Genomic DNA, 104,695 nt, shown 5'->3' with positions numbered 1-104,695 from the left:
TTGGGGTTTTTTTTCACATTACCAGAATTTATAACTTGGACCTCGTCATGAAATCTGTGTTACAATAAAATGCAGATTCACACACAATAAGATGGTTAATTCTATTTCATTCAGCAGAAACTATGCTAGTGCTTCAGTTGGAGAACCTGTGCCACAGCTGTGTGATGGCAGGCTCTGAGCCTGTAAGGCATCCTCCTCCCTTTCAAAGTAAATAGTCAACTGTTTACAAAGAATCAACTTCACTTTGAAGTTTAATGGTTCCAATAGCTTTTGCTTTGTATTGTCCTGCACAGTAATTTCTCTTCAATATATACTGTGTTATAACTTTATCTCATGCTGTAATTAATACATAGCCACATCTCACATTTATAAAATGTGTATTCAAGGTATTCTGTGGCTATTCATAAATCCTTCAGGCATCACTAGACATAGCAAAGAATTGTGGCCCCTGTGAATTTGCTGACTCCTCTATGATCCTTCTAAAGACAACCAGCCAGGCCCTCCCAAGCTGTGCCTCTGTGCCAAAGCCAGTCTGGCTGGCATGTTCCAGCAACTGTCCCAACCTCTGAAGTCACTTTCTCCGAAAAACTTGTACTTGATTAGAGCTAGTTTGGTTCCATTTCTGTGTGGAATAGAACTGGCCAGACAGCTTCAGGTTATGTGACTAACAGTTGCCAGGTTTATATACTTCCTAAAGTTCTGTCTTGTTCCCTGAATCCCAAAGTAGCAAGGCATCATCTTGTCAGGAGCAGCAGACATTTGGAAATTTCACTATGTTTGTTAAGTGCCTTTCTAAGTATTGAGCAACACTTTTGCTTGGAAAGTGTTTCTGAAAGCAAGAAGAAAAAGCAAGAGTTCTTGAAACATTTAAAGTTTGTGTTTCCAGAGGTTTTCTCCTTTGTTTGCTTGTTTTGTTGCCTAGGAACTGGCCTAAATAAGAAACTCCAAGTAGACAGAGTGTTCTCTGGTAGAGGCTCTCTAATGGAGAAGGGCTGTTTAATTGATATGAGCAGAAACATAAAGCATGCACAGAGAGCAAATGCCCAGCAGTCACTTTGTCAGCTGGCTTAGGCAGAGACCATTCTGGCTTGGCTTTAGTGGGGGCAGATAAACCTGTTGTTCATCTTTCATTTTGCCAACTGTTTTGAGTATCGTGGATAAATGCTCTTGTACTTTAACCTTTATCTGTCCAGTTGTTTTAACCTATGTTGGTTAGGCATCTGTAGGTGTGCTGAACTTACAAACCCAGCTATGTTTATACTACACCATATATAGTATAAATACCATACCATAGGTGTGTTGGCACATAGCCTATGTGTCCCCTGTCCCACCTTGGTCTGTGGAATATCTGGATTTCAGCTACATGGGCTGGGTGAAATAGAGTTAGGAATAGCATCACCAGCTGGTGATAGCCAGGAAGACCAGTAAGATATTGGGGTGCCATTTAAAATCCCAGGGATTCGTGATGAACACATCACAAATGGAGGGATTTTGTATATATTATCTGTGATTATTACCAGCAGCAAGTGAAGTCACATCACACAAATCCAGCCTCTAGCCTGCAGCTCACTGGGTATTTATGTAGCATTGACTGCCCAGAACACTTCTGCTTGAGAAGGTACTGTTAATTTTTATTTTTAGAGGACTGGAATCAAATATCACTGTTAACAGTTACTGTACAGAATATCTAAAAACTTTTTCTTTTATTATGAATAAATTTTGTTTCTGGCAGTTCAGTATTGTATATTTGGTACAGAATACTTCAAGCTCACAAAATATTCTTATTCATAATTGGATGAAAATAGTGCAGCTCTAATTTGTAGACTTTCATGCCTGTTTTACATCTTCTCTTCTACAGCTTTAGGGATGACAATCCTAAAGAAAAAAGATCCCAAACTAGCAATCTCCAAGTTCAGACTCTTAGGCCAAAGTCTTAACTGAATGCCTTACATTTGTCACAGGAATAGGAACGGCCCAATTTCCAGAAATGCTGAATGTCTTCAGTGATCCAAACGGACTCCGAAGAGCCCTTCTAACATCTGAAATTCATGCTCCCTTTTTTTATTATTTTTTTAAACGTAAGTATGGATTTACAAGCCTAATTATCAGATATCCAGATTTGAGAATTTGGCCTGGAAAAATCTTGCACCTGATTTTTTTATTCATTGATCTCTTCTTCATCGTCTTCAAACGCTTCCTCTCCATCATTTGCTGTTGCTTCTTGGTATTGCTGATACTCTGAAACCAGGTCATTCATGTTGCTTTCCGCTTCTGTGAATTCCATTTCATCCATTCCCTCTCCTGTGAACCAGTGGAGGAAGGCCTTTCTCCTGAACATGGCGGAGAACTGCTCCGAGATCCTCTTGAAGAGCTCCTGGATGGCGGTGCTGTTGCCAATGAAGGTGGAGGCCATCTTGAGGCCACGGGGAGGTATGTCGCACACTGCCACCTTGACGTTGTTGGGGATCCACTCCACGAAGTAGCTGCTGTTCTTGTTCTGGATGGCCAGCATCTGCTCGTCCACCTCCTTCATGGACATGGGGCCGCGGAAGACGGTGGCCACCGTCAAGTACCGGCCGTGCCTCGGGTCGCAGGCTGCCATCATGTTTTTGGCATCGAACATCTGCTGGGTGAGCTCTGGGACCGTGAGTGCTCGGTACTGCTGGCTGCCCCGCGCCGTCAAAGGAGCGAAGCCCGGCATGAAGAAGTGAAGGCGCGGGAAGGGGACCATATTTACCGCCAGCTTCCGGAGGTCGGCATTGAGCTGGCCTGGAAAACGCAGGGAGGTGGTCACCCCGCTCATGGTGGCGGACACCAAGTGGTTTAAGTCACCATAAGTGGGGGTGGTGAGCTTCAGGGTGCGGAAGCAAATGTCATACAGAGCTTCATTGTCGATGCAGTAGGTTTCATCTGTGTTCTCAACCAGCTGGTGGACAGAAAGCGTAGCGTTATACGGCTCCACCACCGTGTCAGAAACCTTAGGAGAAGGCATGACACTGAAGGTATTCATTATCCTGTCCGGATACTCCTCTCGGATCTTGCTGATGAGTAGGGTTCCCATGCCAGACCCTGTCCCTCCTCCCAGGGAGTGAGTGAGCTGAAATCCTTGCAAGCAATCGCAGTGCTCACTCTCTTTTCTTACTACGTCAAGCACAGAGTCAACCAGCTCTGCCCCTTCTGTATAGTGTCCTTTAGCCCAGTTGTTTCCTGCACCAGTTTGTCCTAAAATAAGATATAACAGGGAAAGAAAACATACAGAATCATTGTCAAGGTGTGATATCTGAACGCTGAATGGATTCACATCTGTAACAAAAGCTGTTATAAATCTGTCAGGTAGATAACTGTGCTCTTCAGTTTTGCCTACAAATACCACTGGAAGTATCATCATAAACTTTTTGTATAGTCTCTGGCAGTTTTCATTAATGCCTTTGCATGGGGATGTGGGGTTTTTTTTGTTGTTGTTGGTTTTGGTGGGGTTTTTTTTTTTGTTTGTTTGTTTGTTTGTTTTCTTTTTTGTCATTTTACCTTCCATAAATGCAAAGATGGCCTTAACTCCTTGTTTTGAAAACTTTCACACTCCCAATCCTGATGAAAGATGACTGTTTAATATTTAAATGCTTTCTGTCTGTAAGAACCATGATGCATGCAAAGCTAAATCACAAATACATATATCTCAATAAAAATGAGAAGTTCTTATGAAAGACAAAGCATTGTCATTCAAGAATAAAGCTAGACTTCAAAATCCTATTTAACTTGTTATATCAGGAACTATAGCTTTTTAAAGTCATGGTTACCTATCCTGAATGAAAACAGTGACCAACAGAAGCTTCAGGAACATTATTTCAAAATCTTACAAGTTAAGTGCCTTTTAGGTTTTACTGATTTCTTTACAAACTCACTATTCTTCAGGATATGCAAAATTACTTGCAGAAGTGGATTTCTGATATTTCAGGAAAGTGATGAGTCTATTCTTTTCTTTCCAAGGCTTCCCTTCTTGTTTTATGTGCCCCTCGGTTTATTAAGAGAAACAATGTGGATCATTTGCTATTGTCATTATTTTGTTATTGCTTAGATAACGAGGAGGATTAAATTGGGGAATCAATTTTTCAGTACTCCTGTTCCTCACAGTGACTGCTATACACACACACAGTGCCACTGAACTCACTTAGGGTACTCCTGGGAATGGTATTCAGACAGAGCAATAGTTTCAGAATTAAGTATAGAGCTGGCTAATTCTGTGCTGTTCACCAAGACCTTCCCTTCGCTTCCTGTTACCATGTCTCATTTCAATTCCCACTGCACCATGTTGGTGTCAAACATATGACCCAGGAAAACTTCTGGCTGGGATGCTTCTGAAATCCTATGAACCATTTTTCCACTGCATAAATGCTTGGTTTCCTCATGGTGTATTTGGCTAGTTAAGGCATTGTTCTGTCTGTTGCTATATTTTTCTTTCTTTGAGCCTAGGGAGCTCAGCACTTCCTGTCCAGCTGGGCAAAGCACAAAGTAATATCCTTCCAGAATTAAATATGTTTGTAAGCACCTGCAGCCTGCTCGAGCAGATCCCCTACTATGGATAGGGCAGCACATCAGGATGCACAGAAGCAAGCAGACATCACTCCAAAATGCAGCGGGCATTTATCTCTTAATGGAGGTAAATTCTGATTTTAGAGCAACTATCAGCTACTCCTGTGGCAAAACTACACTCCATCTACTAGTCAGCCATGTGCCTAGGGACTCCAGCATTTTTACTGGAGATTTTCTGCCTCCACACCCAGTTGTCTTATACCTCCAGAACCACTGGCTCTACAGCACTGTAGACTTCAACACAGAACATGTAAACATGCCCTGAAAGCTTCAGAATTCTTATCCCATGACCATACAGTCTGGAGGTAACATGGCCCTAACAAGGCTGTGACAAACATGGAAATCATTATCACAATCCTGTGAAACTCTGCTGGATGCCATTCACTTATCAGGTACCTACCTGACCTCTGAAAATCTAAGGCAAACACATAGAAGTGATCAAATTCCATCAGGACTAAACTGTCTAGGTGGAAAATGGAACTGTTCCCACAAAACTCAGGATCTGGAAAATCTTTTGCCAATCCTGGAAGCCCATCCAGCATTCTGTATCTGTCATTTGCCAGGATCTAAAGAAGCCTACATGAAGCAATCCCACAACTTATCTACATTCCTGGCACCTCCAGACCCTTCTATCACTCTTTCTTTCACCACCATGCTGTAGGGCTATCACACAGGTTTAGGTTGAGCTGCACATGCAGAGAAGTTATTTGTCTAACAGTCAATTTATTTTTTAATCCTTAAAATGGCACTTGTTTCCTACAATCTTCTTTCACTCCTCTGCTCTCTTCACTGCTCAAAATATAAGATAAGCGTGGTAAAAGAGCTCAGTAGCTTGCACATTAAGACTTAGGAGCCTGGTGCCAACAGCCCTGCTGCAGAACTTGCCTTTGACTGCCACACAGCTATTTTGTGGTTGCCCCCATCAGTCCCTACAAATAAAATTGGAGTGGTATCTCTGCAGCACATCTAGCAATGGTGTATACAAGAATAGAATGAGAAATGCAAAAATGTGCAAGCGAAAACTGGGTAACAGGAGGAGACACAGCAGAGTTCACAGCAGCTCCTGGTGGGCAATTGTGTGCTGTCAGAAGGCCAGGAGGCCTGCTGCTCTCATACAGCAAGATCATTTCACCTGCAGTTCTTCCTCTTTTAAATCACTACCTTGTCAACACAGGCATTAAAGTATAAGGATTATGTTGTGTCCATCTCAAATCTCTGTATCAGGAGTGTGTGACCATGTATTGAATACACCTGCAGGAAATCCTGATTGGTGGCCCATGGTTACTTGCTGTGGAGATGTGTGGGCACATGCAGGTTTACACAAGCAGAGGTGGAAAATATCCCCATCAGAATGAGCCCGTAGAGCCTGGGATATGGGACTGCCAGCTTCTGCCACAAAATCCTTTGTGGCTCCAGGCCAGATTTTTAAAAGAGAAAACAAAATGCTTTGTTGGCTTTTGACACAGAAGATCATTACTTCAGCGCTCAGCCATTCTACATTATTCAGCAGGTTGGGAGGACAGTGCCTGATGCTGGCAGAGGCCTCTGTCAGATACCAGTGGATCACATGCTGTTGGTTCATTGTTATCTTGGCAGGAAGGGAGTACAGCAAACTGGACTATTGTTGAAGACATTCTGAATTGATTTTGCTCTGGTTTTACTGGTGGTGTGCCAAACTGTAAAGCTCCTGTTCAGGTATTTCCATAGGTCAGGCGAATTCACTTTCAGAGGACTTGTGTAGTTTGTGCAGGCGAAAGGGAATGAAAGGAAAATCCTGAATACAGAAACAGACTTCACAAAGCTGCCTATGTCTATGGCTTTTCTCCCTAAGCTTACTTCTACATGTTGCAACTTACAGCTCGTTCCAAAGAGACCCTTAACACCATTGCCATGGAGTTTACAGGAGAACAATATGGATAGCATGAAAGTTTTAAGTCAAAGACTTAAAGGAACTCTGCATGGCTTTTTTACTCCCCTCTCCAACCCCAAAACCCCAGACTTAAGTTTGTTTTATACCACCCAAACTATGTTTATCTTTCCTCTGTCTGTCCCTGGCAATGTTCCTTCCTTATGTTAACACAACATACCAAACCGAGTTCCAACCTAAGCTTGCCTTGTCAGGAGGAAATGTGTTTGTGGCTCGTGCAGACTCAGAAACCAAAAGGACATGAAAGTTCTCGTGGTAGCTTTCATTCAGACTTCTTGTTTCAGCAAGTGGCTCAATTAACTTCCACATGCTGTTTCTCCTTTAGTGCAAAGGGACTGATAATGCTTCTGTACTTCATAAGGATACTCTGAAAAGGTAATGTGCATTTCTAAGCTTAGATGGAAAGTACTACAGAAGTCCCAAGTTAAGAAGTAAAAATAAAAACAGCCCTGTGCAAGAACACCTCCACATACTCTCAGACTGTTACTCATTATGCTAGAAAATAACCCAGTAACTGGCTATGTATGTGTTTTCCATATTATTGCTGATCTTCTTCCACTGTTACTATACTGCAAGGATCTGCTGAAAAAGTCTAATTACACAGCCCAAAACCAATTCTGTACTCAAGCATTTAATGTGAATTTAACTGAAGAGCAGTCTGGTCGGTTTGTGGTTGAGGTTTTCCCTCCCCCTCCATTTTCTGCAGAACTTTTGCATTTTGTTGTGAAGAACTGGCTTCAGGATTTCTCTGGAGTTATATGTGTGGAAAGAAAATGCACTTTATCTGAATACCATAGGAAACGTCCAGCAGTTTGCTAACCAAAGGAACAATCAACAGAAGGATAACTTTTTCAGTTAACAGGATGTTTTGACTGGCTTACAGATAATGGCAATTCCATTGATAGCTATTAGGATTTCTCAGTAGAATCACTTTGGAACAGGGTGATTGAATGCTTTTTGACCATTCACTTGGTAATCAAACAGCCATTGAAGAGCTCTGGGTTTTTTTAAAAGAAACATCCACATACCAAAGATGAAATTATCGGGCCGAAAGAGCTGACCAAAAAGACCGGACCGCACACTATCCATGGTTCCCGGCTCCAAGTCCAGTAAGACTGCTCTTGGTACAAATTTGTGGGCTGCAACAAAAAGTAACCATGCCCTTAATGTTCAGAAATGAGCTAATGCAGTTACAGCTTTTAATACACAAAACTATTATGTCTCATATTGTTAGTCTAACATATAGTTCATACATATATAAGCACTTCCTATGCAGAAAGTCACGGTGGTGAAAAGCTCACCTCCATAGGAATAAATCAATTCAGCCTGGAAAACAGACCTGACATAATTTGGGCTCTACAGATTTTACATTTTGTAAGCTCTTTATTAGCAAGAGATATGAGGGAGTTTCTGATTAGAAAAAAATGTGTACTTGTTCTTTTTAAGAAAGTAGGTATATCTTTTCTGTGAACATCAAGGGTGAGTGAAGTGCTTATGTAGAAGTTATCCTAACACATCTCCACAAACTTTTATTCTTGAAGGATTCTCCTCCACTGAAAGAACTACTTGGCATACATGGCAAAGAGCAGTAGTCAGCACATCTAACACAAAGCACAAAATAAACAATCTGTGTCAAGCTGAATTTGTTCAAGGAAACTCAGGTAAATAATATGAATCAACCTCAGCTGGACAAAGGATGAAACATTCACACTTGCAGGTTCATGTCCAGACCGAAGGACTCCAGATCCCCATTTTACACTGTTAACACCTTTCAACAGCAGAGGACCCTGAGGACTTGGATGCCTTTTGGCATCTTATTAATGAAACAGTTCTCTATTACCTGTGACCCAACCCTCTCATTCATGAAAATTAAAGAGAGAATACTACAGATGTGGGCTCATGTAGCCAACAGTTTAATTTGGAATAATTGAAGAAAAGCATTTGGTGAAGTAATCACACATTGGAAGAGCAAACACCCACCATGATGTTAAATAATAAACAAACCTCCACCCTCAGCCCCTTGTGCCATTTCTCTGTGTCTGGGGAGATAGCACCCAGCCATCTTAATACTATCTAAGAAAGTGGATAATATTTTTCTGTTGAGCTGGGCACAGCTGGGGGGCTGGTGGCATGTGAGGAGTGTGGCCAGATGTGCAATATGGCTTTATGAGCCCGTCGTCTTCTGATTCCTGCGCCCCTTCCCACGGAGTCCCCTGTCCCGCACCCCTCCCCGTCCCACACTTACAAGATGATTCATTATAGTAGACATTGATCCTTTCCAGCTGCAGCGCTGAGTCACCGACATAGCCTCCGGCTGGGTCAATGCCGTGCTCATCACTTATCACTTCCCAAAACTAAGGGAGGAAAAGCGAGAAGTGGGTTGGGAACTTCCCTGCGGAGCACCGGGGGCCCTGCCCAGCGCCGGGGCCGGCGGGGGTGGGCGGCAGCTGCCGGATTCCTGGCGCTCCCGCCGCCCCTCCCCGCCCGGGGCAGCGGGAGCCGGGCGGGCACCGCGATTCAAACCCAGCGGACGAGCGGCTCCGCGCCGCAGGGCCCGCCGGACCCTGCCGCCCTCCCCCGCTGCTCAGCCGCAGCCTGGCCGGCTCAAACATACAAAAAGTTTTTAAAACAATTATTTAGAAGCTGTCCCGTTTAGCTTCGTGCTTCCCGAGGCCTTTTATGGTCACGGGGAGCGGAGCGATGCGCGGTGCCCCGGGCGCGCCCGGCGCCGCTCGGCAGCGGCTCGTCAGGGCAGGGAGCGGGGGCGGCGGGCGCAGCCCGGCCCGGCCCCGGGTGTGCGGCAGCCCCGGGGCTCCAGCAGCCCCGGGGAACCGCCGGGCGCGTCCGCCGGGCGCTCAGAGGCTCCGCAAGCGGCGGGCAGGCGGCGGCTCCCCTTGAGGCTCACCTTGGTGCCGATCTGGTTTCCGCACTGTCCCGCCTGGATGTGCACGATCTCCCTCATGGCTGCGCCCCGCTGTCCCGCCGCCCAGCCCGGCTGTGCGCGGCGCCGTGGCACCGGGCGGTGCTTTATGCGCTCCCGCTCCCCCCCGCCGCTCGCCCGCGGCCGCCCCCGCCCGGCACCGCCCTCGGCACAGGGGCGCGACGGGCCCGCCGAGCGACAGCGGGCCTCGCCTTGTCCCCGACGGCAGCGGGGGTCCCTGGGGAAACTCCTGCCCCAGCGGCAGCTCCCGCGGTCTGCGCTCACCCCAAACCCAGGTCAGCAATCGTGGCTCCGGCATCTTCACCCCCGTGTGGCGACCGGACATCGTCGCCTTCTCCGTCTCCTGTTCCGTGTCTCCCTGCCCCGACGGGCGCGCACATCGCAGCGTCTGCTGCAGAATTCTTCTTAGGCAGAATTTCTCCACAGAAAGGGTGATGAGACATTGGAACAGGCTGCCCAGGGAGGCAGAGGAGTCCTTGGAGTCGTTTAAGGGAAGACTGGATGTGGCACCTAGTGCCATGTGACCTAGTGCCAGGTGACCATGGCAGTGTTAAGTCATGGGTTCGATTCGATGATCTCAGAAGTGTTTTCCAACCTAACTGATCCTGTGGTTCTTTGGATGTGGCAGCATCCAAAAGAACGGGTAGCCCTTCTCTATGCCTTGCCATCTTCTTCACACAGCTTTTTCCTGATGGGTTTTTTGGTTTTGGTTTGCTGTTTTGTTTTGTTGTGGGGTTTGGTTGGTTGGGTTTTTTGAGTGGTTTTGTGTGTGTGTGCTTTTATTGTTTGTTTGTTTGATTGGGGTTTTGGGTTTTTTATTTTGGTTCTTGTTTATTTGTTTCTGTGTTGGGTTTTTTTGGGTTTTCTTCTGCCAATAAGACAAGTTTCTGCCTGAAAATTCTAACCGAGATGTCAAGCAGTCAGTGGAGCAACTTTCCTGACAGCTCATGTCACCACAATACAAAGCATGCTCTGAGATATGTGTGGTTTGAAATGGCTTGATTTTTAATGAAAAAGGACATTTTGGTTCACCTCCAGAGAGGAAGCCACTTCCCACAGCTGCTGAATCTGCTTTATGATCCCTTTGGGTAACTGCTGCACAGTTTCCCAAGTAGAGGGTGCCTGCTATCAGGCCAGCATGACTCTTCAGTGGTATGGCATTGTCAATACAGCCTATTGCAGAATTTAGCCCTGGTGGGAGACATTCACCTGTCCATGCACATCTGTGCTGCCTGACCCAGTCTCTGCTGTTGTGCAAGAGCAGCCCTGAGGCTGGAGTTCAGAACCTCCTTATCCACTTGTTGGAAGGTGGTTCTTCTGGAGAGCAATCTTGGGTGCTCTCTACAGCTTGAACACAATCAAGGTAGCCCCCACTGGTCAATATATAACCTCCAAAAAACCCAAAATATTGGGAGGCCACGTTGCTGTGACGTGACGGATGTCAGCTCAACTCTGTGCTCTCAGCTCCAGCCTTGCCTTTCCATAAATGTTTTTCAGCAGGGCTTGTAGCATCTTGTAAATGACCTCCAAGTAGCCCACATGCATCATGCTAGGCTGACTCAAATGTCTGTCTGACATCAGGGAAGCAGCTGGAGGATCAGGATCAGCATGTTTGCCTTGCAAGCAGCCATTAGGGGAGGACTGGATACTATGTGCCTTTTTCTCTGCTGAAGGACTCATAATAAGTGTCCTTCTGTGTGCGATCTGCGTTTTTGGAAGAGATCCATGAACAAGTCATTATTCAGCAGCCTGATTAGTGAGGTTGTCTTGGACATTGCCTGAATCTATATGTCCTTGACTATGCCTTCCAGGCCTGGCTTTCCCCATGCTCTGCAAATCTTCCCGTTCACTGCTCATACTTGCCATCTCCTCGCCTGTTGCTGCTATGCCAGTGTTTAAAATCAGTAGGTTCCCAGACCAGGTAGTGGTAAGGCTGGGTGTGTGTTCCCAGTAGGCTCACACATGTACAGATACAGACACGGCTGGCCACCCTGACTAGCCCAGGCAGAAAACACAGCACACACATAAACAAACAGCAATAATGGCCTCATCCTGTTTCCCTCTCTGGCTGATCAGGACAGAAACCCATTAATGGAAAATAAATATGTATTTGTATATATCTATACAATATGGATCCCTCTATAGCCGGTCTGAGACACTAATCTCATTCTGTTGTCAACACCTGAATTCCAGCTCTTTCCAGTTGCTGGCAAGTGCAAATGTTAGCCCAGAGGCCTGCAGTTCCACTCTAGTTGCTGGTAATTAGCTCTACAGCTATGAATGGTGGCTCCTTGTCCAGTGCTGGCTTTAGGGCATTCAGCCTGTTCAGCAGCTGACCTCTGGATCCCCAGTTGCCTCACACAGAGATACAAACAGGCAAAACAAGTTTCTCTGGTAGCTGGTCCAGAGTTGTGGCCTTAGTAATGTCTGACCCCACCACAGTCTTCTCAGCAAGTGACTTAGAACCCCTTGTCTCTCCAGCAGCCAGACCAGAGATCTTATGGTCTCTTCATTCTCTTTACTGGACCCCTGGCTGCTCCAAAACTTGACTTCACCTGTCCTGACTTGCTGTTTGCTAGGGACCACACACAGACATGCAGATGCACACAAAGTGTGTGCTCTCATCTCTCCACTGCTGCTTCTAAGACACACAGGCCCCTGTGACTTGTAGCCCTCACAACTTGTGGCCCCCACCTCTAATTTGTGGCACTCAGGACATCACACACACACACACACATATATATATATGTGGAATATAGATGCTGCTCTGCCTCCCCCCCAAAAAATTAAAATACATTTCACTAAGACAAGACAGACTGAGATATCAGGTACAAGGTGTAGCTAGACAAGCATACTCACCAACAACTTGTTTACATCCAATCAGGCCACTTTAGCCCCGTATCCTTTTATTTTTCTATATCAAACCATCTTTATCCCTTCTTACCCCCATCTTTGATTCTTCCTCTAAACATCCCAGAAGTTCTCTTGTACAATCCCAAAGATGTTCTTCCCCTCCATCCCCTAGAGACTCCCAACCCCTGCAGGCAGTAACTCCTCTCCATACAGTGATCCACGGAGCCTGTCCCACTGACTGCTGGTGATGGGTGACCAGACCCCGGGCTGAACCCTCACTGAGGGTCAGTGTCAGCCAGGTCAGAGACTCCTTTTCTCTGGGTATGCCGTTGGATTTCTCCACCTGCCCCTGTTCCTTTGTGCTCCTTTCCATTTGTGGAGATAAACCTTGAATCACATAACCAAGCAGTAGGTCAAACCTGTATGATCATCTGAATTAAATTATATTTTAAGAATAAAAGCAAGAAGGAACAAATAGACATAGGTAGGCAGTAAGGGGAAAAAAGAAGCACTGAGAGTGTACTGTAGTAGAGCCTTTAGTCCATGTGCCTTCTGAAGAGCCGTATAGGTTGCACTGCCAATGTCTGTGATTTTGAAAGGTTTGTCTACTGTTTGTGAGCAGCAGCCAGTCAAACAACATTTAGAAGCAAAAACTTCAGCCAGTTTCCCACACATACAAAGTTACCCACTGAGGTACATAGAAGGCTGTAGAGCTGTGTGCCTGATGGAGGTGAGCAGCTGCTTACCCAATAAATTTGCATATACAAATTTTATAGTTACGTAAATAACTTCTAACTTTCAGTCAGGCCTGAATCAACTTGCAGCTTCTCCATGTTTTTTTGCTGGTAATCTGAAAGAAGACACTTTTGTTGATCACTGAATGTAGATGTACCTTCAAATCCTTTTCATCCATGCTTGTGTTTACTTACCAGTTCAGCTGATTCAGGAGGTGAAAGTGCCATTCTAACCTGTGCCCATGGAGCCCTGCTCCATATTCTTCTTAAGTCTCCACAGACTTGGTCTGGGATTTTAAAGGTACTTAGGTGTTTCAAAATCCTCCTATGTGCTTAACTGTTATGGATCACTTATGGCTGTATTTGAAAATCCTACTAAACACCTCTTGGAAATTTAAGGCATCTAAATTTCTCCCTGGGTGCTTCATTTGCACGAGTCCATGAGATTAAGTCTATATTTAGATTAATATAGAAACACACTGTAAATGCTGTACAATGGATTCTCACTTGTTATATTTGGCTCTCTCAGATATCTCTTTCTCACATACCTATAATATATATTGACCTCTAACCTTCATAACTCATAGTCTTTTTTTATTTCCTATTCACTCCATAGGTTAATTTAATACTTACAGTATGGCTTTTTTTTTCTACCATGCACAAAATAGGAGAAGAACTTTCTTAATATTTCCTTTGCAGATTTACATACATTTTAGATATGTATTAAGAAAGAGCTGTTTGCTTGCCATAGTCTGCATTAGTCTGACATTTCTAGCTGGTAAAAACCCAACACAGTTTATTTCCACTGGACAACTCTTTGGTAATCCAATGTGACGGGCTTAAATGTGATGTGATTCTTTATTCCTGTTGGTCAGAACTGACAAGGTATCAGACAGTAGCAGCAAATTAAATACTCACACAGATCTTGTGTGAGATCCAGCTGCTTTGAAACAGCTGCACACATGCACAGGTTGGGGTCATGGGGGTTGTAGAGCTTTCAGTTTCTGTCTTTGGGTTTTCTCATGTTCTCATTGCTTGTGCACAGGCTGAATAGAAATGGATTCCTACAGGATGATGAATTTCACAAGGCGGGATGAAATGTGTGAAGTACCCATGCTGCAGAGTAAAAGGATTTTCCAGTAACAGCAGTTCAAGCAACAGTCATGTCCCACAAAGTCACATGGAAATTTGCTTTAATGCTGTGGAAAAAAACCAGCGAAGTTCTTCTGTATTTAGCTAGTCATATGATATGATTGTTAAGCTGCTTCCTGCTTTTCAGGAAACACATTTGTGTTTATATCAGGGTTGTTACTAAGACTATTTCTATTTACTGAAGTTTTTAAGACTAGAGAGAAATTCATGCCGTAAGAGAACATTTAACAAATTAGTTACTCCTTTCTTTTTTCAGAATGACAAATTTGTTGCATTTTGATATATAAGAATATCAACAAGTGTCTATCCAGTGTTCTAAAACTTGTCAGCACTTACACTGAATACCAAAACAATAAACATAATCCACATGGTGGATTTACTCTGACAGCTAGCAAATGCTACTAAGTCCATGGTGACTTTTAAGAGGAAGGTCCTGTCTTTCTTCTTAAGCCCAAAGAGTTTCATGCAAGTTAAGAAAGGAAAAAAGAAACCTTAAAATAATTTGGGTTTGGTTTTGGTTTTTGGTTTTTGGGTTTTTTTCCTGTCTTCCTGAGCAAACCAAGCATGGGAAGTCCCATGCTCCCATTCAAGTGTGTACCCGTGTATCTCCACCACTACCTCTTTTTCCATCAGCCTCTTGTGACAAAATCTACAAGAGGCACATGAGTTACAGAGACAATGCAGCTGCAGATGAGTCTAGAAACAGCTCAAGAACCCAAGAAATACATTTAAAAGAGGAAGTGAGACAGTAACACACACACACACACAGAAGCGCATGGTCTGTTAAGACAAACACCAGGCCACATATTTCGCTCAGGTGTTTTGGAGCTTACATTCTGCCCAGAAGAGCCATTATTATATCTCATATGGTTCTCAGTTTCTTGCTTTGTCACCCCCTCTACCCATTAAACGTTGCTGTGGCAGCCGTGGTTTCAAGAATTGCCACCTATGCTCAAACAGAGTTCTCAGGGGGTTGTCTTACTGCCACTCATCTGGCCACTATCTGTAGCTGTCAGTGGAGATACTGCTGATGTTTGTTTTAGCCCACAAGATGTGGTCTGAACTTTGTAACGTTTAAGCAAAGGTCACTAAGTCAAGTCAGGGCAAAATATGTTAACGTGCAAAATCCAAGAGACTGTGAAGTGACACTGGGGGAATTCCACCATCTCCTCCAAAGGAGTTTCTAGCTGCATTTTCACACACCACTATTTGACCAAATGAATGGAAAACTTTAACTCCAACCCTGAATATTCATGTGTTTGAGTACAGGCGCTTTTGCACTTTCCAGCACTTAATGTCTTTTGATTTGTAACATATTTTCTGTCCTTTGTAAATGAGTATTTTCTTTCAGCCCTTTGTTTCTCCCCATGCTAAGCTTCAATGCTAACAATTACTCATCCAGCACTTTTTGCACAGTTGGTCATAGTGATTTTTATGCAATAGCTGTAGCACCTGGAGCAGAGGGAAGCATGTACCTGCCTGTTTTGTCAGGCAGAAGTGTGTGTTTGGTGTGGCTGTGTTTTTAACCTCCATTCTAATCGGTCACTTAGCTACACAAACAAACAGAGCCAGAGAATGAGCTGCACTCTGTGTTCAACAGAGTCAGTAAAGGAGCCAGGCTAGTGTTTTCTTACAGCTACAATCAAGACTACGGGAGTACAACATTAAGGCAGGCATTTATCTGTGTTCAACTCTCCAGCCTCTCTCTCTACACATTGAAGATTTTGGGGAACCAATCTGTTTGGAGGACAGAGTGAAAACATAATTTAGCTAGAATGTATACCACCCATTATCTATATCATGTGGTGAATGAGTGGTGCAGCTGTAAGAGGAAAATGAACATGAGATATTGACAGCTTGCTTTTAGAGTCTAGTCACCTCTGAATAGATGCCAATGCAATGCAGAGATTATCAATGAAGTCCTGGTGTTTCAAGTGTGGGAGACTTCAGAACAATGACATAAAGGTCTCTGAACCAGAAGTTGTGCCATCAGGAAAAAAAATCATGTTTTGACCAGATGAGTGCATTGATGACAGCTGGTCTTAAATAGATGGAAGATTTGTCTAATATAGAATTCCATCTCTAACAGTAATCAGTGATGGATACTAGGGAAAGAATATGGTAATGCTCCTCCAAAAATGCCCTTCCACATCTGGCAGCCAGTGATTAAGTATCTGTTGAACCACTGGAAGGATCTGGATCCCATATTTAATAGTTCTTTTCAAGTATCCTTGAAGTTATATAATTGCTTTTTAACCCAGTTACACTTTCAGCCTTCAATGTCTCCTATGGCATGCACAACTGAATTCCATTTTGTGAAGAAGTAGTTCTTTCTGTTGTAAGGCTGACACCTGAAAATTGTGCCTCCTAACTCTTCTGTTTTGAGAAACAGTGACTACCAGTTCCTAATGACCTTTGTAGCTGTGTGTAAGGTGAAGGTTTTAGTGGTTTTGTTCTTCATTTTGCCTATCTGTCCAAAATTTTCTGAGCTGAAAGTATTACACTGATTAATCTCCCCACGTTGGAGTGTGACCCTGTATTCCTATGATAGTTCTTGCTTATCAGCCTTCTTTACTAGCTCTACTGCAGTGTCTGTGAAATGGAAATACCAATATTTAAACCATAAGCCATCATTGATGCAGTGTTATAGGATGCCTCCTGCTCCAATTTGTATTTTTAATATGCTTTGTGTTTGCCCTCTTGGTCACTGCTGAGCTTTTTCCTTCATGGAACTGTTCACACTACCTCCAAGATGTCTTTTGACACTGGTGACAGCTAAATTAAATCCTGTCACTAGAAACACAGGGGTGGTTTTTCCTGTGTAATGCAGTTAGGGATATTAAATTTCATCAGGTGTTGTTTATTCAAATTTGTATCGTGAAATACTTCTGAAACTCAGTCCACCTGATAGCTTGATTAACTGTCCTGAAGATTTTTGTACAATCACAGAGATTTACCAGTTCAGTATTATTTTTTCCTCAGATCATTTAGAATTGAGCAGATCAGGTCCAAGCACAATCTATGGATTTCATCTAGAGTTTTGTCTCTTGTTGCTAAAGCATCTTATCCCACCTAGCTCAGTCTCCTTAACACCCTTGAGTAAAACCCCTTGCAGCAGAGATCTCTACTGCAACCTGTGGCAGGGGAAGGGGGATAGATAGGGTTAGGTTTTATTGCACAAACTTAACTTTTCATGGTTTTATTCTCTGAGAAAAAAAAAAAGAGAGAAAAAAGCAATAGACCTCTAAGATGAAGGGCTGGAATACTGTTTAGACTGTCAATTACTTAACAGCTACCAAGCAAAGCATGTATTTGAGATGAAATGTGTAGCTCTCCAGGTGAAAGTGATTCATCTCATTGTGGGAAACACTTCTGTAAGAGCAGGTTTGCAGCTAAAATCGACTATAAATTGCTCCAGTCGGGTGTTGGGTTTTTCAGGTGAGTCACAGTTTTCCTCCTCGCCTGTTTTCTCAGGTGGTGAGTGGCTCCTGGCTGCCACCCTTCCCTCACCAGCACAAATCCCTCTCATCTGTCACACACGTCCAACCCAGACCAGCATACCACTCCTAGCCTGCTCCACAAATGATTCTCTCAGATTACATTTGTGAGGAGAAGAGCACCATTCCCCACAAGTCCTCAAGCCCTAGGACAAACAGCACAGCACGAGCTGTGACTGGACAAAGCCTGGCTTATTTTTAACAGCACAGTGCTCAGCACTGTCAGGGCTGGGTGGGTGCAGCCACTGAAGGAACGTGCTCCAACACTGAATGCACAAAAGCAGCTGAACCATCCCCCTCTGGGCAGGGTACTCCCAGGGCTACCTACTGGGAATAAGGAGAGCAACCCAACATTCCCACACAGAGAGAACTGAACATTATTTTTCTTAGAAAAGCACTCTGCAGCAGTGGTACTGAGGGTGTTCACCCCTTGCCTCGGGCTGCAGCCCGTGAGCAGCATTACCATATTCATGATCTAAAGGCTTCTGAATGCTGAGAATGTAAGAGGTCAGTCTGGCCCAGGGCCAGGACTCAGCCCACTGCTGGCCCTGAGAATAATACACTTCATGGTCGGTCTGTCGAACAGAGCACCAGAACGGGGGAGGATATGGGGCTGCAGGATACACTGGCTGCACGCTGAATGCCACTGCTTTGTGGGAAGGGTGTGGAGACACAGGTGTTGCCTGTGCATGGAAGATTTGCAGAGAGATACATCTGTGTTGTGTAAATTGATTTCATTGTGGTGTCCTGACTCTGTTAATGAACAGGGATTTTGTTACATGTGGCTTCTATGAACTGTCAGGTCTGCCTGATATTTGTTTAAGCTCTAAGTAATCAGAAGTGTCTTAGGACACCAGCTTGGTTAGGACAGTTATGAGGACAGTTATGCTAAAAGTGCTAAAGAAACAAGGAGCCTGATCATCTCTATGTGAAAAGACTTTACATGAACAGCTAAAGAAAGGTAGATATAAATGTCTTTTTTTTTTCTTAATTTATATTTGCTTAAACACCTGCCTACCCCCTCATGCCCACCCCACCCCATTCTCCCCTCAGTCACAAAGTATTTTTAGTTTGAATGTGACCAGAGGAGATCTGGAATAGGTGAGGAAGGATACAAGAGAAACAACACAACAGGTCTCATGGGTAAGGGAGTCATCAGGGCAGGTATAGAAAAATAGCCAAAGGAACTGAGTGCTTGAAGCTGACAATCAGGCACAGAGAAAAAGAACAGAATGTAGCAGCTGGAATTTTTCTAGTGAAAGAAACCCAAAACCCAAAATGTCAAAACCAACCAATCAACCCCCCCCACCCAGTTCATATTAACATTCCCCCCCCCAGTTCAACAACCTTTGGACAGGGAGAAGTTAGAGAAGGAAAAGTGACTTTTATCTGTTACATTGCTACTGCCTTTAGTCGTAGCTGATGCTGCAAGTGACAAAACCTGTGTTGTTTTCACTGATGACAGCTCTTGTGAAAACTGAACATGGTGCCCTGTCAGGCCCAGCTAAGAGTAGGAGGAATTGAGAGGACTATTTACTAAATTCAGCAGTCACAAAGGTGGAACTATTAGAGACAGTACTTTTCTTATCAAGATGAAATATTGATCCTAATATAGTATGCAGAAAGTGCTTATATTAATGAGGAAAAACAGCTTGATCATCCCATCCAAAGATGAAATGGCTCTTCTGGAATATTTGCAGCAGCTATCTAATACTTTATGATTTCTGGTAAAATTGATTTCTTTTTGAATAATCAGTCATCTCTGAATACACAGGGGTTGTTCTGGAAGATAATGACTTTTATTTGGAAAGCATGATCACTTGTGTGGAAATTAGAACAATATTCTGCAACTGTTCAAGGCAGCTTTTCTAGGCAACTTCCCTAAGCAGGTAAGAAAGGAAGAGAGCTGCAGCTGGGAGATTACGTACATTAGGCACATTTTGTACAGGAATCACTGAAATGATGGCATTTGCAATGTAGCTTCTTGGGAATAAAATAGAACTTATCATAGATTTCAGTTTGTCTAGCTCAGCAAGAAATCAGCAGTCCTTCTACTGAAATTAGATTATTCGTAGTTTTCTTGTACGTTCTCTCCTGAAGAGTGTTTGAAAACACTCCTTAATAAAGAGCAGCAGCAAACCAAGCTACATACCTATACAAAGGAAGATGCTTTGTAATTAGAAGTGTTTTTAACATAAAAGTTTATGGACTTCATGATGTAATTAAAAATGTGTCATGAGAAATTACCTTTAGGACTTTTAAAGACTTCTTAGATGTCTGAGATTTCTCTGGGTCTATAATAGACTGACAGACTACATACATCATTAAGCTACAGTTTTTCATAAATAGAGTTGTTGTCTGAGGATCTAAGCTCCTTTTTTTTTTAATGCATGACAATCACAAACCACCTGTTATAATAGTTACATTAGCTACCCCCCCATCTATACATAATGTATGCTAATTATTGAAGCAGACTTTTTAGGAAACACTTGGTCAATCAATTTTTTATGTTGAAACTGCATAAAATGCATTATCCTGATTCTGGAGTCTATTAAGACATACTTTATTTCTACTGTTACATTTCATTAGTTGTTTTGTTTTATGAAACTACTAACAGCACTATTTCAAAGTTATTTTTCTAGTGATAATTGCTATTTATTAATAAATATTCCTAATCAAGAACAATTAGGAGCGGGGCCTACTATGAACAATTCAGACTGATGGGCTACCTTAGAAAATCCACACCCAAGACTGAGTTTAGTAAAAATGTTAACTTTGTTTTGCACATGACTGTATTTTGTCCCTCCAAATATTGCTGTGAAAAGCCATTCAGAAAGCAATTTAAAAAATTTGTTTGCAATTTTACTGGCCACCATTAGCACAAACTCCTTGGGTTTTTTGCTTATTTTTACTTCCAGTGTTTTGTGCTTGTGGTATGTGAAATTTTGCTGTCTGCCAGGCTGATGTCTCACTTCATCCCCTCAACAGACACGGGGAGAAAATAAGATAAAATAGTCTGTGGGTCAAGATAAAGATGGGGGATCACTCACCAATTACTGACATCAGCAAAACAGACAGAACTCAGGGAAGATCGACTTAATTTCAGCAAAAAATAGAATAAGATGGTGAGAAACAAAGACGAAACAAAACCACCTTCCCCAAGCTCTGTTTTCTTCCGACGCTGAACTTCGCTCCTTCACTCCCAGCTCTTGTACCTCCTCTCGCTGTCCCTAAGCAGTGTAGAGCAATGGGGGCCATGATCCCCTGCCTCACTCCACACCCATCCTCTGTGCTGTTCCTTCCTTCTCCCCGTTTCCCCTGCTCCCCTACAGGACACAGTCCTTCCCGGCGCGGTTCCCTTGCACGGTGTGGGATCCAGCTCCAGCTCCCCCCTCGCTGGCCGCAGCTCCTGGAGGAGGAGTCGCCCCTTCCCGGCTCCCCGGGCTGCCGCTCCCAGGCGAGTCCCTGCCGCGGGGGGCGGGCCGTGCCCCGATGTTTTCTCCAGCTTGTTCCTCCGCCGTCTGGCAGGTGTAGCACTCATTTCCACTTCTTTTCTGACCTTGAAGTCTGCAGGTTAGCTACCACACTTTTTTTTTTTCTTCCAGTTCTTCCTCCCAGCTGCTGCACAGCATTTTTTGCCCTTTCTTAAATATGTTCCCTCAGAGACACGGCCAACTTGTCTGAAGGCCTCAGCTGTGGGCAATGCTGGGCTCATCTCAGAGCCAGATGGAAGGAGCTCTGTACGACACAGACGCCACCCCACAACACCCCTCTAATTCCCACTGCCAAAGCCTTGCCACTGAACCAAATCCAGTTTATTTTGTGCTTTCCCACAGCAAGAAACCAGGCAGTGATTCCCTCACAAGAGGGGAACTGCTCCATCAGTCCAGCTCTTCAAAACTGTCCCTTAAACTAAATACAAGATGTACTTACTACACAGAAGAGCAATAGACAAATCACACTTGCATGCTAACCCCCCTCAAGTTAATTCTGAACTAGGCAAATATGATATTTTACTAAATTATTTTTTCCCTGCAGTCAAATGTCTACTACTCTAGGTAAATGACTGCAGAGAGGTTTTGTGAGGCAAAATAAAGAGATCCTTGATCCTAACAGTGTTTAGTGAACACCAGAGATCACTGGACCCAGTATTTTGTAGTCTTTTGTAACTTTTGTGAAAGATGGAGGAATGCAAACCTTTTGTGTTAAAGCAAACAGAGTTTTCAGTTTCTCTGAGGCCAGAAAGTGAGTCAGCAGTAGGGAGTTAAGAGTCCAGAGCCACAAAATAGTATCCACTTACTTCACTGCCACAGTCCAGCATTTGGAAACAGCTTGTGCCAGACCATAGGCTCATTAATATTCATGATTATTTCAGGAATAATTTATTCTGGAAATGAATAGAGACAACATCCAAAGCCACTTCTTGATTTCATTTATTAATGAATGAAGTTCCTTATAATTGGCACCACACAATAGAAAATATTGCCATCACTAAAACCAATTTTCACTCATCTCAATTTTCACAGTAAGTTAAACTACTGAGACTAAAAATTGTGAAGCGGGAAAACAGTGTATTTTCCCTTGGCAAAACAACAACCCTTACACCTAAAAATATCTTAGCTACATATATGACAACATAAGGTAGAGAAAGACATGATAAACTCCAAGCCCCACGAGAATACTTGCTGATTAGTAACTGAAGTGGTATGTTAATCACATTAAGAGTTCTAATAAACCTTGGGGCATCGAGTCAAAAATATGCTTTGTACTTCAGTTTTAAACTTTATTTTACTTTTAATTAAGTAGCTTGTGCCTTTAGTTCAAGTGTGATTTCAGGGAAGAAGCACACTGAAATGTTTTAGAATTATATTTCTGCCAGTTACAAATTATCATATGAGGCTATATTCACACTTAAAATTCAGAATTACCAACATTTTCAAAATTGTGTATACATACCTCTCTGCACACTTCACTGAAAAAAATCCCAGCTCAAACTCCAGTTTTCCTGCTTTTACCTTCCCCTCCTCTGTAGGGAAGGGATTCATAATGTTTCCTGCAGCATATTTCAAATGATCTAAGGAATTTAGACCCTGCTTTTTCCTCTCTCCCTGGACAGAAGGGCTTTCTCCTGCAAGAAAACTTTCATGTGCTTATGAAAGGAAGGAAATGAAGTAATGATAAACTGCACACACACAAAAGCGACTAGATTCTTCATTCTGGTTGTGAAGAAAGCAACTTTGCTCTGTCTGCAGAACATGAGCAGTGCCTGAGTCAACAAGGTCTCTTACTTCAGTGAAAATTCCTTTTTTGGTAACCAGAGAGTGGGACTTGGTGCATTGTTAGTAAGTGATGCAAAGCAACAGGCAAAAAGGGTCAGTGCAAGCAAGCAGGCAGCAAACATGTTTCACACCTTCTGCATGTCCTTGCTCCCAGCCCTGTCTGCAACAGCAACAAGTGCAGGTTAACTGAGTTTATGGGAATTAAAACTAAAGCTAAAAAATGCCAAGTGGAAAACTCTAGCTGCTTCTCCACATACCTGCAGTTAAGAGCCTGTGCTTTTAGTTTTTCTGTCTTGCTAGATATTGTATAGCACTTGTATTTTCTGAAATACAGAAAATTTATACAGTTTTCTGAAAGGTAGATCTTTGCTGCATACCATATTCAGCTGAAGTAAAAGCTATACTTCCTAAGCGGTCTGTAAAAACAAAACAAAACAAAACAACAACAAAACAACAACAACAACAAAACAACCAAAAAAAACCCCAACAACCCAAACTGGTTCCAACTCAGAGAATGACAAACTCTCCCAGTCTGAAAGCCAGCTTTATTTTGACTCAAAGCAAAAACTTTATATCCAGAAAGAAGTTGGTACAGTAGCAAATATCAGCTCCAAATACTAAGCCCATGAAAGACCCAGATTCACAAGCAATGAAACCATTTTAGACACACCTTCCGGGACACTTCTCCCATTTTGAGAAAATATCAAATCTGAGCTACTTTAATTCCAAATGCAAACAGCTGGACAGAGGGAATTGCTCCAAGATGGAGACTGCTGCACACAGGACCTTCAGCAGCTCGAGTTTTAAATGTTAAGCTCTTGAAGCAGCAGCTGCTTAAAAATATTGCACATTCATAGCAGGTGAGCTTTTCAGATCACTGCTAGATTCCCAGATAGTGCCACTGTAAACTATGGACTGTTAGTCCTGTAACAATTGCCTCTGGCTAGAGAAGGCTGGAATTTGGGATCTGCACAGTTGAGACATGCAAAAGCTTTTGTACTACAGATGTTAAAGATGAAACTCAAACAAAGCAACAGTGAGGTATTTCATTTGTTTTACTTTTTTTAATGCTAGTACTCCCATCTTAGGCAACATAAATATTCTTAGAAGCATTTAAGAGGATTTGCTTTCACGAGGTGCGCTTGTTTTAATAGAAAAAGTGGTCCTTAAAAGCTGAAAAGATTACCATGTCCTGTGTAAAGTCAGTTAAATGCAATTCCTTGACAGGGAAAGAAAGACTTTGGCCAACAATTAACATGGCAACAATCATTTATGCAGGGGGTGTCAAGAAAAATACAGATAAAACATGAAGAGGTTATATCAAAATGGAATCTTTCTCATTACTCCCAGAATAGTTTATTGTTTTCTTCTGAAGGACACCTGACAGTGCTGCAAGCTCCAGACGTTCTTCACTGGGAGAAATTAGGAAAGAACAAGTCCTCCCCTTATCTGGAGCAGTATGCCCTCTGCCTCCTCCAGCAAACGCTCAGAAGTAGATGGGAAACAACAGGAATTAGGAAAAGACACCAAGGTTTTTCTTAGCTGTCTATTTATTTGTGATACCATTACTTAAGAGACTGACTCAAACTTGTGTCCATCAGTCCCTTTAGCACTTGGATTTAGGCTGCCTTTCCTCTCAAGGGTGATTTGAAGAATGCAGCGCCAGCTGCCACACTCATGGTGGGAAGGCAAAAATAAGCACAAGAAGGTGAAACTTGCAGCTAAAAGCAAGAGCAATTTTCCCATGTAGCAGTGACCTTTGAAGTGAAGAAACCCAGCTAAGGGGTCAGAATAGACTCCACCAACCATGAGACTTTATCTTTTCCACCTTTCTGATGCTCTTTTAGCAGTTCAGGTCAGTGCAGTTGGTGCACACAGGTAATGGATTCCTGTCTCAGAGGCATGGCAAGCACTGTGGGCTCCATAGTGGTCTTTTCCCTTTCACTCCCACTGATTTCCTCTCCCACCCCACTTGTTCTCTCAGCAACAGAGCTGCTCTTACTAGGTGGCAGCTACTGTCAGGACAGACACATCTCCTTAACAGCTTTCAGCCTTCCTAAAGTTCTTCATGTGCAAGCAAACAAAAAACCTCAAAAGCAACGTCTGTGAACAACCAAAACTGGGTTGTTTTTTTTTCCTTCACCAACGTGAGTTTGCATTTTGACACAAGATGCCTAAGGCTACTTGTTCTCCAATTTTTCACACTGTTAAGGAAAAGCTTCCTGAAAGCTGGGCATAACAACAGTTCGGTAAACTGCGGGAAACATTACTTTGTCCTCTAATACAGCTTGTCTTGGGAGACTAAAACACTGCAAATATTCACTTTACAGCATACCTCTATGTTATGCATGACTAGATAGTGCCCTGCTGCTCTCCCCTGAACCCAAAGGCGACAAAATATTCAGCGTCTCTTACATGTACCTCAAGCCCAACTTGATGATGACCTAGTGTCATCTTGTGACAGTAAAAACTGCAGAAGCGGTGGTTTAATCCCTGAAAAAAGCTTCAGCAGGTTGCTTATAAGCCATACTCATGAAACCATGGCAGACTGTTGAATGCTCAGGCAGAACTGGACGTCAGATTCATTAAAAAAATATATCAGGTTCTTCGACTGTGTGAGCTGTAATAACCTGAACATCCCAAAGACTGGAAAAAAAAAAAAAAAAGGAACAATAATGAAAAGGTTTTATTTGTTTTAAGGGAAGTAAGGCTAAATCTTAGCCTTCTGCTTAGTAGTTGCACAATCTCCAATTAGACTTCATGAGAAGGGTCAGTCACTGGAGTAGGACTGAAGTTCTGTTGTCAGCAGGAGTAAATAGGTACATTTCACCTCAATGTCAGCTTCACACTAATGCCAGCGCTGTTAAGGATTAAAACAAATTAACAAACACACCCCACAGTCCTCCTGCCCTTGCCTTACAGCCCAGTCTGTTCAGAATGCAAGTGGATAGTCATGAAAAACAAACAAACAAAACATCAACAACAACAACAAAACAAACAGAAAAACCCCAAAAGAACAAAACAGTGTCTTGATTGGTGCAAAAAAAATATTGCACTGGTTACAAATCATGCAAATCTTTCCAAGTGTACTTATTCTCCATTTCGAATTGCTGGGGCAAAACCCCGCCCTCTCTCTCCTTTTGCCAGATGCTCAGACATTAGGCACCCATCTTTCTGCGGTGTTAAGAGGCTGCGAACATCCAACACTTCCTGACTAAGGCCTACAAGCACTCCCAAAGAGGAAAAATGTTAGCTCAGGTTAGTGCACATCTCCCTACTATAACATTATTACAATCAGAACTGGGCAAGAGAATGCCTTTAAGCAAAAGGATTCGACATCAGAAGCGCAGCTGTGGTCACTACTCCCGCCTGGATCGTGTGCACATGTCATCTTCATCATATTCACCCATCAACTGCAACATGTACGTTCCAGTATAGAGCAGAAACTGTCCAGTTATTTGTGCTGCATGGGACATTAGCTGAAGCACTTTCCTGGAAGAAAAGTAATTTGTTTAAGGAAAAAAATCACCAGCAAGATTACATTACCCCTTGCCACCCACAAAATTATGATGAGTTAAGTGAATATATTTAAAAAGCCCTCTCATTCCTTCTCACTTTTGAGAAGATGGTCATTTTTGTACCTTCTTTAGAGAAAATACTTGACTGACAGAAAGCTATTGGCATGTTGGCAGAACCAGAAATCACATTCAACAAAGCAGGCTGACATCCTGCTAGACCCTTACCATCCTTCTGCAATACCATCACTCAAACCATCACACTATCACAGAAAACAACTTTGCCTGGGTGCTGCAGCATAAAGTCACCTCATGTCTCAACTTTGTCACCCAATAATGCAACCCTCAGATCAAACCTGATTACATATGAAGCTGAACAATCACATTACAGGAGGCAGTCAGTCAACAGCAAAACAGGTGAAGCAGAAAAATTACTGCTGGCTAAGCTGCAAGTCTTAAGAATTCTCAGTTCACAACTATTTTATTTGCTAAAATTTGATAAAATCAGCATTCAAATATATAGTGCTATGCAAGAATCAGTACAAATCACAGATAACATCAGGTAAATGTCAGAGATTGACAACAAAAACCGTGGATCTTCAGAGGGGAAGAGATAGACATATTTGAATGGTCATTTATTCAACTTAGTTGTAATTGCATCTTCCATTCTGCAAGAAACAACAGGGACATAAGTACTGAGAGCTACCTTTGAGTCTCATCCCTCAGAAGTTAGGAGGACCCTCACCAGTATGAAGCTGAGGCATTGGGAAGCAGTACAGAAAAACTGGAACCATTCCAGAACAGGAATGGATCAGTTTCTGAAGATACAGAAACCAGATCAGTCTTCCCCTCTGCAAAAAAAAGTGGGAAGATTTTCTGAATTCCTGTCTAGGAAAACATACAGCTGTGAACCCTCTGCTTCTATTCACTTGTCCTTTGAGCTTAAGCAGAGAAACAAAAACCTCCCTCCTACAAATTCATTTTTAACCCCACTGTCATGAAAGGTTTGCAGTTGAAATCCAACGCCTCAAGAGAGTAGAATACCCTGTACTTAGAGCCTGTGAAGCCTTTAAAGAACATTGTACCCTTGTTCACGCTCCCCACACGTGCCATTTCAGCATGTCCTTCCTGTGCCACACAGAGCAGGCCAAGGAGCTTTACAGTTGTAAAGAAAGCTGCACCTGGTGCTGGGCTTTGGAGCAGCTGCACTGTGTCACTTGCACACAAGAGCAGTTGCCACTTTAGCCATGGAGCAAGTTATTTGTTGAGCTGGACATTCGATCCTTCAGTCGGACACTAGAGGGGAACACCACAAGGGGAAATGCACTAATCAGACCTGGCAGGCTTCCAGCCCCTCCCATCATGAACAGCTGCAGCATTTTTCAGTCCTTTCCCTCCACACTGCATGTGGGCTCAGGGAGAGGGCATCAGAATTAGTGATCTGGAACTCATTAGCAGAGGGACCGCACCAGAATAAGTGAAATCGTCTGTCACTGATTTCAACAGCAAGATGAGACAGGCCATGTCACTGCTGTGTTCAAGGGTACCCAAGGTTATCTCTTCTGTCACCCTGTTCTGTGCTAGCAGACTGTTGTCCCACCCTGACAGTGACATTTCCCTTCCAGCTCAGCTCTGTAACATAACAGAGCTTCCAGAAGAACTCCACAGCTACTTCAGCTGTTTGCCAGCTCCGCGCCTTTCTCACCAGCTGCCCTGTCTTGGCAGGGAGGCAGAATTGTCACTTCAAACTCTCCTCAGCAGCACAAGTTCCAGTGCTGATACTCAGTTCCATAACAGGCAGTCAGAGATCAGTTTGTTTTGGCTCGAGAGAGTTTGACAAACATAAGGGCTGGAGGAGTGTGGCTGTCCAAGGGCAAACCTCGGCTTTGAAGAAACCCTAATGAAGTCAGTGTTACAGGTGGGTGTAGCATGTAGCTGGAGAATCACTTCATCCTGTCCAGAGAGGAGTCTTGTCCACAGCCACACCAGCTGTAGCCCCGAAGATTAAGGAAGGGACCACCCAAGTAGAGTGGGAGAGGCCAGTGAGAGTGAAGGACAGGGAACAAGATCAGCATTACAATGCTAATCAGCATTACAATGCTAATCAGCATTACAATGCTAATCAGCATTACAATGCTAATCAGCATTACAATGCTAATCAGCATTACAATGCTAATCAGCATACCTGCATCAGGAGAGGAAGGACTGCTTAAAGACTTCATCTAAAGGCCACATGTCACTCTGGACAAGTCAAAACTTCACTGATGACATATACATCTGTCTGTCAGATCTGGTCCTTGTACAGTCCTCAAGTAATAAATTGCAGCACACCATTGTGTCTCAACCAGAATTCTAAAATTCAGGTAGAGAAGCCTGGGGTTGCAGCTTAAACAACTGTCAAAGTACAGCGCTCTGGGAAGGCGTCTGAACTCAGGAGTCTTTTTGAACCAGGGCAGAAAGGAGCTGAAAGTCACCAACTTTCAACTCGTTGCTGAAAATAGTTGACTGGACAGGTATTATTTTAAGATGGCATTTCCCAACAGCCAGCTCTACCAAACTCACAGCCCACAGCAGATCAGTCCTGCAGGAGATAGCAGTCCTTGACAGGCTCCCTTAGCTAGCCTAGAGACCACACCAGCTGATTTAAGAACAATGACATCACAGAGGCTTGCTACAGATGACAAATCCACATTAAGAGAGGAGAGTGTACCTCTCTTTCATTTTCTTTTGCCTCCTTGTAGTTCTAGTGGTGAATCCGGGAAACAGGAGTGTGTGAGCAAGCTTTAAGACCCCTGACCTTAGGTCTCAAATTCCTCTCGTTTCATCCCCTTGAAGTCTCCTCTTTAAAGAGCTTCTTTCCCCAGCCTCCTGCATTCTTCAGATAAACAAGTCAAGGAAATGTGAGGAAATTCTCTCAGCAGAACAAAGAAACCGTACTTGCACCCTTTCAGTAAATACAAGCTGATAAGTTTTGCCTTGGCGGAAACTTAAGATTCCATCATAAAAATCTATAGGAAGTTTTCTACCAGTCAGTTATCCACTTTATGAAGAAAGAGTCAGTATGTTGGTCAGTAGGTAACAAAGAGCAAAAATACTGATTTTATAAACACACCTGCTCCACAGAACCAATAGCAAACACAGACTTTTACATTAACACGTGCACCTGACCAGCAGTGGAAACACACTCACCTCAGTACGCTTTTTGCTCCCATGCATTTGATGTCATATGAGATAGAGTAGATCTCATAGAAAGTTGCCTTGATGTTTAAGCAGCCAATAAAATCCTTAGGGTTCAGTTTGTACAGATCAAATGTGATGTTAGCTACTCCCATTTTCTTCTTTTTTCTCACAGCGACAACTCCATTTTTTGTCTGATTTAAAAAGAGAGAGACAGTTTATGCCACAACATAGGAAACTACAGCAAGACAATTATTAACAGTGCAGCTCTTCAGAAACACCTTTGCTTATTCCAGTCTTGAGGCTAGTTTTTGGGCACTTCTAAACTAGAATTAAAAGCATTAGCACATAGAAAAAGAGGTCTGTAGCTTATGTATGGTTTTTCAAGTCCTGAACAGGCTTCTGAAGTTTTCTAAACAGACACTAAAATTCTGGAGTGACAGAGCACCTCCTGAATATTTATTTTCTGTAGTAGAGCTTCTTCAGAGTAAAATGAGGCCACTGCACAGTGTTTTTGCCGTTTATTTATCCTGGTAAATTCTGGCTGCTTTCTGAGGCAGCAAGGTTAGGCCACCAAATATCCAGGATCACATCAGGTCCTTCTGCTTAGTCAGGAACACAATACTGATGAGCACTCTTGGAGACAGCTACAAAGATGATATCTGTGAAAAGTCAGGGACTCATTTCAAACCTGGCTCACAACATCTCTTGCTTCCTACTAAAAACACCAGAGAGGGAATCACTGCTGATTAGGCCAAGGGTTTAATATTGAGATTTTAAGAGGAAAAGCAAAGGAGAAGGAGCACAGAAAGTCATCTTCCACCTTAAAAGCACCCTCCTTTATTGAAAGCAGCCCTTGTTTGCTGCAGGGTGTGTGCTTCAAGAAAGGAAAAACAAAAAGAAAATAGTAAAGAGAGCCCATATTCACAGAGACATCTAGTGGATACACGGGATCCTCTGCTCAGCACATTCCGCTCAAGGTTAACGACCTGGCAGCTGCCAGGCTGCTTTCTGCATGCTAAATGAAGCAATAACGTTGTGTAAGACTGGCCCTTTTTGTACTTGACACCCCAGCCCTCAGACAGTGTCATGACAAGTCAGACAAAGCTAAACACAACAGTATATCATTAGCCAGCAATTTTATGCCTGTTTTACTTTGATAACTCCAAGCTCTAGCAACAGGGTCCCCTATCAACAACAGCTTTGGATGTGCACAAGCAGTGGGTGTGCTTGGAAGCCTCTTCCCACACCCCTCCCCATCAGTGCCCAGAATATTTGGATAAAGCAGGACAGAGCTGGTGCTACACTCCAGGCGATTGGTGAAGCTGTGACAATCCCTCTGTTGTCACTCAGCAACCCCTGAAGAGGGGCTGCACTCAAACTTGTGCTGCTGCAATGCCAGACAGGAGGAAGGAGAAAGGTGGAGTCACACACCCTGGCTGCAACTCCTGTTCTGCCCTTGGAACTCATGCCCCAGTTGCAGAGCCTGATAAGCCACTGAAGGTATTTTGGGGAAAAATGTACAGGCTGCCCACACTGCAACAGGAGACTGGGAAAACAGGGCCACAGGATCAAGCTGTGTGTATGGAGGCACAAAAATTGTGTCCCTGCTTGCAGCTCCACAGCCAGCTCTGCACCTGGTAGAAAAAACTCTGATGCCAGCTTTTAGCAACAGCCATCTCATGGAAAAACAGTTGAGTTTGGCTCTATGTTATTAATGAACAGATTATTATTTCCCCATAAAATAACTAATTGAATACTGAATTTATATGATTAGAAGGCTAAAGCAAGCCAGTTTTAATAGTTTTTAAATATCTTGAAGCATGCAAATTAACATTGGGTTCTGATGCCAACTTCTGGCTATTTGCAAAATTAAACACAGGCATATTTCTAATTATCATTAACTATTACTGCCTTCAGAAGGCAGAACATGCTTTATATTACTTTATTTGAGCATTTTTACAGTCTAAATTTAATCTTTAAAGATACTGTATTTTTTTAACTTTATGGAGTCAAAGTCCTCATTTTCTCTATGTTACAAAAAGGCTCAAGAACAAACATTTCTGAGCTTCTCCAAAAGCAGAATATTTTCCCTCTACGTCTTTTCAGTTGTAATGTTTTATTTCAATTCCTGGTGGATTTGCCAACAGCTCTATGTCCAAACAAAGGACAATAAGAAATATGAACTTGATTTTTCATCCAGGAAGGCTCAACAAAGAGTTTACACCTTGCCTTTCAGAGGAATTTTTCTTCCTCTTCTCCCCCTTTCCAACAATTTTAGCAGCCACAAACATTCCTCCATCCACTTCTACTCAAATGAGAGAGAAGCAGTCAACACTTACTGGTGTCCACTTCTGTCCATTTTCTAGAACCATGAAGTGTGTATTATCATCCAGGGACTTGAAGAACTCTTCTGTGTCCACAACTGTGCCATCTTCCTCCAAAACCAGGGTAACTATTCCAGCAGTTATAACGAAGGCATCTAAAGTCTGAAAAAAACCCAGGAGATTTTAGCATTCTAAAGAGAACTCACCATTTCATATTGAGGTTTGCTTATGTGAAATACTCTCCTGAACTTCCCCAGTAATGGTTTTTAGAAGCACGGGAGTCTGTGGGTTGTCTTTCTGGGACACTGTATTTCCCTGTGAGTTTCAGTCAGAGTGGGAATGTTTGCCATACCTTGCTGAGGAGCTCTTGCAGGCTGCTTGCAACAATTCCTTTCCTGCTGCTTCGGGAGGCATTGGACACACGGAAAGGGCGCCCTGCAGGCATGAGAGGAGGGAACAGGGTCTGTTTTGTTACTGCTCCTACAGATGCTCCCATGGATATGAAAGATCTAAGACAAATAAAAATTCAACATAGTTACAAAGACAGTCATGTCAAGTACTGCAAGAAGCAGGAAGACTGTTGACATAATCACATTATACGAGCAATTCACAGATCACATTAAGACTTGGAGCTTAATTTCAAAATGAAATACTACACAGCCCTACAGATATGTTATCTCTGAACTTTCTCTTGCCCACGACATTTGGAAAGACTTCTAAAATTAAAACAATTTCAAGCAGACGTGGGACACCTCTAGCTTGGCTGACATCAAGGTTACAGTCACAGTGAAGCTGATGGATTGTAAAACTGAATTTAAAAGGCAGCAGCTCTTACTGCATTCAGTTACTTAGATATTTCTCTTTATTTCCAAGATAAACACTCAATGAGACACATAATTAATTGAAAGCAATCTTGTGTGTTAAAATATGAGTTTGTTTTAGGAAGACTGAACATATTACCCATATTCAAAACACCCAGCGGCAGAATGCAGGCAGAGCTTTGTGATATGGTTACACTCGACTTCCAAAGAGTCAAGGCATTTATTTGTAAATTATATCTGCAGCCTAAAAACTCCATCTGGTTTTGAAAAACACAAAATAAGGGGTTTATATCAGGAGTTAAAATCCAAGTGCATAAATACATAGTGTTGGAGCAGGCTGCTAGGGAGACTGGAAGAATTCAATCACTTTCAGAAAGAAATTTTAGATTTTTCTGGGCAATTGCATATTTTTTGGTAAACCAAGCACATAACACCAGTAATAGCCAACTCCCACACCAAGGTACAGACCTGCTCTCATTTACACCTAGTGACACCTTTTTCTGCCAAAAGATAATGGCTAAGTCAATCATCAGCTTGCCAAAAGTGGCACTCTGCACAACATCTGGGAAGGACTGATTCCTCAGTCTTTTAAAGGGAGGCAATATTTTGTCTCCCACACTCCTGGACTCTGACATATCTTTGGCTCCTTAATACTGAATAGCTCAGAGGTGGGAAAGGGATGCATCCCCATTTTGTTCTCCCACATAGGTGTAAAAAGTCAACTTTATGCAGGAAAATCTATCCTCAGACACTTTCACTGAGGGTAGAGTGAACTGGCAGCCTTTATCTGCGGTCAGAGAGTGAATACAGGACTTCCTAGAAAAACAATGAGTCGGTGTAAAGTTACTCAACTTATGATGTCCCAGTCACACCTTTTATGCAAATCCACACCAACCACAGAGAATAAATATCTTTTCCACATCTCTTATCTGGTCTATAAGCATATGTTTGGAATGCACAGAATGTCATTTTTGTGCCTGAGCAGATTCAGATTTCAGCACATAATTCGTTTACTGATCTCATTCTGAACCACTCTTCTGGGCTGTCACGTTTCCTCTAAACAACAAAAACTCAAAAACCTTCCTCAAAAACTCCTTGGCATTATTGGAGCTTTAATTTTTTACAGGAGGAGAACATTCAGCAGTTTTGTTCTAGCTCATGCTATTACTTTGTTGCTAATCCTGGCTTTACTGTAGGTCCCTGGCTTTCAACATGTGGCGTTTATACACATGTGGCTGATGGAAACCTCTGTCCTTCCTGTGACAAAGCTGGTGAGGATAAGCAGCCAGGTTGGCTTTCAGGATACAAGTGCTGTTTCATATTAAAGAGCTAATAAGCAGTATTCCTCCTGGAAAAGGGTGAGAGCCAGGGAGGAGGACAAGGAGACAGTAGCATGACAAAGGCATGGAAGCTCCACAGAAGGGAGGCCTGCTAGGACAGGCTGTATTTGTCAATCTCTCTGCTGACTAAGTTAATAGGCCCCCAATCACCCCACTGGTTGTGGGCAGCTCACATTCTGAATCACTGAGTCTCTCCCTCAGGAAGGAAGCCTGCTCATCTACCTTGGGTCTGGTGACACTATTTCACCATTAACACCTGATGTTAAAAAGTGCAGCACTGGGGTTTCAAGGGCTTTCAACAGCTGATTACACCTCACTGCCTCTCAATAATTTGAAAACTTGCATGTAGAATAGTAATCTGATATATACGTGAGTACTGCAATTTTTTTTTTTCAGGGACAGTCAATATGAGTCCCACTGAAAAGTTTTCTTTCCCGTAACTCAAGCCAAGTTGTCATCCACAAAAGACAAAGCATAAGGGTAACAGCCAAAACATACATGCTGACAAAGAACGAAAAATGTTAGGGACACAGCTCATGGGCAAGACTTGGGCTAACAGGGCTCACCCCAGCCAACTCTGCAAGCCATGCTTTGAAGCTCTGAGCAGAAGTTTCTCAAGGAGTCAGGATCCATCACCTCACACTGTTGCCTAGCTCTATCTAAAGTCAGAGCAATAAAATGTACAGATTAATAAACCAGGGCTTACATTATCACCACCAGACAGTCACCGGACAGGGAAGATCTTAAAAAGTTATTTAACAGTAGTGAAATTTCACCTACATTTTGATGAAACCTGTTAATATCATCTTTAGACTAAGCCTGCTTAGGAAGAAGTGAGTCTGGGCTCCAGGGCAGGCTGAGGTTTCAGCTAATGAGGACACAAAAGGCAGGATGATGAAAAGCAGCCAGATAAACAGAGTGTGAACCCTTCAATTTCTGAGCCTATTGCTGAAAGTTTGTTTTTATTTTGTGTGCCACTCTCCTTTCTAGATCATAGGCTTAAACAGGCCAGCCTACATTCACAGCTCCTAGGAAGATCCATTCTTGTTCTAGCTGTCCTCAAAACACAGACAAACCGATTCCTGATACAGGGAATTCCTCTGCTGGACTGGAGTTACCAAAAATAATTTCCTATTAAAAGCTGATCAAGCTAAGTCACAAAACAAGTGGTAGAAAGGAGCTAAGGTGCAGTCGGTTTTATTAGAAAGCTGAGTGACCTGTTAAATGCAGACAATCCACTACTGTTTTATTATTCTTTAACGCTAAAATGATCAAGTCCTAGCTCTTCTCTAAAGCAAGAAGGGATCGCACATCTGTGGAAAATGCAAAATATTTTATAATTGATAGATCAAATACCTTCAAACTCTAGCATCTTATCCAGTTTGTTTTGGATAACTACAATCTGCTAGAGAGGGCTTTGCAAATGCTGCCACAAGCATCACTCTAGTGTCAAAGCTGGTGGGACAGACGAATTAATTTTTTCAGAGGACACAGGCATTAAAAGCCTGCTTTGAGCCATGTACACATATTTCACTCTTTATCTTTGTTTGCAACATGTCCCATATGTTTGTCTAAGAATGTGGTGCAATGGTCTTCAGTCCCGCTCGGAAAAATCAACGTTGCACAACGCTCTCCGCGGTACGGCACGGATTGACTTTTAGGTTAGGGTTCACTGCCGAGCGACAGCGGCAGGAACAGCGAGGCAAAACGAGAGAAAACAACAACAAAAAACACCCAACGAAACAAAATAGGAAAAGGTCGGAAACTAGTCAGGAGACTTCGGGTTCAACCCGACCGCAGCGTGGTTGTCCTGCTCAAACATGAGCTGTAGAACCACCAGGGGCGCAGCTGGCAGCGGATGGGTTTCCGAGCAGGTACGGAGCTGTGCCTCCAGGGACGCGGCTGCCTCGGTGACAGCAGGACCGCGCTGCTCCGGGACAACATGCCACCGGCACGCAGCCGGGTGCCGAGAGGTCACTACACCTCAGAGGCAGCTTAGGCTGCAGGGCTCCTACCTGTGCTTCCCTCAGCAGAGCGGCCCGATCTGCTTCTCCCGGGCAGCGTCCAGCGGGGTTAATCCCCCGCCCGCCCCCGCACCGCGCCCTCCGCTCGGCAGCGCTGGAGCCGAGCGAGGGCTGCTCAGACCCGGGCATCCCCAGCGGGGATGGAGAAGGGGATGGGGATGGAGAAGGCACAGGAGTGTCCCGCACTCACCGCAGCAGCGATCCCACGCAATCCCGTGCCACCTCCATGGCCCGCCGGCCGCGGGGCAGTGCCGGTCACAGGGTTTAAGTGCAGCGGGCGGGGCTCCTCCTCCGGGCTGGCCCCTCCCTGCCCGCCTTCCCCGGCGGCACCGGGGCCGTGCCCGGGACACGGAGCGCCCGGACTGCCCCGCCGCGGCTCGGCCCTTGCCCGCAGCGCCAGGGATGCGGGCGGGTCCAGGCAGCGCGCTTTGGGAAAGGATATTTCTCCTGGAAGTGCCGTGTGGTTTACCAGGGGAAGCAGCAGGAAAGGTTTTGTTCAGCGTGTGTGGGGGATGCACTCTACACCTTAGCTAGTTACACCTAATCTAGGAACAGTGGGAGCCAATCTCATTTGCGGCCTCCCGGCATTAGAGCAAATCAACAGATTAAGTGTCTCAGCGTCTGATTTTAGGGCCTGTGAATAAGCTTACAGCTCGGATTAATGTGTACAGTAGTGGAGGCATTTACTGCTACTCCTGCGGGCAGGGGAGCGGTGGCTTCTGTTTACGACACAGGAACAAAGGCAGTGTTTCCTGCTCACATGGACACAAGTCCTTCACAGTTCATTTGGGCTCTGGAACCAGGTTCTGTTGCTTACAGCTGTCCAGCAGCTCTTGTACAGGAAAAATAGAGCCATGAGCATCAGAACCTGCCTCAGGCCTAGGGCCAGGATCTGCGCCAGGAAACCTCGCCACTGGTGATCAGGGAATGACTCCAGAAGCCCTTGGCACCAGCATTCAGGTTACCCCCAGGGTCAGGAATAATCAGTTACTTGGTTGCCTGAATTTCTTTTCTTGTTTAGGGTAGAAAGGACCATCCAAGATGCTTCTTACTGTCCAGGTTTCTCTAGCATCTGCTAGATGTCTTCTTCAGTCCTCAGCATCTGGGGCCTTAACCAGCTATTAAGATGTCACCTTTTTTGGTCCAGGGCAAATTGCTTTCTTGGATGGCATCTCCTCTCCAGCCTGATAAAACAAATAGCTCCTTTCCTCAGAGCACACTCTAGACCAAGAAACTTGCCCCTGGGAAGCTGAGCCCAGACTTTTATCTCTTCCTCCTCAAGCTACTTAGGTCTTGCAGGTATGTAGGGATCCTTCTCATATGTTAACCCCTTTTCCCTCTGTTTCCTATGGCATTTAGTTTTGTTACTCTTCATTAGTCCCTGACAACATGTCATGGGGAGCAGGAAGTGAGGGGCAGTAAATAGTTCTTGAACACTGGACTCCAAACAGCCATTTCCTCCCTGGATTTGTATCTTGTGGTTGATTGTGGGGCACAGCTGATGTTGAGTCTGAAAGGTGATGCACTTTTAAGGAGTTCTTGACAAGGGTTTATCTACTGTTTAAAAACTCATGTGTATACTGCAGCTTTTCCTGTGGAGGGAGAAAATAAGGGAGAAGAAGGTGTTTTGTCAGATGGTCTGTCTCCCCCTCTGTCTGTGTAAGGGAAGGGAGAGTGCCCCTTAGAAATCATATGGAAATTGCGGTAGCTTTGGAGATTTTTCTGAACAGGCTGGAATACGAATGTCTGGAGGAGATGGAAATTTTGGTCTTGCAGAAGATTAGTTTTTCTCCAGTCACGTGGCTCTCCCCAAAGTTCTCTGTGGAGACGTCCCACCAGCGCAGCCACTGCCCAGCAGCCACCGAGGGGACAAGCAAGGCCGGCCACAGCTCTGAGGCTGGGACTGTGTGTTTTGCAAGGACAAGCTCCTCCAGCAGCATTAGTGCTTCAATTTGCATGGCAGCAGTTGTAACTAACACAAACACAGACGTCTAGCTAATGCAAACATAGACGTACAAGAGTAACAGGAAAAGCACGTCCTTTTAAAGAGTGTCCTCACCTGAAAGGGAGAGAAGGGTGTGATAGATGCAGTGATTGGCTGGACATTTATAACAAGGGTATTACCTGCAGCTTTACAAGCTGCACAAATACTCCTTCCTCCTTTTATTTTTTCATTTCCTTTTCTGAGCAAGCAGCAGTAAAACCATCAGATGGGTAAAATCACTGACCTAGGAGTTGGGCTTCTCAGAAGGAAGCATCTTTGAACAGCAGCAAGACAGGATACAGATGAGATGTGCACAGAACCTACCGAGGAAGAGTACAAACCACTAACAGGTGCCAAAACTGGCAGGCCAGGGCAATCAAATGAGATGTCATTAAAAACTTGTGTGACAACATCCAGTGTAAAGACAATAGCTGTAAGAGGCAGAATCTGTTCCACTCTTTTACAGGGGGAGAAAACAAACTGCAGGCTGAAGTGAGGAGGCCAGAAAACTTAGCGATATTTGCTTCAGTCATCACTGAACATAATAATCATGCAGGGGACAAAGTACACGGCTGATACCGAAGAGAGTGAATAGAGGTGGAGTTAAATAAGGGTGCTAATCCCTCTTGCTAAATGACTCTCTTACTGTCCCCTTGCAGAGTGCAGTGACTGCCTCCACAAGTGTTACTTTTCCACTGCAGTTCAAGTTAAACTAGTTTGATTAAGTCACTCCTCACGGGGGTCATATTGCTATGGAAAAAGTTTGCATCTGGCATGTTTAACAGGGAGGAGGAGGCACTTGAAATAGTTTTGTGTGCAGCTTCACATTGATAAGCATACAGTGTCAGGGCAGGTTTTCCTTATCACTCATTGAGAAAAAAATGTCAGATTGGAACAAAATCATAGGAAAGGGGGAATGATCTGACATGCAGGAAAACGTGGTACATGGGCTACATAGTTTGGGAATTGGGAAGATTGTGTGGAGATATCAATCATGGACTTCAATGATTTTAGAGAACTCTCTGAAGAGGAGTGGAATAAGATTTTCTTTCTGCCTACAGGGGCTTAACCTGTAGGAAAGGAGAATGAGGTTGTCCATTAAGAAACATTTCACCTCTTAGGTGACTGTTAGGTGCTGGGCTGAATTGCTGAAGATGTGAAGTCCATTCAACACCGACATCGCTTAAGCCAGTGGTCAAATAACACAAAGGACAAGTCCAGGCACTATGGATCACTTTGGACATTCCTTCTGTTTCTCAAGGCTCTGACAAATAACATGAATGAGATTAATGCAGATTAAAGTGCATCTCTACCTCACCTTCCTTGGCCCAAGAGGGGAGTGAAAGAACTGATCAGATGCATTTACAGCAGTGTGAGCAACAAAGATAGCAAGATTAGAAGGACTGGCTGAGATTTGTAAAAGCTGACCTTCTATTCTGCTTTCTGCCCTTTCCTGCTTTCAGTTAAGACTGCTCCTGATTTCTATTAGAAGCACTCTTGTGATCACCCTTAAGCAAATTTGTTTCTTCTTCTTTCCACAGAGAACCAACTTTCTATTCTTCACTGTGTCCTCAAAATAACAGTATTTCTTTCTAAACTGCTTTTACTACTCAGCAGATTTCTATCTCCACTGCCTCTGGTTCTGTTTTATTTCTGTCAGGCTGTTTATGTTAAAGATTTGCTTGTTCATTCCTAATATTTGTACAATCAATACTGTACCATCCTTTAAAGTTTTAAAGAACAAATTAAACAAGCATCCATCACAAGAGGTTAATATACAGCAGATTATTTTGAGAAAAGATTATGGAATAGATTTCATGAGGTTGCTTTTTGTTGTTTTCCACCTTTTTCAGAATCTTTGCTAGTAAAATCATATTTTGTAATGTAAAGTTCTAACGGCTTTGCAGGAGAGTTTTTGTTAGCTGCACAGGAGGGATGAGGCTCCTCCTAAAGGCGATCTTGCTGCTCTGCACGGCTATGTAGAGGAAGATGGGAACTTTTTTTTGTACCAATTAAAATCCTCTGAAATTTGCTGGAAATGGTTCTGTGGCCGGCAAAGATTGCGATGTTGAAAGCTGTGTTTGAACTAAAAACTAACCTTTCACTGAAGTGAAGTATCTGGACCAGAAAAAACGTTCTTTATTTGGAGATTTCATTGGTGGGTATTTTGTTTTATTTTATTCTTTTTTGGTTTTAATGATTTTAACAATAGGCTCAAAAGAGTGTTGATGGGTGGGCACATGCTGCATGCTTGGGAAAAATTACACTGCCAAGAGTGTCTAAGTGGTGTGAAATACTTTGACACACAAATTTAAATTTAGATGCCTTATAGCTAGATGGCATATTAAAATCCCAAGGTCAGGCTTTGCCCTCCTTTACCCCCTTTGCAATACTGCATGTGTGAATGAACTGCACGTATTTGGGGGCAGCATTTAGCTGAAAACTGACTTATGGAGAGCATCAGTGTGAGAGCAGTAATGGAAAACAGAAATATTGCCCAGGAGATTTTTGAAGATAATGAACTGGAAACTTAATATGTATTTATTCTGATCATGTAAAGGATAATCTCAAATATTTTATTTTATATTTCAAAAGTTGGAACTCCAAAGACGTATAAGTTCTAAATGAAACAAAATCACTCTTTTGTTAATTAATTTCTAATATCTTTACTATTTGTTACTGTTTAGTGACACTCCCCGCAGGAAGAAAAAAAATATTCAAGAAGAAATATGATTTTTTATTTTACAAGCATTGAAATTTTCATTTATGAGGCTTTTCATCCCAAAGTGAGAGGCTATCAGTTGTGGAATTGTCCCATAGCTGCATAGCCATGTTATGGTTTTTATAGCAGGGCTTGAAGAGCTTCAGACTCCAGGCAACACTCCAGAGCTTCTGGGCCTCAGATTGAACTGTGAGCTCATGCTTCCTTGGTAAGCTGCACTAATTAATCAAAAACCTAGATTTAAAAAATATTCTTGGACAAGGAGCATCTTTGTGTCTTACATGGCTTTCTTTCAAAGTTCAAAAATAGCAATTGTTGTACTTTGGTTTTGTCCAAAACAAAGACTAAGGCAATAATAGGTTAATGGGTGACTTTCCTTAAGAGTCCCGCTGCATTTGAATCCATTTGTTTCTGCCTGTTATGGGTTCACCTGTGAGCTTGAACAGTCATTTTTGAGGCATGCAAGAACAGGAACTAGATTCATAGATGCAGCACAGTAATCTATGTGCATGTGAAATTTCCAAAGCAGCTCCACTAGGAAATTTTTAAGGATCACAGATTGAAACAGACTGAGAAGAATATTGCTATGATTTAATTTAGATTCTGCTCAGGTACTTTGCTCTCTAGGCAAAAATGCACTTGGTAAGCTGCAAGCCCAAAGTCAAGTGCCTCAGACCTAATTTGGAGTTTAAGCCTGACTTAGGAGCTAAATGCTTTCTGACAAGAGCTGGCCTGCCTCTGTACCCATCCCTGTAAAATATCCAGTCAGCCTCTGACTCTAGCAGGTCTTTGCACTGCCTTTAGGTGGGCCAGGCTGCAGGAGGAGAATGAGTTTGTGCTGTGAGGCCAATAGGTCCCAGATCAGAATAGTCTCACTCTTCAGCCCTTATTTCTACCACTGCAGCTTCCTGCCCCTGGCCCCTCAGCTCCAAAGTCCTTGTCACCTCTCACCCTCAGGTCTGGTGGTGCCTGCCCCACTGGCCCCAGCCCACACAGACGTGTCTGTGTTGGGTTTGATTCTGGCCATGGGATGATCTGTCCAACAGACCCAGTTAGTGTGGGTAACAACACTTTGGAGCATGAAGTTACTACACCCTTTCACTTACGGTGAAGCAAGAGCATTGATAGTAAATCTGGATGATTCCTGAGAAATTAGGGTGCTCATCACCTTGGAACACGTTGAGGAGGTAACAGGGCTGCCAGCCTTATCCTGTCACAGCTGAACCATTCCTCCTAACAGATACAACAGGAGTCCTACAGCAGCTCTTCAAGACTGAAGAACTCCACTTATTTTTATAGCTTTCCTGACACACATATGTACATGACAGCTGCCATGGTGGTTTGCTGTAATGATGCAGGGAAATCTCCCACGTGGTCAGTGGGGATAGGTCTTGCAGAAGGTGAGAAACGCAAAGGGATCATTCTTTCAATAATTAATTCTCTATTCCGCTGATGGGTTTTCTGTTTAGGCCCAGCTGAGTGGGTTAGCAAAACAAAGACAGATGGCAGGAGATTATTTCAAACACGTCTTTGTTAGTGGGTAATCAGCACAGATTCCATCACCTTCCCAGCCCCCTTCACTCAGAGCTCAGTCAAAGCCCATTAAGTAAATGGAAAGGCTCCTATTGATTTTGTTGGGCACTCAGCCAAGGCCTCTGTCTCAACACTTTCCTCAGCTAAACTTTGGCCTAATCATCATTTTTGAATGTTTTGGGGTTGGGGTTTTTTTTGTTTGTTTATAAAGAAAGAAGAAAATAATGCTGATGTAGTCACTCTTGGGAACTACTGGGGGAGAGATCAGGCTGTGTTTTATATGCACAATATGCTGCCATAAGCATATCCAAGGTAAAAGTTCAGCCTGTTTCAGCTCTGAGCTTTATGCCAGTTAAGTTCAATTTTTAGGGAAAATGAAGAGGTGAGGGATACAGATGAAATATGGGCTGTCTGTCTTCTGAGCTGCATCCCCTGGAAGAGGACTTTGGAGCAAACCGTGTTTGGGCTGACTACAGACCTGGGAGCTTGGATCTGCTCTGAATGGATTCTAAAGGCTCTAGGCTGCAGAGTCTTGTGAAGACGTTGTTCCTTTCTGCTAAGATCTGCCAGACGTTGCTTACTTGCTTCTCCTTTGAGAAACACTTTACCAGGCCAATCTGACATATTGTTCTAAAACTCAGCCTTGTAGAGATTGTTTGTATTTCACGTTATTTCCACAAATACAACCGGAACACTTTACCCTGTTGCCACATATTAACTATGTTCGTATCTAATTGGCTTTTCTGCACGGCACATGCCTTTGTGTGATGCTGGCTTTTCCTATCAGTGCCCAATATGCATTTTGCTTCTTACAGTGGGTATGTGTAGACTCACAATCCCTTATAATGAATCCTCTCTGTCTCAGATGCTGTGTTTAGTCTGTCCCTCCTGACACACGTTCTCTTAAAAGAGCAGAGGCATTGTGTGCAGCGACCGTGTGTTGCATGACAAGCCTTAACCAAAGAGATGCATCATCAGAAATCCATTCCTCTCTCAGAGCTTGAGGAGAGATGGAGGGCAAGGCTTTAGAGTGCTCCTCTTGTTATTCCGTATCGCAGCACATCAGCACTGCCAGAGGTGCAGGGTCGGCCTGTCTCTCTCTGGCCGGCTGACTGGGATGGATGGGGGAACTCCAGTGTGGCAGTGTGCGTCCAGGAGGCATCACACATGGGGGGATCCGGGTGCCTGGGAACAGCAGCCTGTCCCAACCTAGAGCTGCCCTCTGTTGGCAAGCCAGGCTGCCTGAGTCAGTCTCCAGAAAAGGATTTGTTGTGTATGGGAAGGACTCGATTTAGGGCAAGTTACAGCTCCACAGTCCCTGAGCTGCAAGGTGGTGAGGAATAGCAAGAGAGCCTGATGCAACACCAGAGACATTTCAGGATGACTGGAACAGAAAGGGATCAAATGCTGCTGGATCAATAATTGCATCAGGTTTTGGCAGACTGCTTCCCTACAGCTCCAAGAGGGAAATAAAAAGAGATTGAACTGTCTTGTGTATGCACTTCACTCATTTCTTCATACAGATCCAAGCAGAAATAAACATCTCTCAAATCTGTGCGGATATACAAATGCTTAAAAATTCAGCAGGGCTTCTGCATAGTTATGATTGTTTTTACAGACCTGCTTTTTAACTTCTCTCCCTTAAAGCCCTTTGATACAGATAAAGAAAAAAAAATTGTCAAGAACTCTCAGACACAGAAATACTTTAAACTGTGACAATACTTGGCTGTCAGCAGATGGCTCTGTGTTGAGCTCTTGTTGATGCAAGCACAGAACACAGTTTAAAACAAAATGTTTTATTTTTTTCAAGCCAACAGGAAGATAATAAAGGCCTATAATTTGTCAGTAGGAACGATACTGGTCAAAGGAAAGATAACAAATGAGAAACTCCTGCTTGAAGGAAACTGTGGCAATGATAACAGTCTGCTGCTAGAGGACATTTCTGGTCTTTTCAACAAAAGCCATGTCAGTTTTGCTACATATGCAGGTTTTCAGGTATGGCATCAAGCATTTTGTTTCTATTTAAACGTTTGGATTTTTGTTTTCTTTTTAAAGTTCCTGTTTTCAAGGTATGATGTCACTGAATGGAAGCACTGAAATGTAGGATCTTATCTGTCTTATTGCAGTAAGTGGGAATCTTTCCATTTCATTCGGTGGGGGTAGGACTGGCTCCTCATTGCCTCATAGCATCAGGCTGAGAATTGTCACTGTGGCAGGGCTGCAGATCTGCTACAGCAGTAGCTTCATGAATATATAAAAAGATATCATCTTTATTTTAAATTACAGTTTAATTAGATAAGAATATAACATGCTTTAAACAAGAGGAATGTGCTTTCCCAGTATTCAGTTCCCTTCTTGTTTTAATGGTGGGGAGCAGTTGTCTGTCATAAGCAGGTAAGAGGATCTTGTGTGAAAGTATATTTAGGAGCCTTTGCAAGAATGGTGAATTTGAGTAAGGTTTTGAGAAAGAAAACTGCCTTGCACTGGACGAGTGGGCTGTGGAGAGATTTCAGTATGTAAGGAAAGGGAAAAAAAGGAACAGTATGTTAGCCACAGTTAAATAGTACTGGCCATTTCCATAGCTTAGGATATAGATTAAATGTACTTACATTTAATAATGTTGAAGATGTTTCAATGTTTTCATGAGATTCAGAAAGAAATTACATCCTTTTTCAAAGTTCAGTCCTGACCTTTACGTCTTACCCATCCTGTTCTGTGACGTTCTGCTTGGCAATGAATTAATTCTCTGCAGGGTTTTGCAGGTGGGTTGGGGCAATCCCAAGCACAGATCACACCACAGAAGGCCATTGGATCAGTCACGCATGATTTTCCTTTCACAAATCCATGCTGACTATTCCCAGCCACCTCCTTGTCCTTACTGTGTTTTGAAATGGTTTCAGGTGAGGGCTGAGGCGGCTGGACTGAGGTGAAGTGGCCTGGCCTGTTGTTCCCAGGGCCCTTCTTCTTCTCCTTGAAGACAGGAGTGACATCTGCCTTTCCCCAGTGCTTAAGAACATCCCCACATCACAACATGTCAAAGACAATAAAAAGTGGCCCCAGACTGCCATCAGCCAGTTCCCACTGCACTTGTAGGTGCACTCCATCAGGTTCCATGGACCTCTGTGTGTCTGCTTCGAGAGGGAGAGCTTCAGCTTCAAAGCAGCTCCCACAGGGAGATTTTCCAGACCTTTCTTCAAAATGGATCAAATCACTTTGCCTTGGAAGTGGCCAGCTAAACTCCTGGGAGTGTACTCAAAGTCCTGGCAGTGAATTTGTGAGGCTGGCTGTTGGGATAAGATGCCTGATTCACAGGAATAAAGGGGAAGTGGAATTCAAGGGAGGCATAACCATAATGAAACTCTTGTTTATTGTGCTTGTGTCAGTGGGGAGAAGGGAGGAGCTGTGCACAATTTGCAGGTTTTAATGAAATTCTACTCTTCTAAGGCTAGCATGAGTCATTTTTTGTTTGTGTCATCTGAGCATCCTTTTTGGGTGTGAAGTTTGACCACACTGCCTCCTGAGTGGATTTACTCCTCAGTCTCTTCAGGAACTGACAGACTCAGAGCAGAAATAGCTTAATTTGAGCTCATGTGCTCACAGAGCTTGTTTAGACTGAGAGGTGTGTCCACCGTGGAAATTATTTACACATAAAACCACACAGATTTTCATTTTTTTCTTTTGCTATTACTACAGTAATATTGCTAATGTTCATTTCTTCCTAAAAATGAAAGCTTCATTTGAGGATGTTTCTCACATACACACTGATCTAATGATTTCTGGGATCATTGATTCGTAGCATTCATTAAAAAATAACAAGAAACTCCTTAACTTGTATAAGGTACCAGATGAAATGCTAGTTTCCAAAGGACAAAGCATAACGTTGCAAAAGATAAACAAGAATGCAACATGGATATTTTTGCATTTTTAAATTATGCTTTCATGATGAAATGTCTGTATGGTGGAGATGAGCTTAAACTGATATCAGTGGGTGAAGAGCATTCTTTGAAATTGCACATGCTTATATGATGAGTTAATAAGGTCTTTGATTTCTTGATTTCGAGCAGATTATTAGTAGTAAAATCCATCTTTCCCTTGCCTGTATAAATCTTTTAAAAGTAATTATTCTTATCTTCCAATATAATAATTACAGAAGGATGTCTTAGATAAGAAAATTTTATATGAATTATTAGAAGGTCTGCATGAATTATAATGACTTTTATGTTTTGTTATCAGTTTCCAGATGTACTTAGGTTCAGATTTACTACAGACTTAGCAAATCAGTGGGGGATATACTGGTGTAATTAAGTAGCCTTAATCTCTTTTGAAGTCAAGTTGCATCTTGTAAGACTAATTCTTCCTCCCACTGCTCTTTTATGTATAGATTAAAATAGTGCAGGGATGGAGTCCACCTGAAAAAAACCTTCAGTGAACTATAAGTGCTTTTCTCCTAAACTTTGTAAATAGTGTATTAAAAACTGGTGAGCCCTTGTATATTTATTTCTCTGTTTGAAAAGTGAATGTAAAACACTAATATTCTGTTAACTTCGTGTGTCTTGTCCATTTTACAAACAGTAAACACCAGGTGCAAGGCAGGGACAAACCAACATTATATTTCTAAATTTCCACACGTGTGTATAACAATGACTGTATTTTACATTAAAAGAGTTCTTAAAATATTTCTTGTGTCAAATGTTAAGTGTGGCCCTGAGGCATGCTGACCACCTGAAGCAAGACTTTAGAGTCACTTGGTGTCTCCAGAAATCCCGGCTGTGTGTCACCTGATGGATGTACGTGTTTGTATCACAGACTTGGTGGTTATTTCACCACAAAGACAATTGATAATTCTGCTGAGTTACACTCATGCTGTGCCCTGAGCTTCACAACATCTCTGGAATTGTGGCCTCTTGTGCCAACAGAAATTTTGGGCCCCATTTTCTTCAAACTGGGCTCACTGGCATCATCTGGTTGTCCTGCTGAACAGGACCCACATTAAGCAGCTCCTGGCAAGAGAATACATGTGTTTCTCAGGAGAACAAAGAGGTGCCTATTGCAATGCACAAACACAAGTGATGGAATTCTGATTTGAGTTCCGTGTTGTCTGGCAGCCTGGCCAATAATGCCTGAATTCATTTCATAATAGAATAAACCAGTATCTCCACCATGAATATATCCAATTCAGGGTTCTGTAAGTGACCACCAATGTCACAGTATTTCCAAGTCTTGCCACATCACTCATACAGCAACAGTGCACTTGCATATACAGTTTTGCTTTCTCAAATAGCTTTAAATTCAAATACCACCATCGTGTATTTTTGGCTAGAAGAAAAGCACTGCTAAAGGACACAGACCTTTCACACTTTAAGAGGTTTCCAGCTTAATGTGATAAAGTTTATCCCTTCCCTACTGACCTCTTTAATACCTAACATAATCTTTCTGTGCAAAGAATATGTCTGCAAACTTCTTTACCTTAGAAAACACCTCTGAATAAATGTTTTTCTTTCCACAGATGAACACTTTGAATTTGATTGTAACAGGTGACTGGAGACACAAACACTCAGAAATTTTAAGATTATTTTTGTATTAAAAATTTGTATAGAAAAACTAATTCCAGACTCAATTTTATCTATCATATCTATATCTACAGCATCAATATCTATATCTATGTATCTAGAAACAAAATATTATTTTTCCAGCATTAAATTAATATTGAAATATAAGACTGTATGAAGTATATGAATAGAATTTTTTTCCAAATTGTATTGTCACATACCCATTAGTACTGTGGGTATGTGACTTACTTTTGATGGTAAGTGCTTGGAGGAGGAAAACACTCCTGTTTGGAGCTGATTAATGTCCCATGTTGCAAACCAGGCATTGCTGAATGGAAGAAGGCTTTCCCTCCCCATGACCCAGACAGAAAATTATGCCTGCATGAGAAAATGTTGGCTATTTTATTTCTCCTGGAAACAGGTACAACTCCACCAATTCAATCAATTCATCCTGGTAAGTGTTGGCAGGAAGACTCAGACCTCAGTTTTGAATCCGTTTGTTTCAGTGAATTGGAAAACAATCGTTTTAATGGCTATATTATAAAAACCCTGAGCATCCACTAAAAAATACTAGCTTTTAGTAAAACTAAAAGCCAGTGGCTAACTGAAGAAGCATAGTGCAGTAGGGAGCATGAAGTAGCAGTGTGCATAAAAAGGTGCAGAGGATGCCAAACGTACGAATGCTGTTTATAAGGGTATGCACTGAGGTATTCAGTATGATATAATGGATTTCAGTAATTGCATAAAAGTGACTGCAATTAAAGAGCCTTCTGATCATTGACCAATTCCCACACCACCTGTATGAGGTGGGTCTCTCTGGCTGCCTTGTTACCAGGCTGTACCTTTGTTGATATGCACAGACTTCACGGCTGTACAGAAGGGAAATTGCATGTGATTTTTTTTGTCATTGAAATAGTAACATTCAGTATGCTGAGATACAGAATTCAGCTTCTTCATATTGTGAAACATGCACCTTCCTGTTCTGTGACGAGAAAGGAAACACTTCTGTCCATATAACTCCAAAGTTCACTGTACAAATATAATGGGATAAAAAGGACAGAAGTACAAACCCACCATTGTAACACATTTTAAAATTGAAACTTTTTAAAGAAAATCCCACGGAAATCCAGAGTTCATGTCAACAGTCAGTCCTCTTTGGAATAGAATTAGTTCTTTTGCTATGTGAACACAGCATGCATATTAAATGCAGCATCCTATAGTGCTATTGTCATGCCTGGTGGATGGATTAAAAGAAAATGGAAATTCCTTCCCTCTGCTGCTGGTGAATGATTTCTTGCACGCCTTAGTGGTTGGGGAGATGTTTTATGAAAGACTTAACTTTGATGTGCTGTAAAATGGAAACTGCTGGAGGAACAATAATTTTGACTTCTCTATGTTTTCAGTCTTGGCAATACAGTCCTGAAGCAGAGCACATTTTTGTACACAGCTTCCCTACTAGCATAAAGGAAAAAAATAATTTAAACAGCCTTGGCACCTCTAGGAAGGTACCAGGAAAAAGGTGTGGTCTGCGTTAATTTGATAGAGTGGCTTAAGTCTCATTTCATTATTCAGAGATCCCCCTTGCACATCTCCTGTGTAGACACTGAACAGATCCAACCCTGCTGAGGGAACAGGCTAACTCTAATTCTGACACCAGAATGGTGACTGGTAAGTGATATTTTTATTCATTTAATTGAAGCTGTGGGCAACAGGAACCAAATTATAGATGAAGCATAGACAATGCTGCCTGTGGGCCCCTAGGTAAGTGCTCCAATACATGTGTAGTTTCTTCAGTACTGGGAGATTTACTAGTATAATCAAGGGGAAAGTATCAGTCCTTCAGCACACCTGAAACATGCCAGGACTTGTCCTGCAAAATCTGACAAGCTTAACAAGACAAACACTGCAGAGGAATCAGCCACCAACCTTTTCCCTGGAGTTTACAGCTATTTCCACTCTTCATTCCACCAGAAAAAACCCTTTGAGACCAGGCCAGCAGACTGGAGGTTGTTCCCCGCCAGCTGGTGAGGAATGCAGATGTGAACTGGAACAGCTCTGGGCAGCTGAGCACCATTTGCTCACAGAGGAAGCACTCGCCTCTCAGAGCACAGGCATCTGTGTTGTGCTGCTGCTCAGGGAGAGAATCTTCATCCGTCTTGGCTACGTGATGTACTCCAGAATGGATGCAGTGGAAAACAGTTGAAGCATTTTATGACAGCTGGCAGGAAAAAGAGTCCATGTGTTTGAGCATTTTGGGGGATTTAAGTTTTTGGCTAATGTGCTGCACTATGAATGCTTGCACTCACAGGATGAGCTGCTGGGCACATGCTGAACAAAGTTTCTCTTGGCTACCAAGAAATAAGGAAGAGAGGGAAAACTCCAGTACAGTTATTGCAGTCAAATAGCTTTAAGGCTGCATTTTGATGCAAACTCTGAACTGGGATTCTGTGACACCATCTGTGGAGGGAGCTGTCCTGCTTGCCCCTGCTACCCCCTTTGGTGCCTGAAGTCAGCTGCTCATGGTGGCCAGGGACAGAATTGGCTTGGGAAAATGGTGTGCCTCGAAAAGAATCACTTTGTTGGTTACTGGGGTACTTTGCAGGCAGATCACTTCACTCATCTGGCCCCCTGGAAGGATTCAGAAATGTTTGTCCTGGCACACAGGCAGCAGAGGAGGTGGGGGAGACAGGGTTGTTGCTCCCCACACACACGGCCAGTTTAACATACTTGGACTACAGTCCAAATAAAAACACAAACTGCATCCTGGGCACAAATGAGACCTCAGGACTGAGCTTCTGCACTTCTCCCTTCCTGCCTTGCTTGGCCCCCAGCGTTGCAAATCGCTGTGCCATTGAAGGGATGCACAGATTTCCCTGCTCTGCCGAGCCCTAAGTGGGTCAGACGTTCTTTGTACGAGTGAGCTGCGCTGCTGGGCCAGCTCGCAGAGCCGTGGAGCAGCTCGGCTCACACACGCAAGGGGCACGGGTGAGGAGGGGAGCGGATGAAGTGGGGCTGAGCTTCCACCACACTTGATTCCCTGCCAGCATAAGCTTCCTTCCAGGGCTTACAGGCACAGCACAAGCCTGAGTAAAGCCCCAGCTGCTCCCACGGCATCAGAGCAGAGCCACCAAGCCCCACATGTGTCACTGCGATCTCTTCTGTGCCTGGGAAGTGGGTGGAGAGTGAACAAGAGACAAGTGAGCCTATTAGCATTTATTATTTGTATTATTATAGCACCTCAGTGCCTAGTTGTGGACCAGAATCTCATCCTATTAGCACTGTGCAAACCCAGAGCCAAACTACTGTAGTCCCTGGCCCAGAGGGCTTACAATCTCCTTTTCCAAACAGGGTACACAGAGACGAAGGGGGTAAAAGAGAGCAGTAACAAAATGTTGATCATTGTGACAGAAAGTGTTGATTTTCTGCTAAGATCCATTAGCTTTTAAATGCTTAGTTGGATTTAGATATTCCTCATACAGTCACTGTTTTGTATTTCTCATTAAAAAAAATCAAGAAATCACACAGAACTTCATTATATTCAGTGAAAAACATTTTTCATTGCAAGAAACACACACAAGGTTATTTTAAAAAAATACTTAGTTTGTATCTTCTAAGCAGATATCTGAACATGTTTAAAAAGTCTACACATGCAGTGTACAAAAACCCATATATTTTTAACCAACTCTTGGCTCATTCCTTTATTCAATTTTCACTCTTGCAAAAAAGAGATACCTTTTAATTAAAATTTTGATGAAAAAATAGAAGTGATTTAATATCAACTGCTTTTTTCAACACACTTGTGTTTTCCCTGTGCTCATGATTTAAAACACAATTTAAATAGAAAATATTGGCTAGATACAGGGATAGAGAACAACGGTGTATTTCAGAAATCTACGTAGCTGATTTTACAGGCTTTTCTGATCAAAAAGTGTGATTACAACATTGTGCAAGAAGGGCATGTGACTTACAACTTTTTGCAAGCATATCTTATGTGCATATTTTTAATAACTTGCCTGTAAGGGGCCAAATCCTGCTATTCTGCTTGAAGTTTCTCTAAAATCAACAGCTCTTTGACACTGTGCTCTATTCTGCTGGCCTCCTACTGCTCTGTGTCATAGTTAATACTGTGAATAACTCAGCTTGAGTTCAATATTCCTGGTTTTAGCTGGTAGTAATTGTTTGCAGGTTTGAATACCTTACAGAGGCCTACAGGATAGTATGATTTGTGCCCATGCAGAGGGATGAAGGGAAACAAAACCAGCTGGGCAGTTTGTAAAACAATTAAACATTTTCCATGGCCAGCTCTGCTATTTGCCAGTTGTGTAGCCCTGACTGGAACCACCTAAGTAACCTAAAAAAACCATTACCTGGAAAGAGCTTCCAACATAAGCTTTCTTCTCTCTGTGCATTCTCTAAGTTGCTGTAAACATCCAGGATATCCATATATATACACACATACACCCCTGGGGGTGTGTGCGTGTACATGCATGGACAGATAGAGGTGTATATATACACATATATACACACACACAGACACACAGACGTGTACATACATGGATACAGAGCTATGGTGTCGTTAGGAAACAACAATGCCATTTTTATTGCATTCTTAAGTATTGTGGAACAAGGGTATTGTTATAGGCACACATCTCAACTACTCCTCCTGTACTACAGTCCTAAAGCTCATTTACCTGAGATCTGCATCTGTAAAAATAAAGTTCCATTTTTTAGCTGTGTGTTACAAAATACTAAATATCGGCCTCACAGATACGAAATTACAACTTAATTTTGAGACTAATTTGCTACAAGTAAAATATTCTATCTTATAAAAAAGATACTGCTGAAAGAGATACATATTAAAAAGGAAACACCATTCTTAGAGGTCTAAAAATCTCCCTATGCCTTCCCACGTGGTAATAAATTTATAAAAAATATTTGACACAGAAAATCTGCACAGAAACCATCCTGCTGAAAGCACGTACCCTTCCGAGACACCATCTTGGGAGCGTTACGTGGCTCAGGAGGGCCAGCTCGGCACAGTGAGTATTTAACTCTCGTCGTCCCGTCGGTAGGGAATAGTTTGTATTTCCTGAGCTAGGAACATGGCCATCTCTCTCGTGCCTGCAGCAATCACTCGGCAGGACATAAGGTCCAGAGGTCCCCCTGAGGACAAGAGGATTAACGAGAAGTGTCTTAAATGTAAGCCATGCTGTAATTAGATAGGGTCAGAAACACAGAAACAACTTCATACGCTCCTTTTGGGGTGGGAAGGACAACCTAATTCAACTACTCCTCCATGGAAATCTCCAGCAAGAAATTATTTTATAAAATTCTAGATACAGAGCCAAAGCAAGCAAGAGGAGCAGTGAATGCCTAGATTTGTTCAGTAGCCAACAATAAATGCAATATTCCCCTGTTCAAGCAACAGGACAGAAATTAATTCATTCAGCATACCTTGTTAATCCACTAGATCTTTCCACAGTATCCAGGTACTGGTCACCAGTAAGCCATTACCATCTACATTAATTAAGTAATTATCTGGAGACTCTGCTGACCTTTACTCCCGCTGAGTAGTTTCTAGTCATGTATGTCCAAACTGGTACCTCAGAGTCCTCCTTTCTCGGGAAGGTGTCTCTGTTGAAATCTAATTGGAACGGCTGAGCGTACCTGCCAGTCTCCTGGGCTGGTTCCTTACTGTAAATACGAGGCTTTGGGGGAATTGCTCCAAGTCATGGAAATGCAGTTTGGTTCAGAAGACCTTTGATGTGATGAAACCCCACGCTGGAATTACATCAGTGTGCTCAGAATAACCAGCCTGAGCCTAGTGGAGAGTACAGACCTTTCTACAGGATACTGCTAGAAATGAGGTAGAGCCACAGGGCCGGCACTGGACTGAGGTGACACAGACTGCCCCGAGGCAGCCACTCACTCAGTCCCGCAGTAGTAAGCGGAAAAGCAAGGGCATTTTGCTCACCTGAAGTGTCTATCACAGTGCCACCTGCCTCTCTGATGATGACAGTGGCCGCTGCCAGGTCCCAGCAGTGCAACCCAAACTGGTAATAGGCGTCAGCAGCACCGGACGCCAGGTGGCACAGGGCCAGCGTTGAGCTCCCAATGACACGGACCCTACAGCCCACGGCAGCACAAAGAAGAAAACGGTTTTGACTTCAACCTATGTGTACAACACTCTGGTTTCAGTCTTTATTTTTTAATTACTTTTTAAAATGACTTTTTGGTCACAAATATGAGACATATGCTGTGAAACATCTTACCCGTGTGCTTGGGCCTTGAGCAACCTCTCAATGTTACCAAGGAACAATTTCAAAGTTGCAGGGTCACGTTTTGGACCAATTTCTGTTAAAATTAAGGCCTTCGAGATATCTGCAATGGTAGAGAGATGTTTCCATTAATTCAACATCTTCCAGGTGGGCTCCATAAATTTGTTTTTAAGCACTAGTGGACTTTTTGCACATAAATAATTTTCACATCCCTTTTTCTACCCCAAACTTTTTCATAAAGTGACTTTGCATAGAAATTCAAGCAAGACTACACTTCTCCTATCAAATGGTCTGTTCTAAACACACTTAAAAAACCAAACCAAAACAGGAGGACTAAAACCAAGAATGCATTCTAACATTCTTTCTTTTTCCACACATTGTTTTACTTCGTTGACTGGTCACCTTTTGGTAAATTCACTAATATTAGCAGTCAACTAAATATAATCCAGTAATCTAGTAACTGCTAATGATGTCAATCTATTCATATTTGGAAACAGGATGGTTCTTGAATAGGGAATTTTAATGTACTTTGTTAACCAATTATAAACATTTGGGAACCCAGTAAGAGGAAAGAAAAGTTTCTCCCTAAATCACCAGTCACCTAGTAATAGCTCATTCTGGCATTTCAAAGACTGAAGACACCTTATGACTGAAAAAAATCCCCTTCTTATGACAAGATTTACAATTTAATTAAAATTAAAATTAAATTAGAGCAGTATTTTTAATCATAATAATCTGTGAATGTTCTATTTGTCCTTTGTTCAGCAAAGGTAATGCTGTCCTAGAGCAGATGGAGATACAGCCTTGTGTACAGTCAAAGGAGAGACTCACAGTGACTTGAAAGGTGTTGAAGCAGTCCTCATGTGAGATCTGAATACTGCCAGGCTACAACAAGCGAGTGCCAATGTAGGTGGAGATGCTTGATCAAATGCCAAGTGGCCCTGCTCCTGCTGGGCCAGCTGAACTCAGAGGTGATAAAGGGATAACACAACTCAAAGGTTTAGTGGTTGAGAACTCAGTGACCGGGCTGTGCGCAGTGCCACGTGTCACCTCCTACCCTGGCCCAAGGGTGAGGCTTTCATTCAGGTAGGCAAGCTCTACCTGGTTCTTACAGCCACCTGCATAAACTGGAAGTTCTCTGCACCAGGAGCAAGGAGGTTTTCAAATGCAAATTAGGCTGGAGTGAGGCACCATTTAATTAAACAGGCTACCAAAGAATTTAGTATTGCAAATGAACCCTACGGATTCAAGCAATGCGGTAAAATGGTTGGTGAGTAACAGGTATGTAATTAGATTAAAAGCTACAGATTAAATGTCATAAATATTAGCTGCAGGAACATGGATTCAACTGCTTCTTTTTAAATTACAGCATTAAAACAGAAAAACACCATTCCAGGCATGTTGTAGGGTATTTGTTGTTTAGCCATTACAAAAAGTTCTGGATGGTGAAAGCAATCTGCCTTAGATAATTTTGCATAACAGACTCATTTATAATCAGAGAACGTTTAATGCCCATCTCATTGCTGAAATGCACCAAGCATTCACACCACATCAGTTATAGTTAGGTTGTGACTGAGACAGTTATTCTTTTGAGTTATTAAAAATATTTCTAATGCATAGACACATCTCTTCAATTATCCTCAAGGCTACAGCTGGAAATTGGATGAACAGACTAAGGCAACTAAGAGGGAAGTCTCTGCTTAGAAAAAGGAGCTGACTAATCACAAGACACTATGACATTTCAGGAGTTCAAGATAAGAGATAAAATTTACTGACTGTTCCTCACTCTGATAGAGGCAAAAAATCACAAATGCAGGCTTGGTAGAAAAGATTAAACAGTGATATGGATAAATTTATGAGGAAAAGATCAGTTCTGTTGACCACAGAATATTAAAAAAAGGAAATACATTTACAGTATTAGCACACGTAAGGCCTGACATGAATCTAAGCATGAGAAGAAAGTATCACTCAAGGTAACAGGGATCCTTCATTTAAGTGTATCATAACTGCATGGACTTCCATACCAAACCTCTACAAAACTGGGTGTTGACAAAGAACAGTGTTTGCTTGGGCTGTGATTTCAGATGATTAAATCTGAACAATGAATGTATAAGTGTTGATCAACGTCATACACCAATCACATTTCCTGAAAACAAATGGCAGTGAGTGACACGACAGCTTAGATCTCAAACAGATCATGGCCACTTCAGTTCCAGTGGCAGCTAGAGGGAAACACAAGTCTCTCTTCCAGGGTTGTTTATTTTACTGAAACCACAGCCCTTACAGAGCAACTGTGATTTAAACCACTTATAACATCAGTAGAAGTGAGATTAAGCAGATCCAGCTTCACTGGTGAAAATTTCCCACCACAAAATGATGTATCTCAAAACAAAAGAAAATTTCAAAGCAATTGGAAGGGCGGAAGGTCTACTTCCCTTGCTATGTTCTAGACACCCACATAGACTGGGTGTCTAGAGAAGGGAAGACAGACGTGACATGTGCCAAAATTGTTCATTGCTCAGCTGGAAACCAGAACTCTCTGACTGCAAAAGCATGTGAGGCCATTTCCACAGCTGTTCATGCAGCCCAGCTGGGAGCACCACTAGGTCCTCCTAATAGTCTCTGCCAGTATGGCTTTTTTGGAATATGAGAGAATTGAGGACTGATAAAAATGTGACGTACAATCAAGGATTAAAATCTTTGGGATTTAAGATTTACAATGGCTTTACCATCTGTCCTTCCAAATATGTAGACCCCAGGTCACTATTAACTTTGACGAATAGCCAAACTTCCCAAATTTCAGGTGAAATTTGAAAAGCAGGGTCTGCTTCAGGCACTAAAGAAATCTGTATGTCAAAATGCTTGAATTTCCTGTGTTTTAAGCTCATTAAATCTCTCTTTGGGGTGAAATTTTTACCACCTCGTGTATACAGTGGTGCACATTTCTGGCATATGTCTGCTTCCACTTACAACTGAGTGCTATGCTCTCCTCTGCATTTTGATTAGCTAAAAGAAAACTTCTCTAAATGATACCAAATTATTGTTCTCTATAATCATTAGGGAAACAGACACATCTATGACTTGGTTTACTCTTGGTTTACTGATAAAAGAATTCCATTCAAGTGTTGGCAACATATTGCTGGCTATTTGTACATGGAAACATACCTCACACACCAGAGCAAGATGTTAAAGAACCCCTAATGAAGCATGCACCCTTTAATTCATAAATGGTAGCACATTTGCCTACAGACATCAGACACTCTGTGACATACAAGTTCATCAGAAAAGAAGTGAGTAGCAGCCACAATAGTACTCTGAATTCAATTCACCATTCCCATTGCATCTTGCTTATAAAAAGTTACACCAGTGCTCAGTTGGAATGAAACTGGTGAATCTACACATTCTTCCTTATTTTAAACAACACTTGTGAAGCAAAATTATTTAGGATTATTTCAATAGTTCATATTCAGATGTATATTTTAAAAAGAAAAGGAGGAAAGTGATTTTTCAGAAAAAAACAAACACAAAACAACAAAATTATCATGCAGGTGAAATACTTTCCATCAGGATAATGATGTTCATTATCCTAATGATGATTTGCAACAACTCTGAAACAAAATTAATATATTCCTTTTAGAGTTCTAACAAAATCTAGACCAACCTGTCTCTTTTGATACCTGAAGCCTTTTGTCATTACAAAATGCCCCTTGACCTCTTCTACCAGTGTATAATCGTTCTTCAGTGCAGTGGTAAATTACACCAAATTCAAGCTTTAAGATTTTGAAAAGGAAAGAAATGAATGCAACTCAAATTACTCATCATAAATATAAACAACTACTAATGGCAAAAAGATCAGCAATATTTTAATTGGTACACATAATAAAGATTACACTGATGCTAAAAAACTGGAATAATTTTACTATTACTGTGATATTGAGATATAGGTCATATAAAATTCAGTTTATAGAGAGAGGTTAATGCAATGTGTTCCCGATCCCTAAATTCTTACTCGCAGTTTGTTTCTGTTCACATTAGAATGGATTAAACACTGAGTTGTTTTCAAAGGCAGTTGAAATGTTTTGACTGAAAATACGCAAGGCTCTGAGACAAGACTCTGCTTTGCTCTCCCTGGTGAGCAGTCACTCCTTGAAGCAGCCCCACTGATCTGGGCTGCACCGCAGAGATTTGCGGCCCCGGGATCAGGCAGGCATCCCAGCTCGCGAGTCATGGCACACTCTTTACTAACAGTGCACGCTCTTGTGGGCACCTCAGCTCTTCTGGTGCATTCAATCTGCCTGCCTTTTCAACCAAAGCAGTACACTCCAGCCACTTCTTCAAATCTTTCTCTGCAAAATCCTTCTGTGAGGATCTCTTGAAGTCACAGACTCCAAGCGAAGGAGTTTGGACAGAAATACCCTCAATGGAGGTTCAGAACGTGTAACACTGGAAATTTTGTGGGAGATTCTGTTTACCAATGAAAAGAGGGTCAGAATTAGACCCTCAGTATTGAAAATTCCTATTACTTTAATAGGCTCCACCAAAAGATTTTAAAGCACTTTACAAAGTTTGAGGGTCAGCTCTGAAAATCACTCCTGGATCAGTAATATTAGCATTATTTAATTTAGGGGTACACAAAAATTAAATGATTTGCCTGAGGTGTAAGAAGCTGGCCACAAGGTCAACTAAATTTAACATCTCAGATGTTCTAGACTTCAAATCTTTTCCTGCTGCACTCAGTGTTCATCTGAGACAATTCAAATGGAATAGACTGACCTGGCTCCCTACCCTGAGGTCCCATCTAAACCAAGTGGTTTTTTTGGTTTTCTTTTTTTTTTTTTTTGAGGAACACACTATTAAAAGACTCCCTAAAGACATCTGCAGGAATTTCTTCAAGGCTTATAATTAGGCCAGTTCCCTTGTGTGTACTTTGGCTCCTTTTCAGTTTGCTCTTTTTTCTGCTTGTCCTATTTGTTTAACTGAGGGAGATTTAACATAATTCTTTACTTTTGTTTCAGCTTTGTTTATTTTACATAACCCAAAATATGCAGCATCAAAATCATGATGGTGTTCTAGAAAACATAAATATTAGAGAAAGCTGTCTGGTAATAAAATGTAGTGTTCAAAAGGACCTTTAGCAATGAATAAATTTCAGAAAAGAATGGAAATGTTTCTCTGCAGTTTCCACGTTTGAGAAGTCTAACCAGAGAAGTACACAATATTATTCTGTATAAATCAGTAGGAGGTACTAGCACATCCGAAAATTTGGTTGTTACTGCACAGAATTCTTGCTGGCTTTGCTTAAAGCTGTACATATATTTAAGATTGTGGAATTAGGCTGAAAGAGGCACAGTCATTGGCAATTTGAGTAACTAGTTATTTCATAGATATATATCAAATTATAAACCAGCAATATCTGGAGAAAAGGCACTAGCACAAATGAGTATAGCTAGGAAACTCAAACTGGCACATTGGAGGGCTAGGTACCTTCCCACCCTCACCATAATCAAGCTCTCATATTGCAAATATAGATATTTTATTAAGAAAAATACAAATGCAGATTGAATGAACTAGGCTCATAATTTTGCACTCTTCATAAAATCAGGAGGAGTTAGCTTTCACAGACACTGCTAGCAGAAAAGAGGCAATAATAATAACACAGGAACCCTGGGATATATGTTTAAATTATGAAGAGGCAGCACTAAGTTGAACTTATTATGGTTTTGTCTAACTGAACCTTGCTCACACCAGTACTTCCTTCTTCTCCAAATAAATCCCATAATACTTATAATAATTCATAGAATTATCTTTTAATTGCCAGTTTGCATAAGTAAGTTTTGCTGAACTGTCATTTTAGATGAGTAGAGTATGATCAGATACATTTAAAAAGCATAGGAAAACCTGAGCAGTAACTGATTTTTTTTAAATTTAAAGTTCCCACACGGTTTTGAGACTTCTAGCCAATTCTCAGATGCCCATCTTAAAGAACATACTTCATACCTCTTTGTTAACAGCAAATCCAATGCTCACTGCCACTGTTGGAAATCTGTGGAAAATAATTAAGTAATACTGATGAAAAATCTCTCAACTTACTCCTTATCAACCCCCTTAGGCAACAAAACCCCACATGGAGCTCTGTTTACTTGTCAAAATGTACTTGACATTATATTATTTCTCCTTAGTCAGCCTTTTTGTCAATTTCTTTTAAAATGTAAGTTAATATTGGAGAAGGCAGGAAATAAACTCATGAAGACATCACAATTTTTATACTGAACATGTAGTATATTTCAGGGCTGGTTTTGCTTTAGTGTAATTGAATTATCCAGTATAAAACCACTGATGTTATAACAGGTTATTGTTTTTAAGAGCACATTTTGTTTCAGCTATCTGACATAGCAATTAAGTAGCATGGGGATACCTGGCTGCTGGCATCAACATAAAAAGAAACCAGTTCCTCTATGCTCTCCTTATTCAAAATTATGATCACGTAGTTAATTTGGTCCTTTTGACTACTGTATAATTATTACATTTTAAACAATGAAATAAATTAATTCCTGAAAAACACATCTCAAAAAGCACTTTGAAAGTCTAGAAAATATTGCTAGAAAGAGGAAATTTCACTTAATTGCATGAAACATCACCATGTGACATCTCCCATCTCTCCTGGATCTCTGTTAATTGCACCAAAAGTCAAGGAAATTATTTTTTTTTGTTTTGCTTTAGGAAAGTTGTAGTTATTTTAATAGAGCAGGGTTTCTAAGTAGAAATACTGTGAATAGTCACTAGTTTACTACTCCTAACACTCGAACGGTGAATTCAAAGTGTGAATTGTGGCAGCACTGAGCCCTAGATTTGGTTTTGCGGAGGTCCTTTAGAAACGGAACCCCGGTATCTCTGTCCAGTTCAGCTTTCAGTGCAGCTCTGCACAGGCAGTGGCTGTGCTCCCCAGGAGGAATGGGGCGCCTGTGCCCGCAGGGGAGTGCAGCACGCCTGGAAGGAAGGTGTGAAAGGCACACGGGCGCCGGGCCAAGCGCCCTCACAGCACAGCCTTGTTCCCCGGCAGGCCCTGCACATCAACGTGTGCTGCTTGCGAGGGAGCCCGGGGCCAGAGCCCAGGGCCGGTGTTACATTCCCCTGTGGGAATGGTTTCTCCCCCCTCAGGGATGCTAGAGCTTGTACCATGTAGTTTAACCCTTCCTCCCCTTTCTGACCCTATTGGCTGACCCAAACTGCCCCTCCCTGGCAAGAGCTGAGAAAAGACCCCGTTCCTCTGTGCATGCTCTCTTTCCCTCTGGAGACCACCTGGAATAATCATCTTACTGCAGCTGAGGGTTAGAGACTCTTTTGGGTCCTTTATCCTGTCTATGAAATATTCCTCCAAAGCCTTAGAAGGCCTGAGCTAGCTTGGAACTTCGGAGGGGTTAAAAAGGAGGATTTATTTCAGGCCGGAGCCCCTGGCAGCTGGCACCAACTCCAGCTCAGCCGCAGGTCTCAAACACAGCCCCCCTCACACAGCACGCCAGGAACCGAGAGAGAAAGGCATGACTCCTGTGTGTGAGGCACGGGAACAAACCTGCCAGGGAAAAGCACTTTGGGAGGAAGGGAGGACCCGTGAGAGGCTGCATTCTGGGTTTGGGTGTGTTTCCCAGGCCGCTGGCCACTTACCTGTGCACAAAGTTGCACGTTCCATCAACAGGGTCAATAATCCAGGTCGGACTGTCGGTGAGCACGCATTTTGAACCTGCAGCAGTGGATTCTTCTGCAATAAACCTGCATTGGTGCAAGGGCAAAACAAGTATCCCAGAACATTAGCTTAGATACGTCACTTGGAAAGCACAACCCCATCATTCTGGTTCTTAAGAGAGAACTCCTCCCTCTCTCCATGAAACATTCTTGTACAAATGTAAACACACATACTGCTTTTTAAATTTAGGAATTGGTAACTTTCATAGAGACTTTGAGGGAGAGTTCTTGAATCTACAGCATACTATTTTACATGGCAAAAAAAGAAAGAACTCTATTTACCTACACTTCCCCAATATACCATTAAGGAAGCCATGAAAATGAATGCAGAAATGGATCTGAACTGGCATGCCTGGAACTGAAGGAGAGAATTATTTTATGCAGAATATAATTTTATGGGTTAAGTCTGTCTCTTGCAGTAAGTAATATAAACTGCAAACTGTACCTGCTTCTCTTTTGCAGTCAAGTTCAGTCAGAAGGAAAAAATACACTCTTAGAAAATCCACAATCTTGCTCCTATTTGTATTTTTTACAGTAATCCGCCTCAGGAAATTAAAAGGTTTACAAAGCTGGACTTTCTTTTTCCCATGATCCAGAAAAAAAACCCAACAAATTATTTTTGTTTGTTTGTTGTTTGGATGCACAAGGCACAGAATGAAATCTGAGATCATCTTCTCTTCTGTTGTTCTGTCCCAGTTTCTTTTAATAGTTTTTTTTCTCCTTTTTCCCTGGGAAACGAACATCCAGTTCTGGCACATTTCCTGTCGACCTTAATTATCCCTGCTTTCCCATAAACTGCCCAAGGTCTCTTTCTGTAAGAGATGTGCAGGTGCTACTCTCACAGATTTTCATAAACCCCTACTTGTACAGAAGGAGTAGACTCCAACTGCTAGTACTGAATCTTGCTGGTGGTTTCACATTTGAACAGCTGGTAGTGGTATTCAGAGTTTCTGCAAATGCTTGAAGACAAAAAAGGCTTCTCTCAAAGACACAAAGAGAAAAAAAAAGACAAAGAGAAAATGTTTTTTGCAAAAGAGTCCTTCCCTAGGACTAGAGTAGCAGCTATTTTATTTGGTGCCTTCAACCTGGACCTCATGATTCCAGATACCACTTGAAGCCATGAGTTTAAAATGTTCTGCAAGACAGCACAGAAGGAGACTTCTTGGATTTTCCAAATGCTACTCTGCCTCAACCTGAGTAGAAACAGACTATTTTGATGGCATTATAGACTCCCAGCTGGTACAAAGAGGGAATTAGGAAGTGTTTGTCACTATTTTCATCTCCATCAAAGGAAACAGCTGAAGGACAAAGTGCTAGTTCACAGCTGAGAAACAAGAAAGACTTGAACAAGTGTTTGAAACTCTCAGTTTAACATAACACTTTGCAGTCTCCTTGCTCTAAATATTCCATTATTTTGTCTTGTTGGTGCTCTATCACTTGACTTTTGCTTTCACAAATCCTGTAAACAGCGCCCAAACCCAACCACGCCTTGTCTGGGCTGCTGGATGCAGAGAAGGTTCATCTTCTTGTAGGTGGAACACCTTACATCCCATCTCAGATTATCCATATTCCACATAAATTGTACCTCTGCTTCAACCCTCTGCCAGCTCCCCCAGATGGAGCTTGAACTACAGCTGCTGTCTTGCCAGTCAAAGAAAGGTGAAACGAGAACCTCATTAAACACAGGGCTATTTCTGTGTAAGATGATTTGCCCCCGAGCATTGTGAGCCAGTCCCTCGCCTTTCCCTCACAGTGGGGGTGTGATGCTGCAGTCCCTGAGCTCAGAAATGCTAACCTGGAGCTGGGGCACAGCAGTGCCACTGATAAAATCTTCATGCTCAAGAGCAATTTTTCCAAAATGGATGTAGAACAAATTAGGTGCACGTTTTGTGAAATCTGGGCTAATGGATAACAAAAAAAACCCCTTGCTGCTATACAATACTGGGAAACGTGAGAGTCCTGCAAGGTCATCTCAGATTACTTGCTCTGTGTCCTGTAAAAACCTGAAAACTAAGCAAAACACTCAGTGTGAAGTACTAGAGTAAATTCTAGGAACAGCTTGAGAAGTGGGAGGGGTAACCAACCACCTCACTAAAACAGTTAATTTAATATGCCGGCCTGCCAGCTCCACTGACCTCTGTTCAAATCTGGATTACAGTTTACTCCCACTGAAAATGAGTCTAGTAATTTTAGCCAAGCCTTAGACTACATCTGTTTATGCCATTGTGCCATGCTGAAATACATTGCAGGAACAGCAGGGAAGCTGTAACATATCATAACCTGCAGCAGGAATGATATCCAGAGTGCAGGAGACTCAGTCTGGGGCTGGTCCTCGCTTATCCCCATACGGGGATCCAAGGACAGAATGACGGGAAGCTGGAGCTGGATGTCACCCTCTTAAACTCCTGTGTCCTGATTTTAATGTCCACAGAATTCAGGCCACAAGGAACACAAAAGATGACACTTTGTGTAATAATAGCAAGGGTAAGTGTTCGAATAGCCTTTTGCCACCAGTAGCCCCTGGTAGTCTGGCTGTGCCTACCCAGAACTCTTGGATCTATCTGAAAAAATAACCTTTAGAAAGTACTGGGGTCACATCAGTGTACTAAAAAGTGAGCGAATGTTACAACTTAAGTGAAGTGTGAATGAAGATGATACATACCACTTAACCAAGAAGAGAGAAGAAAAAAGAAACATGGGACAGAATTACTTTTGGAACAGATTTTCTTAGTATTTCTCTTTACCTCTGAGTACATTTCCAGTACCTCAGGATTCATAAGCGCCTCAGTGCAAATGGCAGATTCTAATAAGATCCCTTTTAATTTTTCTAACACCTAAAGTCCATTTTTAGTTCAGAGCACATAAAAATCAAGATCATTTACAAGAAAAAGAAATAACAGAAATCTTCAGTGCTGCTTTCAACAGCCAGGTTAGGAGAAAGACAGAATACAATACAAATGATCTTTTAATATTTTCATTGTACTTGAATTTAACACCTGACTATTACTGTAGACTCCTCATTGCACATTTTAATCTAGTCTAGTTAAATTTAGTTTTATTCTATTGTTCAATCTAAATGCATTAATTATCTGAACAAATTCTAAGCAAACCCAACAACCACTATCAACAAAATAAAATTGTCTTGAAAAATTGACAGTTCCTTCATTTACTTATAAAGTCAGAAGTTAACTCTATGGAGTTGATAAAATCTGGGATTTTTCAGTTCCTAGGCCTGTGTTGACCTTACAACTTTTGTTCCCACTCTGAGTAAGTTGAATGTGTCTGGTGATTCGCATTTTATGGGAAATGTGTAGGTTTCATGTTCTCTGCCAGACTGCTCAAGGAAAAAAAAAACTAACATAAGAGTGGAGATGAGAGAAGAGCACAGCCAGCAATAGTAGAAGGAATATTACACGAATAATAGGCTTGTAAAGCCTGGCACTCTCTAGAGAATTGCAGCCAAGAATCACACTGTTATGCTGTACAGTACTGCTTCAATATGTCACCACATACAGCACGTATTTAGAAAGCCATATTTAGCATAAAATAAGCTTTCTGCTCCTTCTTAGGGTGGTGTTTTTTTGCCCAGCAGCATTGCAGACAATCAGATTAGTAGGTGAGCCCTTTTCCTCTTTGTTCATTTCTGCACAGTGCTAGAATGCAAGGCTCATCCCCATCAGAGATGCCCACAGCTAAAAGGAGGCAGACATTACTTAGGGGATATGCAGGTCTTGCACTGGCTCTGCAGGAAAATTAATTTTATCCCCTGGAATCAAATGTGGAAATCAATAGCAGTCTCTGCATCAACCCAAACCTGGCAACTAACACAAACCCTCTCTCTAATCTATGTATGAGCTGAGTTGTTATTATCTAGTTGACCACAATAATTCAACAGGAATCCACAATCCAATCTACTTTTAAAACCTTGGGTTTGCACCCCATGTAGTAATTTATAGCCTGTTTATGAGTAGGCATCAAATAATGATGATGATGACAAACAGCCCTGCTTTTCACTGATCTTCTCACTATAGAACACAAGGTAAATGTCATTAAATACACTTTTACCTCTGCTGATCTGGCAAATGCATGTGTGTGGTGGCAACAGGAAAGGTCTGCAGAGTGGCATATCTTTCTGCTCTATTTTTATAGATAGCCTTAGCATAGTTCTTATACACTAGGCAACAGATCAGTATTCTGAACATCATGGAGGTTCACATGAAACCTTCATCCATGATGTCCCTACAGGGGAAACATTGCTATTAAATACATATATCAAGAAACACAGAAAATACAAAGTATACTAAGTATAAGGAAATTGTACTTTTTTAAAAAGAGGAGTCCTATGAAAGTGTCCAACAGCAATAAGTTAATATATAAGGAAGATACAGAGTCATTAGAAAAAAACACAGACTTTTAAAGTTCCCTTTAAATACCAGTCAGATATGCAGCATGTAAAGGAGAAAAAAAGGTCATTGATAGTTTCTACAGGCACTCACCTGTGGGAGGGAAACTTCTCTTTCAGAACAGAAATAATTAAATTTTCCACAAAATGATCAGTTTCTGTCACGAGATCTGCTGCAGATGTCTTTGTGGACACTTGTTTTTCCTCTGTTAGAGCTTTCCTAATAATCTGAAACAGAAGTTCATAAATCAGATTTGTTGGGCATTCAGCCTGTGCATGCTAAAATAATATCTTCACTGAAAAAAATATAGCTAATCCTGAAAAACAGCTGTAGGCCTAATTCTACCAGAGGCTGTTCTCATTTTTTGACAAATCCTTCTGAGCTAATGAGTATTCTTTGGGAACACGGCATTTTGAATCATTCTGCGAAAACCTCTGTTGACAGTTCAGAAAAGGATTGATTAAGAGATGCAACTGAAGGAATAAAAGCATGATGGCAGTCATAATGAATGTAGAAAATTACCAAAAGTATACACAAGACAAGAAAAAGCCTCAAGGCTCAGGCATTTTTCAAGGAAAGCCTTTTTTCTTTCCTCTTTTTTTTTTTTTTTTTTTTTTTTTTTTTAATTTATTTACAGGGCCAATACCCCACTGCTCTCTTACTTTAAAAGATATGCAACAAGGCAAATGTAATTGGTTTCCATTTTGCCAACAAAGACACATAGTTTTTTGGGGGGGCTTTTGGAACTTTAAATGCTGATCACCCTCTGGTTCCCAAATAATTGCCATATATTTAACAGGAACAAAAATTGAAGCTTTCCCTAGATACGAAACCAATGATTTAAACCTGGACTCTCTTCTGGAAATGTCTTTATCTGATTCTCCAGGGTATTACACTTACAAACTCAAGTACAAATGCACATATGGGAAAACAATTAATGAAAGCTTTTCCCCATTTTTCCTATTTTTTTTTCCACTTCTTCATTAGAAAGAAAAATAAAGAGACAGGATGCAAAAGGAGATAGCTTATTTTTTAATCAGTGAAAATAAGATAAATTATATGAAATTAAAAAAAAAGGGCAAAAATTCAGCACCTCTTATTTGTTTAGAATTATGGTATTAAAACCCAGCAGCAAGAAGATTAATATTCCAAATCCCATGTGAAATTTACATATTTCAATTGCTTAAATAAATTTCCATTGATCAAAGTATCTTAAAACCATTGAGAAATGCTTGATGACCAAAGAAAACAGTTCTGCTGCATTATGCATGGAAAAGGGAACCAGAAACTCCCAAATGTCAGCTCTTGGTTTTTGCAGTACAAAATACTATATTTGAAGAGTGTGCTAATTGTTCTTGTTGACAAGTAATGGATATGGCTATTGCCTTAGTATAGGAGGTATCCGGACTAATGTTTCTGTTTTGTGAGCTGTAAGACATCAGTTGTGCCTATTTACTGAGCTTGTGAGGGCAGGTAGTACTTTTCAGTTTAAGGTCTTGCTAAAGTTCATTACTGTATACTGAAATATTAACCACACTTGATCTTTTTACTCTCTCAACGCCCTGTGTGGTTGTCTTGAAGGATTTATGATAGAAGCATAAAAGTGTAACTCCAGAAGGCCCTTGGCCCTTCAGCCCAATCCAAAGCACTCCAACCACCCTCAGCTGTGTATTCTAAAAAAACTTCTATGCTGATACCTTTTATTTTATTTACTCTTCTTTCCTATGGTCTTTACTGCTTGGAACTTCACATAGTGAAATAGATGAGGAATACCTTCCTTTTGACAGAGAAATTTTCTCTTGGCAATACCATGCTGTTGACTTCTATTCAGTTTTAATGCACAGTAGATAGAGATTTTTGCAGCCATTTAAATCAGTGCCACTGCTCAGCAGGGCAGTGGAATCACACCTGAGCCTTGCTGGAGAAGAAAAAGCAGAGATGAAACCCCTCTCCTGTGAATGTACTCTGCAATCAGCTGATTTCTTTGCATGCTCTGGCATTCGACCTCTCTGGTTTGAGTACAACCCCTTGCACATCCCAGCTTCAAATTTAATATTTTTTCATTTCTGATCCTTTACCCAGTTGGTCCCAACCATTTTTAACTTTAACCCAGTCTGTTTCTCTGGTAGGGCATGAGGCTCCAGCCACTTTGGAGGTAGGAGTAGGCAAGGATGTGCCTGCACTACGCAGTGGTGGCCAAGGGCCCTGTCACCCATCTCCTCCTCTGTGGCCCACGACACACATTTGGCACAGACCTGCCCTGCAATGAGCTGCTTCTCCCCACCTCTTCTGCAAGCGATACATCAGGAGGAGAGGAGCAGAGGAGCCACGATGCTGGGCTGAGGTCACCAGCCACAAAAGGGCACCACATCTGTGGAGGTGACCCACAGCACGCAGGATGGACAGCTCTGAATCTGCCACTTCTCTGCCCCTTACAAAGGGCTTGACAAAAGGGGTCCCTATGCATTTGCTCCAGCTTGTACACCTACGCAGTCCAAGCCAGAGCAGCCCACACAAGGATCACATTTCCTGCATAATTGATGAGAAACTTTTACTTTTTGGAAAATGATCAAACAGCTCAGAGCAGTGTAGAACTTAATTTGTTGAAAAATCCCTAGAAGTCACCTGCCTACAAAGGAATGTTAGAGCCTGCTGCCTTAGAATACTTTGAGAGCATCACTCAACTCCTCTCCGTGCAGAAGTCTTACAATAAGGTTTGTGGATACCTGCTACAATTGGCTGGTCTTTCCAGACAGACATGGGGTTCCATAAGTCTCTAGGTTACAGGCAGCAGGCAAGCAGAAACCAAAGGAACTGCAGGATGATGAAATGAAAACAGCTGATTGCACCTTATCCCCATTGTACAATGAAACTGGCAATCAAGATGCTGTAATTTGGTTGTAAATGTATTTTACTAGACTTTATTCCTGTACTAGGGCTTGTCCCTAGGTTACAGAGATTCTTTAGTAATTTCTAACCCACTGATTTTTGGGAGCATGGTTATTTAGAGCAGAGGCATTTAACACTCTTAGCCCATGCTGCCTCTCCTCTAATGCAGATCTTATCCTAATACCCTGCTTGGGAGCATTTGGGGGGTTATGCAAAGTGATGGGCACTTACATCATTACATGGAGACCACATCACAGAGCAAGACCCAGGCTGTCCCTGCTCCCTCCTTCATTCCCCATGGAGCAGGGGAAGTGGAGACACTGGGGCTCACTGCAGTCAGTCCTGGACTCTTTCTTTTTTAATGCCTTTGTGGAATTTATTCCCAAAAAGCAGAATGAAGAAGACAGAGGGCCAAGATGCCTTTTCCCCCAATACCTGCCAGGAGAGCCACCTACAGTAGTGTGTTCATTCAGATATTTAATTTCACCATACTGCTTGCACTCACCATACACTTCTGGGAGATCCAAGATGGATTATCTTGCTTGCAATACTGCCCTGTAATATTTGCTCACTGATAAAATCAAACAACTAGATAAAAAGCATGAGTACCTGCAAATAATTCAGGAAATTCCAATCTGGTTTGCTGAAACATTTGTCCATGTTACATAGAAAATAGCCTAAAAATTTCCCCTGGGAGCAAACATCAGGGTAAAAAAACATCTTGGCTTTTTAGAACATCAGTGAAAATTTTGTCTTTTTTTTTAGTAATATTCTGCTAGGTCTCTCATGCCTCATCAAATTATTTTCCAGAAAAACAAAAAAAGAAAAATAAAAAAGAGAAAAAAAACCCCCTTTGGACTTCAGCATATTATGTCCTTGTGTCAGTTTCCTACTCTTATTTTTATCTGGATGCATGTTGACTCATTTTGGTGAAGCTTTTCCAATTCTGCAACTGGGGAGAACTGTGCAGATATCAGTGCTCTTAGCAGCATCAAAGATGCACAGACTGGTCATGCCTGCTTTTCTTGAGCAAAAAGTCATATCAAGCCTATGGGTGCACTCTCATGAACAGAGCAAGCAGCTTACTCACAGAAAAATCCAGAAGAGAAGTCTGAAAAGTGCAGTTATTTGTGGCCTTATAGGTTGAATTTTAAAGCAGGTCAATTACAGATGTTACAAAACCATGACCATTCTCGTTATGAAACAGCCATATATATATTAAATGAGAGCTTGTGATATTTCATAAAAGTAATAAGAACTAAACAACAGGATGGGCAAGAGAAGCAATGATTTTAACCCAGGAATAGAGGTTACTCCAGCAACAACACTTTTAACACATATTCAAGCATCACTTCTTTATTAGCCTTATAAGTTTAGAAGAAACTATTCCAGAGTACAGCTGCCTATCTGCTGGAGAGAAGATATATTTTACCTATAGTCATGAAACACAATGCAATATAAATCAAGCAGTTGCATAAGCCAAAAGGGGGGACCAGAAAACTGTATTACTGGTTAACTTTCCCTAGAATCTTTCCCCAAAATCTGGAAGTGTATGTCTTTCTTCAGGCCAAGCCTCTTGTAGACACCTTCTAATGATTCCAACCCTTCCCAGCCTGCCACAGTCCTGAGAAATGAAAGACCTTAAAAGAAAGACTGAAGCTGCAACATTTCATGCAGGGATGGAGACTGGAGTTGGATCTGGGGACACAGAGAGTGCAAGATTTCTGGGGATGGAGGTGAAGGTGGAAAGGTCTGGGGATGGGAAGAGAAGCAGAAGAAAAAGATGAACTTGACTAGTGGAACTGACTGCTTTTGGTGATCAAAATAACCCCAATTTTTATCATTCAATTTTCAACAAAAATCCAGTCCTACCAAATGCATGTTAGGCTGTACTTGTGTCCTTAGCTTTAGTTTCTTTTGGCAATAGCTGGAAGCAAATTGACATTTAAATAAAAGACAGAGCCATACCTGCACCTTTTCTTCCAGAAGTATCTCCAGTGCCTTTTGTAACAAAAAAGATTCCTTACATGACAAAATAATCAGAAAAAAATACTGAGTTTCCAAAATCCTACTGAAACGACATCCTTGGCTGGTTTCAATTTGGTCTCAGGAAGGAATCAGCTAATTCCTGCCATTTGCAAGGTGGCAATGGCAAACTGTGATTTCGGATTCAAGGATTAGTCTTATGGAATGTTTACTTCTTCCAGCAAAAGGTGCTCAGCTGTGATTTTCTGAGCAAGTGAAATGATTGGGGAAGTTTAAAGCTGTCTTTACAAATTGGTATTTTGAGAAATAAGGTGTGGAGGGTTGAGCAAGCCATGAGTCTCTCTTGTGAAATGGCTGGCAGAATGACTATGCCAGAGAAACTCCTGTTTTGAGAGTCTGTGAGAGCATGACCTGTCATCCTGATTTGGATTATCCATTTAGTCCCTGTATTATTAAAACAAGTCTCCTCTCCTCTGGCGTTCCGTTCATCTGTGTAGTTGTTTTTTAATAAGGAGAAAATATGTTTAATAACACACACTAAGGAAAAGTTATGGGTCTTGGACTCAAGATGGAAAAGGGGGCTTCTTAAATCAGTGTGTAGGTACGAAGTGCGTTTCAAAATAGGGCAGAATGGAAGCATAAGAGAAATATACATTACTGAGGTTGGTGTTTTACCCAGTTTCTCAATCAATCAATCTGCTGATCCCACTTCTTGGCTCTATTACACCTGGTGGAAGTTTTGCTGCTGCACACTGGGGTCAGGATGTCTCCCGAGATGACTAATCTGCTGTGGCAAAACACGGATCTGAAATAAGCTACTACAGACCTCCGCCACACAGCTGTTTGTCCCTAGCAAGTGAATATCGGCCACTGTGAAGACTCTGACAGATCTAACAAGAGAAAACCTCCTTCACACGGTTACTTTTCTCGGCACAAGCTGCTGGAAAACAAATGCTGGCCCCGAAGGATGCAACCCTCAAGGGATGCGCCCGAGGGACGGGGCCTCCCGGGCAAGGGGCCCTCCGAGGGGATGCACCCCCGAGGGAAGTACCCCCGAGGGCTGGCCCCCCTGCCCCGGGCTGGGGCCTCGAGGGAAGCGGCCCCGCGGGATGGGGCCCCATGGATGGGGCTTCTCCAAGGTCTGGGCGCCCCGGGTTGGGGCCCCGCCGCCGCCATCCCTCCCGCGGCCGAGGGCTCCGCCGGCGGCCCGGCTGAGCGGGTGCCGAGCCCCGCCGCCCTCCTCCCCCTCCCCAGCTCTGCGCACCAGCCGAGCGCCCGCACGGCCCTTCCTCGCCAGACCGCCCCGGGAGAAGGCTCCTCGGCCGCGGGGCAGCCCGGCCCGGGGGCAGCGGCGGCTCTCACCTGCCCGGCGCGGCGCGCCAGCTGCACCGCCACCTCCGCGCACTCCTTCCAGGGGTCCCCGTCCCCGCCGCCGCCCGCCGCCGCCGCCCGCCCTTCCTCCTCCTCCTCCTCGCACGGCTTCATCGCGGCGGCCGCGCTGCCCGGAGCGGGCCCGGGGGGCGCGGGGGGCCCGGCTCCCCGTCCAGGAGCGCCCGCCGAGGAGGATGCCCTGGGCGCACACACCGCCCGGCGCTGTCACTGCGCGCCCCGGCAGCGCCCCGCCCAGCGCAGCGGGGCGGAGAGAGGCGGCCGCCGCGGTCAGTGGGGAAGGCGGGCTGGCTGCTGGGCGCTGACTTTAGGTGAGCCCCGGGGGCGCAGGAGGGCCGGGAGACGCAGGGGTACCGCGGAGAGCTGCGCCGAGAGGGCAGCATGCGGCGGGCAGGGTGTGCAGGGGCGTGCGGAGGGCAGGGTGCGCCGCTCCGCCATGGCCATGGCCGTGCCCCGGCCGCCCCTCCTGACATGGCGCCGGCACCGCCGGGCTGGGGCTGGGCGCTCCTTTTTCCCCGGGGTCAGGGGAGCGGCCGCGCTCCCAGGCCGAGCGGCCCTCGGCGGCTCTGCTGCGCCCGTGTCCCCGGGGCCATCTCTCCGAACGGGCCCGGCTGTCGGCGTTACCGGGGCTTTGGGAGAAAAGCTGGCGGCTGGCATCGGCCATGGCGGGAATGAAAGGGGAAAAGTGGGGGAAAAGCGGCCTCGGGAGTGGAAAGGCAAGTTCAGGTTTTAAAGTTCAGCAGCTTGTTAGTGCTTGGGAGTTCACGTGTGTGGTGAGAAATACATAGCCCTTTATATTTTCCCCTTGTCTTCGTGTGTCATTTTGAATTTGTCAAGGATGAGAAGAAGAGAATTCAGAACCCACTGTTCCAGAATCCGTATAAGCCAAATTGCCGTGCCGGCAGAGCAGGGAGCAGAGCCGGGCGATTCTGGATCCGCCTCTTAGAAGGAGGGCAGCCCAGGATGAATGCATGCTTATGCAATAGAGCAGCCAGACTGTTGTGCTTAAAAACGCCGAGTGAGTGTTGGGAACACACACTTTATCTGTCAGAGTGAGGCTTTTCCAAATGACTTGTTCTGATGCACACTTGGCATTGAATGGGAAAAAAGAGAGCCCAGGGACTGAGTCCATCGGTTGAAAGAGGCACTAGGTACACAGAGTGTGTGAAATTTGTTATTGCCTTTCAGCACCTGCTTTGTGGTTGAGAGTTTCATTTCCAGGGCTAGAATAGAGATGCTTTAGTGGTGAACACATTTGCATGAAGAAAATTGCATAACACCACCACTTACTGTCTCTGAGCACAAAATTAATTAATTTCCTAGAGACTAGGCTTAGTTAAATTGACTTGGGTATTCTCCTTAATGTAACAGACCCTAAATCTAGATTTATTTTCTTTTCTTGTTTATCTTGTAGGACACAGATGACTTTGGGATGAGAGGGACACTCCTACCACAGGCAGTTCACAAAAATAATAGGCACTTTTAAAATTAAATACTTGGACCTTTTTCTTCTAAAGCAAGGGACAGAACTTCATGGACTGTAGCACAAGAATTCAACTTCATTCCTTAAATTTCTAAGCTACACCCTGGCAGTGGATGCCACAAAGAGAGCAAGGCTGTCAGTCTACTTAGTTAAATATTTTCTGGTCCCCATTTTGAATCAGAAAAAAATGGTAACAAACTCTGAGAAGGTGAATTAACTACTACACAAAGAGTAAAAGTTTGGTTGAAGTATGAAATGATAAAATTTTGTTGAATAAATCCTCACCAAATGTTTGTCAATCTTTCTGCTGAAGGATTTTTCTAAGTCACTTGTTTCCTCCAAATGCATGTTTGCCTCGTTCTCCTGTTAGATTAGTTTCTTAAAGTGCAATAACCCTATAAACATGCAGTATAATTTGGACTAGTGTAGAACAGAATTGTTCTGGATTCTTCTCTAATCTGAGTTTCCTCAAGGTTTTGGAAATTTGTGCTTTTTATTGCTGCCAGAGCATATGACATCTTCAAGACCTTCCCTAGAGAGTTTATGTGCAGGGCCAGATGGGTAAATGCATTTCCTGCTGAGATCTGTGGACTGCTGAGATATAGTATAGACAGCTTTAACTTTGGTGAAAAAGAAAATGTACAGTTAATCATGGCTTTGCATTCTAGGAAGCATCTCAGACCATGATAGAAGTGTTTTCTGTATTTTTCCTTGAACTACTAAGTTTTAGTTACTGAATTTACCAACAATAAAAGTCTATACCTATTGCTGAAACAGGCTAGATCTTATTCTGATGGTTTCTAGTGCAGATGGTTTCTTTCCATATGTCTTGGGTATGCCTCAATACCTGTTATTAGGCTGCCGCAGGGGCATTTGGAAGGCTATTTTAAGGCATGTTTTGAAAGTGAGCAGTGTGAATTACAATGCAGTAGGCAGGAGGCACAAATACCCCCACTGAATGTGTCTAAAGAAAGTTACAACATCACAGAGAAGTACTGTTGCAAAGAGGGGGAACTGCTCTCCTCAATATTTTTCTTAGCAGGAGTATGTCCTCTTTCTAAGTGATGTCTGGAAAATAAGCATTTGGACAGTAGAATTTCCCTAACCTTCTGTTCATTCTGGTGGTAGTGATAATAGAGTCACCAGAGGCTGAACTTAAGAGGCTAGAATATCTGAATGAGCCCTTGTTTTTTTACAGATTCACTGCAGCTACACAGCTTATGCAGGTAGATTTAAAACAGAACTAGAAGGCCAGCAAAGAATACTTCTTAGAAAATCAGTGACTGCAGCTAGTATTTTAAGACCTTCCAAAAAAACTGCAAAAAATTACAGCTGCCTGTAAGGCCTTTAAATGGTAATACTTCTCTTTATCATTCTCCTAGTCCATGATGAGTGCTGATTTATAACTTTCCTGAAGTTGTTTTCAAACCGTCCTTAGCCTAGACCTGCCCAGACAGTGTGAGCTTCCTCATGTGAGCTGCTGGCTGATTTTGAATATCCATTCACCTCCGAGCTGGTTGAGGCTGCTCTCTGCTTTGCTGGATCAGACTCTTGGCTCGTCTTTCATAACTGCCGGGGTCTTTCATAACCTCTGATCTTTCATAACCCCAAACGCTAGCCAGTTCCTCTCACAGGCCTTTCGTAACCTACACAAACACCACGTGTTTAATCTCGTCCATTGGAGTGGGCCCATCCTGATGAACCTGAAATACAAGTGCTCTTGGGTGCTTTGTCTGCCTCAATCCTCCTGAGCCCCAGCCAGATCTGTGTGGATGTCGGACTTCCTTCCCTGAGACAATGAATGCTCAGTGGAGGGGAAAACCTGTTCTCTCTGACCTCAGAGGAGAAAAGCGAGCCTAGTCATGGATTTCCTTCTCTCCTGGGGTGTGAAGCCCTATTTGACTTAGGTGTGGCTGTGCTGGGGGTGGCAGTCCCCTTGCCTTCCTGTCCTGAGCTGCTGCGCAGCGACCATCGCGTGGCCGCTCTGTCCCACACAGGGGTCCCCACCGCGGTCTGCTCGGAGCAAAACCCAAGGTCACTCAGGGAAGCTGCTGCAGCTGGAACTGGTTTGATTCTGCCTCAGCAGACAGCTTGCCATTCCCTACTGTGACAGCAATTGCAGGCTGCAGTGATGTAATAAAATAGGTTGTAGTTTTGCGGAGAGAGGGTGACTTCGCTGTAGATACCTGGCCATCGATGTGGGATCCTCAGATGCCTTCCAGTGTGGATCTTTGTCATTTCAGGGGTTTGATGGATCTTTGTCACTCCATGGGTGTGATGGATGATCTCCTAACAGGAAATAAAATGGGAGGACAAGTGTGTAACAGCCTAATAAAAAGAGAGGGGCGAAAAAGAAAGAAAAAGGAAGAAATCTTTTGCAGTTATTAGCCTGAGTGTGAAAGAGCGTTTCCTCAGTGTGACAGCCAGAGGCTTGCTGTGCTGTTATTAAAGGGCACTTCAGTGGGAATCCATGCAGATGGCTTTTTTACCCAGCATAGGATTACATTGGATTAGTCATATAAAATTGTTGTTTACCATCTCTAGCCCTTTCCCCCAGAGCTTTTATCAGGAATCTCACAAAGCATGTAGTTTGAGCCTGCCTTTAAGAGGTAACCCAGATGAGCAGCTTTTTGTTTGTGTAAACTCCTACAATGTTATAGTTTCATGTAATCCTAATGTTGCCATGAGAGATATTATGCCTGATAAAAGAGGCTGTTTGGCCCAAATTTTCCTTTTGCCTCAGGAAGAGAAGTTAGATTGTAAGGAAATGCTCTTTCTTGTTGCTGGACTCCCCCGAAGAGCTGTGCTGATCCCACTTCTGCTCCATCAGAGACAATCAGGAGTTCCTAACACTTGGCACCATTTCTCATAATGCTCACTAACGAGTCATTTATGGCATAGTGCTTGATTAATGCACTGTTCTTAGTGGTGTATGAGATATTTCCTGTGTTCCCTTTCTGTCATGCAGAGCCATACTCTGACCATCTTTCTTCTCTACATCCAGAAGGCTCAGGGATCACTGCTTAGACACAGTCCACATTTTCTCTCCTGCCACAAACTAACAAACTGTCTTAAACATGCAGTGCAAGGCTCTCACTTTAGATCTACCCTGGGGTTTGGTTATAACAAGCAAATTTTTTTTTCACTTCAAGGCCTGACAGATCGCTCTACTGGTAAAATAGCATCCTTCAGTTTTTTTTGAGTTTTCAGGCTGGCTCTGTCATCCTGTGAAATTTTCCCTCCCAAGAGGTATGGCTGCAAGAACTTTCCTGAGTTGTGAGTGCCTTTGATTCTACAGCGAGAGATGTTTTTCTTCTCTCTAAGGGGTTCTGTGCCAAGGTAATACAGTCCCAAGCTGTTACTCTTTTCCCTGGACCATGTCTGTGGGTGTAAAATAAAAAGGTATTTTTCCCTGGCCTTGAAGGGAGAAGCAGCAGACTGCCACATGCATGCCAGTATTGTTTTTTGATCCACTGAAAACACTGAACGTCATCCACTGAAAACAAAAGTGTTATAATCTGATGTTTCTGTCACTGAAGGGGATACAGAACTTCTGTCAGTGTACTGTGACAGGGATACCTGTAACCTAATTTGGTTTAATAAATATTGCCTCTGGTTTTGTCAGCTTTAAGATTAAATTGACTTTCTTATTTATTACGAGAAAGTATTTTTTTGTTTCCAGTTCTGCAAATGGTCACCTTTAGTCCAATCATGTCTTGGTGCTTTTCCTCTTGCTGTGCAAGAAATGTTCATGAACTGAACTCTGAACTTTTGTTTTTAGCCAAAGGGTTGTGCTGAGGCTTGGGAAAACCAGACTACTTCTCCCAGTTTCAGGGAAGGTTCCTGAACACAAACAGGATTATTACTCTGTGACCAAAGATCTAAACAAGATGGGCAAAGGGTCTTTTTCCCATGTTGGGCATTTTGTTCAAGGTTGTTTCATGATTTTTCAACTGGCATTTGTCTGGGAGACTGGCAGCCCCAATTGGCCACAAAACATACCAGGCAGAAAAATCACACAAGTTTTGGCATATTCCAGCCTTAAAGGGACTCAGGAAGAAGTCAGTACTGACACAGAGGGTGGATGGAATAAACAAGATTAATTTGGGGCAGGTGAAATTTGTACATGATTTACAAAAGCATGTAGATTTTCATAGGAAAACTTTAATTCCTGGAAAATCAGATGAGGATGGTAGCTCTCTCTGGGGGTTGAAAGGACACATACTGACCTTTAATCCATGTAGAAAAAAGGCTACACTTGGGAATTATTGTAGGGTTGCATCAGGTAACCCCATGCTTATATATTTTCTGACAAATCAATGATGTTGGTGCACATGGAGCTGCAAAAGAGTGACATGGGTCACATTCTTGCAGCAAGTAGGAGCCTCAGCACCGCTGGAATTGATGACATTTTCATTTGTGTGACCCAGCATGAAATGCGTCTTTGTTCATCCCAAACAGCATTAAAACAAAAGTGTAAGGAAAAAAGATTGTGTTCAACAAACAAGCTGAATAATAGTGTAGGGAAATATTTCTGCTGTCATTGTTTACAGTGGAAAGTATCTTAGGGACATTTCACACATTCACTGCCACTGAGTTTTTTCAAAATAATGTATTGTAAGGATCTTTGGAAAATTAACATGTTTCCTAATCAAGTACACATCAGTCTTTTATCATCTGTATAAACAATGGGGTTGTTTGTAAACACACAGGCTAACATTAGCTTTTTGATTTTCAAATTCTGATGTCCAGTGCTGCACACCAGCCTTGGGCCAATTTTACAAATTGATGGAGTATCTTTAATTTGGAAGAATGGATGCTCATTTTGAAGTGGAGCCTCTCAAAATCAGTGGTGATTTTGAAGATGTTTGATCATAATGTGCATGATTAAACCAACAAGAGCTTCAGCTGGAGCTTTTTCCAACAGTTTTAAGATACAAGTAGAGGTTGTTTTTGGTGTTGTTTGGATGGATCGATGCTTGTTTGACAGAATCTGCAGCTTACACAAACTCCTTACAGGTCTAGCTGCACAGTTGAGAAACCTGGCTGTTGTCTGCTTCCTCCATCCATCTTCAATTCCCCTGCTAGGCATGGAAAAGTGGTAAAGAGGGGGGCTGCATGGCTTGCTTTCTAGGTCAGAAATCAGGAATTCTTGTTTCCCTTTTAGCTCTGTTGGGTCTATTTCCCAATTTTTTTGTGTTCTACTGGTAGCAGTTTCTGAGTTTTGAAAACACTTGGGTCTTAAAAACTGCATAGCTGCATTGTCATCTCCTGGGTAAGCAGGAGAGCAGCAGTGTGCCCAGAACTGGTTGGTGTGTTGCTAGAAGAGCTGGGCAAACTGGGTCTGCAGGTTTCACACATGAGAATCAGAATGGGTCAGGCTGGAAGGGATCACAGTGGATCGTCTGGTCCAACCTCCCTGCTCAAGCAGGGTCATCCCAGAGCACACAGCACAATTCTGTGTCCAGATGGTTTGTTACTATCTCCAGTGAGGGAGACTCCACAGCCTCTCTGGGCAATCTGTTCCAGTGCACAGTTACCCATGCAGTAAAGTTCTTCCTCGTATCCAGGTGGAACTTGCTGTGCATCAGTTTCTGCCATGGCCTCTTGTCCTATTGCTTGGCACCACTGAGAACATCCTGGTAAACCTCTGCTTTAAATATTCATACATATTGATGGGGTCCCTTCTCAATCATCTCTTCTCAAAGCTGCACAGGCCTAGCTCCCTCAGCCTTTCAAGTGACCTAGGACTCATCATGAGCATGTTTTCTCTGCTCTTTCTGACCTAAGTTGTTCTCTGAGTGCTGCCTAGTGCTGCCTTTTCTATGCCTGCTCTGGTTTCTGCAGAAACCCTGAATTAATCCATCTGGGCTTTTTGTTTTACTTTTACACCCACAGTATTTAAAAAACCCTGAACAACCCCACACCAAAAGCAAACACCCGGGTGCCATAGGAATGTTAAATCCTATTGAGCCTTGCACATACTTTGTACAGTGTTATTCCTTGATATTCAAGTGGTCTTGTATGGTATAAAGTGATTTTGACTACTACATTCCCAGTATTGAGGAAACAACTTCTATCCTACTTGTACTGTCTACAGTGAGATACAGGTATGCAGGATATGCTGGAGTCCACTGTGCTGATCTCTCTCCACTGTGCTCTTACTTCAGCTTCTCTTTGTCACCGGAAAAATTATTTCCAGTTTTGCAAAATATCATACTCTCTATTATATCAGAGTGTGTTTTCTTTTAAATCAGTAACATAGGTTCATTGAAATGGTGGCCTGGAAGGGACTTTATGTTTACTTGCTCTATGTCACCGTGCTGTGCATATTAGGTGTACATGTATTCAAAGTTCTGTCTGATCATTCTCTGATCTGTTTTTAAAAGATATAGTGTGGAACAACTACATGTATTTTTCTCTTCGATATCAAGAAATTTTCCCTCTCATCTAGTTGAAGGGATGAGAGATATCTACTGTGCTAGACAGTAACTTTATTTGTGCTCATTCTCCTCTCGAAGACACAGGAAACAATTACTACTGTCTTTTACAATAACCAAAGTCAGTTAAAATGATTTTGATTTCAACATCTCCTGATGTGCTGTATTTTCTTCTGTATGTAATTTTTATTCCTGTTTTACAGACTCCTCAGGACCTCACCTGAGACGTTGTTTGTGTTGGATAAACCAGAATAAAACTGAGTAACTGCATCTCAGGGTATTGCTACTTCATCTGAAAATGGGATTTCCCTTTCCCTCCAGCACCATTGAATTGCTGGCTGGTACTATCCCTCCCAAGTTTACTTTTTCCTTGCTGCTGCAGCTACATCCAGCTGTCCTTTTACCAGGAAGAGATCTCGTGGTTTCCACAGTATGAACTGTCCATTGCTAATTCATTCCATGTTAATTGCTGATTGAAGTAGCAATTTTGATGCCAGGCAATTTGGAGTCAAGGTGATTTGTCACAGGCTCCAGCAGTTAGCAGAGTTGGGCAGCTGCTTCTGTGGAACCAATACAGAAGTGTTCACAGGCAGGATTCCTGGCAGCAGTTAACACCACAGGCAGGTCCTTCCCTCATATGGACTCTCTGGTTGCTGACAGCCTCAGGGAAGGGATCTTCTGTCCATTCAGCCCAGCACAGTGAAGGCTGAGTTGAATATAGACACGGCTTTCACCTTTCACTGTGACCCCTGTGTGAAGTTCAAGAAGCTGACCGGATGGGTGATGGGGTTGAGAGTGAAGGAGGAGAGATGCCGGGTTGTGCCCTGGAGCCAGAGGTGTGTGACACTTCCCTTAATCTGATTACAGTTCCAGTTCCTGCTCACAGCCTAGCCTGACCTGTCTCCTGGCATGTTTTTGGTGAACTGTCCACTCACAAGTAGGCAGTGATGAGCTCCTGTCATGTCCACACCCAGGCAGGACAGGCTGACAAAGCTGGGGCTGTTCACAAGTCACAGCAACCTGCCAGTATCCAGGGGCCCACAGGGAAGCCAGAGAGGAACTCTTTGTCAGGAATGGTAGTGACAGGACAAGGAGTAATGGGTTCCAGTTGAAAGGGAAAATTCAGGCTGGATATTAGGAAGAAGTTCTTACTGTGAGGGTGGTGAGGCACATTATCCAGGGAGGTTGTGATGTCTCAGCCCTGGCCAGTGTTGAAGGCCAGATTGGATGGGGCTCTGAGCAACCTGGTCTGGTGGGAGGTATCCCTGCACAGGGCAGCAGGTTTGGGACTAGATGATCTTCAAAGGTCCTTTCAACGCTTAGCATTCTATGATTTTGTGATTGGTTCTGTGCAAAAAATTGCCAGGCACTGCAATCATGTGGGCTGCATGGGCAAGATGGAGGGGAAGGTAGCATCTGGCAACATATCATACAAAAAAAAAAAAAAGAAAAAAAAGAAAAAAGAGAAGGAAATGTAATGTGCTTTAAGAAATGAGGCAAGATTTTGTACAAAGGCAGGAGATGCAGAGAACAAGAGAAGACCTAGATTTGAGACCCAGTGAATGAGAGAGGAACAGGAAAGGTTTTAAACTGCCATGAACAAAGGCTTGGTTGGAAGACCAGCAGGCAATAATCACTGCTTTGGGTCAGTCTTGCTGTGATAGCTGGTCTTCCTGTGGCTGGTGAGTGCCTGCTGTTGGTATGGTGTCTGTAAGGTCCAGTCCTGAGGGTGGAACGCTTTTGTCCTGCCTGTGTGCCCTGCAGCCTGGTCTGCCAAAAATACCAGAAAAAAAAACCCCAAAATAAACCAAATCACAGAATCACAGACTGGGTTAGGTTGGAAAGGACCACAGTGGGTCATTTGTCCAACCTCCCTGCTCAAGCAGGGCCATCCCAGAGCACATGGATTGTGTCCAGATGGTTTGTGATTATCTCCTGTGAGGCACACTCCACATCTCTCTGGGTAAGCTGTTCAGTCTGTGGTCACCCCACAGTAAAGGTCTTCCTCATATCCAGGTGGAACTTCCTGCAGGTCAGTTTGTGCCCATTGCCTCCTGTCCTATTGCTTGGCACCACCGAGAAGAACCTGGCTTTCCTCTTGGCACCCTCCCTTTAGGTATTTATACACAAAGGCAAAGCCCAGCAAGAAGCAGGCATAGCAAGCACCCCCAACTGCAAGGACACAGCCGCTGCTCCCCAGGGCGCAGCAGCGTGACCAGGCACGCTGCCATCTCCAGCCGGGGGATGTCACTGGGGCACCGTGTACCTGTTGTGATGGGGGAGATGCAGAACCTGCTTTTGCAGAGATCCCTCACTTGCGTGTGTTAGTGTAGCCGCCAGTCTGCGGCCGGCAGAGTTCCCAGTTCACCCCGGTCGGTGCCTGTTAGTCACAGGAGGTCACGGAATCACAGAATATGCTGAGATGGAAGGGACCCAGAGGATCATCGATACCCCGAGGATCACACGCACCAACTGAACCTGTGTACAACACTAATGACAATTCCAAACGGACTGGGCGTTCTCTCGCCGGCTGCGGAGGCTCGCGGGGGCAGCGGCTGCCGGAGCTCGCACGGCCCCTGGGGGTAGGGAGAAGCTCCGTTCCCGGGCCGCGGGCACGGCGGCGGCGCACCCGGAACGCGCCGCGGTCGCTGGGCTCTGACGGGCCTAGCCCGGGCCTCCTCCCGGCCTATCCTGGGGCTCCTGCCGGCCCATCCCGGGGCCCCTCCCGGCCTATCTAGGCCTATCCCGGGCCTCCTCCCGGCCTATTCCGGCCTATCCTGGGGCTCCTCCCGGCCTAGCCCGGCCCATCCCGGGGCCTCTCCCGGCCTATCTCGGGCCCCCTCCCGGCCTATTCCGGTCTATCCCGCGGCCCCTCCCGCCCGGTCCCGCCCGGTCCCGCCCGCTGCCCCGGCACTCGCCATGGCCCTGCCCGTCGTACACAGGTGCCTTCAAGTGAGTGCGGCCCCGGATCCCGGGAGCCCCGGCCCAGGAGGGCGCGGGAGGCTCAGCTGGGCCGGGCCCGGCCGGGTTTGCCTTCGGCGCTCAGGCTGAGAGCGGAACGCGGGGCTCGGTGCTGGCCTAGGGCATCGGGTGTACTCGGTACCCTGTAGGATAAGGCAGTATAGTTATATATATCAATATAGATATCAGTATCTATCTATCTATCTATATTTGTGTACATATATATATAACAGTTTTATATATGTACATACAGATATATACACATACACGCATGCACACCCTCGTATTCCATACATATGCATACACTATATAGTTATATATGTTAGATATATAGTTGAATATATAGTTTACATATGTTAGATACATAACTGAATATCTAGTTCCAGGTATTTCATATATATATATAGCCTTATATATGTATATAGATATAGCTTTATATATTATATATGCAAAATATATATAGCTACACATTGCCTCATATTACTATAATATACAATATTTTATATACATTTTGAATACACGTCCCCCCCCCCCCCATATATATATATGACTGCAATACTGCTGGGCAAGGTCCAGCAGACATGCATGCAAGAAGTTCAGCCAGTGTGGCTGTCTTTTTGTCTCTGGTGAGGTTAAATCAAAAATAAACACATCTTAGTTGCAGAGCTGATGTTTTTAGTTTAGGAGTATAACTTGGATGCTTTGTCCCTCTGTGAATAATTCTAAATGCAAAACCAGTTCCCTATGTTCTTTAATGAATTCTGAAGTTATATTAGACACCTTTAATAGATACCAGTTAAAGAACTTTTGTTGTAGTCAAATGTTCATAAAATTTGAAGCCAGTTGTTTTTCCTGCCATTTTCCTCTTAGATGCTTCTGTGGTTTAGGAGAAATGTAGTAACGTTTTTGGGAGAGGGTTTTGATTTGAAGCGTTATTAGCTTAATTAATACTTGATTTGAAAATGTTCCTTGATTTTTCGTTTTTCAATTCTCTTTCTTTTCAGCTCACTGATGAAAATGAGCAGCTAGTCAAGAAGGTGAAAAAACTACACATAAAAAATAAGGAGCTGGAAAAGAATCTGGGTCAGATCCAAGAGCAGCTGAATCTGCAGCAGTTAATGCATGTCTGTGGCACAAGCAGAGAGTAAGAATTGTCAAACGTTTCTCTTTTGCATCAAAGGAGGTGCACCATTTCAGGACTTCTGTTTTCATGTCCTTAAGATGAGCTAGGCATTATCTGGTCTGTATCTTTTAACGAGCCATCTGTGAAAAGGAAGGTGGGGTGGAAAATGCTGCAGGCCTGTAGAGGAACAAAGGACATCTGGGGCATCTTGTACAAAATTATTGTAGTGAAAGAAACAGTTTTAATGTCAAAACCTAATACTCCTGCTTAGCCAATATGCTCTCTCTGTTGAACTGCAAAGGCTTTTACACCATTTTTCCACCAAAATGTAGTAAGATACAGATAAGTAGAGTGACATAAATGCTGTCTAGAAGATTGAGAACCTAAGGACCTGAAAAACTGTAGTGCTAGTGATTTGATGAGTTTCCTGCCAGGATTTAGATACTGGTTCACAAAAATATTCCAAGATTTACATTTTGATGTGTTTATGATCCTGCCTGGAAACCTCTACCATAAAATCAAATTGAAAAGTAACTTGGTCTTTTTCAGTTGCTTTGTTTAAACCATTTAAATTTGTGAAATACGATTTTATGAAGCTGTTGTGTTTGTTTCAATTAAGTGTTCAGGTTCAAACAGAAACCCATTTATGGCATAAGGGTGGAGACAGCAAGGATCTGGTTCTAGAGAGTGACAGTGTCAGGTGAGTTCCTGGAAGCTGTTTCTTCACAGACTCATTCTTCTCTGCAGTGTAGAAAATGTTCATGGTTAAGTCAGTTGATTCTTTTAAGCTGTTATGCAAGTGGCTTTCAGCCTTTGAAACAATGGGAAATCATTCACATTTTAAAAATAACTACAAAATCTTGGATTAAACTTGAAAATAGCTCTGAGCAAAGAACAAAATGGAAGACTTTCTCAAGTGGTTCATTGAGGAAAATTCAATGAGCTAGGAATGTCTTTCATATGTCTGTGCACACATATGATCTTTTTTGTGGATTTTTTTAACCTAGAATTTTGTGGTTTCATCTTCTATTTTGTGGAACCTTTCTCAGCTCATTTTATATTTCTCAGTGTTATGTGCATATAAAATTTATAGGCTGATACTGTTTCTGAAATAAGCTGGAGATGCAGTTCTACTTTTCAGTCTAATAATTTTAGAGATGAGCCATTACTTACTCTAGTTTGCCAATAAGTGATAGAAGGAAACTCTTGTAACTGCTTTTCTGATGCAAAAGCTACAATTTTGTCTTTAAGAAAAAATATACTGAAACATTTTAACAACTAGGCAAGCTACGTAAAATATTGGTCCATCCCTCTATGACTTGATTGTAAAATTGTAAATTTTTAGGCTGCTCATCCCTTCAAAGGCTGCTTTTTGCCCACTTACATAAATGTGGATCTTACACAGATCTCTGTTGCTCTTTGGCCAAGTGCTCTGTTTTTAGTGTTTCCTTTAGGTGGCTGTAGAAGGCCCATTTTATTTTTTTTTAAAAATATCTTTGCACTGCGCCAGGTTCTCTTTGCAAGCTACAGAACTGCATAGGAACGCTGAGTGACTGGCTCTGGGCTCGAATTGAGCTCCTAGATAGGTGCTCATGCAGCAGAAGTCCAAGTTAGTTTTTGAATTGAGGGCTGTACCTGCCTTGTGTTAGATTGCACATAGATAACCTGACCTAGCTTTTCTTTTCCTAGCATCTGTTTGTGTGTTCTTTCACAAAGCTGTGCTGTGCTACAGCATTGCTCATCCTGCTTGTGCTGTGCAGTCATGACTTATTATGAATGGCAGCTCTTATTGTAATTCCTAAAAAAATAGGAAAAACATCTGCTCATGTCCATCAGTTAAACTGTGGGCCTCGTGTATGTTGGGTGAATGCTCTGAAATATGGTGGGAAATTAATACAGCAGAACTTGATGGAAAATAATATCAGAGGGAAAGCTAGCAGCCCTAATCTGTTTATTTGACATTTATTTTACCCACTCATTTTCACATAGATTTCATTCACTCATATCCCCACACCCACACACTTGGAAGCAGTGAGATGTTTTGTGCAACACAAAGAACTAGGAACTGCCTTATGTGTCCTCATCATGGGTTCTTGATTGGTGCTGGACAAACTTTTAAAAGTCTTTCAGGAGCGTCCTTTTGCTCTTCCTGTTGTGCTAATGGGGAGAGGAATGATGTATGTGACATGCTGCAAAGTCACTGCCAGCCTCCTGCTGCTGTCTTCCCTCAAAGAGTGATTTGCACTGAGGTTTAATCAGAGTGTGGCTATGTGTGCTGGACAAAAACAACGGGGTCCTTAGTCTGGCTGAGTAAAAAGTATTCTTTACCATCCATACAGACCATTCTTTTAACTTGCTTTGCTGTTATTTTCTAGTGCTTTCTCTTCTGTGTTGACAGTCACATTCCATTCATTGCCATCCTGAATATTTCTATTAGGAGTCTCTGCAGCACAGCCACAGCTCAAGTGATCTCTGTGGGGCATCTCTAATACTCTTACCATAAATGATACCACATTTTATTGTCTTTCATGTTTTACAGCAATTTATGCATTTCTTCTGTTTTAGACTACTTCAGATGTATAATGACCTACAGAAACGTTATGTTAATGAAAGCAAAACAAACAAGGAGCAAAGTGAGGCAATTAAAAATCTCACTGTAAGTAGAATTTGTAGGAGCTTGCATCAAACAGCCAAATATAAGTTTTTAGGGAGACTGAAAAGTAATTCTTAGATTTGTGAAATGAGACCATGCTTTTCTTTTTATACTTAGTTTCCCATGACAGGGACAATGAACGGTAGCCTTTAGTTCCTTTAAAAAGCGAACTCTGTCATTGGTGTGTCTGCAGCAGAAAGCTGTCTTCCCTTTCCTTGCTTTTTTCTTTACTCATGCACCTACCCCTCCTTCCAATTCTATATGCACCTTGTGACCTCTTTTGCACCAGCCCTGTATTTTTCTGCGTGTGTCATGAGCTGATTTTTCTCAGAAATGCAGCAGAAGGCAAACCAAATTAAGACAAAGAGTCTTTTGGGTGGCAAGATCTGTGTCTTTGCAAATAGTCTGGCATCATAACTGGAGTGAAGGTAGGGATGTGTGGCCAGGAGCAGTTCTAGAAGCTTCAAGGGGGTATTGCCTCTTCAGGCATGGATTGAACATTGCAGCTGACCAGTCTAATTTCCTCATTTGTGCTTTGTTTCCTTCTTCTTTCAGACCTTTTGAAAGCTCTAGGTTTGCATTTAGAATATGTTTCCGGTTGTATTCAGTTGAATTGTGTTGTTTCTATGCATTTAAAAAAAAATTGTCTTGACAGATTAAAATTAATGAGCTAGAGCAGAATCTTCAAGAGCAGAGACAAAGAATTGAGCAACTGGAATGTAAAAAGGTTTCTTGGAAAACTAGTGCTGTTTCTGGAAAACGAAGTCAAACCCCAGAGGGAGGAGTAACTTCTCACAGGGACATTTCTGCAAAGAAGGAATCCTGTTGCAGTAGATACTTAGGTAATGGTACAGTTAATTCTGGTGATGTTCCTTACAGTGTGCCCAGCAGAGAGAATGCATTTAATTTTTGATCTAGGGGCCACTCTAGGCCATTTATGCTCCTTCAACCAGCAATGTCTAAAATGTTTTCTTCATTTTTGAAAACCTGTCATGTAAAAATGGCATTTTGTAATCTAGGATTCCGCCTTGCATTGGTTTGTGATAAAATGTTTGCTGTTTTCTCTTTTTCTGAAACTGGTCCATGGCTGTAATCAGAGGTGGGAGTGCGTGGCTGTATTTAGTGCTGGTATTTATTCCAGTGAGATGTATCTGTGCAGATCTCTTAGTAATAATGTTTGCTGCACCAGTCTGTGGTTTTCAGACACTGAGACAAAGATAACCTGCTTTTAGCCTTAAAACGTTGGACAAGCCTGGACAGTGCTGCTTTCAGTGCGTTCTTCCTCACATAAGTAAATCCGGAATTTGAGGTGTGATGATCTTCCACTTCAAAGCATAGAAAAGAGATGGATGAGATCATTTAATGTAGACATTATTTTCAGGAAATGTGCCGTCAGCAAGGGCTGATGTGTCCCTCTCATAAGCCAGAAAAAGGTAATCAAGGCATGTGATGTGTGTTTTGTGGATTGTAAAGTAAAATAATCCCACATTCTAAGAATGTGGCAGATTCAGATTATCCAACAGGCAGATCCTGATATCTTTCATAGCACCTGGGAATATGCTGGGTCAGTTCTTGACAATAAATCACTGTATGAAAAAGGTACTTTAAGAAGCTGAACTATAATTTTTAATATCACAAAAGGTAGGCAGCTCTTTAGCTGTAATATGATTCATATGAGGGGGAGGTTGACTGTAATGGTTGAACTCTACATTTTTTTCATTTGAATATAGAGCTATTGTTGAAGGAGATTAAAAAGCTGAAGAAAGAAAATGGAAAATTGTCTGCAGAAAAGAGAGCACTAAAAAATGAATTGGCTGGATTAGACAAGGTAATCTATTTTAAGACAAGCTTAACAGTAGGTGATTTTTGGAGAACTAACTTTTCTGCCTGAGCTGAAACTTCTTCAGGCTGAACATATGTTGTTATCAAATAAAATACATAAAAAAACAGTGTATAGGATTCTGAGAGAGATGGAAATGAATGACCCCTTAAAACATTCCATGTCCTAAAGGGCTGCTCAGTTAAGGAAGACTGTGTTCTCTTGAACTTAAACATGTCAAAGTTATGCCTCTGACAGAACCCCAAGTTTAGGAGGGCAGAGGCTTTGATTTTTTTTTTTTTGTTAGATCTATAGGTGCAGAAAGTGAAAATGTGAACATTTGGTAATTCTTAAAGTTATGTAATAAGATGCTGAGATCTTACCTAACTATAGAAGATTCAGTTTAATGTATTGACATAAGGTTTTATTTTCAGCAGCGAATTGTTTAAACTGATTTTTGCTTGTTCCTCAAATTGTTTTTTTATTTTTTTGTTTGGGTTTTTTTTAAGAATCTCTTTTCTTACCTTGCAGTCCTTTCTCCCAAACTAAATAACATGATGGCATTAATTGCAGGGGTAACAGTGAAAGAGGGTGATAGCTCATTGGCTGTGTAATGTGCAGAACATTAAGGCAAGGTGAGGTGTGTGTTTGGGAACCAGGGACAATGTGTGGCTGAGAGCTTCATCTTGCAGGAGACAGATATATAAACGTGAGGTTGTGGCTTTCTATCAGTGGTCCCTTTTTAAGGTAGTTTTAAGTCACTGCATGTTACAGCTTGTATATTGCAGCTGTTCATTTAAAAATGCTGCAAGAATAGGGAGGAGAATGTCAAATATAGATGGTTATAGGTAGATAAATCGTTATTTTGGTAGCTAGAACATTCAAGGATTGGATGAAACGTTTCAAGGATGAAACTAAGTCTTGGGTGATTATACTTTTCTGTCCATGTCTTTCCTAATTTCTGATTTCACTTACAAAGGATCAGGATGTGACATTATTCCCTTGTCATAATGGACTGCCATTTTGTAGCTGTCTGGTAAATCCATATTTTTTCCTTTTTTAAATAATCTTTCCTATTGTTAGTCTGTTTTCCATCCTCTAATATAACTTGAACTCTGCTTGTGTGTTCAGCAGAAGTTATTAAATTATTACCTAAGGCTGTAATAGTTGGTTTCTGTATCTCGCCGTAGCTGTGGTTGCATAACTCAACCATACACTGGTAAAAATACAGGAACTGTCTTTGATCTTGGGAATAACTGAACTGCTGACTAGCTCTTACTGAGAATGTCTTTGAAAAGAAAGTTTAAAGTAAATATTTTTGGGTTTTTCTAGGATTTTTTTGAAGAGGTAGAAGATCTAAAACATGCTGTACAGGAATCGGTGAAACTGAACAATGAGTATGAAAAGTGCTTGAAACAAATAAGTGCAATATATGGACTCCCTTTTACAGCACATTTGTAACTGCTGGGTAATTTAATGCCAGGTAGAGTTTCCATATATTTTTTATACTTGCTGCAACATTTAAACCTACCATTGCTTAAGTGGTACCACAGTTTGATAATAAAGATTCAGTAATGTCATCTCAGTATGACAAGTGCTTGGAAATGTATTTTGTGACCTTGATTTTTTTTTGTTGTTTATATATTTTTAAATAAACTGTGATCTGCTTAACTTCAACTAAGTTTCAAACCCATCTTTTTCACAAATGCAGAATATATTCGGGTTGTGGGTGTTTATGGGAATACAACAAAATTGTTCTATTTTGCAGAATTTCTCAATTCATCCTTTTCTGTAAGCTACATAAAATCAAAATATCTGTGTAGATTTGTCAGTCTGTGTAAATTTCAGCCCTAAGGATGTGCTAATGCAAACAGAAATTAATTCTGTCATTAAATTATTGCAGAGGGGTTTCTTAAAAAAATTTCTAAATGTCTGCTCAGAATTTTTCTTCAATCCCAATAATAGGCGAAAAATTGTGGATAAAGGAAGGATTTAGTGTTCAGATTTGGAAAGTGTGTTCAGAGCATTTTGCATCATCAAAAGAAGAATCCATCAGAAGCGCTTTTTTGATTCAAGAGTGAGGTACTTGGAGAACTCTGGTATTTGAAGAGCTGAAAAGGAAGGTGAGAGTGCAGAAAGCCACAGTCCACAAGGCAGAAATGTCGTGTTGCTCCAGGGAGGGTGAGCTGGGAATGAACAGAGACAACTCCCAGTTACAAGTGTAGCTTGCAGAACCTTGTGAGATTTGAAGCTGAACTTGTTTGTAAGGATGTTCCACAAAAATTTAACATAGTTGCATTACAGAACTATATTTTCTCTGAAAGGTGTAAATCTCTACCTTTGTGACCTTGTGATAGGAGAGTTGGGTGGAAACATTAGGAGTAGGATTAAGACTCTTGTGTCCTACTTGGTTCATTAGGACAGTTTTATGCAGTTGTAATTTAATCAATAAATTTGCCTGGGCATGTGCAGTGTTCCGAGTTGCATATTCACTAAGTGACAGGGCAAAGCTCCAGAGCTCCTTGTGCCTGCTCTGGCTGTGGAGCACCGTGTGCCCTTGTTTCGTTCTTGGCTCACTTGTGAATTAAAGCTGGCTGATGTTCTGAACAGGAGACGGAAGACGGAAACAAAATAGGAGCTATGCAGGTCTGCATTGCCAGTAAACTTGATGAAAATAAGGAGGATAGCATGTATAACAGAAAATTATAATTGCAAAAATGTTTGTAACACTGGCTAATAAGTAAAATAAACATGAAAGTTGGAGCAGAAAGCAGTGCCAGTCGCTGGAGCCTTGTAGTGTAAAGTTTTGCTTTCACCGTGTTTAAACTTTGGTGTCGTTGTTAAATGATTCAGTAATTGTCCTCGTCCACAGGCCGATTTTTAATTGTCGCGCAGAGCAAGAAACAGTGAGGGATCCTCACTGTCTTTTCTCATACCTAAGGCCCCCCAGCTCTGAGGAAATGACTGTGACGAGAATAATGAGCCGTGCGAGGGGGGCGGCAGCAGCGCCCTCCGCGGAGCCGCAGCTCCACCCGGCAGCGGCTGCGCAGCCCCGGCCGGGCTCAGCGGGGATGGGCTGGGAGCAGCCGTGGGCTGGCGGGTGGCAGAGCGAGGTGGGCAGGGATTTCTCTCAGCCACTAGTAGGAGCTGTCTTTCAGCCTGATCTGCATCGCGGACTTTCTGTGAGGTTGGGTTGGATTTTTTTCTTTTTTTTATTTCCCTTTCCGCTTTTCCTTTCACTATCTGGAATGCCGGCGGTGTAGGGTGCAGATGGGGCACCCTGGCAACTTCCACATCTGCGGCACAACTGCCCAAACAGTAACAATTAGCAGCAGAAACACCGGAGGAGGAATGGATGTGGAAGTGACCGGCTCTGTGGCATTGATTATTGCTACTTGTGACTTTTGAAAATGGCACTTTTGCCTTGAAGATATTTTTATTTGCTACTGATTGCAGGTTTGGTTCATTGGTGTGGGTGTTGTGGGGTTTTTTTTGTGTGGTTTTTTTTTTTTTTTTAATCTTAACAGTATCAGTTTGCTCTTGAAGCTGTGATTTTTCATTCATTCATTCATTCATTTATTTTCTGGATGTGGCTAATGCAAGTTAAATAACTTACTGGCATTTTCTGTTCCAATTAATACTGTTTTTGTTGGAAGAGGAGACTGTCTCAGACTACCAAAGTCTACTTCCAAATAAGTACTACCAACTTTGCAGGATAAAGCCATATAAATTTGTGGATAATAATATTCTTTGGATAAGAATTTGCCTGTCTTTTTGTCCGTGTTACTGTGCCATTTAGCAGATATCTCTGCTTTGATCTTGATCTCCTTATGAGGTGTACAAGCAAGGTGTTGATATTTTGTTTGCCAGTTAAAGTGCAGGTGAGATGAATATTAAACAGCTTAATCAGTCTATTTGTGTAGTTTCACATATTGTGGAATTGTGACGTTTGGGCAGTGGCTTTTTCCTGCTAAACCAAGTTTAGGTAGAAGTGAATTCCATGCAATTAAGTGTTAGTCATGCTACTGTTTGATAATGCATATTAGAAATGTTTCATGGTGCAGGCTAATGGATCTTTGTCTCAAATAAGTACTTCGTAGTGCTGATATGGGAAGCTTGTGTTTGGAAAGAAGTGGCTATTATCAAATAGGGGTTTTGGTTAGAAAAATCATATAATAATCATGTGTCAGTATTCACTTTCATGAAGACATAAATTGAATGGGCTACTTCATAGGACAGTGAAGCAATTTAACTTTGTTCTGTGTTCTGCACATAACTGAGGCCAAGATTTTAGAAACAATCCACTGATTTTGTGTGACTTTGTAATTTTGTCCCAATTTTCCTGATATTTGGAGTATAAATTTTCAAAGGTACCAAATATTTACAGCTGTAGTCAGAGTTAGTTAATTCAGACTTGTCTGCTAATCACTGAATAGTGTGTTCAGCAGTTGATCACATCCTGGACATTAGTCCTAAATTAGGATTTATCTGTTGTAGAAAGCAAAATTTCAATCCCACTGTTGGGGTGGGGACAACATTTTGTGGATTTCTGTGGAAGTTGTTCCTGAGCCTGTGGAGCAGCATCTCTGTAAGTCTCCTGGAGTCCCTTTACTGTGCGTGTGCTACAGTGTTCACCTTTAAAGAGCAGGGCTTTCAGACCTGCAGTGCTCTTCAGATTGACACCCTGAGAGGCTGGACCTGGAAACCAAGGGATTGCATTGGAGAGTGAGGGCTGGAGCCTCTGTTCTCTCAGCTGGGATACTTTCTGGTGGGCACTTACCCTGAAAAAACAGGGCTCCTGCCAAGGGCTGTGGAAGAAACAGAAAAAAATACTCGAGTTTCAAAAGGCGTAAATTCCCTGTTTAGATTACAAGGTATCCAAGGCAGCAGCAAGCAGTAAATAGTTACCTCACCAATTTGGGCTCATGAACTGTTTCTGTACAGCTGCAATGAAGTTTCTTTTTTTGAGGCTTAGATGTTTCTTGTTTTCCTCTTGTCAGAAGTGAAGCAGCCTTAGTTATTCACCCGTGTGTCTGTGCCTGTGTTCCTGGAAACCTCCTGAAAACTTGTTCTGGGATAGTGAATTGCCCGTGGTTCTTGGAGATTACAACAAACCGTATTAAAGGTGGTAATGCTATTGATTTGGTGCAGTCATGATCTGTACTTGTGCCAGAAGACATCCTCTGGGAGTTGTTCAGCCTGGAGAAAAGGAGGCTGAGGGGAGACCTTACTGCTCTCTGCAACTACTTGAAATTAGGCTGTAGCAGGGGGAGTGTTGTTCTGTTCTCCCAAATAAGTGAGGGGATAAGAGGAAGTGGTCACAAGTTTGCCAGTGGAGGTTTCGATTGGATACTAGGAAGAATTTCTTCCCTGGAAGGGTTGTCCTGTATGGGAACAGGCTGCCCAGGGCAGTGGAGGAGTCGCAATCCCTGCAGGTATTTTAAAGATGTATGGATGTGGCAGCCAGGGACGTGGTTTAGTTGTGGACTTGGCAGTGCTGGGTCAAGGCTTGGACTCACTCTTGGGGTTCTTTTCCAACCTCAGTGATTCTATATGGATCCTAATGGATTTTTTTCCTTTGTTGCAGCTGCTGTTCAAGCTCAGCTCTGTCTTTACCTACCTCTGACCCGCACTCATAGTGCTTTCACTGTGAAGTTCTAAAAAAAGCATCATGCACCAAGATCCTGGCTGGCTGTAAAGTGCTTTCCTTGCTGCTGGTGGGGGCAAGTGCAGCTCTGTGCTCAGCTGGCCATCTGCGTGCCTGGAGGAGAACTTTGTGCTTTAGGTCAATTACACATGCCCAAGCCTCTCAGGGTGACTAGAAGCTAACGCTGTAGGCCTTGCATGGTAGCTTTCCACAGGGAGTGCTGACTTAATGATTATTTTATCTTGTATTTTCTCCACAGGGATTTCGTGCTGACAAAAAGCCCAATGTGATCCTTTGAGTAGCCCAAACTGTTTTCATCTGAGAGAGAACTTGAGCCATTGTCTTATGCTAGTACTGCAATGCTGGGTTCTAGCTCGACCACTGTGAAGAATCTCCCTCTGAAGAGGAGGCTTTGTTTTCTGCTGAAACTTGTGTGCTTTGTCAGCTCAGTGTTACTATTTTGTGAATTTTTAATTTACTATGTGGTAATATTTCAATGCAAATGGCCAGATGTGAAAGGTGGAGCTCACATGAGTGAAAAAGAGACTTCAGTCCTAAAGGCCATAATTTTAGCTGATACACACCTACTTGGTGAAATCAGAGGACATTGGCTGGATAAGCTAAGAAGGTAATTACTAATTTTTCTGAATAATCTCTACTCAGGTTTTAGAGTTTTTAGTAGCAGCTAATGGAACAATAATTCACTGTTCTATTAAACAGCAGTTCATTAGAATTGTGATGAAAAAATAAACCAGCTGGTATTATTCCTTCTTGCATGTCTTGGTCCTGATTGTGTCATGGTGGAATTACCCACCAGTTAAGATGCACCTACTGTCCTTACACCTGATTTCTAAGTATTTAATTTGAATTTCATAATACATTTTCATATTTCAGTGTGTAAGAGCCAGTTTCCCACTCCCATTGCCAGGCTGTGTCTGTGTATTCAGAACTGAGGATACAGAAATAAGGCAGTGATAACTGGTTCTGTTTTTTTTTTTTCAGGGAATGGCAAATGGAGAGATCTTTCCAAACTGCCTTGTGGTTACTGCAGCCAGATATTGTTTTTATTCTGGGAGATGTTTTTGATGAAGGAAAATGGAGCTCACCTCAGGTATGACATTATCAGCTCTCTTATTTCAAAAAATGAGGATTTCTTGAAGGAAATGGAAGCAGATTAGGTATGCAAGGCTTTTTTTTAATACTGCTACAGTTGTCCTGTTGGTAGAAGTTTCTAGTCTTTCAGATAGGAGTTGAAATGTTGTGATTCTCTTTCATTTTTGGAAGTACCTTGAGAGTTTTGCCCCTCATATAAAACTTATAAAATATAAACATCTGAGTTTGTGCTTCTGTGTTACGTGCTTGTGATGGGCTGACCCTGGCTGGATGCCCGGTGCCCAGCAAAGCTGCCCTGTCACTTCCCTCCTCAGCTGGAGAGGGGAGAGAAAATACAAAAGAGACCCTCCTCCTTTACTGACCTTGGTGTCTGCAGGGCTCTTCCTCTCACAAATTCTCACTCCTCTCTGGCTGCAGTTGCAGTTTCCTTTTTGGCCACCTTCCTAGTTCTGTTATCCCAGAGGCACTGTCAGGTCCATGTTGGAGCTGGCTGGCCTTGGCTCTGTAGGACACAGGGGAGGCTCCCACAGAAGCCACCCCTGCAGCCCTCCCAGGACCAAAACCTCGCCATGCAAGCCCACTGCAAAAGCTTTGGTGCTATGGAACAGCACTAATTCCTTCTTCTGTGCTTTCCTGCAGGCCTGGGAAGATGATGTCAGGAGGTTTCAGAAAATGTTCAGGCATTCAGTTTCTACGGAGCTGGTGGTCATCGCCGGGAACCACGACATTGGATTTCATTACGAGTAAGTCTTGTCAGTGGCAGGAGCACACAGGTGCCCAGAAGGAGGTGTCAGCATGCCCAGTCACTGCTGCTGGGTCTGAGGGACCTACTTTGGGGTTATAGGAAACTTTTTGATCATGATCAAATTAGAAAGGGTCATAATGTAGAGTAAGGCCTGTGCACAAAACAGGTGTATGCTTCTCTGACCATATGAGGGTTGTTCAGAGCTGACCCTTCTGCACTGACAGAATCCTTGAAGCTGCTTTTCCTTGTGCTGGGCCTCCTCCTTTGAAAGGCACCTGAGATATCTCCACTCCCCTTAGCACAGAAGAGTGTAAATGCCCTCACTCTGCTGCTGCTTGCACTGATAGGAGGGGCTGGAGGGGGTGTCAGAGCATTCCTGTGAGTTTCCTGAGTGATTGTGTGAGCTGCATAACAGAGCAGCTGCAGGAATGGTCAGCAAACTGTAAAGCAACTGTGTCAGATGAGTTCCAATGGCAATGTCTTAGCTGTATTTTTGCTCTGTGACACAGAATGACTACTTACAAGGTAAATCGATTTGGAAAGGTTTTCAACTTTACTTCAGCAAAGCTGATAACTCGGAAAGGAATAAAGTGAGTATATTTAATTTTTTTCTGATGAAATTGTATGGGAATGTGGGAATGCTTCACTTGGAGCCCTTTTTTTTGTTGTAATCACATACCTTTTGATGTGTTGAACCCCAAACGCTTTGTAAAAACCTGTATTTTGATATGGACAGGAAGCTGTACTTAGAGCTATGTAAAGTGTAACAATTTCCTTCTAAATGGAAAAGTACTGTGGAGTCAGAATCCATCTTTCTGGTGTGCCTTTATACTTCCTTGCAGCTGGTAATGAGCCATGGCTGTAAACATAGCAGGATAAAGAAAATGACCCAACCCCCTCTGTGTTTACGAATTAGGAGTTTCATTAATTTTAATAACTTCTTTAGTCTGCAGAACTTAACCCTTGTTAGGGGAATCCGGGAACACAGCAGCTGCGTGTGTGCAGTTTTTCCACCAGGTGGGGTAATAATGCTCAGGCTGCTTTTGGCTTAGAGCAGAGCTCGGTGCAGTTTGCTGTCACAGCTGAGTGCCCGGGGCTGCACTTGTCTGCCCTGTGCCCTGTCACCTCCACACCGCGCAGGAACCCGAGGAGGGAACGCAGTCCCGGGGGTGTGGGAAGGTGTTGGAGTCTCGGGAAGGGAAGGCCCAGTGCCACTCTGTGTTTGGCACGTGTGCCCTTGGGTTGTGCTCACCTGTGGCAAGGTGGGATTCAAAACCTACAGGTTTACACCAGTACCCTTAATTAAGCAAACATTATAAATGTTTAATGAAAAATTCTGAGCAGGTCTGGAAATTTTTAGGAAGATCTCTGAGCTTTGTGAATGCTCAGTAAAAAGCTGTTGCTTGTCATGCAGATGTGGGGTTCTCAAGATACGTATTTCAGTCATTTAAAAATGAATTATTAAGGAACATCTCCATGTCTCCTTGGATAAAACAGCACAACAAAATTCTTGCATGCAGTTACAGATTGTATGTCTGGCATCCATTAACTGCAATGAGCTGCATTATTAATGAAATATTCAAAAATAAACTATTTTACAACAAATCTATGGTATAAAAGCAGCTTAATTTGCTCAAAGACAATTAATTTTTGTTTTACTATTGACTAGTATCTCTTAAGTGAAGACATTCAGCTCATTTTTGTCTTTTAAACAGACTGAATTGAACTGGGGATGTATCTCAAGCTGAATGTATGACTAATAGGTATGAATCTTGTGGCAGAAGTTGATTTGAAATCTACAGGGAAACCTCCTATTAAGAATAAAATCCTGTTTTGTGTGTCAGAGACCACAAAGTACAAAGCTTGTTCAGGGCAGTTACCCAAATGTAGTGCTGTCCTGGTTTTCAGTTGTTCCAAAGAAATCCAATGTCTCAAATTCTGTCTCTGAGGTCTAAACTGTGTGGGCAGAGAAGCAAGTTCTCCTTTCCCTGAGAATTTAGTTTAGTGATGGACGTCTAACATTCCACTAGAATTCAACTTAAGTATCCATTAAAATAGAAAAACATCTTTAAGCTTGAAGCATAAGGTACACTGTGCAACCTAATTAACAACTGTATAAAGGAGCCAACCAGGCAGAGACATGGCTGTAGTACAGATACTCAGAGGAGGATTTATAGCACATGATTTCAGGAGCTGTTACATTCTGCTGCTTTGTTGAGCTGTGTCCAACTTAGGAACATTTGCATTTTATAAAGTTTATCTCACATGAACAACAAGTGCCTTCCTGTCCTCCCCCACTTCTTTTTGCTCACCCCCTGGTATTTTCAGCTTTGTCCTAGTGAACAGTGTAGCCATGGAGGGTGATGGCTGTGCTGTCTGCCGGACCTCAGAGGCAAAACTTGTGGCTCTTTCTCACAAACTGAATTGCTCCCAGCAGGTAAGAGATTATTAAAGATCTGATCACAGCCAGCAACTCCTCTGCCACAATGGCAATACTGACACCCTAGCATAGTCGGGATACAACCAGACTCTCCCGAAAAAAATCTGCTTCCAATTCACATTGCAACTTGTTAGCAAGCCTTTCTCCCCCTCATATCTCTCTTAACCACGTTTACTTCAGTATTGACAGTGTTGCTTTGCACTAATGGTGTCAGCTTCCTAGTCAGTGCTGCCAACACTGTCATTTCCTGTTCCAAGGAATGGCAGAAGTTCTGTAACCCTTCCTTTGACTACAGATACACAATCTTCCATTTGTATTTATGGATATTATTCTGTTTTATAGCCTTCAAGCATGTTCTTTTAGCTTCCTGATTCTACTGCAATCCTTTCCTCATGGCCTAGTAGTGTTTTAATTGTATTTTTTCCTCATATCAAATTGCTTCTTGTATTTCCTTCCTCTTCCCTTTTTCATTGGCTGACTGGAGGCACAGTAGGCAGCATGACTGACTGGGCTGGCAGTCAATCAGGAAACCAGCTCCCAGTGGAAAAATTGCCAGACTCTGTCTCCCTTGGGCTGCCCTCAAACTGCTTTGCCTTGTTGGTGCAGAGATGCTGCTGCCTTCTGCAGTCAGAAAGAGCACAGCTGTATTTACAGCACGTACAGAATGGGGACTCTCACCAGTCCACAGTACAACTCTTAGGAGTTCAGACTGTGGCTAGTATTATCTGAGCTAAACTGCCTAACCAAAAACTAAAGCAAACAACCACCCCACCCTCCCTAACCCCTCAAAACCTGATATTGCTTCATTACCTTCACCCCTTCTATGGCTTGGTTTTGTTCACAGAAACTGAATCATTCCAACAAAAGATGCAGTGATGTGGAAAAGCTTCCAGCTTCAGAACCCATCCTTTTACAGGTGTGTTAGAGGGGGGGGGTGAGGCAACATATTGACATGTTGTTTGTGTGGATTTATTACTTTTCCAGGAAGGCTGGATCATTAACAACTAATCCTTGCTTTTAATTACTCCCAGCACTACCCTCTCTATCGGAAAAGTGATGCTGAATGCACCGGAGAAGATTCTGCTCCTCCAGAGGAAAAAAACATCCCCTTTAAAGAAAAGTATGATGTACTGTCTAAAGAGGCATCACAAAAGGTTTGATTTCTTGGGAACTTGAGTGGCAGTGGGTGGCTGAGAGGGGGACATGAGTGTAGATTTAAATAGATTAAAAAACTGTGGTAAGGCTGTTGGCTGAGACAAACATAGCACAGCTGCTCCTGTCTAATGAGGTCTGGGACAGGCTGCCTGTGAGAGCTGCTCCCCTGAGGAATCCTCGCTATCATGGCTTTGGTTTCCCAGGTATAGTTCCTAAGTCTTGGCACTCTTAAATCTGCTGTGGTGCCATTACCTCCACTTGAGCATCCTGTACTTCCTGTACTGTGTAAATTATTAACACACCTGGTATGAAGCCACAGTTTTCCAACACTTTGAAAGCATCACTTTTGCTGAATTAATTTCTAACTACAAGAAAATTTAAAGTATTCCCTAAAAACTTCATGGTCATTATTTCTTTCCTTCTGCATAAATGTCTTCACTCAAAGTTTTTCAGTACAAGATTCTTCCTTAGACAAGAGAATAACATTGCTTTACTAAACCCGAAGTTTTTCTCTCTGTGATATCCGCAGCATGCTGTTGCCTTTGTTCTTCTGATCTGTATGAAAAAAAAAAAAAAGGCAAAAAAAAAGGCAAAAAAAAAAAAGGCAAAAAAAAGAAGCCCAGTACTTGGGATCAGGGCCCCATGGGTGTGATTGATGTTGCAATACCAACAGATTTCGTACTGGAAAACAGAAGTTTACAGAAAACACTTTGTAAGCATATAAGAATTGCCATAATTTCACTCTGTTCAAAGGAAAAAAAAGTTTTTTAAGTTCAATTTCTTTTTAGCTGTGACTTAATTTTTGTGCTTTACCATTTTGTGTTCTAGCTGCTGTGGTGGTTTCAGCCCCGTTTGATTCTCAGTGGGCACACTCATAGTGCTTGTGAAGTGCTGCACGCAGGGAAAATTCCAGAAATCAGTGTCCCATCATTCAGTTGGAGGAATAGAAATAATCCTAGTTTCATCATGGTAAGTTTTAATTTTTTTTATTTTTGTCAGATAACTTTCATAGATAAATCAACATGGCAGTCAGCTATATTTTAAAACTGATTCTACCTGTAAAAACAAAAAATAATAAAAAAAAAATTGCCTACCCACCCAACCCACTCAGTACACTGCATCCACTTTATAAAGTACATCTGTGGGAGCCACATGTTCCGTGTGGTACAAAGCAATGCTGTTAAAGACCTAATTGGAATCTGGGTACATTTTCTTAGAAAGAGGTGCACTGTAAACTATTGACTTGTAAAAATAATCAGTATTGTGCACTGAACAGTGGAAAGACCAGTTTGGCTTGGCTGATTTACCAGCTCTGAAAACAAGACTGCATCCACCTCAAACCCCTTTGCACGGTGATGGTGGCTTTCAAACGCGTGCATTAACGCAGTGAAAGTGTTTGTGACGTGCCCACAGTCTGCCTCCTCATTGCCAGTTCACATTTCATACAGGGTGTTGGTTATGCTTGTGCAGGCAGTTCCAGTGCTTAGCATATCCTTAGAGGTAAATCAGTTAGTTCCCCGGTTCAAAAACAAAACAGAACTCTTACAAACTTGGAGTAAGAAGCAAAACCTACAATCTGTGTACAGAGTAGTCTGTGACTTGGAGGGGGAAATCTTTTATGTATGTTTTACTGCTGTTGAGTTTAGGCTGCTTAATACACAGATAACCCCACATGTTTAAATTCATTTTATGCAACTGTTAATATCTGTGGTTGACAGTAGTTCTGTTTATTCCATATTCCTGAGAGTAGCTGCCTTCAAACTACACACACACTCTGCACACGCCAGACAGCGCATTGTCACTGCAAAACAAGAGGTTGGCTAATTGAAGCTGCATCCTCTTCACTGCTGTTTTAACTCCTCAGCCTCCATCCGCTGTAAACTTTAATTTAAACTGCAAGGCCAAGCCAAAACCCAGCAAAGCTCTTTGTTGTTGAAGTTCCTATTCCTAATTTGGATTAGCCAACGCGTGTTTTTGCAGCATGTACTGGGTAAGGAGGAGGGCCTGGGGGAGGAAGGGGCACATTCACAAAACCTAGCTTTAGCCTGGAAAGGCTCCTTCCAGGTGGATTTACAGCAGCTCAAGTTAGGCTTCTCTTCAAGGCAAATCAGATGAGGAGCCCAGCTCTCTGTTTATGCTAGATGGGAAGATTGGCCTCTGGGCTAATGTTGGCCTGGTGAATATTCCAGTTAGTGCCCAGCACCACAAGGTATGGACTCTTCAGCCCCCTGGAGAAGGCACTGGTACTAGGAAACTGGCCCCAACCCTTGCCACCCAACACAGGGATTTAGAAATTGGAGATCTGACAGCTGTGGTGTTCACTCCTGATTCAGAATCCACTGTAACACAGCAAAGTGACAGTCTTCATTTCTTTTCCAGGGCAGCATAACACCAACTGACTTCTCCCTCCAAAAATGCTTCCTTCCATTTGAGAGCAGAGTCTTCACTATCTACTGTGCAGCAGGTGCTCTGCTCGTGATCCTGGTACTAGCTCACGTTCAGCTTCTCACTCCACCGTTTTATTTTGCTCAGCGTTTAATCAGTAAGCATAAAGCAGTATGAAGAGCCAGACATCTGCATTCAGTCACTGAAATACCAAAGCTGAGAACAGTCAAACATCAGACTATATTCATGCCAGCAAATGACCTAATTTGATTGCTAGTCTGAAGGCAGGTTGCATTTACACATACCATAGAAGTCCTATACAGCTGATATGACTACTACAGGATAAATAATTAACTGAAATGAACGTTTCATGCTGTACAAAAATACTGTATTCGACAATCAAATGAGTCCTTTTCCTGCTATAATTTTTGTATCAAATATGTATATTAAAAGTGTAACTGTACATTATGTAAATCCTATAGCCTCATCACTTGTCTCCACTTGTGTCTTACCCTGGTGGAGGCTCAATCTTGCAAACTGGAAACGTTTCTGTTTTATTGCTGCGTGGCCCTTCAAATGTCATACTTGTGTTTGTTAGGGTCAGGCAGAATCCGGATGCATCAGCACTGAGAGATGCAGATTTCCATAACCTTTTTAGGGTGTGGTGTAAGGGGCTGGTTCCTGACACAATAAATTGTTAGCTGACTATAATTTGCAGTTACCCATCTACCAGACAACAAGGGGAAGAAGCTCAAGGATCCAGTTTGCTGATACACACTTGAAAACTGCTTTAAAAAAAACTAGGGTGACACCTCAAGCTGCTGCTTTCAAAAAGATGTGCTATGATGAGCTTAAAAAAGAGGGCCCTCTTGCATCCCAGAGATGTGTGTGGTGAGGGGCCCTCCAGTTGCCAATCTCCTGCAAGAAGGAAGGTCAAATACAGCTGCAGTAACATTATCCTATGCCTCAGCCCTCAGTCTACAGCCAGGGATAGGAATGTGCCTTATTTTACATTCCACAAGTTCTATTGACTTTAGTGTAGTGTCACATTTTGAACTGCACTAGCTCCTCTGTGGGGAGGCAGAGGCCACAAAGATAAAATCTGAGCTCAGTGTCTCCAGTGTGTGGGGGAAGGTGGGACAGACCTACTGCTGCTCCCCACCCACCCCAGAAAAAACAGAGGGACTGCTTCACACCAGGACCAGTTTTCCTGCTGATGTTCCTGCAGGGGCTGGGAGCTCTAACCTGAACTCCTGGGCTGGGGCTAGTTTAAAAAAAAATACTATCTTTTGTTATTCATTCTATTACTTTCTTTGGCATGAGAAATAAGAAAATTTTGGGAATTTTGTTTAGTGTTAGCTTATTCCACCCAGCCTTTCACTTTTTTGGGAAATACGACTAAATTGAACATATAGATTTCTGGGAAGAGAAAATGGTCATATGATAGTATCTAAAATGGGATTGTTTTATATTCAACTGGAAACAAGTTCTCAATGGGACTGTAGTCTGATTTTAAAAAGATGACTGGTTGGGGTTTAAAACTAATAATAATACAGTAAAAAGTTAATAAAACCTGCTGATTTATATACCAGTGTGGGGACTGTGTTAGCTCTTCATCTCTCCCTAAATTTAAAATGAAGTGGGGGGAATGGTCCGAAGTGTGGTAGAACATTCTATAAAGTAATGTAGTCTAACACTTCTCTAGGTTTCTGTTATTGCAACTGTAATTTTAGACATTTGTACAGGTTATCTTGGACACAGGAAAAGTATATAGTCACAGACATAAAACACCTATGTATAAAATATAAAGCAGTGTTATAGTTACTAAAAAGGACATGCCTTATTGCTACAGCAATTCTTGCTTTTTATATATTGTACTGTACCACAACTTGTTTTGAGAATGTCATTTGCATAAATTATTCAAGTTTGAGAAATATTCACACATTTTGATTCTACAATATTTAAAATAAAATAATTTTCTAATGTGTCTCTTTATTAAAAGAGAAATAAAAATGTCATCTTGTAATTCTCTTAGGCCAGACACAAGGGTTTATACACCTTTTTTTTTTTCTTTTCGTATCTTC

General features: G+C 42.5%; 5 protein-coding genes and 1 long non-coding RNA gene across 12 annotated transcripts; 3 read left to right on the top strand and 3 right to left on the bottom strand.

The window, feature by feature from the left end:
- Positions 1 to 1,610: 1,610 nt before the first annotated feature.
- TUBB6 (tubulin beta 6 class V) lies at positions 1,611 to 9,577 on the bottom strand. The gene is made up of 4 exons (XM_063396877.1): positions 9,420 to 9,577; positions 8,760 to 8,868; positions 7,543 to 7,653; positions 1,611 to 3,222 (listed from the first exon to the last, which is right to left on the bottom strand). The coding sequence occupies exons 1-4, from the start codon at positions 9,474 to 9,476 to the stop codon at positions 2,159 to 2,161; spliced, it is 1,341 nt and encodes a 446-aa protein (XP_063252947.1). The 5' UTR covers positions 9,477 to 9,577; the 3' UTR covers positions 1,611 to 2,158.
- Positions 9,578 to 23,495: 13,918 nt separating this feature from the next.
- On the bottom strand, positions 23,496 to 36,515 carry CIDEA (cell death inducing DFFA like effector a). Of its 2 annotated transcripts, XM_063396844.1 has the most exons (6): positions 36,365 to 36,515; positions 32,342 to 32,498; positions 32,005 to 32,151; positions 29,675 to 29,856; positions 26,305 to 26,462; positions 23,496 to 25,818 (listed from the first exon to the last, which is right to left on the bottom strand). In XM_063396844.1, exons 1-5 carry the CDS (start codon positions 36,400 to 36,402, stop codon positions 26,330 to 26,332), a joined length of 657 nt encoding a protein of 218 aa, XP_063252914.1. In that variant the 5' UTR covers positions 36,403 to 36,515; the 3' UTR covers positions 23,496 to 25,818; positions 26,305 to 26,329. The 2 variants fall into 2 exon arrangements, with proteins under 2 accessions (XP_063252914.1, XP_063252905.1); XM_063396835.1 differs by having other exon boundaries at positions 23,496 to 26,462.
- A 4,498-nt stretch (positions 36,516 to 41,013) lies between these two features.
- Positions 41,014 to 46,217, top strand: LOC134562376 (uncharacterized). The gene is made up of 3 exons (XR_010083153.1): positions 41,014 to 41,088; positions 44,224 to 44,408; positions 45,314 to 46,217. It is a non-coding gene; the product is annotated as an uncharacterized LOC134562376 (long non-coding RNA).
- Positions 46,218 to 51,166: 4,949 nt separating this feature from the next.
- On the bottom strand, positions 51,167 to 72,876 carry IMPA2 (inositol monophosphatase 2). Its single transcript, XM_063396789.1, has 8 exons — positions 72,621 to 72,876; positions 66,477 to 66,610; positions 61,903 to 62,007; positions 60,238 to 60,283; positions 57,902 to 58,010; positions 54,235 to 54,343; positions 53,937 to 54,088; positions 51,167 to 53,125 (listed from the first exon to the last, which is right to left on the bottom strand). The coding sequence occupies exons 1-8, from the start codon at positions 72,741 to 72,743 to the stop codon at positions 53,010 to 53,012; spliced, it is 894 nt and encodes a 297-aa protein (XP_063252859.1). The 5' UTR covers positions 72,744 to 72,876; the 3' UTR covers positions 51,167 to 53,009.
- A 16-nt stretch (positions 72,877 to 72,892) lies between these two features.
- MPPE1 (metallophosphoesterase 1) lies at positions 72,893 to 104,165 on the top strand. 5 transcript variants are annotated; one of them, XM_063396767.1, is made up of 11 exons: positions 92,328 to 92,582; positions 94,127 to 94,251; positions 95,033 to 95,401; positions 95,776 to 95,884; positions 96,526 to 96,629; positions 97,141 to 97,221; positions 98,960 to 99,068; positions 99,916 to 99,987; positions 100,103 to 100,225; positions 101,055 to 101,195; positions 102,606 to 104,165. In XM_063396767.1, the coding sequence occupies exons 3-11, from the start codon at positions 95,133 to 95,135 to the stop codon at positions 102,786 to 102,788; spliced, it is 1,191 nt and encodes a 396-aa protein (XP_063252837.1). In that variant the 5' UTR covers positions 92,328 to 92,582; positions 94,127 to 94,251; positions 95,033 to 95,132; the 3' UTR covers positions 102,789 to 104,165. The 5 variants fall into 5 exon arrangements, with proteins under 5 accessions (XP_063252829.1, XP_063252822.1, XP_063252846.1 ...); XM_063396759.1 differs by lacking the exons at positions 92,328 to 92,582; positions 94,127 to 94,251 and adding an exon at positions 72,893 to 72,958; XM_063396752.1 differs by lacking the exons at positions 92,328 to 92,582; positions 94,127 to 94,251 and adding an exon at positions 90,473 to 90,609.
- LOC134550271 (centrosomal protein of 290 kDa-like) lies at positions 83,014 to 90,803 on the top strand. Of its 2 annotated transcripts, none has more exons than XM_063396811.1 (7): positions 83,014 to 83,512; positions 84,536 to 84,675; positions 85,274 to 85,354; positions 87,220 to 87,310; positions 87,963 to 88,149; positions 89,038 to 89,135; positions 90,459 to 90,803. In XM_063396811.1, exons 2-7 carry the CDS (start codon positions 84,650 to 84,652, stop codon positions 90,585 to 90,587), a joined length of 612 nt encoding a protein of 203 aa, XP_063252881.1. In that variant the 5' UTR covers positions 83,014 to 83,512; positions 84,536 to 84,649; the 3' UTR covers positions 90,588 to 90,803. The 2 variants fall into 2 exon arrangements, with proteins under 2 accessions (XP_063252881.1, XP_063252873.1); XM_063396803.1 differs by having other exon boundaries at positions 83,014 to 83,522.
- Positions 104,166 to 104,695: the final 530 nt, after the last annotated feature.

This window comes from Prinia subflava, chromosome 1 (assembly GCF_021018805.1).
Source record: "Prinia subflava isolate CZ2003 ecotype Zambia chromosome 1, Cam_Psub_1.2, whole genome shotgun sequence".
NCBI lineage: Eukaryota > Metazoa > Chordata > Aves > Passeriformes > Cisticolidae > Prinia > Prinia subflava.
This window is presented reverse-complemented; position numbering and strand designations above follow the sequence as displayed.

Bases quoted from the DNA above. Each gene is read 5' to 3' on its own strand.
- CIDEA (XM_063396835.1), bottom strand. From the start codon at position 36,402: ATGGAGGTGGCACGGGATTGCGTGGGATCGCTGCTGCG. The intron at 32,499-36,364 runs GTGAGTGCGGGA...TATTTGTCTTAG, and splicing joins TGCGTGGGATCGCTGCTGCG to ATCTTTCATATCCATGGGAG. The intron at 26,463-29,674 runs GTGAGTGTGTTT...CTTTTCTTCCAG, and splicing joins GGAGCAAAAAGCGTACTGAG to GAAAGTGCTTCAGCTAATGT.
- IMPA2 (XM_063396789.1), bottom strand. From the start codon at position 72,743: ATGAAGCCGTGCGAGGAGGAGGAGGAGGAAGGGCGGGCGGCGGCGGCG. The intron at 62,008-66,476 runs GTGAGTGCCTGT...GCACCAATGCAG, and splicing joins GAGAAGTTTCCCTCCCACAG to GTTTATTGCAGAAGAATCCA. The intron at 60,284-61,902 runs GTAAGTGGCCAG...TATTTTCCACAG, and splicing joins ACGTGCAACTTTGTGCACAG to ATTTCCAACAGTGGCAGTGA.
- MPPE1 (XM_063396759.1), top strand. From the start codon at position 95,133: ATGCTGGGTTCTAGCTCGACCACTGTGAAGAATCTCCCTCTGAAGAGG. The intron at 95,402-95,775 runs GTAATTACTAAT...TTTTTTTTTCAG, and splicing joins TGGCTGGATAAGCTAAGAAG to GGAATGGCAAATGGAGAGAT. The intron at 96,630-97,140 runs GTAAGTCTTGTC...TCTGTGACACAG, and splicing joins GACATTGGATTTCATTACGA to AATGACTACTTACAAGGTAA.
- LOC134550271 (XM_063396803.1), top strand. From the start codon at position 83,490: ATGGCCCTGCCCGTCGTACACAGGTGCCTTCAA. The intron at 87,311-87,962 runs GTAAGTAGAATT...TTGTCTTGACAG, and splicing joins AGGCAATTAAAAATCTCACT to ATTAAAATTAATGAGCTAGA. The intron at 89,136-90,458 runs GTAATCTATTTT...GGGTTTTTCTAG, and splicing joins AATTGGCTGGATTAGACAAG to GATTTTTTTGAAGAGGTAGA.
- TUBB6 (XM_063396877.1), bottom strand. From the start codon at position 9,476: ATGAGGGAGATCGTGCACATCCAGGCGGGACAGTGCGGAAACCAGATC. The intron at 8,869-9,419 runs GTGAGCCTCAAG...TTCCTCCCTTAG, and splicing joins GAAACCAGATCGGCACCAAG to TTTTGGGAAGTGATAAGTGA. The intron at 7,654-8,759 runs GTAAGTGTGGGA...TTTTTGTTGCAG, and splicing joins CTACTATAATGAATCATCTT to CCCACAAATTTGTACCAAGA.